The sequence below is a fragment of the Mercurialis annua genome, linkage group LG3 (genome assembly GCF_937616625.2).
Source record: "Mercurialis annua linkage group LG3, ddMerAnnu1.2, whole genome shotgun sequence".
Taxonomy (NCBI): domain Eukaryota; kingdom Viridiplantae; phylum Streptophyta; class Magnoliopsida; order Malpighiales; family Euphorbiaceae; genus Mercurialis; species Mercurialis annua.
In genome coordinates, this window is record NC_065572.1 from 65,291,171 (window position 1) to 65,413,066 (window position 121,896).

The 121,896-nt window shown below is 32.4% G+C and overlaps 8 protein-coding genes and 1 pseudogene across 13 annotated transcripts; 2 read left to right on the forward strand and 7 right to left on the reverse strand.

The window, feature by feature from the left end:
* LOC126672865 (histone deacetylase 5-like) overlaps positions 1-4,343 on the reverse strand; it is a 5,504-nt pseudogene extending 1,161 nt beyond the window's left edge.
* A 15,797-nt stretch (positions 4,344-20,140) lies between these two features.
* Positions 20,141-22,070, reverse strand: LOC126672866 (histone deacetylase 18-like). 3 transcript variants are annotated; one of them, XM_056105195.1, is made up of 4 exons: positions 21,860-22,070; positions 21,606-21,670; positions 20,650-20,779; positions 20,493-20,557 (listed from the first exon to the last, which is right to left on the reverse strand). In XM_056105195.1, exons 1-3 carry the CDS (start codon positions 22,020-22,022, stop codon positions 20,762-20,764), a joined length of 246 nt encoding a protein of 81 aa, XP_055961170.1. In that variant the 5' UTR covers positions 22,023-22,070; the 3' UTR covers positions 20,493-20,557; positions 20,650-20,761. The 3 variants fall into 3 exon arrangements, with proteins under 3 accessions (XP_055961169.1, XP_055961170.1, XP_055961168.1); XM_056105193.1 differs by having other exon boundaries at positions 21,606-21,781; XM_056105194.1 differs by lacking the exons at positions 21,606-21,670; positions 21,860-22,070 and adding an exon at positions 20,141-20,412 and having other exon boundaries at positions 20,650-20,798.
* A 21,428-nt stretch (positions 22,071-43,498) lies between these two features.
* On the reverse strand, positions 43,499-48,659 carry LOC126675004 (histone deacetylase 5-like). The gene is made up of 14 exons (XM_050369570.2): positions 48,414-48,659; positions 48,058-48,259; positions 47,828-47,974; positions 47,598-47,710; positions 47,073-47,284; positions 46,808-46,872; positions 46,360-46,530; positions 46,157-46,240; positions 45,911-46,037; positions 45,700-45,821; positions 45,200-45,393; positions 44,247-44,376; positions 44,090-44,154; positions 43,499-44,007 (listed from the first exon to the last, which is right to left on the reverse strand). Exons 1-14 carry the CDS (start codon positions 48,563-48,565, stop codon positions 43,842-43,844), a joined length of 1,950 nt encoding a protein of 649 aa, XP_050225527.1. The 5' UTR covers positions 48,566-48,659; the 3' UTR covers positions 43,499-43,841.
* A 618-nt stretch (positions 48,660-49,277) lies between these two features.
* LOC126675003 (uncharacterized) lies at positions 49,278-55,655 on the reverse strand. Of its 3 annotated transcripts, none has more exons than XM_050369567.2 (8): positions 55,540-55,655; positions 54,464-54,549; positions 53,568-54,019; positions 53,275-53,451; positions 52,532-52,655; positions 51,319-51,558; positions 51,115-51,239; positions 49,278-50,824 (listed from the first exon to the last, which is right to left on the reverse strand). In XM_050369567.2, the coding sequence occupies exons 1-8, from the start codon at positions 55,567-55,569 to the stop codon at positions 49,506-49,508; spliced, it is 2,553 nt and encodes an 850-aa protein (XP_050225524.1). In that variant the 5' UTR covers positions 55,570-55,655; the 3' UTR covers positions 49,278-49,505. The 3 variants fall into 3 exon arrangements, with proteins under 3 accessions (XP_050225524.1, XP_050225526.1, XP_050225525.1); XM_050369569.2 differs by lacking the exon at positions 55,540-55,655 and adding an exon at positions 55,254-55,450; XM_050369568.2 differs by lacking the exon at positions 55,540-55,655 and adding an exon at positions 55,227-55,450.
* Positions 55,656-59,027: 3,372 nt separating this feature from the next.
* Positions 59,028-62,755, reverse strand: LOC126675005 (uncharacterized). Its single transcript, XM_050369571.2, has 8 exons — positions 62,595-62,755; positions 61,948-62,033; positions 60,865-61,352; positions 60,369-60,530; positions 60,126-60,249; positions 59,719-59,937; positions 59,502-59,626; positions 59,028-59,388 (listed from the first exon to the last, which is right to left on the reverse strand). Exons 1-8 carry the CDS (start codon positions 62,622-62,624, stop codon positions 59,297-59,299), a joined length of 1,326 nt encoding a protein of 441 aa, XP_050225528.1. The 5' UTR covers positions 62,625-62,755; the 3' UTR covers positions 59,028-59,296.
* Positions 62,756-63,703: 948 nt separating this feature from the next.
* Positions 63,704-64,991, forward strand: LOC126672867 (uncharacterized). Its single transcript, XM_050366815.2, has 2 exons — positions 63,704-64,405; positions 64,887-64,991. The coding sequence occupies exons 1-2, from the start codon at positions 64,103-64,105 to the stop codon at positions 64,974-64,976; spliced, it is 393 nt and encodes a 130-aa protein (XP_050222772.1). The 5' UTR covers positions 63,704-64,102; the 3' UTR covers positions 64,977-64,991.
* Positions 64,992-70,131: 5,140 nt separating this feature from the next.
* LOC126673941 (PLASMODESMATA CALLOSE-BINDING PROTEIN 3-like) lies at positions 70,132-74,570 on the reverse strand. Its single transcript, XM_050368276.2, has 4 exons — positions 74,193-74,570; positions 73,798-74,034; positions 73,672-73,705; positions 70,132-70,726 (listed from the first exon to the last, which is right to left on the reverse strand). Exons 1-4 carry the CDS (start codon positions 74,242-74,244, stop codon positions 70,441-70,443), a joined length of 609 nt encoding a protein of 202 aa, XP_050224233.1. The 5' UTR covers positions 74,245-74,570; the 3' UTR covers positions 70,132-70,440.
* Positions 74,571-83,794: 9,224 nt separating this feature from the next.
* Positions 83,795-115,608, forward strand: LOC126674512 (DExH-box ATP-dependent RNA helicase DExH14). Of its 2 annotated transcripts, XM_050368961.2 has the most exons (49): positions 83,795-84,069; positions 84,213-84,274; positions 84,380-84,560; positions 84,892-85,345; positions 85,446-85,511; positions 86,429-86,533; positions 86,636-86,938; positions 87,961-88,077; positions 88,731-88,790; positions 89,760-89,831; positions 89,962-90,078; positions 90,187-90,348; positions 90,654-90,719; positions 90,806-90,958; positions 91,115-91,198; positions 91,288-91,362; positions 91,472-91,603; positions 91,679-91,744; positions 94,952-95,017; positions 95,110-95,232; positions 96,449-96,598; positions 98,197-98,409; positions 98,750-98,905; positions 98,992-99,216; positions 99,321-99,422; positions 99,522-99,602; positions 99,734-99,814; positions 100,111-100,314; positions 100,467-100,583; positions 100,686-100,808; positions 100,951-101,040; positions 101,144-101,269; positions 101,381-101,443; positions 102,211-102,299; positions 103,343-103,433; positions 106,322-106,471; positions 106,547-106,738; positions 106,820-106,885; positions 107,647-107,802; positions 107,903-108,046; positions 109,137-109,204; positions 109,584-109,749; positions 109,837-109,899; positions 111,279-111,374; positions 111,491-111,658; positions 113,936-114,106; positions 114,430-114,579; positions 114,655-114,786; positions 115,099-115,608. In XM_050368961.2, the coding sequence occupies exons 1-49, from the start codon at positions 83,957-83,959 to the stop codon at positions 115,192-115,194; spliced, it is 6,306 nt and encodes a 2,101-aa protein (XP_050224918.1). In that variant the 5' UTR covers positions 83,795-83,956; the 3' UTR covers positions 115,195-115,608. The 2 variants fall into 2 exon arrangements, with proteins under 2 accessions (XP_050224918.1, XP_050224919.1); XM_050368962.2 differs by lacking the exons at positions 83,795-84,069; positions 84,213-84,274 and having other exon boundaries at positions 84,401-84,560; positions 84,876-85,345.
* Positions 115,609-117,599: 1,991 nt separating this feature from the next.
* LOC126675484 (flavonoid 3'-monooxygenase) lies at positions 117,600-120,947 on the reverse strand. Its single transcript, XM_050370129.2, has 3 exons — positions 120,481-120,947; positions 118,928-119,383; positions 117,600-118,378 (listed from the first exon to the last, which is right to left on the reverse strand). Exons 1-3 carry the CDS (start codon positions 120,916-120,918, stop codon positions 117,740-117,742), a joined length of 1,533 nt encoding a protein of 510 aa, XP_050226086.1. The 5' UTR covers positions 120,919-120,947; the 3' UTR covers positions 117,600-117,739.
* Between the last annotated feature and the right edge of the window lie 949 nt (positions 120,948-121,896).

Sequence of the window (121,896 nt, forward strand, 5' to 3'; positions counted from 1 at the left end):
GAAAACCCGTGAATTTTTTTAAATTCAGAGGGGACATAATAATTGTGTCCTAAACTCAAGGGAGATAGTAATTTTCCTGAAATATATTAAATGGCAGAATGTTTTGGTTAGAACTGAGAATATAGTCGCAAGATACGTCCGTAATCCTGTATAAGCAGATATGAGTTTTTTCATCACTGCTTCCTTCAGGATGAAGGAAAGCAACTCCTCCAGGACCCCATGTAAGTGAAGATTCACGACCAAACAATAATCTGTGAGGAAAATGGAATTTTGATAACTTCTTCATATTAAGAAATTGATATCTCGCGCTTACAGGGAGAACTAAAGATTGTCCTTAGATACATGACTGTTGAGGTCAATTGAAGTGTAAGAAATAAAGTCTTCCACAGGATTTTCTTTTCAGTACAAGGAATGACAGAGTGATACCAAGAACATTACCTGGCCACCTTGAATATAGCAAAGGAACCTAGATTTCCACATATTTGATCCATAAGTAGCATACCATATATCCACCTTTGACAGCTCTGATCTCCAAGAAATAGGCTTTGCGGCCAGTTGGTCTGCTTTAAATATGGAGTCAAAAAAAAAAGTAAACAAGAATATATAGACTATTCGCATCTTTTGATGAAATTTACTAGTATACCGTGTTTGTCTTCAATTTTTAGATTCGCAAGTGGTTCGATAAGCTCAACAGCTGCTATCATATTTGACGAAACATCATTTGGAATTTTGCCATCCTCATCTTCAGAATCAGAACTTGAGATCGAGAGCTGATGGGTAATAAAAAACTTTTATCATACCATATTATGCCTTGGGAAAATGATATCTTAATGAAAGACAGCACAATTAATTTAAAGCAAAAGAATCCAAGTAAAATCATTAAATGAAAGGACTCACCGTCGGAGGAGCACTTTGACTGGTTAACATTAAGGGTATTTCGTCAGATAGTGTTGGCCAGTAAGCACTTAATTTCTCACGAACCTGGTGATCATATATTACATGCAGCTTGAGAATAAATTGTGGTCAAGAAAGTCATAACACAAAAATGAAGCAGAGCTGATACATAACCTAGCAAGAATGTCATAGCAGATGATTTTTTACCGCTTGTATTAAAGATGGCACACATTTTGCTAAAGATGTGTGCCATCTTTAATACAATATATAAGAGATACTAAAGATGGCACACATTTTGCTAATTGTTCTTCAATGAGTCACAAAGTGTAATATAGGAATCATAATTCAGTGATCAACTATCAAAGGCAAGCCAGGGAAGAAAAGCTCATATAAGATGTATATCTTTCAAGATTCCGTTTTTAAGTTATGTTACAAGCCAACTCACTCTCCCGCAGATAAGGTAACAGCATTACGAAAATACCTCAAAAAAGGGAGAAAGATTACATTTGAATAGCTTACCTTTTTTAACATTACTGAATATCCATATGGTGTGATTCGGCAACCACCAAGAGGATCACCAACAGCTGTTTCAAGAATTAAATGTGGAGTAATTTGTTTATTGAACAAGTTTTGCACGAGTATCTGCTTGCAGAAACTACTCGATTCAATTGGCTTTTTAAGGTTATATAAGGGAAACAAGAAATCTACAATGCAATAAGACCACCTTAAACAAGAGGATTTAAGAGGCAGATCAATTTTAAAAAAAGTCAAAAAAATCAAACCTGCATCCAATCCTGCAGATACTATAATCATGTCAGGATCAAATTCCTTAGCAACAGGGAGCAAGATATGATCCCAAACAGCAAGATAGTCTGCATCCCCACATCCTCTGTTCTCCCAAGGAACATTTATGTTATATCCTGCACCTGGTCCTTCTCCAACCATGGTATAAAATCCATCATCATTCGCAGGGTAGAAACACCCAAATTCATGTCTGCATCAATTTACAACTTCAACAATCACCATGACTAGGTCACAGGCTCGCAGCGGTTAAGTTATTCATTATGACAATATATAAAACAAATAGAACTATGAACTCAAAGACTACATCAAAGAAGATAACATTAGCGAGTTATTACAAGCCAAAACTTGACAGTTGTCACTAATCTTGACAGGAAAAGAAGGTCCTACTATGAATATTTCTATAATTCATCTATAAAGTATACCCTTAGCAGTTAATATGTATAGTTACAGCACTAAAATAAAGAGGACCATATCTAATTTTGTTACAAATTACTACTCTTGATCACTTGATATAAAATATCTACTATATCTAATTTCACCTCAACGACAGAACCAGCAGCGAGGAGAGCGGATTCAGATGATCCCTCATTGAAATAAATAGAATTCAATTTCTCGTTGCGAATCATACTTTTTGGAACTCGTATTTTTAATCAAATTAACATGATTCTTGGAATGAACTGCAAGAAGATGTTCATCTTCTGCTTCTTTAGCATTCACAATTACACATCTGAAATAGCATCAAAATTTACAACATTCTAATATTTTCAACTTCCAGCAACCTAACTTCAAAATTCAAAGCTAAAAATCTTAAGTCAACTAAAAGTCAAAAGAATCCCAATTATTCCATCACTCAATCCGATCATCTCTTTGCATCCTTTCCTGCTCTTACCATAACTCCTCTCATCATCAATGATTTTGAGATTTCAATCTCCACCCTGAATGTAAAATGTCTGTAAGGATAATGTTTTGTGCATTTATCATTGGGATAAAACTATATGTTATTCATAGTGGCGTTGTTGCGGTAGCCACGAAGTTACCGTTAAGAGACGATGTTCCAGTGAACATGGAAACCGTTCGTTGTCGACCCGATGCAGTCGCTGGCGACGATGGCAAGTCTTTTCTGACGGAAATGCGGATTATGGATTATGGAATACCCACATGATTAATCTTATTATGGTAATCCATTTTTTAAGATCTCCAATTCCATCATCATTTTTTTCATATGTCCTTCCATTCCCACGTTTGCATCTAACACTAATCATATATATTATTATGCTTTAATCTTTTAATTTTATGTACAGTATATTGACAATCACAAATATTGTTTAAAACCATTTACAATACCAAATTTCATATAATCAAATGAAGTTTTGTCAAGGAATCTAAGCTATAACGAAAGATGTTTTATATGATTTGCTTCTAAATATATTGCTCCTGGTTGATTTGCTTCTAAATACATTTTTTATTTTCATTTGCAAAAGTTAAATTAACTCTTAACTTTGAATTCGAAGCCCACTTATAAAAATATTTCCTCTGACTTTTTAGAAAAGATTTTTTCTTTCTCATTTCAATTTCATTATTAGCCTCCAAAAATTGTAATCTTTTCTATTTTAAATTATAACTATAACTCCCTTTAATTTCATTTACTGAATTTGTCAATGATACTGTCAAAAATAGATATTCATACAAATTAATTTCTAACTATTTTTAAAAATATCTCTTCATAAAGTAACAATTTGTTCAAATATCACGATTCTAACTATTAAAAACTCAATTGAAATTAAATCCATTATAATAAAATTTATTATTTAAATTACATACTATATATTATTTTTAAATATTTGTATAATTATTTGTTATTTTTTACTCTATTTAAATCTCATTTATTATATATAAAAATTTTCATATCAATTTGTGAAGTTAAATTACTCCTTGTGAGATTAAAATACTCCTTGCGAGGTTTTATATTCCTTGTGAGGATATTGTACTCCGTGTGAGGTTAAAGTACGTTGATGAAGACCTCTACTGCAATGTTCAAGATAAATTTTGTTGCAGTTATAATATAGTAACAGTTGTTGGTATGATTTGTATGAAAATTTTGAATTTTATCACTTATTGTAGTTCTCATTTTCTTTAAGGAATAATATCACCCGAAGTTGCGAAGACATTGGAATAAGTCGAGAAAGATATTCCAACAATAATAGAAGTCAATTTTATACCGTTCGCTTACTTTCATATGTTAAGCGAATGTGTATTTGGATGGCCCATGAAATGGCTAAAAAGTCCTTAAAGCCTCCTTTTTAGGAGCTATTATTATAATTTCTGTTATCTAGTTCTCACAAACATTATATACTTCTATTTACGGAAATTAATACAATTGTTATTTTGCCAAAAAAAACTAAAAGTCAAAACGTAATTAAATTACTTAATACATAATTATAACCTTTGAGGAATGTTGTTGGAAATAAGTTTATTCCAAATTGAAGTAATGCGATTGGGGTTTTCAGGATGATATTCTTCATATGGAGAGTGATGATTACACATCCTCTCGTCGTATAGAATCCCCACGCGCCGCCGCTTCTCGCCGATTTCCATCTCTGTTTGACCTCAATCTCGCGACTGCAGGTAGAAGTCGAGAGAGGAAAAAAAGAGATTTAAATTAGTTTTTTTTTTTAAAAAGCAAATTACTTTAAGACCCTTCACGTTTGTCATAATTCACAGTTTGATACCTTTTTTTTAAAAAATCAAACGATTTAATACTTCAGTTTTGATTTTGTAAACTATACTGCCCTTCTGTTAAATATAGGTACCAAATCGTTAACTAAATAAAACGTGAGCTAACAAATTGTTTGTAAAACGTTTGAAAATGAGGTACCAAATCGTTAAAATAATTAAATGTGAGGTAACAAATCGTTTATATAATTGAAACTGAGATACCAAATCGTTTGAAAGTAAATATCAAATTATTAACGGAACTAACAGAAGGGTCTTATAGTTTAAAAAATCAAAACTGAGGTACCAAATCATTTGATTTTTAAATAAGAGGTACTAAACTGTAAATTATAACAAACGTGAGGAGTCTTAAAGTAATTTGCTCTTATAAAAATTATATTTTTATTTTAGTTCCTTTTTACCTTTCGTCGAATGGTTTCGGAGGGAAGATGCTTTATCGCAGCCAATTATTTCGTAACACGTGAATAACTTTTCAATATTTTATTCAAAATTTAAATCAACAAAGCTCCCTTTGCTTCCCAGCTTATATATATATGTAGAGCTGGCCATAGGCCGGGTCAGTCCATAAATCGGTCCGGAATTGCCCGGTCAAATTCGGCCTGGAACCGGTCCAATCCTGAACTGGATCAAAATCGGTCCGGAACCGTGAAAAGACCGGTTCCGGGCCGGTTCCAAATTTTTTGAACCGTGAACTGACGGTTAACGGGTCGAACCCGTCAATAAAATTTAATTAATTTTAATATATATATGATACATATTACATTTATTTTAATTAATTTTTTTAATTAACATAATATTTATGATATGTTTTATTTTATTATTTTCTTGTAATATTATCTTCACGTGTTATTTTATTTTTAAATTATATTTTTAAAAATTAAATTTTAATTTTACTTTTAAATTTTTTTAACCGTCTAGAATCGCCAAAAAAAAATAAAACGTTATGATTTATTTTTCCAATAACCCAATTTTATAGCATATAAACATAAAATAAAAACTTTCTAAATTTCACAACTTTTTTTACATAAATAAAACTCTTTAAATTTCAAAACCATCAATTTTTTTTTAAATTACAAGTTCAAATTTTAATTAAGTAATTAATTAAATCTCAAATTTTTTATATTAAATATACATACAATAAATATGCATAAATTATAAAAAAAATTATGACAAGAAAAGCTATATATATATAAACAAATTTTAAAACATTGTTGAAAAGAAAATGAAAATCTTTAACTAAGCTACTTATTTTCAGTAGAAACATAAAAAATAATTAGGCTCCATAGACGGTACCATTGAAGTTTGGGCACCATTTGTATCATTGACCGGATTTAACATGTTATTGCATGTAATTTTAGTTTTTTTTTTTTCCATTTAATTATTTTCTTGACACACTTCTTTCTTTCTTAATTTTCTTTCTTAAACTTAATCTAAACATGGATTACATAAAAAAGAAAGAAAACAAACTCTATCTGTAACTTGTTTTTATCTATGCAAATAAACATCAGTTGGTTTTTTCTTACTTGGATATTGAAAGGATAACATTAATAAAGATGTAATTTCTATTTGAGATGTATACATTGTTAATTCCTGTCAAATTATGTTCAATTCAGAGTAATCTTCATAATAAAATTTGATTTGCTGAAAATATTTTCTTCAATTATGAACCCTTGTTTGATTGGCACTAACATAAATATAATAATAGTTTTTTCTATGTTGTGAAAATATAATAAATTACACTACAAAGAGCACAATATTTTTCTCTCATAGAAAACAATCAATCAATAACTCACCTGCTGTTGCTGCTTACATCTCTTACCTTAGTAACTCGATTCTTTTGATTTAAGAATAGACTCGGCAGAATATGTTGAAAACCTAAATCCAAGAAACTTATAACAAAAATTTATAAAGATGAAATAAGATGGAACTGACATTTTTGTTGAAAATGTGATACTCACACTTTTGTAGTATGGGAATTCTGTAGTCTGTGCCATTATATATCCTCAACAAATAGGTTTTTACTTTCCAGGTGTGTAAGGTAATGTTCATAAATAAGGAGAAAAAAAAGATGGGGAAGAGTTTCTATTGATTTGAAGTTACAGTTTTAAAGTAATAGTAGAATTGCTACAGTTTTAAAGTAATAGCCCAATTGAAAATGAAAAAGTTGAAAGAGTTTTCAATTCACATGTCATAAGTTAAAGAGTTCACATGGCTGAATATGGTTGATTTATTATTTGGAGCTCAGCCCCCTTCAGTTCTTCTTGGCACAGGTATCTCCAAAACCAGGAGGAACGTCAGGAGGAGTTGTATGAGCAGATAGTTTCTCCCTTAAGCGTTGCAGAGTGGCTAATTCGGTAGTAATCCTCTCAGAAATTTCTGAAAATAGAGTGAGTAGATTTTCAAAGCTAGTCGTAGACACACAGATATTGCTTGGGAAGTCTTCAGAGCCCTGGGAAATGCCCCCTTCAGTTCTTGGCACAGGTACCTTCTTATGAGCAGATAGTTTCTGTTGCATAGTAATCCTCTCAGACAGTTCTGAAAATACAATGAGTAGATTACTTAGAGCTTGTTCAGATTCTAGGCGCAGTTGTTGAGCTTCTACATCTTCCAAAGCACTCAAAGCCTTTTTCAGTGATTCTCTAGTAACAACAGTATCAATTCTCCCCACCGGATTTCCGCCCAGCATGTCTATTTCCATATCTATAGGGTCATTGCATTCCAAGCTGGCACGATCAAACTCTGAAGAAAACAGTTTTGTTTCATCATCTGATGTCGTCATATATAATCAGCATCACTTACACAATGATCAACAAGATATTCATTCCATAAAGATCTCTTCTAGAAGAAGCATTTTAGTAACTCTGCGGAATGATACCAAACCTTAATCATTTAAACCTAGAAAGTCCATTGACATAAGAGTAAATTATGGCCAAGTCAAACTATTACGTATTAAGTTAACCTATGAAGTTATACAATCTGATTCTGACCATAGTATTATACTAGAGATCAGAGCAAGCAATTAGCCAAATAGCTTCAACGAATGTAAAATTTGTTAATTCAAAGGTTAGAAACAAAATAGACACAAAAGTGAAGCATTAAATCCATTTTGCATCAACATTAACATCCATTGTGCTAATGCATTTAGACTCTATTCTAATGAAAATCTGTAAAACTAACATTGAGTTAAAAACAAGTACAGGACTGATGGAAAACATATAAAACACTGTGAGGGAGTCAGTATTTTGGGAAATACTGAGTGAGCTTGCAAGTTACTAACGGTATTAATATAAAAATATAACATCGCATCTCAAGAAAACAATAATATAAAACATATAAACAAGCATTTGATCCGTACGAAACTAATATCCTAGCATGCGACACAATTCTCGAATAATCATATATCGTTCAACCCAATCATAAATTTCCAGTTGTGAGTCCAACTCACTGGTGGGTCCAACCCACTGGTGGGCCCAGCCCACTAGATACGGGGACTCAAGACTACACTGTAGCCGAATGCTCACTCGTATCAAAACTAGACCTCAAATTTCATATTCATATCATGTCATCCATATCAACTCGTTTCTCAAATGCAAACACGCTAGACCGACTCGATACTGGTGATCACACAGCCTATTGACATCCAATAGGTAGCTAGTTTCTTCGGATCGCATACTAGTCCTCGTATATAGAAATTAATAAAACGTATAACATTTCAATCAATTATATATAATGAGATGCGTATAAACAGTATATATATCTATATAAAATAACTTTAATATATAATACACGAAAGTAAAGTGCAACTCACAGTGACCGCTATCCAAATATGCAATATTATAATCCCGCAAGCGTAGGCTCCATGCGTTGTCCGATCGCGTAGCCGCTCTAGCTAGACAGCTTGGTAGCTTGTCGGTACGTCAGTTACCTAATCGAGTTACCTGTACGTTTAATCCATAAACGTAGGCTTGACACTAAAATCCTAAGTTATAAACTTAGGTTATTCCAATCCGATCCTATTACGATTTATAAACTTAAGAACTTTCAATTCCATTCTTACACTTGGTTAATACCCTTAGTGGTGTTCAACTAATCAATTAGACCTTGCTTGATATGCTTATTCCAAAGCCTAGCTCAAAACGTCAAGTTTCATGTCCATTTCACGCTATCGGAAGCTATTTTTCGCTCACGGAAGTCCCCCGGAGATCGGGGTCGAAATAGGGCACGTCGTGCCAGCTTGGCACATCGTTCCCTTCATTTTTCATGAAGGGCACGACGTGCCCTTCACTGGTGCACGTCGTGCACCCTTGTGGTGCACGTCGCGCACCTGCACGACGTGCTGAAGTGCAGCACGTCGTGCGCACTTCGGGAGCAACGTTTTTTGACGCTTCCGGACCATTTCCGAAGCCTCAAAACACTCAAAACTTATACCAATACATACCCAATTCATTTAAACACATTATACACACTTTTTCACTTCGAAATCAATCCTAAACGCCTCAATTCCGACATATACGAATCAAATGTAACGGTCTTGTCAAAACATACCCTATTCATCAAGTTTAACACCAAATATCGAGATATTTACCTTGATTTGAAGATTAAAATGGATAGAGCTTTCAATTCTGAAGAAATCGCCGCGAAAATCACTCGAATCGGACGTCGAACGGAGAAACGGCGGCGAAACGACGATGATCGACGAATTTTTGACGTTATGGAGCCTTCTTTTCGTTTCATTCCTCTGATTCTTTCATTCATATCTTAACTTTATATATTAAGGTTAAAGTGCTTCTTTAATCCTCGTTTTCCTTCTTTATTACAACTTATCTTTCAAACTTTTATTTTATTCAATTTAGTCCATAACTAAATCAATAAATTCTTAAATTATAACTTATACGTATTATTTATTTCCAATAAATAATATGAATCCCAATATTAATATTTTCCCGTCAGAATCTAAAAATTTCCATTTTCGAGACGTAGTGGCTAAATTACCACTTTAGTCCCTGTACTTTATTTTGGGGCTTTTCTTGACATTTTCCCTTTCAATTCCAATTCTAACTTTAGAACTGAAATATATTTTAAAATTTTTCGAAAAACTTTCGGATATCGCCATTCTGGCGACTTGAAACTGGACACGTGGTCCAATTAGATACTTAAATATTTTGGGGTATTACAGAATATGTTCCTTTGCAGGAGAAATGGCAGCCTTCAGTTATGTAACACAATATATGAAACCGATCAGAACAAAGTCATATCATGTTTACATGCTACTTTTAAGTTAGTAACCTTTCTGTGTTCTGGATGGGTGGCCTGCATTTTTGCTAAGTCCAGAAGATATATAACTCGGTTGAGGTTTAATTCTTGAAACAGATTGTTTAGTAGGAGAAGAGGATTGGACAGGTTTGCTTCCCAACTTATTCTTTGAAGGAGATATGCTGTTAGCACCTCCATATGGTAGCCTCGTCACTTCTTCAAGAGAAATACATTTAACTTTAGGAGTTTTTTTAGGATTAAAACAACTTCGCCGCGAACTAGACGATGCGATAGGATTTTTCTCCTGAAATGCTTCACGGTGGACAGCAGCTTCATCAGCAGTCTGTATATTATCTTCCCCATTGTTCTCCCATATGTCCTCATCTTTAGTATTCCACCAACAGTCTATGCATGTCCAAGAATTTGGGACATGTTCAGGGACTACCCCACGAGAGGCTTCCAAGCAATGACTAAAAGAAAGAGGCACACACTTTAAAGTAGAAAAAAAAAAGACAGTAAGCAGAATTAGCAAAAGTTGAGAAGCATAAACAAATATTTCAATCAACCAATTACACCAGAAAAATAAGTTGCAGAAAATTTACATCTTAGGCATCTAAACAGGAAGATTAACCAACTAAATGTGTAGTACCAAATCATCAAACTCATATAGGCAGATTAAGATGCATTGCAAAGTAATGTAGGAGATCATCTTACAAGTGTCGAGAAATTATTCCACATTTTATGCAAGTAGACATTAAATGTTGAGAATTTGTACCCCCGCAAGCGCTGCATTATTTGTCCTGTGGAATAACGAATTAAGGACCATGAGTACTCTAATTCCAATGGAAATAACCTACTTTTTTATTCCAAGAAATCAAAAAAGCATTATCAAACATATGAACTAATACATTACTCAAATCTAAGAAGAAAATACATGAAGTTCTTTAAAGAAAAAAAGAAATTACTGTTTTTACTTGCTTCAACAGTTCATTTCCGACGAGCAATTTACATTGTTTTGATGGATATACGCATCACATGAATTTCGAAAAACAAGACTTCCATTTAATTTCTAACAAATTACATCATCAACATTCAAGAAAACCAAGAAAATACAAAAGTGAACTTTAAGAGAGAAAAAAAGATGTGTTTGTACAACTTTGTCATTTTCCATGATGATCTTGGTGGTAGGGTCGAGTTGAAAAGACAGAGAATCGGTGACACTTTTCAGTTATTTAATTCTAAGAGTTCAATTAGTTGGAAATGTGGGTGATTATTGATTACTTATACATTTTTTCTCGTAATCGCGCTTAAGGATAATAATTTGTTTAATCTTGTTCAGGGGCGGACCTAGGAAAAGCGTATGGTGGGCAATCGCCCACCTTATTATTTTGAGTCCCTTTAAAAAATGTTGATATGAAATTGAAAAATATGACTTTGTCACTTTAAATTATATAGTTTGTCCACCTTACATCTTATAAAGTTTTAATATAATTGTGACCACCTTATAATTTCTGAGTCCGCCACTGATCTTGTTAGTATATTTTACATTTTGTTATGAATTTATGAATTTTTCTTTTTCTTTTTTAAATTAAAATAGAGAGCTGAAGATGAAGCATAAACATACAATCTTACCACAATTTTAAGTTTTTTTTTTTGTTTATAATGCTATTTATTTTAAAAATAAATATCATGCCTAAATTAACGAATTTTTACAAATAAACTATCTTATTATTCAACAAAATTAGTAACTGTATATTTGATTGGTGAACCACTACCGTAGAAAACTATATGACGCAATAATGTTATTTATACAACAAATTAATTGTGTGTTAGCTGCATAAAAAGAATTAGTTATTTAATAAAATTAAAAAAATTATCGCATATGCTTTAACTTGTTATAAATATAACATGACGCAATATTTAAATTCTTTCTATTATCAAATGAAATTGGTGCATGAAAAGACTTTAATTTTTATGATTCCATACATGCATATCATACTAGATTTTATTTTTTAAAATTATATCATACTAGATTTATGGATCCAATATGGTATTATAAAGATAAGCATTGAATGTAGCAATATGGGTACTCATCAATTATTTCATTATTTGCCCTTTTCAGTTAAGAAACTCCAATGATTTTATTGTATTCTTTTAAAAGGTCCAAAGAATTGGCAATCGTAGAAATGTGTGAGTCAGTGCAATTCTTATTTTAATGTCATTAATCCATATTTTAATGACCAATTCAGCATATTCTTTTTAACAGACATAAATATATAAAAATATGAAATTCACAACATTTAATAATATATTAATAGTTACGGATATTTGCAATTTTTTTATACCATTCATGTCATCCACACCATTTATATTAAATATATTGTCTTATGGAACTCGCTATCATGACTGAACGATAACGCACTTGCCGCTTTTGACGCTTTTAGCCTTCTTTAAAAATACTTTTTCATAAATCTTCAATAAATTTTTATCTTCATGATTTCATGGGGGGCTAGAACCCAAAAGTACTAAAATTTCATACCTCATCTTTAGCCAACTGAGCTAGAAAGTAGTTGACAACGCTAAAAGAGGACCTCGCCTAATAGGTTGAGGTGGTTACTATCTCCTTAATCTTTTTGAGAAGGAAGATTTAGTACTTAAACTTTTAAATATTTTTAATAAATATGATTATTATACTTTAATATTTGTATAATTCACCTTCACAAATTTTTTATACCAACCATCACCTCTTTTTAAAATTTCTAGTTTCACCCTGGCCAAAGCAGCAAACTGAATACATAGAGATTAAGGTATTTAACAATAAATTTATAAAAATAAAAATCAAATTGAAGGATAAACTTATTTTGAAACCTTTGAACTATTAGCTTTTTATTTTACATAGATCTTAAAAAATATTTTACATTTAAATGGTTTTTTGATTATATAGTTTATATATACGTAATTTTTTTTTGCATGAATTTTTGGTTGTCTAGGTTGTCATGAAACAATAATATTCTTTATAATTCTGTTCATAAAAGAACCGCCAGTGTTTTATGTAAATAGTTAATAAATTATTTAAATTCAAAATATTTATTAATGACCAGATAAAATAAAAATTGATTATACAAAGACTTTAATATAGGGCTGTAAACGAATCGAGTTGCTCGCGAGCAGCTTGGTGTTCGGCTCGACAAGAGCTTGATTCATGTTTGTATTGAGCATGAGCTTGATTGTTTGTTCATTAATATATATAAACGAGCCAAACATGAACATGGTAGTGTTTGGCTCATTTACGTTTACGAACAACTCAATTAGTAGCTCATGAACAAACTCGAATAAGAGTTCGTGAACGAGCTCGTATATAATTTGTGAACAAGCTCGTCTAGATACTCGATTAAATGTTCACGAACTATTAATTTATATAATTTTCTTAAATAATCCGAAAATAACATAGACTAAACAAAACTACGTATTTTTGATATATTTTATCAAAACTGCGCAGTTTTGATATAAGAAAACTCATAATCCTAAAAGTACAATGATATACTAAAATTTAATAGTCTAGAATTAACACAAGTAACCCTAAATCTAATAAAAAATGTTATAGTGAAATTTTAGATATCTTTTTATAATTTATTCAGCTCGTATTCGTGTTCGTTCGTTTAGATTTTATAATGTTCATGTTCAGTCCGTGTTCATTCGCTTAGCCGCTAAACGAACAGGCTCGCGAACTAGCTCGTTTAGTACTTATCGAGCTTGTTCGCGAACGAGTTTGTTTAGTACTTATCGAGTTTGTTCACAAGCTTGTTAGTGGACTTGTTCGCGAGCTTGTTCGTGGATTCGTTCGTGAAATTGTTCGTTTAGTGGATAAACAAACTAACACGGGCTGCACGAATTGAACATGAACACTATAAAATCTAAACGAACCGAACATGAACATTCCGTTCAAAACTCGACTAAATATGAACCGAACATGAATATTTTGTTTGCTAAATGAGCCAAACATGAACACTCCAAAACTTGGCTCAGCTCGGTTCATTTAAACCCCTAACTTTATGATAGATTTAGGTGAAAATAAATTATTAATTAAGTGAGATTTAAAATTTGCTTGCTTGAAATACTCTATGGGTTATAAGGCAAACCGGTTTTTGAGTTGTGAATCGGAAACTTAAATTCTTTAAAGCGGAAAAGAGAATTTAAAAGACACAAGAGATTTAGAGTGGTTCGGATCACAAATCGATCCTACTCCACTACTCAATCTAAGATTGAGATTTTAGAATCCACTAAATGAGATTGTGCTTTATAGATAAGCACCAACTTTACAAGGAGATTTCTAAGAGATAATCTCAAACTCACAATGTGTTTTTTCAAGGATAAACGCAAACCTTCAAGGGGTGAGTTTTCTCAAACATAAACTCTAACTTACAATGATTAGGAGTTTACAAGATTACTCTAAAACTACAACAAAACAAGTAATTCGAAAATGTGTGTTTGTTGTTTCAAGGTGCGTAAATCATTAACCTTCAAACATGGCAAATGGGTTTATATTTATACCCAAAGCAATCACCACAAAAGCTAGAACAAACAAAATAACTTTTGCTGAAAATGAGCCTGTCGCGCCCGTGATAGATTCATCGCGCCCGAGATATATGCTCGAAGACAAATTCTTCAAACGGCTAGTGCCACATGTCATCACTCCATTGGGGGTTCATAAATATATCCGTTGAATCTTCAACGGTCTAATTTGTCGCGCCCGTGATACCTCCAACGGTCGACTAGGGTTTCACAGATATGAATGTCGCGCCCGTGATGCAGTGTGTCACGCCCGTGATGCATGAATCACGTCCGTGATGAAAAGAACATCTCGCCCGTGATATGCTACTGGACAGCTTGAGATTGAAAAACTCAATTTTCGCTAGAAAGCTCCGAATCGACTTCCGATTGATCCTATGAGGTCATATACACTAATAAACAAGATTAGAACCCTCATAGTTGATTGTCAAACTCAAAACAAAGGATTTTGAGAGGATAAAGGTCCAACAATCCCCCCTTTTGAGTTTGACAATCAACATGCTAAAATGGCTAAGATAAGTAAAAGAAAAATTGGTTTTGGCTCCCCCTCCCTTTATGCACAAAAGATATAAACAATATGTAAGGTATAAGCAAGAAAAATTTAAAAATACTTAGCAATTTGAGCATAGAGATTTCTCCCCCTTTGTCAAGCACAAAAAGAATTAAAGCATGTATAAAACATAGACAAATGAGCTAATTGAAATAGATTTTGAAATCAAATATTAGTTTCTCATTCAATTGAGGCGCAAGGCACTAATTTGATATGCATATCAAGCCTAAAACTCAATTGATTGAACTAATTTGATTTAAATGATCAAAAATAGGCAATAATTCATCAATTGAATTACACCAAGGCAAGTCCAATTTTTAAAAAGGTTTTAAAGCATATCAAATTTTTTTAGGAGAATAAGATTTGAAAAATTGATTCTCCCCCACAAGATAACAATTTTGGAAAATATGGTATAGAAATTGATACAAATTTTACCTATATTGCCATTTTCCAAAAGCTTCCATTGATCATCCACCTTATGATTTGAGGTTGATTTAGTGGACATCAATTGTACCTACAAAGTAAATCACCTAGGTACCCAAAGAACTTTGGATCCTTGAAAGTTAATGTTTGAATAGTTCAAAGGGATTAACCTTAATTGGACTTTTCTCACATAACAATGAACATTAGTGTGACCATATTTCATGCAATAAAAACATTGAGTTCTATGGTTCACATTTGATTGCATTTGAGGTAGCTTGGCTCTAGAAGTCTCATAAGAACAAGCACAAGCATGTGAACAAGAATTGACATTTGAGAATGCATGAACATGTGAGTTCTTTCTAGTCTTCTTGTTCCATTTATGACTATATTGAGAGGCATAGCCATGTCTCAAGGATCTTATACCCTTGTTGCTCTTAGCCTTTTGAGCCAAGAATGGCTTAGGCCTAGGAGTTTGAGCACGCACCTTCTTTGCCTCAATTGGTTTGACCAATTTAGGAGAAACTTCTATAGAAGAAGTTTGAGGCAAAGTGGACTTCACAAATTTAGTCCCATTGGAACTAGAGGCATTTTGATTATAGCCAAGTCCAAATTTTATGGTTGGGCATCTTTGAGATACAAGAATTGTATCCAAAGTTGCCTTCCCAAAATTGAAACGGAAATAAGAGACTAAACATACACATGTTCCTGCGTTATCTCAAACTGAAAGCAAGTTACAATCTTCTTCAAAACGCCTGCATCTCCACACACATGACAAGTATTGACCTACAATAACCAAATTTAAGATAAGCAAAATGAAAATAGTTATATACAAGAAATCTTAATAAACGTTAGCAATAAGGGATCAGATCATAGAATAGCTTACACCCTCTAATCTTCCTCATCTCGATTCATGGCATAGAATATAGTTTATTTGTTAATCGTTGATCAAGCAATAGATACTAATACTTTAATAGCATGCATATTCAAAGAGGATAAGTTGAACAACATGTTACCTTATAATACAAGAAGGAACACGTCTTATGCAATGTCAAAAAGGGATGGATTACGCACTTCCAAATAACATTCAGAGCAGGAAAATGCGGATAATACAGAATAAGGTTAGGCAGATCAGCCAACAGGCCCCCCCTTTCAGCGTCAGGCTTCTTAGACTTAGCAACACGACAAGAGTCACTCCCTGCAAACAAAAAAGCATATTACATTATTACTATTACATAGTGGTTTTGTGGATCAGAAAAAAAAAACATAGAATCATGAGTTATGAGTTATGTAACAAGTAGAAAGCAGTTTTGTTTCATCATCTGATATCGTCATATATTATCAGTAGGGGTGTGCGTCGGTCGGTTCGGTTCGGTTCGGTAGTGAAACCTTGAAAACCGACTGTGCTGATTAATTAGAAAAATAAAAACCAAATTGCCTATTTTTTCCCCAAAAACCGATTGATTTATCACCGAATTTTAGTGGTCGGTTCGATTTGATTTCGGTTCGGTAGTTCGATTTGGGCCTTATTGAAAGCCCATTTGAAAATGAAAAAAATTTACAATAAAAGCCCAATTAACTCATACAAAATTATATAAATGCCCAAAAATTACAGGCAATAAAATGTCCCCCAAAAACCTTAACCTATATCCCATACATATATTTGAATCCCTCTAATTACAGCAATCAGATGTTAACTTAGCAATACATATTGCTTACAGATTGTACAAAAATTAGGCCCTTAACAGAATGTACAAAAATTTATACAAATTCATTAAGCAAAGCAAAAAAATAGGCGAATGGATCTTGTGTTGTATTTTCCTCCAAGCAGAGTCAGCTCAGTTTAGAAGAAAGCTGTGAAAAATGATTAAAACACAATACAGTCCATGTGTCAGTAGTAATACTAACCCTTTGACTATGACTCTTAAACAGAACTTTCAATTTTAACCTCTCTTCTTCATACATTTTAAAACAATCTCTAGTCACAGTCCACCTAGATGGTATGATAAACCTTGGACACGCAGTGTTCATTAGTCTTTTAAACCCCATCCCCTCAACAAACCTAAATGGAAGTTCATCAACAATGATCATATAGCATACAGCAGCCCTAATAGCATCTTGATGAAATTTTCAGGCTCCCACCATAACATTACCATCAACAACATTCAAAGGATTAGCAACAGGAATCATAGTTAGCAAAGTTTGTCTGGTCTGTTTACTATGTGGGTTTTTAAGGCAGGCAAGCATGTGAGCTCTCAAAGTGGATGTCCCATTTATTTTAGAGTGACAGTTATAAAGTCTAGCACAATATAAACATTTAGCATGTAAGACTTTACCATTTTCATCACAGACCCTTTCAAAATGATCCCAGACAAGAGACCTACTATTCATTTGCCTCCTCTTTCTTGTTGGGGCATTTGTTCCCTCTGCAGCAGCAGGCACAGGTTGAGGGCCAAATGCCCTCAACCTCCATCTACGAAGCAGTAACCACAAGAGCAGGACTGGGAGCAAGATTGCTCTCAGTCCCAACTTCAAGAACTGTGGGCCTCTACAAACACAAAGAAACAAACAGGAATTAGTATCTTCTACAAGAAATATGGAACTTGTGAAAAAGAAAAGTATCCAGAAAAATGCTTACCGTTGGGTTCATAGCCATTTACAGGATGTAGAGCAACAAGAAAGAAAGGGATTAAATTTCAGAGGCAGAGAACTTCTGTGACCAACAGAATCAATGGATCAAGTTTTGCTTCCACCAAAGAGCATGGAATCAGACTTTAAAATTTTCAATTTTACCACACAGAATGAGATCGATGCTTCCACCACTTGATTGCTCAAAAAATCAGAAAAAAATAAGCATCAGAACACACATTTACAGAAGTTCTTGCACAATAGAATATACAACTGAAAAAGAATAAGACTAAAGAAGACTCGCCCTTTTTAAACTGCAGTCAAATGAATCGTTTTCTCAAACATTAGATCCAAGAGAATCAGATGAAGCACCAAACCAACACATGAATCAAACAGACATAAAGAACAGTTTAGTCACAAACCCAGAATCAGATAAAGAACACCTGAACTTCAACAAAAAGGAAAGAAATAATTAAAGACTCACCGATTAATCTGTTGTTCATAACAGAAAGAAATCACCGGTCAAAAATTAGATCCATGTTCCATAAAAACGAATAAAGTCAGGAAGAATCAAATAATAACAGTAAGAAGAAGGAACTTAATGTAAACACAAATCAAAACTGAAAAAAACACTCACCGGTGATGTTATATGCATGTTCCTTCGAGAGAGAACGAAGGTCGAAGGATATGAAATATAACATCAATCGAGCACTAAAAAGTCTAAAATGGTGGAATCTGTATTATTAAAACCTAAAAACGCTAGCTTAATCGAAGTTTTAGAGGAGAAACCATTGCTGTTTTAGGGTTTGAAAGGGTCGAGTGATGAAAAATACAGAGAATGGAGACGAAGAGTTTGGGATTTCAGAGAGAAACGAAAGAGAATCAGAGAGAAGTAGGCGGTGCAAATGGATTAGGTTTAGGTTTTTTTTTAATAGGCGAATTTATACCCTACACAAAACGCTGTAGTTTGTGTAGGGTTAATTGGAGTGTCACACGTGCATGAAGTCAGCTTCACACGTGCATCAGCCCCCTCTCAAAACGACGCCGTTTCACTGGTTCGGTTTTTCGGTTAAATCGGTGGTCATCTACCCAAAACCGATTGATTATCATAAACCGAAAAAATCACCCATCCCAACCCAAATTGTGCCGTCTTGCTTGAAACCACCGAATTTAATTCAAAATTTCGGTTTAATTCGATTTGGTTTTTGGTTCAATTCAATTTATGCACCCTTAATTATCAGCATCACTTATACACTGATCAACAGCAGATATATCATTGTTTCTCTGATCAACAAGATATTCATTCGATAAAGATCTCTTTCAGAAGAAGCATTTTAGTAACTCTGATACCTAACCCTAATCATTTAAATCTAGAAAGTCCATCGACATAAGAATCAATAATGGTCAAGTCAAACTGTACATATTAAGTTAAACCAGTAAAGTTATACAATCTGATTCTGACCATAGTATTATACTAGAGAGAGCAAGCAAATAGCCAAATAGCTTCAAAGAATGTAAAATTTGTTAATTCAAAGGTTGGAAACAAAATAGACATATAAGTGAAGTATTAAATCCAATTTTGCATCAAAATTAACATCCATTGTGCTGCTATATTTAGATTTTAATCTAATGAAAATCTGTAAAAATATCATTGAAGTAGAAACAAGAACATGATTGATGGAAAAAATATAATAAGGCATAAATTTGCATTCGCATTTCGAATTTCGACTTCTTTAGCAATCACATTGCCACTGCAATTCTTTTCCTTCTCAGTGTTCTTGAGAAGACACACCCTAGACAAAAGTAATTGCTGTATTCAGCAACACAAGTGATCCAAACTTGTTTCTATTTTGCTCTATAATTATGAAAGAAATTTATTATTTGAAAAAATTACAATTAACTTAAACTAGGTGAAATTAATGGTGTGCAAAAATGGAACAAGAACTGACAAAATCAGTTTGGTTCAATTTGATATCAAATAAAAAAATAAAAATTGATTCAGTTTTGAATATAAACTTTTTTGTTCAGTTTTAATGCAAGCCGAACTAGAATAACCGAACTCAAAAAATCAACCAACTCGACTAGTCTGGTTTGGCTTAATTTTTTTAGTTCAATTTGGTTTAAAACAAAAAGAAGCAACATTCAATTCGGTTTAGTTTGAGAAGACACCCTAGACAAAAGTAATTGCTATATTCAGCAACACAAATGATCCAAACTTGCTTCTATTTTGCTCTAATGCCGCTGTGCGCGAGGTGCACACAAACAGTATCTGGTAACTACAGCCATAAATTCATAATAATAAATTCCTATTAGGAACACGAATTGCATTTCGTCAATCAAAAGCTACCTCAGCGGAACATTTTTAATAAGAAATGCTAAAGCTAAACAGTTTTAATCATAATGGTCTAGCAGAGGCTTCTTTTATGTAATCCATGGCCTCTTCTTCAGAGAGCTGTCCTCCTTCCACCAGACCTCTAACTAAGGTATTGGCATACTCTTTACATGGAGCACGAAGAGGAATCTCGTTTGATTTAAAGCTTGCAATATGCGGAAGCGAGCACCTGTTATTTACAAACAATGTTCAAACAGGTTAGGCAGAGACAGATAGAGACGGGGAGAGACAAGGTTTATTTATGCATACGTCATTGTGAGAATCGGAATATCTTTCTCCTGTCCTAGGTATACTACATTATGGTACCAACCCTTCTGCAAGAAAACAATATAGCTTCTGCATTAAAATGCTTAGAATATATGATAATTGATTGAACTTGATGAATCCTACAACCAATTATGCATACCTTAAAAATTTCCAAAGAGATAGACCCTTGATCGACAACAGACTGAAGAGAAGCCAAGTCGATCACAGGAGAACTCATATCATAGCTTGAAACATTCTCCTGAAGTAAAACATCATTCAACTGCTCTAATCTGTTTGCAGCTCAGAATAAGAATGATAAGTTAATAATATTTTACCAACAACCTATAGCTCAAATAGAATAAGCGTTGGGCAGAAATCTGCTAGGTCGTGGGTTCATTTCCTCCCACAAGCGTTCCCCTTCCCCAATTATCAAAAAAAAAATATTTTCTAGTTTTTGAATAAACTCAAAGCAAACAGGTGCTATCTTAAGTTGAAGGATCTATCAAAGTGTTATCTTAAGTTGAAAAACCTTCCATTCTTTCTGATAAGGTACAAACGAAACAAATAGAATCCCATAAATAGGGATAATTACTATCTTTCTCCTGAAATAGGTCAAAATTATTGTTTTCACCCTGAATTTTTGTTTTCATCTGATACTTCTAATTTTATTTAACTGAAACCCCATAATAAGGGGAATTTCAGTTAACTAACATCTAAAATTCAGAGAAAACCCGTGAATTTTTTTAAATTCAGAGGGGACATAATAATTGTGTCCTAAACTCAAGGGAGATAGTAATTTTTTTACCGCTTGTATTAAAGATGGCACACATTTTGCTAAAGATGTGTGCCATCTTTAATACAATATATAAGAGATACTAAAGATGGCACACATTTTGCTAATTGTTCTTCAATGAGTCACAAAGTGTAATATAGGAATCATAATTCAGTGATCAACTATCAAAGGCAAGCCAGGGAAGAAAAGCTCATATAAGATGTATATCTTTCAAGATTCCGTTTTTAAGTTATGTCACAAGCCAACTCACTCTCCCGCAGATAAGGTAACAGCATTACGAAAATACTCAAAAAAGGGAAAAAGATTACATTTGAATAGCTTACCTTTTTTAACATTACTGAATATCCATATGGTGTGATTCGGCAACCACCAAGAGGATCACCAACAGCTGTTTCAAGAATTAAATGTGGAGTAATTTGTGTATTGAACAAGTTTTGCACGAGTATCTGCTTGCAGAAACTACTCAATTCAATTGGCTTTTTAAGGTTATATAAAGGATCTACAATGCAATAAGACCACCTTAAACAAGAGGATTTAAGAGGCAGATCAATTTTAAAAAAAGTCAAAAAAATCAAACCTGCATCCAATCCTGCAGATACTATAATCATGTCAGGATCAAATTCCTTAGCAACAGGGAGCAAGATATGATCCCAAACAGCAAGATAGTCTGCATCCCCACATCCTGTGTTCTCCCAAGGAACATTTATGTTATATCCTGCACCTGGTCCTTCTCCAACCATGGTATAAAATCCATCATCATTCGCAGGGTAGAAACACCCAAATTCATGTCTGCATAAATTTACAACTTCAACAATCACCATGACCAGGTCACAGGCTCGCAGCGGTTAAATTATTCATTATGACAATATATAAAACAAATAGAACTATGAACTCAAAGACTACATGTAAGTGAAGATTCACGACCAAACAATAATCTGTGAGGAAAATGGAATTTTGATAACTTCTTCATATTAAGAAATTGATATCTCGCGCTTACAGGGAGAACTAAAGATTGTCCTTAGATACATGACTGTTGAGGTCAATTGAAGTGTAAGAAATAAAGTCTTCCACAGGATTTTCTTTTCAGTACAAGGAATGACAGAGTGATACCAAGAACATTACCTGGCCACCTTGAATATAGCAAAGGAACCTAGATTTCCACATATTTGATCCATAAGTAGCATACCATATATCCACCTTTGACAGCTCTGATCTCCAAGAAATAGGCTTTGTGGCCAGTTGATCTGCTTTAAATATGGAGTCAAAAAAAAAAGTAAACAAGAATATATAGACTATTCGCATCTTTTGATGAAATTTACTAGTATACCGTGTTTGTCTTCAATTTTTAGATTCGCAAGTGGTTCGATAAGCTCAACAGCTGCTATCATATTTGACGAAACATCATTTGGAATTTTTTGCCATCCTCATCTTCAGAATCAGAACTTGAGATCGAGAGCTGATGGGTAATAAAAAACTTTTATCATACCATATTATGCCTTGGGAAAATGATATCTTAATGAAAGACAGCACAATTAATTTAAAGCAAAAGAATCCAAGTAAAATCATTAAATGAAAGGACTCACCGTCGGAGGAGCACTTTGACTGGTTAACATTAAGGGTATTTCGTCAGATAGTGTTGGCCAGTAAGCACTTAATTTCTCACGAACCTGGTGATCATATATTACATGCAGCTTGAGAATAAATTGTGGTCAAGAAAGTCATAACACAAAAATGAAGCAGAGCTGATACATAACCTAGCAAGAATGTCATAGCAGATGATTTTTTACCGCTTGTATTAAAGATGGCACACATTTTGCTAAAGATGTGTGCCATCTTTAATACAATATATAAGAGATACTAAAGATGGCACACATTTTGCTAATTGTTCTTCAATGAGTCACAAAGTGTAATATAGGAATCATAATTCAGTGATCAACTATCAAAGGCAAGCCAGGGAAGAAAAGCTCATATAAGATGTATATCTTTCAAGATTCCGTTTTTAAGTTATGTTACAAGCCAACTCACTCTCCCGCAGATAAGGTAACAGCATTACGAAAATACCTCAAAAAAGGGAAAAAGATTACATTTGAATAGCTTACCTTTTTTAACATTACTGAATATCCATATGGTGTGATTCGGCAACCACCAAGAGGATCACCAACAGCTGTTTCAAGAATTAAATGTGGAGTAATTTGTTTATTGAACAAGTTTTGCACGAGTATCTGCTTGCAGAAACTACTCGATTCAATTGGCTTTTTAAGGTTATATAAGGGAAACAAGAAATCTACAATGCAATAAGACCACCTTAAACAAGAGGATTTAAGAGGCAGATCAATTTTAAAAAAAAGTCAAAAAAATCAAACCTGCATCCAATCCTGCAGATACTATAATCATGTCAGGATCAAATTCCTTAGCAACAGGGAGCAAGATATGATCCCAAACAGCAAGATAGTCTGCATCCCCACATCCTCTGTTCTCCCAAGGAACATTTATGTTATATCCTGCACCTGGTCCTTCTCCAACCATGGTATAAAATCCATCATCATTCGCAGGGTAGAAACACCCAAATTCATGTCTGCATAAATTTACAACTTCAACAATCACCATGACTAGGTCACAGGCTCGCAGCGGTTAAATTATTCATTATGACAATATATAAAACAAATAGAACTATGAACTCAAAGACTACATCAAAGAAGATAACATTAGCGAGTTATTACAAGCCAAAACTTGACAGTTGTCACTAATCTTGACAGGAAAAGAAGGGGTTTTTTCCCATTAAATTGCCCCCTAAATATTATATTCCCAAATGGTGCCCCCTTATTGAATCCGCAAGTATGACTTGCGGATTCATTATGAATTCGCAAGTCATACTTGCGGATTCAATGACCATCCCTTAATCACCCAATTAAGGGTGATTAAGGGATGGTTACCAATCATTGGGAGACAAGTTTTGTCTCCCAATGATTGGTGAATCATTGGGTTAATGATTGGGCATTTAATGCCCAATCATTAACCTAAATTATTAAAAAAATTAATTTTATTAAAAATCTATTTTAATATTACCTAATAATTAAAAATTAAAAAAATATTAAAATTAAATATAAATTTTAATATTTATAATAAATTAAAAAACAATATTATTTTAAAATTTGAAATAAATTAATAATTTTACCAATACTAATTTTTATATTATATTAATTTATTATTTAATGTTGGTAAAATGGTAGGTATTATGATTGTTAAAATTGATATTAAATAATACTGATAAGATTTTTAAACCTAGTATGATTTAGAAAAATGTAATAAATTAAAGAATTTAATATAATTATAAAATTTAATTGTATTTTAATAAAATGTTAGAGATTAGTTAAATTTAGAAGCAGAATATCACGGTGGTTCAAAATTGGTCCGATTTCGTGATTAGTTTTGTTCTATTTTGTACCAAATTTGTAAACAATTTTAAAAGGCCTAATCACTCAAAAACCCCTCACCTTTAAAAAAAATTTCAATCCCATCCCGACGTTGAAAAGTGTTGTCAATTAACTAAGTCTAAAGATGAAATTAAATTCTTTTTTATTCAAAAAAGTACAAATAAATCCTTTATTTTTAAAAACTAACTAAAAACCATAATCAAATTAACACTAATTTAAATTCTTAATTAATTTAACTAAATTTAAATAAATTTTAAAAACATACAGTTAATATATGCTAGACGTGGAGAATGTTTTTTTAAATTTTGTTCAAATGAAAAAGACGTTAATTTAATATTTCAGGGTACAATTAAAACATAAAAATGCAAAATAGGATAAAATTGACAAATTTTTAAATTTTAAAATAATATTTTTTTTGATTTATTACAAATATTAAAATTTATATTTGATTTTAATATTTTTTAATTTTCAATTATTAGGTATATATTAAAATAAATTTTTATTGAAATTAATTTTTTTTTAATAATTTAGGTTAATGATTGGGCATTAAATGCCCAATCATTAACCTAATGATTACACCAATCATTGGGAGACAAAAGTTGTCTCCCAATGATTGGTAACCATCCCTTAATCACCCCTAATCAAGTGATTAAGGGATGGTCATTGAATCCGCAAGTATGACTTGCGGATTCATAATGAATCCGCAAGTCATACTTGCGAATTCAATAAGGGGACACCATTTGGGAATAAAATATTTTGGAGGCAATTTAATGGGAAAAAACCCGGAAAAGAAGGTCCTACTATGAATATTTCTATAATTCATCTATAAAGTATACCCTTAGCAGTTAATATGTATAGTTACAGCACTAAAATAAAGAGGACCATATCTAATTTTGTTACAAATTACTACTCTTGATCACTTGATATAAAATATCTACTATATCTAATTTCACCTCAACGACAGAACCAGCAGCGAGGAGAGCGGATTCAGATGATCCCTCATTGAAATAAATAGAATTCAATTTCTCGTTGCGAATCATACTTTTTGGAACTCATATTTTTAATCAAATTAACATGATTCTTGGAATGAACTGCAAGAAGATGTTCATCTTCTGCTTCTTTTAGCATTCACAATTACACATCTGAAATAGCATCAAAATTTACAACATTCTAATATTTTCAACTTCCAGCAACCTAACTTCAAAATTCAAAGCTAAAAATCTTAAGTCAACTAAAAGTCAAAAGAATCCCAATTATTCCATCACTCAATCCGATCATCTCTTTGCATCCTTTCCTGCTCTTACCATAACTCCTCTCATCATCAATGATTTTGAGATTTCAATCTCCACCCTGAATGTAAAATGTCTGTAAGGATAATGTTTTGTGCATTTATCATTGGGATAAAACTATATGTTATTCATAGTGGCGTTGTTGCGGTAGCCACGAAGTTACCGTTAAGAGACGACGTTCGTTGTCGACCCGATGCAGTCGCTGGCGACGATGGCAAGTCTTTTCTGACGGAAATGCGGATTATGGATTATGGAATACCCACATGATTAATCTTATTATGGTAATCCATTTTTTAAAATCTCCAATTCCATCATCATTTTTTTCATATGTCCTTCCATTCCCACGTTTGCATCTAACACTAATCATATATATTATTATTATGTTTTAATCTTTTAATTTTATGTACAGTATATTGACAATCACAAATATTGTTTAAAACCATTTACAATACCAAATTTCATATAATCAAATGAAGTTTTGTCAAGGAATCTAAGCTATAATGAAAGATGTTTTATATGATTTGCTTCTAAATATATTGCTCCTGGTTGATTTGCTTCTAAATACATTTTTTATTTTCATTTGCAAAAGTTAAATTAACTCTTAACTTTGAATTCGAAGCCCACTTATAAAAATATTTCCTCTGACTTTTTAGAAAAGATTTTTTCTTTCTCATTTCAATTTCATTATTAGCCTCCAAAAATTGTAATCTTTTCTATTTTAAATTATAACTATAACTCCCTTTAATTTCATTTACTGAATTTGTCAATGATACTGTCAAAAATAGATATTCATACAAATTAATTTCTAACTATTTTTAAAAATATCTCTTCATAAAGTAACAATTTGTTCAAATATCACGATTCTAACTATTAAAAACTCAATTGAAATTAAATCCATTATAATAAAATTTATTATTTAAATTACATACTATATATTATTTTTAAATATTTGTATAATTATTTGTTATTTTTTACTCTATTTAAATCTCATTTATTATATATAAAAATTTTCATATCAATTTGTGAAGTTAAATTACTCCTTGTGAGATTAAAATACTCCTTGCGAGGTTTTATATTCCTTGTGAGGATATTGTACTCCGTGTGAGGTTAAAGTACGTTGATGAAGACCTCTACTGCAATGTTCAAGATAAATTTTGTTGCAGTTATAATATAGTAACAGTTGTTGGTATGATTTGTATGAAAATTTTGAATTTTATCACTTATTGTAGTTCTCATTTTCTTTAAGGAATAATATCACTCGAAGTTGCGAAGACATTGGAATAAGTCGAGAAAGATATTCCAACAATAATAGAAGTCAATTTTATACCGTTCGCTTACTTTCATATGTTAAGCGAATGTGTATTTGGATGGCCCATGAAATGGCTAAAAAGTCCTTAAAGCCTCCTTTTTAGGAGCTATTATTATAATTTCTGTTATCTAGTTCTCACAAACATTATATACTTCTATTTACGGAAATTAATACAATTGTTATTTTGCCAAAAAAAACTAAAAGTCAAAACGTAATTAAATTACTTAATACATAATTATAACCTTTGAGGAATGTTGTTGGAAATAAGTTTATTCCAAATTGAAGTAATGCGATTGGGGTTTTCAGGATGATATTCTTCATATGGAGAGTGATGATTACACATCCTCTCGTCGTATAGAATCCCCACGCGCCGCCGCTTCTCGCCGATTTCCATCTCTGTTTGACCTCAATCTCGCGACTGCAGGTAGAAGTCGAGAGAGGAAAAAAAGAGATTTAAATTAGTTTTTTTTTTTAAAAAGCAAATTACTTTAAGACCCTTCACGTTTGTCATAATTCACAGTTTGATACCTTTTTTTTAAAAAATCAAACGATTTAATACTTCAGTTTTGATTTTGTAAACTATACTGCCCTTCTGTTAAATATAGGTACCAAATCGTTAACTAAATAAAACGTGAGCTAACAAATTGTTTGTAAAACGTTTGAAAATGAGGTACCAAATCGTTAAAATAATTAAATGTGAGGTAACAAATCGTTTATATAATTGAAACTGAGATACCAAATCGTTTGAAAGTAAATATCAAATTATTAACGGAACTAACAGAAGGGTCTTATAGTTTAAAAAATCAAAACTGAGGTACCAAATCATTTGATTTTTAAATAAGAGGTACTAAACTGTAAATTATAACAAACGTGAGGAGTCTTAAAGTAATTTGCTCTTATAAAAATTATATTTTTATTTTAGTTCCTTTTTACCTTTCGTCGAATGGTTTCGGAGGGAAGATGCTTTATCGCAGCCAATTATTTCGTAACACGTGAATAACTTTTCAATATTTTATTCAAAATTTAAATCAACAAAGCTCCCTTTGCTTCCCAGCTTATATATATATGTAGAGCTGGCCATAGGCCGGGTCAGTCCATAAATCGGTCCGGAATTGCCCGGTCAAATTCGGCCTGGAACCGGTCCAATCCTGAACTGGATCAAAATCGGTCCGGAACCGTGAAAAGACCGGTTCCGGGCCGGTTCCAAATTTTTTGAACCGTGAACTGACGGTTAACGGGTCGAACCCGTCAATAAAATTTAATTAATTTTAATATATATATGATACATATTACATTTATTTTAATTAATTTTTTTAATTAACATAATATTTATGATATGTTTTATTTTATTATTTTCTTGTAATATTATCTTCACGTGTTATTTTATTTTTAAATTATATTTTTAAAAATTAAATTTTAATTTTACTTTTAAATTTTTTTAACCGTCTAGAATCGCCAAAAAAAAATAAAACGTTATGATTTATTTTTCCAATAACCCAATTTTATAGCATATAAACATAAAATAAAAACTTTCTAAATTTCACAACTTTTTTTACATAAATAAAACTCTTTAAATTTCAAAACCATCAATTTTTTTTTAAATTACAAGTTCAAATTTTAATTAAGTAATTAATTAAATCTCAAATTTTTTATATTAAATATACATACAATAAATATGCATAAATTATAAAAAAAATTATGACAAGAAAAGCTATATATATATAAACAAATTTTAAAACATTATTGAAAAGAAAATGAAAATCTTTAACTAAGCTACTTATTTTCAGTAGAAACATAAAAAATAATTAGGCTCCATAGACGGTACCATTGAAGTTTGGGCACCATTTGTATCATTGACCGGATTTAACATGTTATTGCATGTAATTTTAGTTTTTTTTTTTTCCATTTAATTATTTTCTTGACACACTTCTTTCTTTCTTAATTTTCTTTCTTAAACTTAATCTAAACATGGATTACATAAAAAAGAAAGAAAACAAACTCTATCTGTAACTTGTTTTTATCTATGCAAATAAACATCAGTTGGTTTTTTCTTACTTGGATATTGAAAGGATAACATTAATAAAGATGTAATTTCTATTTGAGATGTATACATTGTTAATTCCTGTCAAATTATGTTCAATTCAGAGTAATCTTCATAATAAAATTTGATTTGCTGAAAATATTTTCTTCAATTATGAACCCTTGTTTGATTGGCACTAACATAAATATAATAATAGTTTTTTCTATGTTGTGAAAATATAATAAATTACACTACAAAGAGCACAATATTTTTCTCTCATAGAAAACAATCAATCAATAACTCACCTGCTGTTGCTGCTTACATCTCTTACCTTAGTAACTCGATTCTTTTGATTTAAGAATAGACTCGGCACAATATTTTTGTTGAAAATGTGATACTCACACTTTTGTAGTATGGGAATTCTGTAGTCTGTGCCATTATATATCCTCAACAAATAGGTTTTTACTTTCCAGGTGTGTAAGGTAATGTTCATAAATAAGGAGTAAAAAAAAGATGGGGAAGAGTTTCTATTGATTTGAAGTTACAGTTTTAAAGTAATAGTAGAATTGCTACAGTTTTAAAGTAATAGCCCAATTGAAAATGAAAAAGTTGAAAGAGTTTTCAATTCACATGTCATAAGTTAAAGAGTTCACATGGCTGAATATGGTTGATTTATTATTTGGAGCTCAGCTTTATAGCGAAGTATAGATGTATGTGTTATAATATACTATACACAAATAAGGAGAAGAGTTTGTGCTATACTCAAATACAATAGTTATCCTTATCAATGCCCCCCTTCAGTATCTCCAAAACCAGGAGGAATGTCAGGAGGAGTTGTATGAGCAGATAGTTTCTCCCTTAAGCGTTGTTGAGTGGCTAATTCGGTAGTAATCCTCTCAGAAATTTCTGAAAATAGAGTGAGTAGATTTTCAAAGCCAGTCGTAGACACACAGATATTGCTTAGGAAGTCTTCAGAGCCCTGGGAAATGCCCCCCCCCCCACCGGATTTCCGCCCAGCATGTCTATTTCCATATCTATAGAGTCATTGCATTCCAAGCTGGCATGATCAAACTCTGAAGAAAACAGTTTTGTTTCATCATCTGATGTCGTCATATATAATCAGCATCACTTACACAATGATCAACAAGATATTCATTCCATAAAGATCTCTTCTAGAAGAAGCATTTTAGTAACTCTGCGGAATGATACCAAACCTTAATCATTTAAACCTAGATAGTCCATTGACATAAGAGTAAATTATGGCCAAGTCAAACTATTACGTATTAAGTTAACCTATGAAGTTATACAATCCGATTCTGACCATAGTATTATACTAGAGATCAGAGCAAGCAATTAGCCAAATAGCTTCAACGAATGTAAAATTTGTTAATTCAAAGGTTAGAAACAAAATAGACACAAAAGTGAAGTATTAAATCCATTTTGCATCAACATTAACATCCATTGTGCTAATGCATTTAGACTCTATTCTAATGAAAATCTGTAAAACTAACATTGAATTAAAAACAAGTACAGGACTGATGGAAAACATATAATGAGGCATACTGATGTTTGTAGGTAGACGATGAGGCATACTGATGTTTGTAGGTAGACGATGAGCCAATGCTGATGATCTGTGAACAGCTTCCTTTGCATTCACATTTTGAGTTTTGACTTCTTTAGCAATCACATTGCCACTGCAATTCTTTTCCTTCACGGTGTTCTTGAGGGTATGAGTATGTCACGACCCAAATAATTTAGCCGTGACCGGCGCTAGGGAACGGGAGTGGTAGCTCCGGAACCCGTAGCAAGCCTAAAACCAATGTAAATTTTTCGCGAATTAAATATATTACTTTATATAAAACATTCTCAGAAAATCTTCTTTAAATAATATAATTCAATTATTAAAATATCGTATTCCTTTTTTTAAAACATTCGCGAAACAATTCTTAGAAACCAGGGTCTTACCGAGCGATATATCATATCCAGCACCGCCCTATTTCTGATCACAAACATCACCAATTCCACTAATGGCAATTGGTATCAAATTCAAACGGATAAACGCCATCTTTCTAAATAACTTATTTATAAAATTTATATCAGAGTTCACATTTTAAATACCGTTTGAAATCAAGTCATAAATCTTATTTTGACACCTAGTGACTACTGCAGCTCTAAGGACTCGTACTTTGTGCAAGTCAGAAGACTTCCAACACAAAGGAGATGGTCTGTCTGATCCGACTCCGATCACCTGAAATAAAACACTGTGAGGGAGTCAGTATTTTGGGAAATACTGAGTGAGATTGCAAGTTACTAACGGTATTAATATAAAAATATAACATCGCATCTCAAGAAAACAATAATATAAAACATATAAACAGGCATTTGATCCGTACGAAACTAATATCCTAGCATGCGACACAATTCTCGAATAATCATATATCGTTCAACCCAATCATAAATTTCCAGTTGTGAGTCCAACTCACCGGTGGGTCCAACCCACTGGTGGGCCCAGCCCACTAGATACGGGGACTCAAGACTACACTGTAGCCGAGTGCTCACTCGTATCAAAACTATACCTCAAATTTCATATTCATATCATGTCATCCATATCAACTCGTTTCTCAAATGCAAACACGCTAGACCGACTCGATACTGGTGATCACACAGCCTATTGACACCCAATAGGTAGCTAGTTTTTTCGGATCGCATACTAGTCCTCGTATATAGAAATTAATAAAACGTATAACATTTCAATCAATTATATATAATGAGATGCGTATAAACAGTATATATATCTATATAAAATAAGTTTAATATATAATACACGAAAGTAAAGTGCAACTCACAGTGACCGCTATCCAAATATGCAATATTATAATCCCGCAAGCGTAAGCTCCATGCGTTGTCCGATCGCGTAGCCGCTCCAGTTAGACAGCTTGGTAGCTTGTCGGTACGTCAGTTACCTAATCGAGTTACCTGTACGTTTAATCCATAAACGTAGGCTTAGCACTAAAATCCTAAGTTATAAACTTAGGTTATTCCAGTCCGATCCTATTACGATTTATAAACTTAAGAACTTTCAATTCCATTCTTACACTTGGTTAATACCCTTAGTGGTGTTCAACTAATCAATTAGATCTTGCTTAATATGCTTATTCCAAAGCCTAGCTCAAAACGTCAAGTTTCATGTCCATTTCACGCTATCGGAAACTATTTTTCGCTCACGGAAGTCCCCCGGAGATCGGGGTCGAAGTAGGGCACGTCGTGCCCTTCATTTTTCATGAAGGGCACGACGTGCCCTTCACTGGTGCACGTCGTGCACCCTTGTGGTGCACGTCGCGCACCAGCACGACGTGCGGAAGTGCAGCACGTCGTCCGCACTTCGGGAGCAACGTTTTTTGACGCTTCTGGAACATTTCCGAAGCCTCAAAACACTCAAAACTTATACCAATACATACCCAATTCATTTAAACACATTATACACACTTTTTCACTTCGAAATCAATCCTAAACGCCTCAATTCCGACATATACGAATCAAACGTAACGGTTTTGTCAAAACAGCCTCTATTCATCAAGTTTAACACCAAATATCGAGATATTTACCTTGATTTGAAGATTAAAATGGATAGAGCTTTCGATTCTGAAGAAATCGCCGCGAAAATCACTCGAATCAGACGTCGAACGGAGAAACGGCGGCGAAACGACGATGATCGACGAATTTTTGACGTTCTGGAGCCTTCTCTTCGTTTCATTCCTCTGATTCTTTCATTCATATCTTAACTTTATATATTAAGGTTAAAGTGCTTCTTTAATCCTCCTTTTCCATCTTTATTACAACTTATCTTTCAAACTTTTCTTTTATTCAATTTAGTCCATAACTAAATCAATAAATTCTTAAATTATAACTTATACGTATTATTTATTTCCAATAAATAATACGAATCCCAATATTAATATTTTCCCGTCAAAATCTAAAATTTTCCATTTTCGAGACGTAGTGGCTAAATTACCACTTTAGTCTCTGTACTTTATTTTGGGGCTTTTCTTGACATTTTTCCCTTTCAATTCCAATTCTAACTTTAGAACTAAAATATATTTTTAAATTTCTCGAAAAAATTTCGGATATCGCCACTCTGGCGACTTGAAACTGGACACGTGATCCAATTAGATACTTAAATATTTTGGGGTATTACAAAGTATGTTCCTTTGCAGGAGAAATGGCAGCCTTTAGTTATGTAACACAATATATGAAACCGATCAGAACAAAATCATAACATGTTTACATGCTACTTTTAAGTTAGTAACCTTTCTGTGTTCTGGATGGGTGGCCTGCATTTTTGCTAAGTCCAGAAGACATATAACTCGGTTGAGGTTTAATTCTTGAAACAGATTGTTTAGTAGGAGAAGAGGATTGGACAGGTTTGCTTCCCAACTTATTCTTTGAAGGAGATATGCTGTTAGCACCTCCATATGGTAGCCTCGTCACTTCTTCAAGAGAAATACATTTAACTTTAGGAGTTTTTTTAGGATTAAAACAACTTCGCCGCGAACTAGACGATGCGATAGGATTTTTCTCCTGAAATGCTTCACGGTGGACAGCAGCTTCATCAGCAGTCTGTATATTATCTTTCCCATTGTTCTCCCATATGTCCTCATCTTCAGTATTCCACCAACAGTCTATGCATGTCCAAGAATTTGGGACATGTTCAGGGACTACCCCACGAGAGGCTTCCAAGCAATGACTGAAAGAAAGAGGCACACACTTTAAAGTAGAAAAAAAGACAGTAAGCAGAATTAGCAAAAGTTGAGAAGCATAAACAAATATTTCAATAAACCAATTACACCAGAAAAATACGTTGCAGAAAATTTACATCTTAGACATCTAAACAGGAAGATTAACCAACTAAATGTGAAGTACCAAATCATCAAACTCATATAGACAGATTAAGATGCATTGCAAAGTAATGTAGGAGATCATCTTACAAGTGTCGAGAAATTATTCCACAATTTTATGCAAGTAGACATTAAATGTTGAGAAATTAAATGTTGAGAATTAGTACCCCCGCAAGCGCTGCATTATTTGTCCTGTGGAATAACGAATTAAGGACCATGAGTACTCTAATTCCAATGGAAATAACCTACTTCTTTATTCCAAGAAATCAAGAAAGCATTATCAAACATATGAACTAATACATTACTCAAATCCAAGAAGAAAATACGTGAAGTTCTTTAAAGAAAAAAAGAAATTATTATTTTCACTTGCTTCAACAGTTCATTTCCGACGAGCAATTTACATTGTTTTGATGAATATACGCATCACATGAATTTCGAAAAACAAGACTTCCATTTAATTTCTAACAAATTACATCATCAACATTCAAGAAAACCAAGAAAATACAAAAGTGAACTTTAAGAGAGAAAAAAAGATGTGTTTGTACCGATTTGTCATTTTCCATGATGATCTTGGTGGTAGGGTCGAGTTGAAAAGACAGAGAATCGGTGACACTTTTCAGTTATTTAATTCTAAGAGTTCAATTAGTTGCAAATGTGGGTGATTACTGATTACTTATACATTTTTTTCTCGTAATCGCGCTTAAGGATAATAATTTGTTTAATCTTGTTCAGGGGCGGACCTAGGAAGAGCGTATGGTGGGCAATCGCCCACCTTATTATTTTGAGTCACTTTAAAAAATGTTGATATGGAATTGAAAAATATGACTTTTTCACTTTAAATTATATAGTTTGTCCACCTTACATTTTATAAAGTTTTAATATAATTGTGACCACCTTATAATTTCTGAGTCCGCCACTGATCTTATTAATATATTTCACATTTTTTTATGAATTTATGGATTTTTCTTTTTCTTTTTTAAATTAAAATAGAGAGCTGAAGATGAAGCATAAACATACAATCTTACCACAATTTTAAGTTTTTTTTTGTTTATAATGCTATTTATTTTAAAAATAAATATCATGCCTAAATTAACAAATTTTTACAAATAAACTATCTTATTATTCAACAAAATTAGTAACTGTATATTTGATTGGTGAACCACTATCGTAGAAAACTATATAACGCAATAATGTTATTTATACAACAAATTAATTATGTGTTAGCTGCATAAAAAGAATTAATTATTTAATAAAATTAAAAAAATTATCGCATATGCTTTAACTTGTTATAAATATAACATGACGCAATATTTAAATTCTTTCTATTATCAAATGAAATTGGTGCATGAAAAGACTTTAATTTGCATGATTCCATACATGCATATTATACTAGATTTTATTTTTTAAAATTATATCATACTAGATTAATGGGTCCAATATGGTATTATAAAGACAAGCATTGAATGTAGCAATATGGGTACTTATCAATTATTCCATTATTTGCCCTTTTTAGTTAAGAAGCTCCAATGATTTTATTGTACTCTTTTAAAAGGTCCAAAGAATTGGCAATTGTAGAAATGTGTGAGTCAGTGCAATTCTTATTTTAATGTCATTAATCCATATTTTAATGACCAATTCAGCATATTCTTTTTAACAGACATAAATATATAAAAAATATGAAATTCACAACATTTAATAATATATTAATAGTTACGGATATTTGCAATTTTTTTATACCATTCATATCATCCACACCATTTATATTAAATATATTGTCTTATGGAACTCGCTATCATGACTGAACGATAACGCACTTGCCGCTTTTGACGCTTTTAGCCTTCTTTAAAAATACTTTTTCATAAATCTTCAATAAATCTTTATCTTCATGATTTCATGGGGGGCTAGAACCCAAAAGTACTAAAATTTCATACCTCATCTTTAGCCAACTGAGCTAGAAAGTAGTTGACAACGCTAAAAGAGGACCTCGCCTAATAGGTTGAGGTGGTTACTATCTCCTTAATCTTTTTGAGAAGGAAGATTTAGTACTTAAACTTTTAAATATTTTTAATTAATATGATTATTATACTTTAATATTTGTATAATTCACCTTCACAAATTTTTTATACCAACCATCACCTCTTTTTAAAATTTCTAGTTTCGCCCTGGCCAAAGCAGCAAACTGAATACATAGAGATTAAGGTATTTAACAATAAATTTATAAAAATAAAAATCAAATTGAAGGATAAACTCATTTTGAAACCTTTGAACTATTAGCTTTTTATTTTACATAGATCTTAAAAAATATTTTACATTTAAATGGTTTTTTGATTATATAGTTTATATATACGTAATTGTTTTTGCATGAATTTTTTGCTGTCTAGGTTGTCATGAAACAATAGTATTCTTTATAATTCTGTTCATAAAAGAACCGCCAATGTTTTATGTAAATAGTTAATAAATTATTTAAATTCAAAATATTTATTAATGACCAGATAATATAAAAATTGATTATACAAAGACTTTAATATAGGGCTGTAAACGAATCGAGTTGCTCGCGAGCAGCTTGGTGTTCGGCTCGATAAGAGCTTGATTCATGTTTGTATTGAGCATGAGCTTGATTGTTTGTTCATTAATATATATAAACGAGCCAAACATGAACATGGTAGTGTTTGGCTCATTTACGTTTACGAACAACTCAATTAGTAGCTCATGAACAAACTCGAATAAGAGTTCGTGAACGAACTCGTATATAATTTGTGAACAAGCACGTCTAGATACTCGATTAAATGTTCACGAACTATTAATTTATATAATTTTCTTAAATAATCCGAAAATAACATAGACTAAACAAAACTACTTATTTTTGATATATTTTATCAAAATTGCGCAGTTTTGATATAAGAAAACTCATAATCCTAAAAGTACAATGATATACTAAAATTTAATAGTCTAGAATTAACACCAGTAACCCTAAATCTAATAAAAAAAATGTTATAGTGAAATTTTAGATATTTTTTTATTATTTATTCAGCTCGTATTCGTGTTCGTTCGTTTAGATTTTATAATGTTCACGTTCAGTCTGTGTTCATTCGTTTAGCCGCTAAACGAACAGGCTCGCGAACTAGCTCGTTTAGTACTTATCGAACTTGTTCGCGAACGAGTTTGTTTAGTACTTATCGAGTTTGTTCGCAAGCTTGTTAGTGGACTTGTTCGCGAGCTTGTTCGTGGGTTCGTTTGTGAAATTGTTCGTTTAGTGGATAAACAAACTAACACGGGCTGCACGAATTGAACATGAACACTATAAAATCTAAACGAACCGAACATGAACACTCCGTTCAAAACTCGACTAAATATGAACCGAACATAAAGATTTTGTTCGCTAAATGAGCCAAACATGAACACTCCAAAACTTGGCTCAACTCGGTTCATTTAAATCCCTAACTTTATGATAGATTTAGGTGAAAATAAATTATTAATTAAGTGAGATTTAAAATTTGCTTGCTTGAAATACTCTATGGGTTATAAGGCAAACCGGTTTTTGAGTTGTGAATCGGAAACTTAAATTCTTTAAAGCGGAAAAGAGAATTTAAAAGACACAAGAGATTTAGAGTGGTTCGGATCACAAATCGATCCTACTCCACTACTCAATCTAAGATTGAGATTTTAGAATCCACTAAATGGGATTGTGCTTTATAGATAAGCACCAACTTTACAAGGAGATTTCTAAGAGATAATCTCAAACTCACAATGTGTTTTTTCAAGGATAAACACAAACCTTCAAGGGGTGAGTTTTCTCAAAAATAAACTCTAACTTACAATGATTAGGAGTTTATAAGATTACTCCAAAACTACAACAAAACAAGTAATTCGAAAATGTGTGTTTGTTGTTTCAAGGTAAGTAAATCATTAACCTTCAAACATTACAAATGGATTTATATTTATACTCAAAGCAATCACCACAAAAGCTAGAACAAACAAAATAACTTTTGCTGAAAATGAGCCTGTCGCGCCCGTGATAGATTCATCGCGCCCGAGATATATGCTCGAAGACAAATTCTTCAAACGGCTAGTGCCACATGTCATCACTCCATTGGGGGTTCATAAATATATCCGTTGAATCTTCAACGGTCTGATTTGTCGCGCCCGTGATACCTCCAACGGTCGACTAGGGTTTCACAAATATGAATGTCGCACCCGTGATGCGGTGTGTCGCGCCCGTGATGCAGTGTGTCGCGCCCGTGATGCATGAATCACGTCCGTGATGAAAAGAACATCTCGCCCGTGATGAAAAGAGCATCTCGCCTGTGATATGCTACTGGACAGCTTGAGATTGAAAAACTCAATTTTCGCTAGAAAGCTCCGAATCGACTTCCGATTGATCCTATGAGGTCATATACACTAATAAACAAGATTAGAACCCTCATAGTTGATTGTCAAACTCAAAACAAAGGAGTTTGAGAGGACAAGGGTCCAACAATCCCCCCTTTTGAGTTTGACAATCAACATGCTAAAATGGCTAAGATAAGTAAAAGACAAATTGGTTTTGGCTCCCCCTCACTTTATGCACAAAAGATATAAACAATATGTAAGGTATAAGCAAGAAAAATTTGAAAATACTTAGCAATTTGAGCATAGAGATTTCTCCCCCTTTGTCAAGCACAAAAAGAATTAAAGCATGTATAAAACATAGACGAATGAGCTAATTGAAAGAGATTTTGAAATCAAATATTAGTTTCTCATCTAATTGAGGCGCAAGGCACTAATTTGATATGCATATCAAGCCTAAAACTCAATTGATTGAACTAATTTGATTTAAATGATCAAAAATAGGCAATAATTCATCAATTGAATTACACCAAGGCAAGTCCAATCATTAAAAAGGTTTTAAAGCATATCAAAACTTTTTAGGAGAATAAGATTTGAAAAATTGATTCTCCCCCACAAGATAACAATTTTGGAAAATATGGTATAGAAATTGATACAAATTTTACCTATATTGCCATTTTCCAAAAGCTTCCATTGATCATCCACCTTATGTTTTGAGGTTGATTTAATGGACATCAATTGTACCTACAAAGAAAATCACCTAGGTACCCAAAGAACTTTGGATCCTTGAAAGTTAATGCTTGAATAGTTCAAAGGGATTAACCTTAATTGAACTTTTCTCACATAAGAATGAACATTAGTGTTACCATATTTCATGCAATAAAAACATTGAGTTCTATGGTTCACATTTGATTGCATTTGAGGTAGCTTGGCTCTAGAAGTCTCATAAGAACAAGCACAAGCATGTGAACAAGAATTGACATTTGAGAATGTATGAACATGTGAGTTCTTTCTAGTCTTCTTGTTCCATTTATGACTATATTGAGAGGCATAGCCATGTCTCAAGGGTCTTGTACCCTTGTTGCTCTTAGCCTTTTGAGCCAAGAATGGCTTAGGCCTAGGAGCTTGAGCACGCACCTTCTTTGCCTCAATTGGTTTGACCAATTTAGGAGAAACTTCTATAGAAGAAGTTTGAGGCAAAGTGGACTTCACAAATTTAGTCCCATTGGAACTAGAGGCATTTTGATTATAGCCAAGTCCAAATTTTATGGTTGGGCATCTTTGAGATACAAGAATTGTATCCAAAGTTGCCTTCCCAAAATTGAAACGGAAATAAGAGACTAAACATACACATGTTTCTGCGTTATCTCACACTGAAAGCAAGTTACAATCTTCTTCAAAACGCCTGCATCTCCACACACATGACAAGTATTGACCTACAATAACCAAATTTAAGATAAGCAAAATGAAAATAGTTATATACAAGAAATCTTAATAAACGTTAGCAATAAGGGATCAGATCATAGAATAGCTTACACCCTCTAATCTTCCTCATCTCGATTAATGGCATAGAATATAGTTTATTTGTTAATCGTTGATCAAGCAATAGATACTAATACTTTAATAGCATGCATATTCAAAGAGGATAAGTTGAACAACAGGTCACCTTATAATACAAGAAGGAACACGTCTTATGCAATGTCAAAAAGGGATAGATTACGCACTTCCAAATAACATTCAGAGCAGGGAAATACGGATAATACAGAATAAGGTTAGGCAGATCAGCCAACAGGTCCCCCCTTTCAGCGTCAGGCTTCTTAGACTTAGCAACACGGCAAGAGTCACTCCCTGCAAACAAAAAAGCATATTACATTATTACTATTACATAGTGGTTTTGTGGATCAGAAAAAAAAACATAGAATCATGATTATGTAACAAGTAGAAAGCAGTTTTGTTTCATCATCTGATATCGTCATATATTATCAGTAGGGGTGTGCGTCGGTCGGTTCGGTTCGGTTCGGTAGTGAAACCTTGAAAACCGACTGTGCCGATTAATTAGAAAAATAAAAACCAAATTGCCTATTTTTTTCCCAAAAACCGATTGATTTATCACCGAATTTTAGTGGTCAGTTCAATTTGATTTTGGTTCGGTAGTTCGATTTGGCCCTTATTGAAAGCCCATTTGAAAATGAAAAAATTTACAATAAAAGCCCAATCAACTTATACAAAATTATATAAATGCCCAAAAATTACAGGCAATAAAATGTCCCCCAAAAACCCAATTAACCTATATCCCATACATACATTTGAATCCCTCTAATTACAGCAATCAGATGTTAACTTAGCAATACATATTGCTTACAGATTGTACAAAATTTAGGCCCTTAACAGAATGTACAAAAATTTATACAAATTCATTAAGCAAAGCAAAAAAATAGGCGAATGGATCTTGCGTTGTATTTTTCTCCAAGCAGAGTCAGCTCAGTTTAGAAGAAAGCTGTGAAAAATGATTAAAACACAATACAGTCCATTTGTCAGTAGTAATACTAACCCTTTGACTATGACTCTTAAACAGAACTTTCAATTTTAACCTCTCTTCTTCATACATTTTAAAACAATCTCTAGTCACAGTCCACCTAGATGGTATGATAAACCTTGGACGCGCAGTGTTCATTAGTCTTTTAAACCCCATCCCCTCAACAAACCTAAATGGAAGTTCATCAACAATGATCATATAGCATACAGCAGCCCTAATAGCATCTTGATGAAATTTTCAGGCTCCCACCATAACATTACCATCAACAACATTCAAAGGATTAACAACAGGAATCATAGTTAGCAAAGTTTGTCTGGTCTGTTTACTATGTGGGTTTTTAAGGCAGGCAAGCATGTGAGCTCTCAAAGTGGAGGTCCCATTTATTTTAGAGTGACAGTTATAAAGTCTAGCACAATATAAACATTTAGCATGTAAGACTTTACCATTTTCATCACAGACCCTTTCAAAATGATCCCAGACAAGAGACCTACTATTCATTTGCCTCCTCTTTCTTGTTGGGGCATTTGTTCCCTCTGCAGCAGCAGGCACAGGTTGAGGGCCAAATGCCCTCAACCTCCATCTACGAAGCAGTAACCACAAGAGCAGGATTGGGAGCAAGATTGCTCTCAGTCCCAACTTCAAGAACTGTGGGCCTCTACAAACACAAAGAAACAAACAGGAATTAGTATCTTCTACAAGAAATATGGAACTTGTGAAAAAAAAAGTATCCAGAAAAATGCTTACCGTTGGGTTCATAGCCATTTACAGGATGTAGAGCAACAAGAAAGAAAGGGATTAAATTTCAGAGGCAGAGAACTTCTGTGACCAACAGAATCAATGGATCAAGTTTTGCTTCCACCAAAGAGCATGGAATCAGACTTTAAAATTTTCAATTCCACCACACAGAATGAGATCGATGCTTCCACCACTTGATTGCTCAAAAAATCAGAAAAAAATAAGCATCAGAACACACATTTACATGTGTTCTTGCACAATAGAATATACAACTGAAAAAGAATAAGACTAAAGAAGACTCGCCCTTTTTAAACTGCAGTCAAATGAATCGTTTTCTCAAACATTAGATCCAAGAGAATCAGATGAAGCACCAAACCAACACATGAATCAAACAGACATAAAGAACAGTTTAGTCACAAACCCAGAATCAGATAAAGAACACCTGAACTTCAACAAAAAGGAAAGAAATAATTAAAGACTCACCGATTAATCTGTTGTTCATAACAGAAAGAAATCGCCGGTCAAAAATTAGATCCATGTTCCATAAAAACGAATAAAGTCAGGAAGAATCAAATAATAACAGTAAGAAGAAGGAACTTAATGTAAACACAAATCAAAACTGAAAAAAACACTCACCGATGATGTTATATGCATGTTCCTTCGAGAGAGAACGAAGGTCGAAGGATATGAAATATAACATCAATCGAGCACTAAAAAGTCTAAAATGGTGGAATCTGTATTATTAAAACCTAAAACGCTAGCTTAATCGAAGTTTTAGAGGAGAAACTATTGCTGTTTTAGAGTTTGAAAGGGTCGAGTGATGAAAAATGCAGAGAATGGAGACGAAGAGTTTGGGATTTCAGAGAGAAACGAAAGAGAATCAGAGAGAAGTAGGCGGTGCAAATGGATTAGGTTTAGGTTTTTTTTTAAGAGGCGAATTTATACCCTACACAAAACGCTGCGGTTTGTGTAGGGTTAATTGGAGTGTCACACGTGCATGAAGCCAGCTTCACACGTGCATCAGCCCCCTCTCAAAATGACACCGTTTCACTGGTTCGGTTTTTCGGTTAAATCGGTGGTCATCTACCCAAAACCGATTGATTATCATAAACCGAAAAAATCACCCATCCCAACCCAAATTGTGCCGTTTTGCTTGAAACCACCGAATTTAATTCAAAATTTCGGTTTAATTCGATTCGGTTTTCGGTTCAATTCGATTTATGCACCCTTAATTATCAGCATCACTTATACACTGATCAACAGCAGATATATCATTGTTTCTCTGATCAACAAGATATTCATTCGATAAAGATCTCTTTTAGAAGAAGCATTTTAGTAACTCTGATACCAAACCCTAATCATTTAAATCTAGAAAGTCCATCGACATAAGAATCAATTATGGTCAAGTCAAACTGTACATATTAAGTTTAACCAGTAAAGTTATACAATCTGATTCTGACCATAGTATTATACTAGAGAGAGCAAGCAAATAGCCAAATAGCTTCAAAGAAAGTAAAATTTGTTAATTCAAAGGTTGGAAACAAAATAGACATATAAGTGAAGTATTAAATCCAATTTTGCATCAAAATTAACATCCATTGTGCTGCTATATTTAGATTTTATTCTAATGAAAATCTGTAAAAATATCATTGAAGTAGAAACAGGAACATGATTGATGGAAAAAATATAATGAGGCATAAATTTGCATTCGCATTTCGAATTTCGACTTCTTTAGCAATCACATTGCCACTGCAATTCTTTTCCTTCTCAGTGTTCTTGAGAAGACACACCCTAGACAAAAGTAATTGCTGTATTCAGCAACACAAGTGATCCAAACTTGTTTCTATTTTGCTCTAATGCTGCTGTGCACGATGTGCACACAAACAGTATCTGTAACTACAGCCATAAATTCATAATAATAAATTCCTATTAGGAACATGAATTGCATTTCGTCAATCAAAAGCTACCCCAGCGGAACATTTTTAATAAGAAATGCTAAAGCTAAACAGTTTTAATCATAATGGTCTAGCAGAGGCTTCTTTTATGTAATCCATGGCCTCTTCTTCAGAGAGCTGTCCTCCTTCCACCAGACCTCTAACTAAGGTATTGGCATACTCTTTACATGGAGCACGAAGAGGAATCTCGTTTGATTTAAAGCTTGCAATATGCGGAAGCGAGCACCTGTTATTTACAAACAATGTTCAAACAGGTTAGGCAGAGACAGATAGAGACGGGGAGAGAGACAAGGTTTATTTATGCATACGTCATTGTGAGAATCGGAATATCTTTCTCCTGTCCTAGGTATACTACATTATGGTACCAACCCTTCTGCAAGAAAACAATATAGCTTCTGCATTAAAATGCTTAGAATATATGATAATTGATTGAACTTGATGAATCCTACAACCAATTATGCATACCTTAAAAATTTCCAAAGAGATAGACCCTTGATCGACAACAGACTGAAGAGAAGCCAAGTCGATCACAGGAGAACTCATATCATAGCTTGAAACATTCTCCTGAAGTAAAACATCATTGAACTGCTCTAATCTGTTTTCAGTTCAGAATAATAATAATAAGTTGATAATATTTTCTAGTTTTTGAATAAACTCGAAGCAAACTGGAGAGTGCTATCTTAAGTTGAAAGACCTATCAAACTCGAAGTGTTATCTTAAGATGAATGACCTTCCATTCTTTCTGATAAGGTACAAACTATGATGCCCAGAAACTTGGGGAAAACGTGTAGATAGTAAAAATATAGGGGTATATTTATAAATATTAAAAGTTATAAAATTATATATATATATACAATTTTCATATAAATAAACTATTATAACAAATAATAAAATAAACTATTTGAATATATAATAAATATAACATATCAATTAATTCCATAATAACTATGGGTATTGATAGGTCCCTTTATTTATAGGTAACTTTTTTAGGATTTATTAACTATTTAAGAATTTTTTTATATAGGAAACGGGTTCCCTTTTGGAAAACAAGTTTCCAACTTTTAGTATATGCAAAAACGGTTCCGAAGAGTTACGAAACGGGGAAACTTACCCTAAATAAGGTTTCCGTGCATCATAGGGTACAAACTAAACAGACAGAATCACATAATAGGGATAAAAGTTGATTACTATCACTCTCCTGAAGTTAGCCCAAAATTATTGTTTTCACCCAAAATTTACTGTTTTCATCTGATTTTTATAATTTTTATTTAACTGAAACTCCATAACAAGGGGAATTTCAGTTATCTAACATCTAAAAGTCGGAAAACCTGTGAAATTTTAAATTCAGAGGGGACATAATAATTGTGTCCTAAACTCGAGGATGGTTAGAACTGACAATATAGGCGCAAGATACGTACGTAATCCTGTATAAGCAGATATGAGTTTTTTCATCACTGCTTCTTTCAGGATGAAGGAAAGCAACGCCTCCTGGACCCCATGTAAGTGTAGATTCACGACCAAACAATAATCTGTGAGGAAAAGTTTTCCACAAAATATCTTTTGGTAGTCTTGTATCCATTGAACCAGAGCATGGCTTCTTCATACCTTCCACCTGCAAATCATTTACAAATTTTACAAAAAGAACAAAGAAAAACATCGGATATATAGTTGAATTATCGTTTGATAACACGAGTAAGACAGGACTGCAGAAGGTGACAACAGCTAATATCTGCCAAAGAAAATGGAATTTTGATAACTTCTTCATATTAAGAAATTGATATCTCGTGGTTACAGGAAGAACTTAAGATTGTTCATAAATACATGACCGATGAGTTCAATTGAAGTGTAAGAAATAATGTCTTCCACAGGATTTTTTTTTTCAGTGCAAGGAATGACAGAGTGATACCAAGAACATTACCTGGCCACCTTGAATATAGCAAAGGAACCTTGATTTCCACATATTTGATCCATAAGTAGCATACCATATATCCACCTTTGACAGCTCTGATCTCCAAGAAATAGGCTTTGTGACCAGTTGATCTGCATTAAATATGGAGTCATATAAAGAACCAAAAGTAAACAAGAAAATATAGACTATTCACATCTTTTAGTGAAAGTTACTTGTATACCATGTCTGTCTTCAATTTTTAGATTCAAAAGTGGTTCGATAAGCTCAACAGCCGCTACCATATTTGACGAAACATCATTTGGAGTTTCGCCATCCTCATCTTCAGAATCAGAACTTGAGACTGAGAGCTGATGGAATAATAAAAACCTTTAACTAACCATATTATGCCTTGGGAAAATGGTATCTTACAGCATGATTAATTTAAAGCAATAGAATCCAAGTAAAATCATTAAATGAAAGGACTCACCGCCGAAGGAGCACTTTGACTGGTTAACTTCAAGGGTATTTCGTCAGATAGTGTTGGCCAGTAAGCACTTAATTTCTCACGAACCTGGTGATCATATATTGCATGCAGCTTGAAAATTAATTGTGATCAAGAAAGACATAACACCAAAATGAAGCAGAGTTGATACATAACCTAGCAAAGAATGTCATAGCAGATGTTTTTACCGCTTCTATTACACGCCAAGTGGACTCAAATGGATAGGATTCTATAGATCCAGCAATAGGCTTGCTTTCAAGCAAAACTTCCATGCAAGCCAGAAATGAATTTGCTATAGAATCAAGATTGTAACCTCCTTCTAATGCCAACACAATCTTTCCATTGGCAAAATCCATCAACTGACAAGGAGAAACACTATATAAGAGATACTAAAGATGGCACACATTTTGCTAATTGTTCTTGAATGAAATACAAAGTGTAAAGTTCTATAGGAATCATAATTCAGTGACCAACTATCAAAGGCAAGCAAAGGAAGAAAAACTCATAAAAAATCTATATCTTTCAAGATGCTGTTTTCAAGTTCCGTTACAAGCCAACTCACTGTCCCGCAGATAAGGTAACAGCATTATGAAAATAACTCAAAAAAGGGAAAACGATTATATTTGAATAGCTTACCTTTTTTAACATTACTGAATATCCATATGGTGTGATTCGGCAACCACCCAGTGGATCACCAACAGCTGTTTCAAGAATTAAATGCAGAGTAATTTGTGCATTAAACAAATTTTGCACGAGTATCTGCTTGCGGAAACTACTAAATTCAATTGGCATTTTAAGTTTATAAAAAGAAAACAAGAAATTTACAATGTAACAAGACCACCTTAAACAAGAGAATTTTAATAGGAAGAACAATTTTTTAAAAAAGTCAAGAGAATCAAACCTGCATCCAATCCTGCAGATACTATAATCATATCAGGGTCAAATTCCTTAGCAACAGGGAGCAAGATATGATCCCAAACAGCAAGATAATCTGCATCCCCACATCCTCTATTCTCCCAAGGAACATTTATGTTATATCCTGCACCTGGTCCTTCTCCAACCATTGTATAAAATCCATCATCATTAGCAGGGTAGAAACACCCAAATTCATGTCTGCATAAATTTACAACTTCAACAATCACCTTTGACTAGGTATTTCCAGTGGTTGTATTATTCATTATAACTATATATCAAACAAATAGAATCTTGAACTAAAAGACTACATCAAAAGAAGAAGATACTAGCAAGTTATTACGAGCCAAAGCTTGACTTATCACTAATCTTGACAGGAAAGGATTATGAATATATAAATAACTGAACTGTAAATTATATCCTTAACAGTTAATACGTAGAGTTACAGCATTAAAGAATAAAGCGGAAATTGCTTAATGAAAGAAAATTGAGGCAGTATTTCTATCGTACACACCTATGAACAGAGAAGAACAAAACACGAGGGTCTTCCCAAAACATCTTTTGAGTCCCATTACCATGATGCACATCCCAGTCAACAATCAGAATCTTTTTAATACCCAATTCTGGCTGTAACACACAACGAGTCCAAAGAAATATATATAAGTAATTCCCTTGAATTTCATTTTCCCAAAATTTTGAACTTCTCTATAATATACATATAGTATTGTAAGAAAAAGCTCTCACTTTTCCATCTAATAGAAAACTCGTTGCAACAGCTACATTATTGAATAGACAAAATCCCATCGCCTCATCATGTTCAGCGTGATGTCCAGGAGGTCTAACAATAGCAGCAGCAGAATCCAACTCCCCTGTGGCAACCCTCTCAGCAACCTGTTAATCCGAAAACATACAACTATAGCAGTAGTACTATTGATCACTTGATATAAAATAACATTTACTATATCTATTTTCACCTCAACGACAGAACCAGCAGAGAGGAGAGCGGATTCAGATGACCCCTCATTGAAATAAATAGAATTTAATTTAGAAGCAACTCTATCTCGTCGCGAATCGTACTTTTTGGAACTTATATTTTTAATCAAATTAACATGATTCTTCGAATGAACTGCAAGAAGATGCTCATCTTCTGCTTCTTTAGCATTCACAATTACACATCTGAAATAGCATCAAAAATTAAAACATTATAATATTTTCAACTCACAGAACCTAAATTCAGAATTGAATGCTAAAATTCTCAAGTCAACTAAAAGTCAAAACATAATTAAATTACTTAATACATAATTAAGCTACGTAATTACATAATTACAACCTTTGAGGAATGTTGTTGGCAATAAGCTTGTTCCAAATTGAAGTAATGCGACTGGGGTTTTCAGGATGATATTCCTCGTATGGAGACTGATGATTACACATCCTCTCGTCGTAAAGAATCCCCACGCGCCGCCGCTTCCCACCGATTTCCATCTCTGTTTGACCTCAATCTCGCGACTGCCGGTAGAAGTCGGGAGAGAGGAAAATAAATTAAAGTTTTTAAAAAATTAATTATTTGATTTCCTTTATTTTGTTACCTTTCGTTTTCGTTGAATGGTTTTGGAGGGAAGATGCTTCGTCACAGCCAGTTATTTCGCAACACGTGGTCAACCTTTAAACATTTTATTCAAATTGATGATATACTTCAAATTTTCAAGCCATAAAATTAAATGCAAAAAAAAGCACAACTTCCGTGTGTTTTTAATATTTAACATAAACTTTTAATTTTGATATACAAAATACATAACTTTCAAAATTTTGCTATAATAACACCGACACTTTTTTTATTGTAAAACAACACCGTTTTGAATTAAAAAACTCAAACGTGATACATAATTAAAAAATTAGAAAATTTATATTAAATATGTCAAAATTAAAAGTTCATGTTATATATAAAAAATATACGAAAGTTGGTGATTTTTAATGCATTTAAACCAAATTAAAATTAAAATTTTGATTCGGAATTTGACATAAAAGATAAATAAAGATCAAATTCATAGTTTTAGAAAGAAAGAAAAAAACATTTCAGCTCGTTTTACTTGTCAAATGAGGTGTCATGGTATTTTTCTTTGAAAACTCATAAACTTAATCTTAATTGATCTTTCGAACGAAGTTCAGGGGTATGAAATTTAAAGCATAGAAGATATAAGTGGAATATTCAATTGATCATAATATTGAATTCTTACAATCACTAAACTAATGATACTTAACCCTAGTGCTTCATGGTAAGAGCATTACAAGCAAATGTTGTAGCTTTTCAATTAGCAGAATTTACAGACTTTCACTAACTTCTAAGCCAATATTTTTACATGTATCAAAAAGTATTCTTTGTCAGATTTTCCATTTTCCATTGTGTTAGATTTTGTAACATCTATCAAAGCTGTAAAGTCGGCGAAGAATGACGGGAAATCCCGAGAGAATCGTTCTGCAATAGAGAAACCAGACCATTAGGTGGCTCACTAAAAAAATTCATTCTCAAAGGACGATCTCCAAACTGAGCTGCTAACCAACTAGCACTCAAGTTTGCATTTCTGTCGACGTGAAGAACATGGCAATCCCAGTCGAGTTTGATTAATTTCCAGCAGCATTCTACTATATTTCTGTTAGAATCCAGTGCTGTGGTGGATTTCATTAAATACTCAACTGCCATATGAGACTCTGTCTCCACCACGACTTTCCTATATCCTCTTTTCCAGGCAAGCTCTAGGCCCTTAAATACTGCCCACAGCTCAGGTCCGCTTGTTTCAGTACCCAGGTTCACAGTAAAACCCTGAAGCCATTTGCCAGACTCGTCTCGTATAATTCCACCAGCGCCAGCTACATCTGCATTAGCCTTTAAATGGCCTGCCACATTTAACTTGACCCAGTCTGTCGGAGGAGGGCTCCAGAATGCCACATTGCTTCTTTTGCCAGGTGAACTGGTATTCAACCTATGCCCGAGATCTCGGTGATCAGAATCGAACTTTTGTATTTCAGATTTGACCTTCACAGGGCAAGATTGAGAGTCTGTATCCTTTTCCACCTTCTGAACAATACCTTTAGCCCTCGCATCATTTGAATCAGGTTCTTCCTTAACTTTGGCTTCACGCAACTTGTTTCTCAGGTTCTGTCTCGATGAATCTTTAAAAACTTGGGGAATGTCCACTTCACTTGTAGGCACACACACCTTCTTTGGTAAGTCTTCAGAACCTTGGGAAGTGCCCCCTTCAGTTCTAAGCACAGGTACCTTCTTATGGAGATCTTTAAAACCAGGAGGAACGTCCATAGCAGTTGTATGAGCAGACAGTTTCTCCACCAAGCTTTGGAGAGGGTTCATAGAGGCCAAATCAGTAGTGATCTTCGCAGAAGGTTCTGAAAAGAAAGAGAACAGATTGCTTTGAGCTTGTTCAGATTCTAGGCGCAGTTGTTGAGTTTCCACATCTTCAAAAGCACTCGATGTATTTGACATTCTCATAGTATATTCATCCATAGCTTTTTTGTCAGATTGACCACGAGCCCTCTCCAATGATTCTCTAGGAACAACAGTATCAATTCTCCCCACCAGCTTTCCGCCCATCATGTCAATTTCCATATCAATAGTGTCATTGCATTCCAAGCTGGCACGATCAAAATCTGAAGGAGATTGATCTCTTTTGGTACGACGAAGAAAACCTCCCCATAAGAACTGCCTCATGCCTAATCTCTCAATAACATCTGTAAGCATAAAATTTTACATCACCACCAAAAATGCTCAACTCAATTCAACTAAACCTTAATCTCATATTAATTGAATACTTATATTTACACTACAATATGATAACTCTTTAAAAAAAAATGCGGTCTTTAATATTGCTAATTGCTGGGTGGACCATACACCGGAACTATAGTTTCAAACCCCCACAAAAAATAAATGATGCCATTATACCAAAAAAATTAATATTTTTATCATGCTAATCTATTGGAAAGTTGATCAAATTTACACAAAAAGGGAACTCATAATTCACCTTGCGAGTCTTGATCAAGCTGTTTTGATGTGAATATTAGTAGCTCCACATCAGAAATGTAACATCTAAGTACCAAATTTTGAATTTCCATACGCTCGAAGAGCCTTGTAAAGTTTTCTTTGGATCTGCAAAATGGAAACTGTATTCTTAAGTTAAGAAGATATTGCCTAAAATATGAAAAATAAAGCCACACCAATTAAACACCTCTCAATATTTCCAGAAGGGTGAAAATACAATGCAATGTCATGAAAATCTGGATGATCATTCAGGAATACATCTGCCCAAACATGTTGTCTTTGAAGCAGCTCAATCTGAAGGATTATAGGCATAGGCATCTTTTGGGTAAGCTCATAGGCTTTACGACTTACTCTGGATGCAGGATGAGCTTGGAGCCCACCATAAAATTCACCAGGTGTAGCAGCATCGGTAAACTTGAAGCCTCCCCTAAAAAACCGAAGAATTAGAAGAGAAGAAAGAAACAAAGTAAATGGATACTTGTCAAAATGGATTACTGAGTATACATAACCACTAGTAATCTCTGTCTACGGCTAGCAAAAACAAGAAATTCTATTGCATTTTAGTGATGTTATTTGACATAAAATTTGCAGCGAAAAAACAAGCAAGGATATGAAGCACAAAGAGCCATTTTAATGTGGAATCCATGAAGGCTGATTTGGTTAGGGTGTAAAATCCAGGCTTTCTTTGAGTTCTCAATTCAAATTGCATGACAAAAATCTGCACTTGCATAAGAATAATGAAAAATCATGCTCCACTAGATTCTAAATTCACAGAACATCTTTATACAAATATTTCTCAGTGCAAATGATACAGTGAACAAATTTGTAATCTAAATCCATGTCCATATTCAAAGAACCTACTCCTCCAAAGATAACCAAAGAGTGGTACAGAAAAAATAACCCAAAAAACTACTACAAACAATCATCAGAGACTTGATGTCCAAGACTCTTGGAATTACTTTGTTTTTTTGTTTTTTGTTTCTTATTAAGCTATCGTTTCCTTTCTATATTGCATAGAATAACCACTTCCATTCGGCAGCACTCCACCTCCATAGCAGAACTGCATTTTCTCCATAGCTGATTCCACAATTTTTGTTTTTTTTTGGGCTTAAGATGAACCATACACATTGTCACCGTTGGCGTCTCTAGCCACAATCATTTCTAACTTAAACAAACACAAGTCATGAAAAATTAATACATCAAAGAAAACAATAATTAAGCTACTGACGAGAATGCTCTTGTTTGAGACTGTTTGAGTTGATAACCTGCCCGAGATTTGCTACCAGTAATACAATGAACTTTGCATGCATATTCAAAGAGGATAAGTTGAACAACAGGTCACCTTATAACACAAGAAGGAACACGTCTTATGCAATGTCAAAAAGGGATAGATTACGCACTTCCAAATAACATTCAGAGCAGGGAAATGCGGATAATACAGAATAAGGTTAGGCAGATCAGCCAACAGGTCCCCCCTTTCAGCCTCGGGCTTCTTAGACTCAGCAACACGGCAAGAGTCACTCCCTGCAAACAAAAAAGCATATTATATTATTATATAGTGGTTTTCTCGATCAGAAAAAAAAAACATAGAATCATGAGTTATGTAACAAGTAGAAAGCAGTTTTGTTTCATCATCTGATATCGTCATATTATTATCAGCATCACTTACACACTGATCAACAGCAGATATATCATTGTTTCTCTGATCAACAAGATATTCATTCGATAAAGATCTCTTTAAGAAGAAGCATTTCAGTAACTCTGGGGTATGATACCAAACCTTAATCATTTAAACCTAGAAAGTCCATCAACGTAAGAATCAATTATGGTCAAGTCAAACTGTACGTATTAAGTTAAACCAGTAAAGTTATACAATCTGATTCTGACCATAGTATTATACTAGAGAGAGCAAGAAAATAGCCAAATAGCTTCAACGAATGCAAAATTTGTTAATTCAAAGGTTAGAAACAAAATAGACATAAAAGTAAAGTATTAAATCCATTTTTGCATCAAAATTAACATCCATTATGCTGGTATATTTAGATTCTATTCTAATTAAAATCTGTAAAAATATCATTGAAGTAGAAACAAGAACATGATTGATGGAAAAAATATAATGAGGCATAAATTTGTATTCACATACTGATATTCGGAGGTAGACGATGAACAGATGCTGATGATCTGTGAACAGCTTCCTTTGCATTCGCATTTCGAATTTCGACTTCTTTAGCAATCACATTGCCACTGCAATTCTTTTCCTTCTCAGTGTTCTTGAGGGTATGAGTATGTTCCTTTGCAGGAGAAATGGTAGCCTTCAGTTCTGTAACAAAACATATGAAACCAATCAGAAGAAATTCATATCATGTTTACATGCCAATTTTAATTTGTTCAACATAAAAAATTACAAGAAACAAAGTAGCTTTGAAATAATGTAACCTTTTAGTGTTCTGGATGGCTGGCCTGCATTTCTGCCAAGTCCAGAAGGCCTTTCAGGACCGAAAGATATATAGCTTGGTCGCTGTTTTATTTTTGAAGCAAATTGTTTAGGAGGACCAGAAGAACAAACAGGTTTTCTTCCCAAATTATTCTTTAAAGGAGATCTGATGTTAACAGGTCCAGATGGTAGCATCGCCGCTTCTTCAGGAGAAATATATTTCACTTTAGCAGCTTTCCTAGAAAGAAAACGATGTCCTCCCCAATCAGACGCCTTGGTAGGACCTCCCTGCTGTAATCGTTCACGGTGAACAGCAGTATTCTCAGTAGTTTGAAGATTATCTTCACCATTTTCATCACATCTGTCTTCATCTTCTGTACAGCAACCGTCTTTGCATGTCCAAGAATTTGGGACAAGTTGAGGGACTTCCCCACAAGAGGTTCTCATGCAATAACTGAAAGTAAGATGGCAAACACTTTAAATTAGAAAAAAGGATGTCATAACATAGGGTTGACAGTAAGCAGAATTAGCAAAAGTTGAGATGCCATATGATTTTAGCATGAACAAATATCTCATTCAAATAATTACACTAGAAAAGAAGTCTAGCAAATTTACATTTTAAAACTTATAAGAAAATAAGCTCCAGCATCTAAATAGATGGAAAAAAATGAAACAAACTCAGGGTATTCAAATAAAAGAAGAACAGGAAGACTAAGACTGCGGAGCAGGTGATCCAAATTCGCAACTAAATTAAATTCAATGAATGTAGTGAGAACATGCATGCAGTAGCCTATCATTTGGATATTGTTGGTTGCTAAAATATGTATGCAGTTGTACAAACCAAATCAAACTCATATACACAGAATAACATGCATAGCAAGGTAGGAGATCGTCTTACATATGTTGAGAAATTATTCCACATTGTGAGCAAGTAGACATTAATTCTTCATAACCACTATCACCGCATATGCTGCATCGTTTGTCCTGTGAAATAAGGAATTAAGTATGATTACATGAGAATTCAAAATTCCAATAATGCAAACAACAAAAACTATCAAATAAATTTTTCTCAAACCAAATTTTAGTTGAAAAAATCTTATAATATCAACTAATAAAAGAGTTAATTGCTTGGTTAAGTAAGATCAATAATAACACATAGTTAAACACTGAACAAATGTTGGTTAACAGACCTAAATGTTCTCACTAATTAGGCATTTGCAACATCAGTGCACAAAGATGGACCTTTCCATAAGAAGTAAAAAAATGCAGGCAAGAACTACATGAATATAAAATTCAGCATTATCCATTTGCACCGACATGAACATAGGAAACGGGACACTCGGACACGAACATGCGAAACAGTGTTATTTTAAGATTCTCATTGTTAAAAATGAAGTTTCATGTCCGAAACGGAAGGTTTCGGACATGTTTCTAAATCGGAAAACATTGATTGAATGAAGTTTCCGTGCTACCTAGTCCTGAAATACAAAAACCCTAATTCATTTCATAGCTTTCTTCCAAGAAAACGTACGGACTTTAAAGGCTACTATCAAACATACTAAAAACAGTACTAAAAAACCAAAAATGTATAAATGTTTTATAAAATCAAGATAATAAAAAGTGAAGTTCTTTAAAGCAAAGAAAGACAAAAAGAACGTTACTTTTTAATAATTATTGTTTGTTTTTACCAATCACTTGCTGTACTGTGTATTGATCTTTCAACAGTTCAACCAAACTAACACTGTTAATTACAACTAAATTCTTCCCAGTCATTCCCTAACTGCAACTAAGGCCGACGGCGAGACGACGGAGTACTGCCGACGAGCATTTTACATTTTTTTAATGAATCTAAGAAGCACATAAGAACATGAATCACACACACACAAAAAAAACAGAAATTTAAAACACAAAAAAGAACAGAAATTTAGAACACAAAAAGAATGTTGTGTTTATAATAAATAAATAAATAAATACCGCATGATGTTGATTGGCATTTTCCGCCATCTTTAGTGGGAGGGAGATGAAGGGAGTTGAAGAATGAAAAGAAAATGAGTAGAAAATTAATTGACTTTTCAGTTTATTTAATTTTTGAGTTGAAAGTTAGTTTAACGTGGGTGATTATTTTATTTAGGGCAGAAATTTCTACTTATTTACTTAATTGCTTAATATTTTATAAATTATTTACTATGCAGCCAATTTATATTTTTACTACAAACAAATTTAAATATAAAGTAATATAAAAAGCTAAGAAATATAAAAAGTTAAGATTTTTAAAACAGGAGTTATAAACCAGAAAATTTTAAAAATAAACTCTTTTCGAATGATTAAGCTAAAATTATTGAAAAATTAAAATGTCATGAAGAGAGTTGAAAAGAAAAAGAAAAATATCTTACTACAATTTTAAGTTTTTGGTTTTATCACAATTTATAATGCTATTTTATTTTTTAAATGATTATCACGCCTGATTTTTATAAATAAATTATCTTATTTTTCAACAAAAGTTATTAGTATTAAATTAGTAATTTATATTTTAATGATGAACAAATAAAAAATAGTTAAGGGAATGATATAATTGATCTTTAAAATCAATTAAGGATTATGAATAGTCTTATTAATTAAATATAAAATATTATAATCAGTGTTTGGAGTGTAAAATTTGTTGTCCTTTAAATAAATTAATTATTTTCTAATTAAATTTTTTTAATTTTAATTATGAATAAAAATAATACCATGTGAATTAATTAATTCTGTCATTTTTTAACTGTGGTTTCGAGAAATAAAATGAATTGGTTTCTTTAATTTTGTTTTAATCTTTTATCAACTTATCATTGATTAAACCTACTTTTAACTGCTGTCATAGTGATTTTGTGACAAATGCTTGCATAAGCTTTATTCATGTATTATGTAAATATATAGATAAATTGACTAAACTATTTTTTTTTTGAATTTGACTAAACTATATTATTAATGTTATTTTAATAATCGGTCATAATATAATTGATTTTGTTCAAGTACTATGTAAAAAAAATCTTAAAATGATGTTTCATTAGACTTACTTTAGCAGAGAAGATGTTTCAATATTTTGTTAATTTATGTATTTGAATATAAATGATTTGTTCTCCAAAATAAAATAAAAAAATATACCTTGAAAAGTGAAAACTGAAGCATGTAGAAAGAATTTACAATGTATTAAAGGTTTTGGTAGAATTCTAATTCTTTTTAGTTCGGATTTATTTAGAGTTTATTTCTGAAATTTGGAGTTTTTTTTCTAATTTTGATGGGTGAACCAATGTCATTCACATAGAATTTTTTTTCTATTATCGTATGGAATTGGTGCATGGAAATTTGCATGATTCCATGCATGCATATCATACTAAATTAAGTGGTCCAATCATTGAATGTAGCAATAATGGGTCCTTATCAAATATTCCATTATTTTAACCTTTTTAGTTCCAATGAATAAAAATTGGTGGGTCATTGCAATTCTTTATTTTAGTGTCATGGGTTCATATTTTAATGACCAAGGCAGCATATTGAATACAAAGAGATTAAGGTGTTTAACAATGAATTTCAGAAAAATATTTTTCTAAAGTTGGAGGTTAAACTCATTTTATAACATTTATACTGTTAGCTTTTATTTTACTTAAACCTTAATAAATATTTTAAATTTGAATAGTCTTTTGACTGTTTTTTTTTTTGCATGAAACTTTTGCCGTTTAAATTGGCATGAAAAAATGGTTTCTTTATAATTCCGTTCATAAAATGTTCAATGTAAATAAATAATAAACTATTTGAGTGAAAATTATTCGTTAATGGCCAAATGAAATAAAAATTAAAAGTACATAAAAAATTTATGATGGATTTCACAAAATTAAATTATTAATTAAGTGAGATTTAAATTTTTTCTTGCCTAATCCGATGTTTATTGATCAGTATTCACATAAATTATAATTTAAGGATAAGAATTCATATATGATTGTAATCCATGTAAGAATTTTTTTTTCAAAGATAAAATCAATTGATAAAGATTAAATTACAAAATAAAAGCTAAGAGTAATATATGATCTCTTTCAATTTTTAATCTAAAAATACTAACAAACAAAACAAGATGCAAACAATAAGTAAAATCGAAGGAACGAAAAATCTAAACATAGATTCCGTATATTTGGACCGAACGAGAAACAAGAGTTCCGTTAGTGCGGGTACTTGGATTTGCCCTTTTTCCAATAAACCGGCCATGCACACGACCCGCTTGATCCGTTAAAACTTGATATTTCCGATCATTTTTGGCAATGGTATTCTTGAAAGTTAGATCGACAAATCTTAAGTCTATAAAAAAATTGATTTTAAAATCTGAACAATCACTAGAAATTCTTGATCAATCTAAGAAAACAAACTAAAAAAAACATATAATCATAAAAAAATTCTTTTAAGAAAAGATAAAATCTATGACGGATAGATAAACTACATATCGAAAAGATTTAATTGAAAAGAAAATTAAAACTATATATTATTTATTATTTATGGGCGGAGAGGATGTGATTACTGATTAAAATCGGAAAATCGCCTTCTTTCGCTCTTTAAATGATGAAGATGGAGAAGAGTTTTGAGGGTAAAGAGAGAGCAAAAAAATTTAGGAAGAGAAGGCGATATTTAATCCATATAAAATCTCATCCAGTAAAAATATAATTGTTACTATTTGAGAAAACAGTTAAATGGATGCTTAAAATACGTTTTTTTTTAAACAGTTTTGAAGCAGTGAGTTATAACTCAAATGGTATAAGCGTTGGACAGCCGAGGTTGTGGGTTCAATTTCTTGCACAAGCGCTCTTCTCTCTAATTATATAAAGAAATAGGTTTGAAAAATCAAATAATTAATTTTTCTTCTTCAAAAAAACAGTTTCTTCTGAGCTAAAGAGGCTCAGCTCAGAATTAGCATACGCAGAATTGGAACAGTTAGCAACCACTATACCTAAGAATTTCTATATTTTCAGTCATAATTCTAATCATAGAATTACTCATAGTTTCAGCTTTTTCGACGTACAAGCAACTGTAGTGGTTAGCAGGTTTTCCACCAAACATATGAACAAATTTCTAGGAAAAAGTTCCGTTCTCGATTCATTTAATTTAAGGAGAGAAGGCGATATTTAATCCATATAAAATCTCATCTAGTAAAAATATAATTGTTACTATTTGAGAAAACAGTTAAATTGATGCTTAAAAAACGTTTTTTTTTAAATAGTTTTGAACCAGTGAGTTATAACTCAAATGGTATAAGCGTTGGACAGCCGAGGTCGTGGGTTCAATTTCTTGCACAAACGCTCTTCTCTCTAATTATATAAAGAAATAGGTTTGAAAAATCAAATAATTAATTTTTTTCTTCAAAAAAACAGTTTCTTCTGAGCTAAAGAGGCTCAGCTCAGAATTAGCATACGCAGAATTGGAACAGTTAGCAACCACTATACCTAAGAATTTCTATATTTTCAGTCATAATTCTAATCATAGAATTACTCATAGTTTCAGCTTTTTCGACGTACAAGCAACTGTAGTGGTTAGCAGGTTTTCCACCAAACATATGAACAAATTTCTAGTGTTTTTTTACTATAGTATTAGCCCTCGTAATCATTTACCACAAATACCGTTTTTTCAGGCAAGCTTTTTTTTTAAAGATCACCTCCCAAGCAACAGGATGCTTCTACTAGGAACCAGGAGGAACAGCTGAATCATTGTGCTATTGCTTCTCCACTTTGACCAGTGCTCGAGGGACGACTCCCTGTTCATGCTTGATTGGGCGATACAATCCGCATAAGAACCGTTCTAATCCTGCATTCACATGCAAAGAAATCCATTTCACTTGGTGAACTTATTAGCCAAGGGCTATCAGGTATCGGCTAAAGTCTTATTATAAAGATAATGATGCTAATTGTAGAGCTCACCATGAAAATTCAGTTTCAGCCTTTTAGAAGGAAAAACTAACAGCTGCACATCACTTAGTGAACTTATCAGAACTATATCTTTCATCTCCAGCATCAAAAAAAGGCGCTCGTACTGTTGTCTTGACCTATAATAAGAAAAGCAACCCTGAGATATCATACTTTAACAGTACAAGGAACTATAGAATCAGGATAAAGATTAAATTAAGTGAACACATGCCTCTCAAAGTTGATAGGGAAAAAGTATACTGCTCTATCTTTTGGATACCCATCTTGAAAAATTCCCAAACTAGAGGATTGAAACATTGTACAACGCAGTACTCCAGGCATCTTTTTCAAGAATTCAAAGGCTTTAGAGTGAACCCCGCCAGGAACATATGCCCGAAAACCATCAAAGAGTTCACTATGGGAAACGGAAAAGCAAATCTCTATGCTTCCACTGGAATGTAGAAAGTAAGTAAAGTCAAAAGAAGGAATTACTCAGATAAAAACTTCAATACAATCTTGATTGCCTGAAGAAACTCCCATGGCCTTCTAGATGCATATCAAATCAAACTTTCCTCATTACAAGAATTAAATGAATAATGAAAGGAAGTACATGGGATCATAAAATAATACGCCGCTCACCACCAAGTGACTTTTGGAGCAGGCTGATGTGGAAAATATTTCTCAATTTTGGGCAAAAGCTTTGGTTTATCATCTTCTTGAACACACAAAGTCTTGGAGTAAGCATCAATATGTAAGCTATGTCCTACACATTGAGTCAGTCTTAAATTATCAATGTTATAGGAATACTGCAAACAGCAAAGTGATATTCTATAGGCAACATAAGCAAGTGGATTTCAGAATACCAAAGAGAAACTTCCTTACCTGAGTAAGCGGTTGATTTACAATCCACTGGTGAATGTGAAAGCTTAACTGTCTTCCTAAATGTAGATATTGGGCTCTTAACTCTTTTAGCAGGCAATAAGATCGCTGCTGGCTCTTCTTTAACGACGTACTTTTCCTGATATTCCAGAGAAGTCCTTTCATCTGAAATGTAAATGAAAAGAGCAGCCACAATCCGACATAATGTAGATAAGAGCTCATGTTTGGAATAGGCAACTGATACAGAAGCATAAACTGGGAACCTATTCCTATGAGGTATTAAGCTTAAAGGACCTTGTAACATCAACTTAAACACAACCAAGAGTGCAAGCTGCTAAGCTCAAGCCTTTTCGATATTTCGAAATTGATTGAGATCATATACAGGCGAAAATGTCCTTGGGCATGTGCTATGATAATTGTCATTTAAATTGGTTTTCCTTCATTTCTTCTGCCAGCCCTCCCAAAGCGAAGTTAAATGTAATTGTCCCACTTTTCTCACCTTTAATTTGGCATGCCAGCTGTTGAGTCATTAAACTGGATTCTGCAACATCATTTCCAGGGGGCAAGGAATACTCTCTAAGCCCAACAATAGGACTTGCTTTCACCGTCTGCTTTGAGAACTTTGAAGGTGGAGTTTTAAACCCAATAGCAGTAGTTGATGGCTCAATAATGGAAGTTGATTGGCCAGAGCTTGAACCTTGTCTATTAGCAGAATGGTTTTCCAATTTCAAGGCGCTTGACAACTGTTCAATGGCTTCTTGACTAGAAATTGAATTTAGTTTCCCAGAACCAACAGTAGTTTCATTTTCGAAATTTAGCAAAATCCCTGGATTCTCAGAAAGCTCAACAGTAACTATGGATTGCATAGTACTACTGCAAACTATATCAGAGTTGAGTGACATTTGAAAATTGTTCTCTTCCTTAGATCGACACGCATTACAGATCCAAATTTGTGGTACCGTCAAGAGAAGGACTGGCATGCAATAGCTGTATATAAAATAGTTAATAAAACAATTCATGCATTCAGAAACTGATTATTTGATGTATGATGGACCACCAAAAAAAGAGTAAGAGATGGACTTCCCATAACTCCATCAAATTCAGGACCCTCCCAAGTCTTTTAACAAATGGTTTGATCATAGAAATTCCAGACCAGACGAATATAAAAGTTGCGGACCAACTCAGTCAAGAATAAGTTAATCCAATTGTCAGATAGTATGCAACAACCTCTGCACATTAGGCTATGCGAACCAAAATCATCGACCAGACTTATACAAGAAAAATTAGCTTCAGACCAAGTTAAATATGGTGAAAGTAACTTAAATAAGTATTCAAAAATGCAAAGAGTATGCTCTGAATTATGACAGTCAAAAAAGTTGGAAAAAAAAATTCACATTTGTAATAGCAAAATAGAAACATGGTTCAGCTAAAAGACAGAAAATCAAGGACACATAACTCCAACTAAACTGTGAACTAATTGGAATCGACTACAAAAATCATAGAGCTCCAAAGTTTAACACGCAGTTAAAAATTTCATAAAGCAAAACCCAAAATTGAAAAGAAAATAGGAGACTAAACATACACATGTTCCTGCGTTGTCTCACACTGAAAGCAAGTTACAATCTTCTTCAAAAAGCCTGCATCTCCACACACATGACAAGTATTGACCTACAAAAACCAAATTTAAGATAAGCAAAATGAAAATATTTATATACAAGAAATCTTAATAAACATTAGCAATAAGGGATCAGATCATAGAATAGCTTACACCCTCTAATCGTCCTCATCGTGATTCATGGCACAGAATATAGTTTATTTGTTAATCGTTGATCAAGCAACGGAGACTAATACTTTAATAACATGCCGGGCTACAATTTACAAATTCTACATAACCAACAATTGTGGAAGGTAAACAAAACCATAGGTTCAACATGAACACTATCCTATAACACAACAAGCAGCAAGCTGCTAAATGCTAAAACTAACAATCAACAATCATCATGTTTAAAGTCATCTGAATGTGTATATTCCACAAGAATGCTAGGGTTAACTGATTATTATGTACTACACATTCATTATGAACTCAATTAAAGAATAATTTGAACTAAACTCAAGTAAATTAATCAATTAACTAAGGAGCCACGTAGCTTATTCACATTTTCTTTTCACAGAATAGCAAGAATGGAGTAAAAAAAATTACTAGATTAATACAGATATAAGAGATTTTACCGTGTGAGTTCTACTTGTTGAATCTCCCATGTTTTATTCTAAAATGAACAAAACCTGTGTTTTTCTTATGGAATTGCTTTCAATCGTAGGTCATTAATGGCGGAAGTAAAAAATTTAAAATCGAGAGAGCTTGATTCTATTTCTTACTCATTTATAGTTATGGTTTCAAATTAGAACAAAATTTATTTAAAGATAACTGATTTTTGGAGTCTCCTAGTCGTTAGATCATCTTGATCTAACGGTAGTTACAATCCAAAATAATCATTATGTAATTTTCAAGTTATTAATTTTATTAATTGTTATATCTTAATTGTTGGTAGAAACAGATAAAAGTTATAAAATAAAAAATCACTACTCAAACTCTAATTTTTCATAGGTATAAGTATAACAAACATTTGATTGAAAATAAATTTCCATAATATATTTTAGGTCAAATGATTAAAAAAGGTTAAATCTTTCATGAAAATTTCACAAAAATTCAAAATTTTCAATTTCATCTAATTTGTCCTGAAATGCAGGATTTCGTTTTAATTATATTCAATTACGCGGTTTTGCTTATGTGGCGCTAATGTATGGCATTCCCACATCAACGCCATGTAGGCATCACATCAGCAAAATCGTATAGTTTTACATCATTGAAGCGGAAACCTGCATTTCAGGATAATACAGATAAAATTAAAATGTTTAGAATTTTTGTGAAACTTTCATAAAAAAATTGACATTTTTTAATTATTTGGCCTTTATTTTATTGCACAATATAATAATATTAGATTCATACAATATTAGAATAAATTAAAATGTTTACAATTGACCCTAAATATGATTATAGTAATGTTGAATGAAGAAAATAATTATACTGTTCCAAGTATTTATTTTAAGAACTTTATAAAATGTATCTCAGAATATATATGGAATTAATAAAATTATTAAACTATACTTTTTAAAGTTCCAGTAGCAAATGGTATGAATGTGCTCTTTAAATTATCATCCTGACTTGGATATAGTTTAAGTAAAAACAAATTGGCCCCTAAATTTTGTATATGAGGCTAAATAAGTACTTTTGAGTCTTTGACCATTGCATCTTGTTACGGAAAAAGAAAAGACTTATTTAGAGGAAACACGGTCTTAGCACAAAATAATAAGAGAATTACGGCCTTAAGTTTCAAAATTGATATTTGTCTTTTCATCTTCAATTATTCTATTTCTAACCTTTCTAATTTCAATTTTTATACTTTTAAAAATAGAAAAATACGATTGTAATCTCTAAGAGATTTGACGAGATTCTCGGCTTTTTTTTCTCCATTCAAATTATGATTTTCTTTTCTTTCAAATTTCATATTTCAATATGTTTTCAGAATTTGAATTCATTCACAGTTTGTTTTTGTTGTTGGTGGTGTAATGGAGTCATCGGAATCAGAATTGGAAATTGCGGCGGTTGTTGTAGATGATGCAGCGGTTGTTGTTGATGATTATGAAGGAAAAAGAGAAAAATTCTCCATGGATCATAGATGATGCGGCGGCGTAGATCATCATCGCCATCGACCAAAATCAGTTGCTGCTCAGCGGCGTGGATCATCGAAGAGCAGCGGCGGCATGGATCATCATCGCCATCGACCAAAATCAATCACTGCTCTCTTTTATTTTCCAATCAGTCGCTGCTCTGCAATGGAGGTGAAGTTGGCGCGTTGTTTCTATGGAGGCGGAGACGGCGCTATGTTATTGAACGGAGTGAGTTCGACGGAGAAAAAAAGACGGAAGAGGAAGAGCTTCTGGTGTGGTGGTGGTGGTGGCTTTTGTTTACCGCTGCAGCTGTAAGTGAGCCACAAATTCAAATTGTTTGGTGATGAAGGAAATTTTTGATTTGTAATTATTATGATCAGGTTTTCTGTTGGTTAATCACTGGTTAACTAATTGTTAACCAATAACAAGATGAAGAAATGTTTATGAGAATATAAATGCTTATGAGAATAGAACGTTAATGTGTGTTTATGAGAATAAAAATGCTTATGATAATGTCTGTTGATTACTGGTGATTCAATCTCTCTCGATCCCTTTCATTTTTTTCTCGGTCTTTGATTTTGTTAACTAACATGGAAATTGATTTGCAGTGACTATGGTCGAAATTGATTTGCAACTGCTAGTTCGATTTTTTAGTACGCACAACCTGCACTCTTGGTGTTTGAAGAAATGCTTATGAGAATAAAACGATTATGTATGTAATGTTTTAGGTGTTGGTTAACCAATAGTTAATATTGGGTAAACCGTTGGTTAACTTGTAATAATTATGAACAGATGAAGATTGATATAAACATTGACAGCGACGAGGAGTTTGAACCAAAACCAAAATTGAAGACTGGTAGATTGAAGAAAAACTTTGAATAGATTGTAATATAGTTGTTACTTTAGGTGTTTTTGATATTCTTGTTTGTGTTTCAAACACACTTGGATAGTTTGTGGAACACATTTGGGTACTAGTTGGTACACTCCAGTTTTTGTACATATTTGGTTTCTATTTTGGATAACATTTGATACACAGTTGGTTCCTATTTAGTTATCTAATATTTTGTATTATTTTATTGCATAATTTTTTATTGTTATACAATCTAATTTATAATTTGTATTGCATTGTGATTCAAACAATATATATATATATATCACTTTTTTTTTACCAGAATTAGACTATACTTGATTTTTTTAACCTATTACATACTGGTGAAGTTGTTAGTTAGTAAATACATGGTAATCGTTTGGTTCATAACTGGGTACCAAATTAACAATTTGGTTAAAAAATTATAAACACCCCGCATGTATTTTCAATTAAAAACACACATAAAGTTTTGCTAAATTTTTGTTTTATTATTTTTTATATGTCAAAAAATGGTTGAGTAAAACAACCGCTAAACAATTAAGCAATGGTTATAACGATATACCAAGCAACAACCAATAGCATACTACTCAGACCAAAAAATTGAATTACATCATATCTATTACTATTTTAGTAGACCGCGACAAATCTTTTTATTATGTCCCTGCTGTATATAATTTTTTTTAAAGGTACAGTTTATTTAAAATACATATTTCAAGTTTACCAACAATTTACTAAAAAATTAGCAACGATGTATTCAAAATAAAATTTATTACAAGTTAACCAACTATTTACCAAAGATTAACCATTGGTTAACCAACACCCGAAACAATATAGATACTTATAAGCATTTATTCAAACACTTAGAGTGCAACATTAAAATCAGACCACTACCGACAACCATCATCATCCACAACCATCAAATTAGACAATTTCTTCAAATCACAAAGAAATTAAATAAGAAACATAGAGGACCATTAAAGCATGTCAATTTTTCTTCACTGGTGGTGCCATTGCTGATGGTGGAAAGAACGACGGTGATTTCATTTTTGAGGAGCGACGCAGCTGGTAAAATAACATCACTGCTGGCGTAGATGATACAAAGACGAGATGGAGAAGAGGACATTGCTGAAAACAAGAACGACCTTCATTATGGAACCCAAACTCACCACCGCGGCCTCCACCATCTCGACCTCCACGTCCGCGCTGAATCTTTGATCAATTCGATTTTCTCTTTATTGTCTAATGCAATTCTGTTTATTATTTCTAAATTTGATTTTGAATTTTAAGAATTGAGAGCAATTTTAGGAATGTTTGGATCATGATCTGATTCTTTTCTTTATTTTTGTGATTAGCATATTATTATAATTTAGAAAGTATATTTTTACAATAAATAAAAAGAGAATCGTAATTATCAATTTAAAAACTTAGACCCGTATTTTTGGGATTATTTGTGCTAATAGTGGGTAGTTATCAATTTTTCTCAAAAGAAAAATTAAAGTTGGGTATATGCTGAAAAATAAGAAGGGTTGTTATATCATTATATGCCATTTCTCATGGCCCAATAAAATATATTTTCATACGAATGAAGGATCTCACTTTACCTTAGGGCTGGCAATTGCGCACATGATCCGTGAACCCGACACGACACGATATGAATTTAAACGGGTTCGGGTTGAGCTTATAAAGGTTTGGGTCATAAACGGGTCAACCTGTTTATGACACGGTTAAGCGGATTAAACAGGTAAAACCGCCTAACCCGCCTAAGACACGTTTAAATCTATATATTAATATTATTATTTAATTAAATTATATATGACCAAATATTACTCATATGATACATATAATTTATTAATTATTATTTGTTGTATTAATATTTATGGTTATTTTAGAAGTTTGTTATTTGATTATATTTATTTAATTAAAAAAAATCCGTTAAATGGATTAAATGGGTTATTAATAAACGTGTTAAACATGTTAAATATGTGATCTGTTATGACCTGCTTTACTAAACGGGTTAGACAGATCTAAACGTGTTAACCCGTTTATTAAGCGTGTCGGGTTAGGGTTTGACATTTTGACACGATTAGTTAAACGGGTCGTGTTCGAGTTGGAGAAATCTGCCTATTTATAAATGGGTACACGACACGTTTATGACACGATGACACGAATTGTCAGCCCTACTTTACACTCCCTGAAATTGGCATAAAGTATCAAAAACGTTCAAATTAACAAAATGGGATCACTTTTACCCTAAATTTAGCAAAATCGGTACAAAACTCCCCTTCCCCACTCTCACCCAAGAGAGTGAGATCCACTCTCCGGTATTGATAGTGGTTTTTTTTTCTCTTAAGGTGGTTTTTAATTAAAAAAAGGATTAAAAATGATCCTAAATTTTATTTATTTTCTCAAATTAATCCATAATAATTAAAAAAGATCAAATAAATTTTAAAAGTTTATATATCAAATTTTTATTAACTAAAAGTATAAAGAATCTTTATGTACTTTTTACAAAAAAAATCAATTTTTTTTAAACTGATGAGCAGTTGCCGGTGAAGAATTCGGCTGCTGCTCATCGTCGTCTCTATGAGAGAAGACGAGCACCGCCTCTCACAAAGACGAAGAACTCGTCTCTCACATAGACGAAGCTCGTCGTCTCCGTTGAGAGACGAACCAGTTAGGTTCGTCTCTCAATGGAGACAATTCAGCAGTTTTGGGGGATGATTGGTCGGTTATATGTGATGGTTGGTCGGTTTTGAGTAGTGGATAGTCGAGGTGGAGGAAGAAGGATGGTGGTTGGTCCGTTCCGCCCAATCTATTGAAGAGAAAGAAAAAAAATGAGAAATTTTTTAAAAGATTCAAAAAAATCTCTGAAAATTTAATTAAAATTAATTAGTATTTAAGTATGATTAATTAGAGTTAATTTTGATTTTTTATAAATGTCACTCTCCAATTAAGTGCTACGTCAATACAAGGGGAGTTTTTGAGCCGGTTTTGCCAAATTCAGGGTGAAAGCGATCCGGTTTTTTCAATTTGGACGTTTTTGTTACTTTATCCAAGTTCAGGGGGTAAAGTGATCCTTCGTTCATTTTCATACAAGCAACAATTGGCTTTTATAAATAAAATATTACACTTTGTAATAAAAAAAGGAAAAAAAACTTATATTATTGGCATTAATAATTTTCTATCATTAATATTTGTCTCTATTATCATGAAAATTAAATTCATTTTAGCCGGTTTCAATTAGAGATTTTGGATTTTGAATAAGTCAGTTCAATAATAATTTAACAATTTAAAAATTTGGTTTTTAAGATTTCAATCAATTCAATTAATATGATTTTAATTATATCAATCTTTTGGTTTAAGATATAAAGTAATTTAAATAATTTTAAATTCAGTTAAAACTGTATGTTTTTAACCTATACTATACTATATTAGTCCTGCATTCTCATTTTTTTCTCATGAACCCTTCCATAGTAGTTCTTTTTCTTTATTTGCAGTCAAAAAGACTGATCTCCAATGTATCAAAGTTTGCTAAATAGTTGAAGTGGACAATATCAAATGAACAAAGGATCACTTTACCCCCTGAACTTGGCGCAAAATATTAAAAACGTCCAAATCAGCAAAATGGGATCACTTTTACCCTCAACTTGTCAAATTTGGTACAAAAAACCCCCTCCCCACTCTCACTTAAGAGAGTGAGATACACTCTCCGGTTTTCAAAGGTGGTTTTTCTTTTAAGGTGGTTTTAAATAAAAAAAAGGTTTAAAATAGTCCTAATTTTTTTTCAAACATTTTAACTTAATACCTAATAATTTAAAAAAAAAAACAATTTCACCCCTTCAATAATAAGCTTAAAATAACAAATTAATCCTCTAATTTTAATTTTTTTACAATTTTTTTTAATATATATAGATATCAACAATTTTATAAAATCAAAAACCGTAAAAAAAATTATACACTAAAAATTAAAATCAACCCTTCGGAATAAAAAAAATTAATTTTCGAAAAAAAAAGTCCGTTTTAAGGCGAGGAGGAGCTCCTCCTCGCCTACCGGAGCAGCAGCCCTTCAAGAACAGATCCAACGATCTGTTCTTGAAAGAACAGATCGTTTGATATGTTCTAGGTAGAACAGATGTTACGATCTGTTCTTGGGCAAGAACAGGCGATCTGTTCTTGGTCAAGAACAGATCCGTGGATCTGTTCTTGAATCAAGAACAGACCGTGCAGAGAACGTTCTTAAAGGAGCTGCTGCTCCGATGAGCAGCAGCTCCTCTTCTCTGGCGAGGAGGAAGAGCTCCTCCTCGCCGGAAATGAAAAAAGTATTTTTTTTGTGTAAAAATATCTAAAAGGGTCCTTAGATTAATTAGGAGTTAATTATGATTAATTAGAATTCAATTAGGAGTTAATTATAACTAATTAGAATGAAGGCCTAATCACTTAAAAACCCCTCACCTTTAAACTTTTTTTCAATTCCACCCCGACGTTGAAAATTTGTCAATTTTACCCACTTTTGAATTTTCCGTTTTCAAGTGTACCCAAATATTTTAATTTTTGTTAATATTTTTACTTAAATGATGAAATCATTCAATTAATTAAGTCTAAATATGAAATTAAACTCTTTTTTATTCAAAAAAGTACAAATAAGTCCTTTATTTTTAAAAACTAACTAAAAAACATAATCAAATTAACACTAATTTAAATTCTTAATTAATTTAATTAAATTTAAATAAATTTTAAAAATATACAATTAATATATGCGAGACATGGAGAATGTTTTAAACAAATTTTCAAACGCAAAAGACGTTAATTTAATTTTTCAGGGTACAATTGAAACACAAAAATGCAAAATTGGGTAAAATTGACAAATTTTCAACGTCAGGGTATGATTGAAAAGGAGCTAAAAGGTCGGGCGTTTTTAAGACATTAGGCCTAGAATGAATAATGGTTAATTAGAAACTCACTCTCCATTTAGGGTGCCACGTCAGCGTAAGGGTGTTTTTGTACCGGTTTTGACAAGTTCAGGGTAAAAGTGATCCGGTTTTGCTAATTTGGACGTTTTTGATACTTTGTGCCAAGTTGAGGGGGTAAAGTGATCCTTTGTTCAATATCAAATAGGCCAAAAACACAAGTGAATAATTTATAGTACAAAAATTTATCATACTTAGATCATTAAATGGAAGTGAAATACTCAATTAGACTAATAAATTACTGAAGTTGTAGATCTAAATCTAGATGTACAAACAGATGAAATGATAGAGAGTTGTCCAGCCAACAAGCTACCATAAAACCACCAAAAATGAATAAAGAGTAGTACATAGAAACAAACAAAAACTTAGCTAGCATGTCTTTTAGATGAAAAAAAGAACAGAATCACATGCATACCCCCCACATACATATATGCAAATTCATACTCAACTTGACCTGTGACCAACTACCCCACTTGATTAAACCTCTAAGTTGGTCACAATTTCTTGCAGTTTAGCCCCACAAAAGCATCAATCCTGAAACAAAGAGTGTTACGATGACAGAAAAGAAGCTAGTGTTCGGAACTCGGAACCCGCCATCACTGAAGTCTGTGTTGATTCCAGGTCCTGTTGGACTCACACCGTTGCCGAACACACCGTTGGAAGGTGTTGTACTGTATGGTCCGGTGGTTGTAGGCGTATTGTTTAATGGATTTTTGGTTGTGGGTGTGGTTGATGGATTTGTGGTGCCTGTTCCTGTGCCTGTAGTTGGATTCGTCGATATGCTAGTTCCTGCAGCACTGAAAATAACAAAGAAATGCACAGAGCACGTATAAATAGCTGTTAGAACCCTAAACACAAAGCATACTATATTTAAATGAGACTTGAAGCATTTTATGATGAATGATACTGAACAAAGTTCGCAGCAAGTTGAGCATTCACCGTGCAAAAGCGTTATGTAAACATGATTGGAAAAGCATCAAGTGTGGATCTAATCCGCGAAAAAAAGTTTAGATTCATTCAACTTTATAATCCTACTACCCTATTCATTTTTTACGGGTGTTGAACTAGTGGTTGTTTCCGTTTTACTCTCAGCCCTCATGGCAAATTAGACTGATAATTGTGTATGTCAAAGCATATGACCTTAGCTCGAGTTACTTTTAGCTATGCCAAAACTTTATTAACTTCAAAAGAAAATCAGAATCAGGGAGATGGACAAACACTAATAGATTTTTGAAAGTTGCAAAGTTAAAAATGTACTACTTGTTATTCGTAGGTGCATTCTGATAAAATTATCTCGAGGTAGAATCATAGATATTAATGTCAGAAAACGCTGCATCAGGATATGCAAACATGGAAAATTAGTTCATAGGACAAAAAAGGATGTCCCACAAAACATGAATGGAGCACCATGTAAGATCCAAAGAGCTCAGAATATTTGTTAGAGCAGATACAATTCCAAAGTTTACAGCAGCCTTTTTGGATCTAGACAAAGCTGTTCTGTTGCAAGCAGTCCAGTACCAAGCTCTTATTCATCTTACTGACATATAAATTTAACCGTTACACTCATCAGAAATAGGCAAAAATAATTGAGAACTACTATGCAACTTTGGGTTGGAATTCATGCATACACTCCTCTAGTGCAGATGAAAATAAGTCAAAACCTTAGCAGAAATTTGGTGACTTTTACAAGAATGATTTCAAACGTTCGTACCATAAAAAAGTTCACTTGGGGTAAAAATTATACTACTAAGAGTAAGAATTAACTGCAGTAACTTCAATTATGGCAGCAGGATACTGCAAACAAGGAAAAAATATGAGAAATTATAGGAGAGTGGGACCATATATCACATATGCACAGTAGCCAAGGATATCACTAGATTTCAAAAGATGGCTCAAATCCCCAAGTAATTGTTCATCCCAAAGCTTACAAGTATGTGTAACCCACTAAAATCAATATTAGCCCTATCAATGGAGTGGGAAAGGTAATTTGTTGTTTAAATTCAAAGTATATTGGCATACTTTTACCTCAAATCTGTACCTTAATACACTTTTTGACCAAAGAGCTTACTTTTTTCCTTCATTTTTTATTTGTGTTTTGCAAATTTCAAAACAAAAAATATGTTTAACAAAAATGCTACAGTATGCCATGCGAGCATGTTATAGCCTGCTATGTTGGGGTGTGCAAAAACCTAACAAAGTTGGCTTTTGGTTTGGTGTGGTTTTAGAGTTAATTTTTTTTTATCAAACTCTAATATAAACCGAACCAAAAAAATAAATCGACGAATGTGATTTGGTTTGATTTGATTTTATAAAACAAACAGTTGGTCTTTGGTCTTGGTGATAAATATAATAACCGAACCAAAAAACTGACCGAACATTTTAGTTTGGTTTGATTATAAAAAATAATAATTTCTTAAACTTCAATTCAGTTTTGAAAAGGTAAAGACATTTCAGTTCTGTTGAACCTAATGCACGCTCCTGCTGCACTGGCTTACAAGGTAAAATATATTATTGTCTTTATATAATAGCCATTCTTGTAAAAAGAAAATAGCTTTAGTAAAAGGCAAGACATTTACATCCCAATTATTGCAGCATCCTTTCAAAAAAGTGAAACACATCACCAATTGGATTGGCAAAATGATCAAAAACATCATTATGCAAGTCCAATAAGAGTCGAGTTGACAAGAAGAGCTCATCTTTTTCTATTTGAGATCAAAAAGAGCCCATCTCGAATATAATCAAAGATCATTATAAAAATAGTATATTACAAACAAAAAGCATCATCCTCAGGAGAACAGTTGAGAGAGACCCAAAATTCTTGCAAAAAGCAATTCTTTTTTCACATTGATAAAAGATAAGATGCCCATCCCACCAAGCAAATTTAATCTGAGCCAAACGTATTAAATAGGATTATTTTGCGTTTTTTTTTTCGATTTAAGCACATTATCAATAATGTGCACTCGGCATTTCAACTTTCATAAATTTTTTATTATATAGCTCATTGTTGTTTTACGCGTTTTTTCGGAAAAACGAAGTCGCTTTGACCGTATTGAATGACTAAAACGACATTGGATAAGGCATTGAGCTATAAAATATCAAAAAATTAAAACTTAATTTTCATAAAAAAAAATGAATAATTGGAATGAGACTTGCCACGTTTTGAATAATGTGCTTAAATTCCAAAAAAACGCTAATGGTTAGGATTTTGTATATAAAAATAACCCTATGAAATTTCACCTAGCCCATCTTTAGCAAGCCACACCCTACACCTACATTTGCTGGTCTAAATTCTAAAGATATACTATAAAATACTTAAATTTCCAATACCTCTAGAATGTAAAGTTAAACTATTAAAAAAACCCTAGATTCTTTTTCCATGTCCAGGATTAAAGTAATACCAAAAAATCCCAGGGAGATATGTCAAGTACCAAGAATAAAGAGGTAATCACAAATAAAAAATAGTTTCAACAAATGGTATAATTCTTTTAAAAATTAAGAAATATTTGCTTCAGAAAGCATGTCTTGTTTTTGGCATCTTACCCTAAACAAAAATGAAGGGACACACACCCCTACTTGACAAAAATTTAAGGGCAGCACCCCCTAAAATCAAAATCACTATGCTGAAAAGTGTCAGAACTAAGCTGACACTACATTTAATTTAAAGTAGAAGTGATTCAGAAAAATTCAAATTGAAGCTCCAATACCAATCAAACAAAGTAAAAAAAAAGTTAAAGCAATGTACCTTGCTGTAGCAGGATAAGAACAGCCACTACTGCCTGTTTAAAAAACACAAAATGAAAAAAATGAATGCCAAATTTAGAGATTGAAATGAGTATTACAAGTGAAAGATCTGAGAGCAATGGCTTACTGGGATCAGAAGTAGTAATGGTGGCACTTCCAGAAAATTCACAAGTGCCAGGAGCTTGGTTTTTCTTTTGAAAAAAGCTATTGACAGCATAAGAACAGTGAGCTCTTACATTATCAGGTTGAAAACAAGGGTTATTTGAATGAATAGGACCACAGTCAGCTCCAGCTCCACAAGCATAATCTAAAGTCTTTTGAAGTACTTGATTTGGCATTTCCTTGCAAACACACCATGTGCAGCCTAACAAAACCCCAAGAAAACATAAATAAAGTAACCATCTTTAACATGTTCAAGTAATTTCAAACAAGAAAAACAAAATTTCATCATCAAAAAATGCTGCAAAAATCAAGGGAGTAGCTTTATTTGCAGACAAATGAAAAAGGGTACCACGAACTTACTAGCATGGCCAGTCATGACCAACATGAGAAATGCAAAAACTAAGACAGCCATTAGTGATGAAAGTGAAACAAGTGGGTATGTGTAATTATAAGTAAGGGTTATAGCCAACTAGCTTACTAAGGGTATCAATGGTGGTCAGAAAAAGTTTTTTGTTTTTGGTTTCTTGAAATGTTGTTAAAGATTGACTGAGATAGAAAGTTGGCAGATATAAAAGATGGAGAGTGAGTTACTGAGTGAGAAATGGGGAAAGGGAAGTGGCTAACAAGTGAGTGAGGTGTAGACAAAAATTAGTGATGAAGCAGATTGTGGGGGTGAAGATGAATGGCCCAGTTTTATTGTCGGCTTCTTGAAATGCTTTTACTGAAAGGAAAAAAATATATTTAGTTTTGCTAGTTACTATGTAATGCTGCATATACTATTTTTTTCTCCATATTTCTGTCAAGAAAAAAGGAAAAAAAGTCTCATGGAAAGTCGAGCTGAATATCTGGTTTACATGGCCTAACTGATCCTTCTATTTCAAACTTAACCAAACTAAGCTTTTTGGTTGAACATAACTCATGGCATTATGCCATCTCCAACAGCACACCAAATTAGCAACAGTACTCTATATCCAACTCTATTATGGTCATGTTTGGTTCATGGAATAAGTGCGGAACAGAATAGTTATTCCGTATAAAATAAAAATTCTTTACTTTGTTTTATGGAATAAGTGTTCCACGGAATTGCTATTTCATGATTTTATGGAATAAGTATTCCTCTCAAAAACTAAAAAATGGCTATTCCATTTCTTATGAAATAGCTATTCTATTCCGTGCTATTCCATTCCATGAACCAAACATGGCCTATAGTATACCTTATTTTTTCACTCTATATATAGAGTCACTCTATTATAGTGTACCTTAAAATAGAGTACTGTTGGAGAACAACATAGAGTAACTCTATTTTACTTTTAGTTTTCTATTTTATTATAAATTTCATTATTAAACATTTGTTAGTTTTTGTTACAATATAGTCCAAATTAGAAATGTTCGATTTAATTGGGAATTTAAATATATAACATTAAGTAATTTTTTTGTATTAATTAATTGAACTCTTTATAAATAAAGTATATTTAATGTTTTTTATTATTTAATTAATATTTTTAAAATTAGCAAACATAATTAAAAATACATATATAAACATATTTAGAAAATATATTATTAAAATTAATAATATATTTTATTATGAATAAATATATGAATGTATTTTGTAAGTGTTGAATAGTTTATGGGTGTAAGTGTAAAATGTTTAAAATTTTATTGTTTAGGAATATGCTGAGAATATTCTTTTAGAGTTAAAAATAGAGTTAGTTGTTGGAGATAAAACACTGTATCAGTGTAGTTTTAGTGTAAAAATCACACTATTTTGAGGGTTATTGTTGGAGATGCCCTAAACTATGCTGTTAAAACGTCCTAAAATACATTAAAAATTAGGAGTTCGAATCATGTAAGTTGTAACATTGATACCGATTATTGAATTTTTGGTACCAATTGTCATGACCGGTTCGTATGCTCAGCGAAATAGCTATTCGGTAGGTAATTAATTATGAATTTGATCAACAAACAATAATATAGCAAATTAAATAAATAACACAGAAAATTTACGTGACTCTGTATTAAAGCATACATCCATGGGCGAAAAAATCGAGTCATCCGCTACTTATTAAAAGAAGTAAAAAATTGGTGGAAAATCATCAAATTGAGAGCATCTCTATCAAATATGTCCTCAAAATAAAAACTTATAAAGAGTTTCTCTCCTCTACAAGAAGTAATCAAAAAGGGTAATAATTAACTTATATTTCTCATATCACAATGTCTACATTGTGTATTCGGTTTGGTGTATTCTAAAAGGTACTGTATTCTAAAAGGTGAATAAGGTAGACTATATATATTGAGTAAATAATCTATTTATAGCATTAGGAGTACTAATCCAAATTAAATTATATCTTCCTAATTTTCCAATAACAATAAAACTATCTTTCTTCCAAATACTTCATTAATTATAACCCTAACACAAATTAAAAATAGAATTATAGGCATATTCCAACAGAGAAATTCTTAGGTGAACCGAGTCTTCAACGTCATCCGTAGACTAAGCCACTCATAATACAACACCTCAATAAAATGATGGTAATATCATAATATCACCATTAAGATTTGAATGCATTTATTGCACAATTATTACGATGTTGCCATCATTTTAGTGAGGTAATGTATTATGAGTGGCTTAGTCTACGGATGACGTGGTAGACTCGGTATACCTAATAATTTCTCTATTCCAACAATCTCCACCTTAACTTGAATTCTCAAGTCAACTATGATTATTATTATGCTCCATCTTCTCCATTTAAGTTCAAATTGAACTTATTCCAAAAGAGATTCTTTGAGGAGGACCATACAAGCTTCAAGAACGTCTTGAACTTGCTGAAACCAAAATGACTTGAAGATTTATTATCTTCGGGTGCATCAATCAAAATTTCACGAAATTTCGAATTTTGTTGGTCTTAAAACTGATACCAGAAACAAACGTCATTGGTAGCCTATAATGATTAAATCAAAAAACAAATGTTGAGGTCGTAACATATCCCTTAATCTTCATAAGTCGACTAACCCAATGAGCATACATCACAAGTGCAGCATCCAATCTCATTTCATCGCCAAATAATTCATAAAATTCGCAGTTTTATATACTGAGATATAAGAAATGTGCATTTAGAAATCATGTCGAACATTCATTCTTGTTCTAGCCGTCTCATCATGCATCTTACCCTTGCCCATAACTACAACTCCACTATCAACTCAGTTGTAATCGGAAAACCAATCAAATTTGGCACATATGTGATATGAACAACCTGAATCTGCATAAATTTTGGATCAAAAAATAATTATGCTGCAATTTAAGTCTAGATCGTTTCTCTCACCCGATTGTACCTGCTAGTATTAAGTCCTCATGTAATTATCTCCAAAGAAATTGACTTATGAGTGATCTAAAAGTGACGCAGTTCCAAAATACAAACGTTGTAATCTATCTTGTGTATAAGATTGCTACTTATTCAAAATAAAATCTCTTTTACAATGTCATGATAATATCTGATTATGCTCAAACAAACTCTTAAAAGCAATTTTTAAATTCAAATCACCAATAGAATTTCAAGAGAGTACAAAGGGATTACCCCAATCATTTATCTTACATATATAAAATCCTCAAATAGTGTGTTTAGAAAAGTCATACCTTTCTTCTTTGTAGTTTAAAGTGACTTATGCATCTCCATTATAAAAATATCCTACATAATTTTAATACCCAAACCTGTCTTCAATTTAAATCAATGACTTTCAGCACATCAAGATTGGTGAAGTTTGGTTTTTAATTTTATAGGGTGGTTTGGTTTGGTTTAGGTAATTTGCAAACTAGGGATGACAATGCGGAGGGGATTCCCCGTTTCCCGTGGGGACCCGCCCCTAATAGGGCGGGAAATCCCCACCAATTACCCCCATGGGTACGGGGATGGGGGAAAATCGTTCCCCAACCACGGAGATGGGGAGGGGACGGGGAGTATAGTCCCCACCCCCGTCCACATAGGGATCCGATTTATATTTATGTATATTTATTTTATATTATAAATTTTAGTATGTTATCTATAATTTTAAATAATTTAATATAATTTTCTTTATTAGTTTCTATTTAGTTATAAATATATAATATTATAAAAGGTAATAGTATTTTCTATAATGATTTTTTTTCAAATATCTTATGAAAATAATAAAATTATTTATAAATTATATTTAATTATACGGAAAACGGGGATCCCTATGGAGATGGGGAATCCATGGGGATGGGGATTCCCCATAGACGCGGGGATGGGGATGGGGATGGCTTCCCCGTCCCCACCCCGCCCCATTGCCATCCCTATTGCAAACCGAACCGAACCTAATCGAACCATGCTCACCCCTACTACTAATGGAGAGTGAATTGTGAGTCTCAAGATGAAGAAGAAGGTAAGTAGAAAATATCTAGATAGTTCTTTAATGTTTGAGTTATTTACAAGTTTATCATTATAATACTTTTGTAAATAGTTTGAACTCTATGGATAAAAATGACATTTTCTCATTTTAAAAAACAATCCTTCAAAAATACTTCTATAATTTATAAATATTGGGCTTGAAATAAATATTTTTGGGCTTTTTTAAATAATTAAAATTAATTATTTTAACGATTTTTTTACAATATATATATATATATATATATATATATATATATATATATATATATATATTCTCTAAAAACATACATACATACTTATATGTTTTTTTATCTTTATATTTTAATTATGCTTGATATATGATTTAATAATTGTTATTTTAATATATATGGAAATTTATTAGACTCTAATTATTTATTATTTAAATTAATTTTAGTATAAAAAATAAAAAAATAAAAGAAGTAATCAAATTCGGTTTTAACCAAATCGAACCGTTACAAACCAAATTTTTCGGTTCGGCACAGTTTATTTTTTTCGCCGCCGAACCAAAAGTTCAGTTCGACTCGATTTAAAAAATTTCTAAATTTTTGTTGGTCAGGTTTTAAAATTTTCCAACCAATTCAACTGAACCAAACCGATGTTATGCGCTAGCAACAATTAAGAAAATGGAAGGAGTAGTATATTTTACCAAAACACAAGGGGTAATGAGTAGCTAACCATAAATAATAACACTTCTCAAGCTATTTGTTCAGTTTAAAAACTATAAGGGTCTTTTTGTGCCAAAAAATAAATTAATGGCTGATTTGTCCTTTTGGGAAAACTGTGAGTTTTTTTTACCTTATGCCATATTTTTTGTAGGGATTTTTAGATAAATACATCAAGAATACCTAAATATTCTCAAACCTACCTGTTGACTAAAAAGTGTTAATTTTTACCGTTTGACTGAAATTTATTGTAAAAGTAAACTTTTATGTCTTGAAAAGTACGGAATTCTCGCCGCAGAACAATCAACGACATGCATTCTCTTAACACGATCTCTCACTTCTTTAGAATACTCTATAATCTTATTGAAATCCTCTATTATCGATTCCTACTGAGTTTAGGTAAAGCATTTTATGGTCGAAATCATCACAGGGTTTCAACGGTGGAGAGTAAATTTGAGGTGTTGTTGGTGGACTGGTGGTGACGATGGTGAATTAGAATTCTCTATAGGTTCAGAAACTATTTATTTTGAATTCAGTTCAAAATAATTGGTTCAAAAACTATTTATTAGTTGTTTGTTGTTTTATATATTTAGACTTGTTCACATTTTTGTGGGTTTTGTTATCGGAGAAAATGGAGCAATAATTTTGTTAGCTAATTGTTATGGAATATTTGTCAAATGTAGGAGTATGAAAAATGCACGCAAGATGTTTGATATAATACCTAAGAGAAATCTTGTTTAGCTGTGTTATGCTCATAATTTTTTATAAATCATGATACACCTCTGAGCCAAGTTGGAGGAGCTGATGCTACCACTCTCTCTCAAGCTCCAACAGTTTGGTTAGTGACTATACTTAATTTTTAAAATTGTGTACTATAAATTGTTTCAGTGAAGCTAAACGTACAAGAAACACTTCAATTTATACAACAACAAGTACCCGCCTTTTGAAAGCTCATGGCACATATTTTAAATTCAGTTGAATTTTTCAAAAAGTTCAAGGATGGAAGTGAAACAAGTATATGGCACACCAATTATATTGTTATAGCACCATTTACTTTCAAAATTTATTGGATCTTCCCTTTTTTTATGAAGAATTGGAGCATGTTACTCCCTCTTTACTTTCAAATATACTGGTTATTGATTTATATTAATTGAAGTTTTTTAACATGTACAATATTGGTTTAACGTACATATTTTTTTTCCTTTCAGTTTACTTTCGGTAAAATAAATTTATTATTAGTTCACTATCGATTTACTTTAAAAAAACAAGTTTATTATTAGTTATTTTTTGAATTATAAAATTAACGTGAATTATTGCTTAATTTACTGTCAGTATTATAAAACATGTACGAAAAAATAGTATCAATTTATTTACTTTTATTTTATTAAAAAAAATAAATATTTGTGGGTTTACTTAAAAAGATAAGTTTATTATTAGTTTCCATTGGATAATATGTTAGTAACAATTCTATTAACAAAATATCCTTACAAAATTTGATTTACTATTTTAATTTTTATAAAATCAGTAGTTGTTTAGTAGACTGTTAGTGAACTTGCAATAAATTATATGTATTTTTTTTATAAAAAATGATCGATAACAATTTGGTAACCTGATAGTAAGCTTTTAATAAATCTTTATATAATCTACTAACAACAATAGTAATTGTTTACTGGTTATAATTGACATTTGGTAATCTATCAAGACACTTTAAGTAACCTATTAGTAAACTTATAGAAATGTTTTTTTAATATCATTTGGGGAGGGAGGAGCGGTTGTGGGAGGAATCAAACCCACGATCTAGCAGTTTGCTGCTTAGCGCTTATACCATTTGAGCTATAGAAATGTTAAAGGATGTAAAATAAGTTTTATTGGTTAACTTTTAGAAATTTATTAGAAAACTTTAGGAATATTTATTGGTTATCTTTGGGTTACCTAATAGTTGAAAGTATAATCTATCAGTAAAAGTATTTGGTAACTATATAGTACACCTTTAGTAACCGATTAACGAACGTAAAGCAATACTATCCCAATTTAAATTGTTTTATTATCGGTGAATATTAGGAAACCTATTAGTAAACTTTTTTGGAAACCTCGAGTATCTTAATAGTACACATATTTTTATAGTATACTAATACAAAATTGGTGAAGCTTGAGATATCTATTAGTTTCAATTGGATAACCTGTTAGTAAACACTTAAAATTCTATTAACAAATAGCAAAAATATCCTTACACAATTTGATTTACTATTATATTTGTCATATGTAGTACATTAGTTTACTATCGGTTTACTTAAAAACCAAATTTACTAAAAGATAAGTTAGTTACTAACTGTTTTCTATTAGTTTACTAAAAAATAGGTTAGTTTACTAACGATTTACTAACAATTTACTATTGATTTAGTTTCATAAATAATCTTCATGTTGAAAATGCTTCCATTTCAATAATTAATATCATATTTGTCATATGTAATACATTAGTTTACTATCGGTTTACTTAAAAACCAAATTTGCTAAAAGATAAGTCAGTTTACTAACGGTTTGCTATCAGTTTACTAAAAAATAAGTTAGTTTAATAACGGTTTACTAATAATCTACTATCGGTTTACTTAAAAAATTAATTTACTATTAATTTACTGAAAGATAAGTTAGTTTACTATTTTTATTTTTAAATTAAAAAATATTAAATAAATTATTTCTTAGTTTACTATCAGTTTACCAACGATATTATAAAAAAAATGTACTAAATTAGTTTCGATTTTATTGCTTTTATTTTGCAATAAAAAAAAGTTTTCTATTAGTTTAATACGGTTTCAGTTTACTAACACTTTACTAACGGTTTACTAAATATCTGTTTTATTATAAGTTCACTAATGGTCTATTATGCTTTCAGTCATTTCATGTAGGATTGGCTTAAAATCTGAGTTTGAATGTAGGCTATAACACGATAAGATATGCTTTTCACTTGGATGGGAAATTATTTCAAGTTAATCGATTTTCCATAACATTAAATGTAGCAATTTTAACACCAATTTAAAGTGAAATGTCAAAATATATTTAAATAAATTATCACTTAGTTTACTATTAGTTTACCAACGGTATTATAAAATGTACTAAATTAGTTTTGATTTTATTACTTTTATTTTGCAATAGAAATAAGTTTTCTATTAGTTTAATACGGTTTCAGTTTACTAACACTTTACTAATGGTTTCCTAAATATCTGTTTTATTATAAGTTCACTAACAGTTTACTAATGGTCTACTATGGTTTCAGTCATTTAATGTAGGATTGGCTTAGAATTTGAGTTTGAATATAGACTATAACACGATAAGATATGCTTTTCACATAGGAAGCGTTATATTCAACACTGTAGCAGAAACTAAACATGCATATTTGAACCCTTGATTATGAATTGACTCAAAGATGTGGGAGCACCATGAAATATACAATTGCAACAGTTTACTAACGATTTAATTTTTATTTACTTTCTGAGGAAACCTTCCTAAACTCGAAGTTTCCAGTGGTGATAATTTTGAAATCTTCTCATTTTGGCACCGACAAACTTTCACCTGAAATTATAAATAGCTCATTGTTTATTAAAAGAATATAAGAATAACTTAACTTGCAATACAAACACATGAAGACACTGAAATTGGAGAAACCACTCACTATATGCAAATATTAGAAAGTTTGTAAAAATTATAATTTCCGAATTAAAGCATTTGATGTTTCAAAAATCCATACTACCATTTTTCTCAGCAGAACACATTTTTTTAACTAACATCACACATCTTTTAATTCCCATCGGCACATTTAATAATCTTTTAAACCTCCTCCCCATCTAGTTGATTTTTTTGATCAAATATTATGATTTCCTATATCCTAATAGTTCCAAAAGATGTGTTTCATAGTGCCATAGAGACCCGTTCTTCATCTAATTTGGCTAATATCTCGTAGTCACTATCATTAAACCATTATTCACCCTTTTCAATACAAATTGGCAATATAAGTGATTATCAGCTTTAATTTTGCTTCTCTTATAAAGATACACTGCTCATACGCGCAACATAATTGAGAAACTCTCGCTTCTTTTTTCAAGTCTTCTTATTCCTTTTAGTTTCCGCTCCCCTTATTGCCATCTCCAATTAAAAAAAACGAATTAAAGTGAATTGAAACAAAAATCAATATATCAAAGAAAATGCAGACTTTTACCTTCCATCTTTCCAAACAAGTTGATGAAACAAATGACCTTTTAACTACTCTATATTCCTAAACCTCACTCGAAATCAATCACCAAGAAATAGCAATTAAAATTAATCACCATTTTTTCCATTAAGGAAATTTAGAAAAATGTCAAAACCCGAATCAAAATGTCAATAATTCAACTAAACCCAATAAAAATATGAAAAACCCAGATTCAAATTCCAATGAATTAGAAATGTGTTTTAGCTGTGGAGACTCTTTCTTGGAATTGAAGTGAAGTTGCCAACGGTTAGATGCGTGGAAAGGTGTGACAGCTGAATTATCCTTAATTGAAGAATCTCCGGAAGAATTATCGCACCAAAAAAGGCTTGTGAGTCCTCACGACCCATCTCTCCTCACAAATCGTACTTTTCAATATTTTCAACAGTGAAAAAATTAAATGAAAGGTAAAGAAGAAAGGAGGAAGAAAGAGTGGAGTATTTTTGCAAGGAAACATGCGGAGCCGTGTAAGTGAGATTAATTAGGCTTTTAGTAGTACTGGGCCTAATTTCCTTTTTTTTGTATGACGTGGCTTGAAAGGACGAAACGCGCGAACTTGTGTCCCACGCTCAGCAGACGAAATAACCGTTAAGCCCAAAGGCCCTAAAACCCAGATAATACCCATACCGTTTGCTCTTCCGTTTCTCTCACTCCCTACACAAGTAGAAAAACCAAGCAGACCTGCAAAAAATACCTCACACTACGGTCACTAGTTCCCGCCGTTCGTTTCTACTAATTCCAATTTCTCATAATTTCTAGGGTTTCAGCAAAGGAATCCTCCGTGTAGAGCAAACTAAAAAAATGCTTATGCAACTGCCTCGCTTGACAAGCTCTCTGAGAGAACCGTTCGACGTCGATCAAGCCTATCTCGACCGCAAACTCATTCTCCAGAACAGTGTATTCAAGCCTCGCAAGTAATTTATTTAAAATTATGAATTTCAGTTTTCGTAGAGTTTATGATAAAAAATGACAAGAAAAACACATAAACACTCACATTGCATGACTTAATTTGTTAGCTGATTGTGTTTTATTTGCTTTTATTTTATGGTGGATGTAGAGATGCAAATTCACTTAATGAATCGGAGCTTGCTAGGAAGATAGTTGATGGATGGGAAGAAGGTACTATTATTATACAATTGTCATGTAAATTGTGTATGTATGTAATACTGAATTAGGTTATTTAAATGTTATTTTTTCTTATTTCGGTTGGAATTTGTTGAACAGCTTCAACGGAAGTGAGACAAGCTTACAAGCAGTTTACGGCGGCTGTTGTGGAGTTAATTGATGGAGAAGTGCCTTCCGAGGAGTTTCGTGAGGTAGCGTTAACTGCTTTTCGACTGTTTGCTGGACCAGGGACAGAATATAATGAGGAGGCTACTGTTAAGTCCAATATTCTCGATAATAAGTAAGGATTTTGTATCTCTTATTAAATTGCTATTAAATTTGCCTATTTGCATGTGGTTTATGAATGCCATAGCTTGTGAGATGAACTCAGCGTTTTCATAGCTTGTACTTTGAGAAATCAGCATTGAGGTTCGTTTGATGCTTTTACTGGAAGTTTAGTTTTCATATAAGACCAATAAGTGCTTGTATATGTGGTTCTCAATGTGATTTTCTGAATACAATGACTGCGGTGCACCTGATTTGTGTTGGATTTTTTTATGATTAACATTTTATAATAAGATGGTAACGTGTATTAATGAGTTAATGATTTGGTTAGTAATGCTGGAATGCAGATCAGAATTGCAGAAAATTATTGGTCATGCAGTTTCAGATGCTAATCTTGGGAAAGTTGCCACTTTAGCTCAGAGACTTTCCAGTTTGCAACCAAGCAACCATATGGCTGCACTTGTTTCAGAAAGCCATGTGAACGGGAGCAGTGATAATCTGGAATTTGGTGCTGACCTTGCTTTTGAAGCTCCAGCCAGGTTCTTGGTGGATGTTACTCTGGAGGATGGGGAACTATTGGGTGAGGAAAGTGCTGGACCTTCTTCTGCATTTCAGGAAGGATGGTATGATCATAGGGACTATGAACACAATCATTCTATTGCTAATGGTGGGAAATTTGATTTAAGCTGGTTAAGAGATGCGTGCGATAATATTGTTAGAGAAAGCACTTCACAACTTTCCAGAGATGATCTTGCAATGGCTATATGCCGTGTACTCGATTCAGATAAGCCTGGTGAGGAGGTAATGGCTCACAGTTGTTTTGGCTGAATTCGTTAACATTGAGCATTCCTTTCTCTACAACAGAGTACTTAACACTTTTTTCCTTCTTTCCGCCTGCTAGACAGCTAGTGATTTGTTGGATCTCGTCGGAGATAGCGCATTTGAAATTGTTCAAGACCTAATGTCGGTGAGGATATTAACAAGTATTTAGCTACTTATAACTAATGGATGCTATTAGTCATATATGTATTATTTTTGGTTTGATATCTGACATGGTGATGTTATTTTAAAGGGCTGTAATTTTTTTTTTTGGCAGTAAGCTACAAAAATTTGAATTGACTTTTTTCTTTTCTAACTTTTGATGGTTTCCTCACAAATTGAATGGTATCGATTTCAATTTTAACAATGTGAAAGGTTATTATTGGTAGCCTAGGAAGGAGGGCTAATTAACATGCTGAAACTTCTGAACTTAAACTGTCATTTTCAGCTCTCTTTCTCACAATTACATGCCTCCAAGTCCACACTAGGGTGTGCACCTGACCGAACTAACTGATAACCGAACCGTACCAATAATGGTCTGTCTGGTTTATAAATTTTAAAGAATTCATTTCAGTTTTTAAGTTTAAAAATTTCAAAAAAATCCAAAAAGCAGAAAACCACAAAACCGAATTGTAAAAATATATAATAATTTTTCTAAAATTAACATTAATTTTCAAAAAAAACATGTTATTTTCTTATGTGTTTAAACGCTAAAATATAATACGTTACAATTTGATTTAGATTTTTGATTTCTAAATTTAATATCTTTCAATTTTTTAATTAATTTTAGTTTTTATCTGTATTTTTCTTAAAAGAACAATTACTCTTCTGTTTCGATAAAACCAAAAATCGATTGAACCGAGCCAAACTTATCCCTAAAGTTGGGTTGGGTTTTTAATCTCTTAAAAACCGATCAGCTTTGATATTTTCACTTCCAAACTGAACTTAATAACCGTTTGCACACCCCTAATCTACACGAACAATTATACATCTTATTCAGTGTATGATGTATCAGATTCTAAAATGAAATATTCCTTTTTTTATTGTTGACATTTTTTTTTCCAGCATCGCAAAGAACTTGTTGATGCTATCCATCAAGGATTGTCAGTATTGAAATCAGACAAAACGATTTCAAGCACTCAATCACGTATGCCTAGTTATGGCACCCAGGTATCATCAATATAGCTTTGTGCACATGATTAAATGCAATTATAATTTAGTCATTTGAATGTTAATTTTTGTTAAAAGATGACATTTCAGCCTCTGTTTTAGGTTACTGTCCAAACAGAAACTGAAAGGCAAATTGATAAACTTCGGCGCAAGGAGGAAAAGCGACATAGACGTGGAGCCGAACACGGAATTGATAATGATGCATCAGCTGGAAATTTTTCTTCTTTACTTCAAGCAAGTGAAAGAAAAAAACCAATTGATAATCTAATTGGGCATGGCCCAGGGCACCACTCAATGTCGGTAACTGCTCTTCCTCAAGGTACTACCAAGAAATATTGCGATGGCTATGAGGAAGTTATTATCCCTCCAACACCAACTGCACAAATGAAACCTGGAGAGAAACTGGTAATTTCTTGTAAAGAAGATTTATTTCAATCATGCTTCATCATTTCTCATTATTTTGTAAGAGTTTCTGGTTTTATGATGATGTTATTAAAAGGCAGAAATAATATGATAGTAAGAGAGAAGGTTTTTTGCTGGAAAACAAAACAGTTGCCTTTGCTTTTTATTGTTTTTCACCGAGTCACTAGATTCTTCCATCGATAAGCTGTTAAAAATTTATGGAGATTGTCACCTTTGATTTGAGGTGGAATAAATAAGTTTTTCAGTATGGAAGAAGGAAGAGCACATAGCAAGATGATTCTTATCTGATGAAAGAGTTTCTAACTATTCCTGATATGATAAAACTATATAGCTACATTATGTTTGCTACGTACAAAGGCAGACCACATGAAAGTATAAGATATAAGTTTTCGTTCTCTATGATTGTTACCTTTATAATTGTTGCACTATTTCTATTTTTCCTTTTTATCCTAAGACAGTGAAGTTATATCGTATATTTTTGACCAAAAACAAAATAATGTGTTGGGAGAACAATTATTGGATCATTTTGAAAGTAAACAGGGGCGTTGGATATGCAGTTTGGAAGCTGGTTTGAGGTGTATGCATCTCAGTTTTAGACCATTTGGGAACTTGTATTTGCATAAGCAGGGAAGATTGGCTCCCTTTAGAAAATAGGGCCTGCGAATTGGATTGCAGAAACTACCTTAAAATTTTGTCACCTGTTTTACACCTAGATTAATGATTAGTATCCTTTCTTTCAGGAGGTACTTTAAGAAACATTACTTGAAGGCACAAAAATGTCCATTAAACCTTCTCTATATTAAGGGAGAAGCGTGATATATTATTGAGCACTTATTCTGATTAGCATAAAAGGTGCATCCTATGTGTTGTTTTCCCAGACATGTCGATGTTACTTGTTACCCTAATAATATTACTGAATCTTCATTCTTCTAATTTTTTTTCTTTTGAGAAAAAGAAAGAACTTCATCTGTTTTAATATTTTCTATTTCTTATAATATGTGCAGATTGAGATTAAGGAGTTGGATGATTTTGCCCAAGCTGCTTTTCAGGGATACAAATCCCTGAACCGTATTCAGAGCCAGATATTTCAAACAGTTTATTACACTAATGAGAATATACTTGTGAGTCTTCTATTATGTGGTTTCACTTGTATTTCACTGCATATATGAAGAGAATTCAGTTGCCGTGCTAATCAGTTGACCCTAGTTTTGTCTTACTGTATAAAGGAGCACATGTGAGCATCTAATCTTTCGATATCAAATATGGTCTATTCTCTATAGGTGATATATCATTTTTTTTAATTAGTTTTAACTATATTTTAACTAGGTTTATGCATCTGCTACGAAGCAGTAGGTTGCTATTTGAGTCTTAGTCAGGCTTCCAATACAGTAGACATTTTCATGTCCATTTTGTTCTGTCCAAGAAACATAGAAAAATATAGAGCTTATTGGACTTTGGAAGGTAATAAAAACTGAATTTGAGAAAAAAAATTAAATAAGGGCACTTAACTATTAGAAGAGGAAGGATGTAAGGATAAAATTTAAGGACTTGTTACATTTGAAATGGTTTATTAGTGACTAGAGAGGAAGAAACATCTGCAATGGAGTATAATTTTCCATTAAGATTTAGAAAATAAGTTCATGGTATTTTTGTATTCATAGATTTTGATTTTCTTAAATTGTATTGGTTGTTGCTGTCATTGAAATTTGGTTGTAGTTAATAACTTGTTTTTGAGCATCCAATGGTTAATGGTCAACCATATGTTCTGTTGCAGGTATGTGCACCAACTGGAGCTGGGAAAACGAATATAGCCATGATATCCGTTTTGCATGAGGTATGCAGTAAGTGGACTGTATGGCATTTGTTCTTTGGAATGTTACTTAGTTGTGCAGCTTGTGCTAGATGATTAATGTTGGAAGATTTGAGATTCTTTCAGTTTTAGGTGAACATGAATATGTATATTATGTTCGGACAATCTCAAACATTGGATTCTAGGTTAATGGTTGATATGCCATTAGCCGGTTTAATGCTTGAGGGTACCTCTTAATGAAGTCTTGGACAATTAATCAATTGAATGGTGGAAATCATTGAATATGATAGTCATGTTTCTATATATTGAGAGCATACAGTTAAGCATGAAAATGGAAGAACTGATCTACTAAGGTTTTGAGCTGTTCTGATTTCTTCTTTGCGATGGCACTTCTAATGTGTTTTGACCAAGGGTCAACATTCGGTTGGTTTGGTCCAAACCGAACCGACAATCCGAAAACCAAGTTAACCGGTCTACTGAAACCCCAAACCGAACCGTAATCAAATGGATCGGTAATTCGGTTGGTTTGGTTAAAACACATAAAAAAAAAGGAAAAACTACTACTACTAATATTAATAAAAAATCAAATTTTGTTCGTTTAATTTGGATAATCCAAATCTCAAACCGAACTGATAACCAAAAACTAGATCTTTATCAAAACTAAAACTAACCAAACCCAAACTTTATTACCAAACTGAACCAACTGAAAGTCATCGGTTCGGTTGGTTAATTTGGTCGGTTGTTATCTTTGCTCACTCCTAGTTCTGACTTCTGACCATAGATTTTTGCTGTAAAACACGGTATTGTAGCTTCTTCTAGAGGTAGAATAGTTGTTGTCGACTATTTTTTTTTTAATATTATGCTATTTCTGATGTAGTCATTTTTTTTAAAAAGCATTGAGCAGTAGAATTTAGAAGCTACAGCTTGTAACATTGCAACTTATGATAATTAGGAATTTATTAGGTTAATTGTTTAGTTTTCATTTCCTCCCAGATTGGGCAGCACTTCAAGGATGGTTACTTGCACAAAGATGAGTTTAAGATAGTTTATGTTGCTCCTATGAAGGTGCACGCTTCTGTCCCCTGATTCGCAATCTTTCTCTTATTTCTCCCATTCTGTTCTCCCTATCCCCCGCACTATTTTCCTGCAGATTTAAGATTGTGAAGCTTTTTATTTCTTTCGAGTTTCTCCTTAGGCATTAGCTGCAGAGGTTACATCAACATTTAGCCATCGGTTATCTCCACTGAATATGGTTGTGAGAGAACTTACTGGGGACATGCAGCTGTCTAAGAATGAACTTCAAGAAACTCAGGTTACATATTTTCCACTTGTCATGTATCTAAATTATGCATTGGCAGAATGTGTATCACATATCAGAGCTAATTATTTCCACTTTCCATGTTATAATATTTTGAATCAGATGATAGTGACAACACCTGAGAAATGGGATGTCATTACTCGTAAAAGCAGTGACATGTCGCTTTCAATGCTTGTGAAGCTTCTAATCATTGATGAAGTGCATCTCTTAAATGATGATAGAGGCCCTGTGATAGAGGCACTTGTTGCTAGAACACTGCGCCAGGTAAAGTTTTTTTAAATCAACATTATGGTAACAATATAACATACTTCATCTATTGATTCAGAAAGGTTGTGCAATCTTTTGCATGATTCCCACCAATGTAGCCAAAACTGTTCATCTTTGATGAAAGATGAGCTTTTGTCCATCTCCAATGGCAGTTCCAATGAAATATGTTTGTCAGGATCTGTATTAGGCATGAGCCAAATGATTTGCTTTTGGAACCCTTGCAATTTAAGATTCCCTAAATATTGTGAGTGATTGCAAAATGAACTAGTTCTTTTATGCTCTTTTCTGTTATTCTGTATCAGGTGGAATCAACACAGACAATGATACGCATTGTTGGACTTTCAGCCACTTTACCCAACTATTTAGAGGTTTTCTTCCAATATATGCGTTGCTTTTTTTTGTCATTGAAATTTAGCTGCTCAAGTTTGAAACATCTGCTCTTGAATTTGTCTAGGTTGCTCAATTTCTTAGGGTGAATCCTGAGACAGGGCTCTTCTTCTTCGATTCTAGTTATCGTCCTGTGCCTCTTGCACAACAATACATTGGAATTAGTGAGCAGAACTTTGCACGCCGCAATGAGTTGTTGAATGATATTTGTTATAGGAAGGTATCTATTTGTGGATAACATTTTCTGTAGATATATATCTCTTACCGTGTGGGTGTGGGTTATTCTTTTCTCTCTATATCTGTCTCTATATCTTAAAGTAATAAATATTGCTCTGAGATTGGCTGCTGTTAGGCCTAACTGTAGTTTTTGTACTAGGTCGTCGATTCATTAAAGCAAGGTCACCAGGCAATGGTTTTTGTTCATTCAAGAAAGGATACCGTAAAAACAGCAGACAAAATAGTATGCTTACTGGCGGGCTTCTTAAATTTTATTATGCTATTTGTGGTAGCTGTTTCTTGTAACATCTCTTGAATTGTGATGGCGAATAGGTTGAGCTTGCTCGAGATTATTTTGAATTGGAGCTCTTTAGAAATGACACACATCCACAATTTGATTTAATTAAGGTAAGGCAGACCTCCTCGTTTATGCGGGCTCTATGCAAAGCAGTTTGACAGTAACATTAGTGTAATTTATGTCTATGATGTCAGTAATCTGCTAATTTATGCATTTCAGAAAGATGTTGTTAAGTCTAGAAACAAAGATGTTGTCCGACTCTTCGAGTTTGCTATTGGCATTCATCATGCTGGGATGCTACGTGCTGACAGGGTTTTGACTGAGCGGCTTTTCTCTGATGGACTGTTGAAGGTAAAGCTTATCCAGCTTAGCACTCTTGAAGTAGACTTGTTTATTTTTCTGATGTTGTTCTATTCGTTTTTTCAGGTACTTGTTTGTACAGCAACTTTGGCATGGGGTGTAAATCTTCCGGCTCACACTGTTGTAATTAAGGTTGGTGCATATTAGTCATTCTTGTAAATGATTTAATTGTTAAACAGAAATTGAACAACTGCCTGAATATACCGAAGTTACCTTCTTTGCTCAACCCTCTATCATACAGCAAATTGGAACGTGCCTTGGAATTTGTGGTATGTTAGGGTACCATGAACGCCATAGAACGGTCATGGAATTCTAAAATAAGCAATCCATTAATTAACGAAAAGATGGTAGACGAGGAGAGGACAACTGTATATTTTACCTTGAAGTTTCTTTATTTTTTATATTCTCTTATTATAAACATAACAAGCAATGAAGTGGAAGGAGAAGGAAACAAGAGAAGAGGGAGGATGTCATACATAACAAGAAAATAGAGATGGTGGGTGCTGTTTAGGTTAGAAAATAACAATGTGTTTGGGAAATAATAAATAAAGGAAATGATGGGTTTATAAAGTAATATAAAGTAAAGTAAGGATTTGATTTTTTTTAACCCTTTTCGGTTTGGGAGAAAAGTAACACAGTATGGGTTAGTAAAATAGGCTTAATTTCTTAAAAAACCCTCACCTTGCACTTTTTTTTCGTTTATACCCTGACCTTGTAAAAACACCATTTGTACCCAATTTTGGGTTTTTATGTTTCATCCCTACCCAAAAGCATTAAATTGTACTTTTTTCATTTAGAAAAGAGTTAAAACATACTTTTTTCTATTTTTAAAAATACAAATAAATCCTTAAACTTAAAAAATGATCAAATATATTCAAATAATTAATTAATTTTTTTAATTATATAAAATAAAAAAAATAAAAAAATTATTATTATTTTTAATTTTTTTGTCAGAAATATTTTTTAAAAAAATTAAAAAAATAAACAAAAAATTCGGAATTATTTTTAAAAAAATTTAAAAAAATTATTATTATTTTTAATTTTTTGAAGAAGATGGTATTTTTGTACTATTAATAATTTTAATATCTAATTAGTATATAAGTTAAAAATGAAGGATTGTTTTAAACTCTTTTTCAAATGAAAAGAGTACAATTTAATGTTTTTGGGTAGAGATGAAACATAAAAACTCAAAATTGGGTACAAATGGTGTTTTTACAAGGTCAGGGTATAAACGAAAAAAAAATGCAAGGTGGAGGTTTTTTAAGGAATTAAGCCTAGTAAAATATAATAACGTGAACGTTATGGGTTAGTAAAATATAATAACGTGAACATTATAAAAATACCCTTTGATTAAATTTAGATGAGTGGTTATAAATATCTTTGCAAAGTATTTAATTCATTAATTCATTAAAAAAATTATATAATATTCAATATATAATTTATTCAGATAAAATAATAAAAATAGCAGATAATATAAAAAATATTTTAATATTATTTCATAATATCTAACTTTAAACAACGATAAAAAATATTAAATATATAATTAATTTGTTTGATTTTTTTTTTTGATAAAGATTTTTTTGAGAGATTTTTTGAAGTTTAGTTAAACTAAATAGAACTTAAGTATATGTAAAGTTAGTATTAGAGTTCTTATTTGTTTGGGTAAATAAAAAATTTTATAATTTTTTTTATGACATTGTAGTCATTTAAATAAAAATACTAGCCATTTTTTTTCCTACCCACCAAATCAGTGGGTTGACAAGAGACTCGTACACCCTAAACATTTTTTTTCTCAACTAGTGGTTGAGAATTTTCAACCCAGTGCAGCCTTTCCCAATCCTACCCTACTCCCAATCCAAACAGTATGTAAGCAGACATAAGTAGACATGTTAAAGCTAGAGTTAAAAAAGAATGATTGGGTTTAGTTATTTTACTGGGTTTGATATTCTTTCAATTATGTTCGAGTTGAATTTTATGACACGTATATTTTTCTTCCCCTTTCAGTTTACTAATTATCTAGAGTAAATAATATTATAACTTCATCATGACAGACAAAATTCTTCAATTAGTAAGACTTTCCATTACAATTAAAATATATTCGATCCGATTTATTTAGTTGTTTATTTAAGTTAAGTTGCTATTATTAAGAAAGTGAAAAAAAGGAAAGTGGTTTTTTTTGTCTTACATTGCAGATCTTAAGACTAATATAACCCTATTTTTTCAATTAGTGAAGAGTTGAGCTTTGGAAATTAAATTACCTATTTAATGGAGTGATTTAATAAGGACAAATTTGAAATACAATTATAAAAATCATCTAGAAATCCTAAATTGTTATCTATTTATATACAAATTCATTCTCTTAAATGGACAACTAAATTAAAACAGTAGGAGTATAGTTTTATACTCCCTCCATTTTAAAATTAGTCGTCGCTTTAGAGAAATTTTTTTGGTTCATAATTCTTGTCACTTTAGAATACCAATAAAACAGTTATTGCTATTTTTTCATGTATCCCTTATTAATTCATTGAAAGAATACAAAATACAAATAAAGAGTTATAATCATAAATATCAACAAGTCTCAAGAAGAGGTTAATTTAGTAAAAATGTTTATAAATTTAGACATATTTATTAATTTTTTAATTTGTGGGAGAATGGCTAAAGCTACAACTATTTTAAAACAAAACGGAGAGAGTAGTATTTAAATATATATAATAATACAAATTCTTAAAAATTATAATTTATTTGTTATTCACTCAAAATTTATTTCATACTTCATTATATCACTAAAATTTAGAGTATTTAACCACTAGCGAACCAAATAAATACAATTCATCATACCACAACCAGGATTGGTATATGAACTAATGCCACCCTTAGAGGATCTTATATATGGTAAGTGGCATATTCTATTCCACGACCCAAATGGTACCACGCCCTTGGTAACACTGGAATATACAAAGTGCAACCAGGATTATTTAGCTATTGACATATTTTACCGTCTTCTTTCAGACTCAAAGTAAAATGATACTACCAAATAATATTTCCTTTCAGCTGGTGGAGCAGAATTGTTTACTTTTTGTTGATGCAATACCTAAATGCAATGTGGTCCATTGTACTTAGAGAAAGAGAGACCAGTTAACAAAATATGTCTCAAAATAATATTTAATAATCATCAATAACTTTCTAGATTCTGTATATTTGTGCTCAAAACTGTTGCGTTATCATTGGTCTGAGATATTCAGATATAGTTTTCAGTGGCTTATGGTTCTTATACTGGAAAAAGCATCTGATGGTTTTAATTTGCTGTTTTAATTAATCCCATCTCTTTTTATTCTACAGGGGACCCAAATATATGATCCAAAGGCTGGTGGCTGGCGAGACCTAGGCATGCTTGATGTTATGCAAGTTAGACCAAAAAATCCTTTAAATGTTTCTTAAATACTACTTGCATATGTTACATGGTTATTGTAATTGCTCTTATTTTGTTACTGTATTAGATCTTTGGAAGGGCTGGGAGACCTCAATTTGACAAGAGTGGTGAAGGCATTATAATCACATCTCATGACAAGCTGGCCTACTATTTGAGATTGCTTACAAGTCAACTTCCCATTGAAAGTCAGGTAGTTTTAAGTTGCTTAATTTTTGAAATTTATTGGAGATTTAAGATGCACATTCTTCATCATATATCATTCAATTAATTATGATATTCAATTGTCTTAAATTGGAATGCTATGGGAAGGGTTTATCCCTTGCCAAATTTGATGCTAAGGAAAATGTTTTTTTCCCTTGCCAAATGTGGAAAATCATCTGTGTTTTTGGAGTTCTCCTAAACCTGAGAGTGGAACAAACTAGTTTGATGTTTTGATACAAACTCATGGCTATGTTTTACATGGATTCTTGAACCTTTCTATCCACTTTTGCTGTGAAATTGCAGGATGGGCTTTCTTTCTTGGATTTATTTATTGTAATCTGTCTGATGTTAACTTTATAGTGGGTATGCTGGAGGTTTTTGATCTTTTATTTTATGGCAAGAGCTTAGCTATTGCTTCGATGGATTTGCTTACCAATGTATTTTGGACGTCTAAGTCCCCAATATATACAAAATGAGTTATGCTTACTGTAAGTCTGTAACATTACTTGATTTTAACCATGACATTATTTTTTATTTGCAGCCTGTTTACTTACAGAGCTAGCTAGTTGTTTTAAACTCTTGTTTCACTTTGAATACCACAAATCCAACGAAAATGCACAAAATAATTCCGATTTGACATAAGAAATCTGCAAAAAGTGGTAAACCAATATGTAAAGTGATGTGCGCAGAGAAATAGAAATCTCATGCTGCATCGTCAGATCAGTTAGAAGCTAAATGTTTGGTTTATATTATTGTTCAGTAATGTAGAAATATTAATGATTTTTCCTGTTGGTATATTTGCCTTGAGATTAGGGGTCTGTAGTATGTTCAAAGCAAACCGAACCAAAATTTCCCTTTTTCCAAAATCGAATCAAGCCAAATTTATGAGAAAGTTTAACTTATCAAACCGAATTGGTTCGGTTCGGTTATTTCCGATTTGGTTTACCTTAAAACTTAAGGTCAAAACCAAATAGAACCGAACATCCGAATTTTTGTTATCATATCAAAGCAAACCGAACTGGATTTGTCTGTTCCGTTCAGCTTTTCGGTCGGTTTTTGCACACCCCTAGTAAACATTGTCATTTGTGTTTATTATTTCAATGTACTATCAGTTTGTGCTTGTTGGCAACTTGTTTGAATTCAATATTCTTAATAAAGGGTTCTCATTCCTCGTTCTTAATGTACAATTTTCTTTGCGTTTTCAGTTTATTAGCTCTTTAAAAGACAATCTAAATGCAGAGGTGGCATTAGGTACTGTTACTAATGTCAAAGAAGCATGTGCTTGGCTCGGGTATACTTATCTTTTCATCAGGATGAGGCAGAATCCATTGGCATATGGTATTGGATGGGATGAGGTATTTAACATTTTGCTAAGCTAGAAGCTCATTGTATATTCCATGTCCTAAAAGTATTTAGTTAAATGGTGTTCATATGATATAGCATTATTGAATTGGTTAATCTCTCTTATTTACTCATGTTCACATGTGCTCTTCAATGGGTTATAATCATTATTGTTAGACTCGTACGTCTCATGACTTTACTCGTACGACTCGTAAAGAAAACGTGTCAATTGTATAATAAGAATTCGATTCTCAATTCGAATCTTGATCTGACAACTATGGTTATAATAGATTAATGCACCCAAAGGTCTTAGTAGTTTTTAGACAAGGCAATGCAGTTTAAATTTTTGAAAGTATGCTTTTTGGGAGGGCTCATATTTTGTAGAAGCAATCATTATGTTGACATGATGTTCATTTCAGAGCTGAATCCCTAGATGAATAGTGAGGCCTAGGCCCTTGCCCAGCTCACATAGTGTATGAATGCTGAATCACCGATAGTTATTTGTTTCCAACTTACTTGTGGACATTGTAATTGTAGCCTTTTTCATGAAGATCTGTAATGGTGAGCTCACCCCATTTTGACCATTTTTTAATTTTCAAAGAAAAAAGTTGGACATTTAAAAAAAAATTTAGATGCACTTAATACAATCATCTCATACTTATATTCTGCTATGTAAGAATACATTTAATCGTCCTTGATATAAACTTCTTCTTTCTTCCTGTTTTAATTCATTCATTTGGTTGTTTGGGTGAGGAAGTCGTTTTAAGCTCGAATTAAGGAACTCTGAAATATGCAAGATTTTTTTTTCCGATCTCTTTGTTTGTCTTAGGGATGACAATCGGGAGGGATTCCCCATTCTTCATGGAGATTTGCCCCTAATGGGGTGGGGATTCCCCATTAATTAACCCCATGGGTACGGGAATGATGGAAGTTCATTCCCTATCTACAGGGATGGGGAGAGGAAGGGGAATTTCCATTCCCGTCTCCATGGGGACCCAATGTATATACATATATTATTATTAATTTTTTTATATAAAATTTATACTTTTATTCGATTTAAATTTTTATTAGTATAAATTTAATAATAAAAATAAAATATTGTATATATTTATATAGTGATTAAAAGATAAAAAAAATTAGAATATGCATTTTAGTTTAGTGTTTAGTTGTAGTTTTTTTGAATTTAAAAAATTAAAAATGTATTTTCATGTTTTGAAATAAAAAAAATGTATTTTTTATAATTTAAATTAGATATTTTTTAAAATAGTTAGGGCATCTTTTAATGATATGGATTATTATTAAAACATTTCAAGTCTTTAATCTAAAAAAAATGTCATATCTAGAAGTTAAACAACGATGGAGATCCCCATGGGTATGAAGAATCGCATTGGGTTGGGGATGGATTTTATCCCTATCAATTAAATGGGGATGGATTTTATCCTTATCAATTAAATGGGGATGGGATTCCCAAAAGCGCCCACGTGCAATCCCTAGTTTGTCTAAAGTGTGAGATGCTGCATAGAACTTCATTACATAACATAGTGTCAAATAAAATTTATATATGATCCTAAAAGCTGAACTTATGCTTACACATACATCCTGTATTTGACAGGCTATTGCAGATCCTTCTTTGAGTTTAAAGCAGAGATCTCTTGTGACCGATGCTGCACGTTCACTTGACAAAGCTAAAATGATGAGGTTTGATGAGAAAAGCGGCAACTTTTATTGTACAGAACTTGGTCGCATAGCCAGCCACTTTTATATCCAATATTCTAGTGTTGAAACTTACAATGAGATGTTGAGACATCACATGAATGATTCCGAGGTTAATATTCTGAGCTTAGAATTTTCTGTGTTTACATAAATTTATGTTGCTCGAGTTTACTTAGGTTACTTTTAAACTGTTCTGATTTTATAGAAAACTATTTAGGCTATCAGTAATTCAGGAATCAGGATGATTATACTACAACTGCAAATAGGAAACGCTTTAGTGATGAGTTTCCAGTGTATTATCTATGAGATCATAGCATTGATAATTTTTTAATCATCACTTACTCAATACTCTTGGGATTATGCTTCCCTCCCTCCTCTGTCTTCCTGAGTAATCGTTTTCTTAATCATTGCTATTAAATTGCATTGATGTTGTTTTATTATTGCCACTGCAGATCATCAACATGGTTGCCCATTCCTCTGAATTTGATAATATTGTTCTTCGAGAGGAGGAGCAGAATGAGCTTGAGATGTTGATGCGCACATCATGCCCTCTAGAAGTTAGGGGTGGTCCTTCAAATAAACACGGAAAAATTTCAATTCTCATTCAGGTTTTAGCTTCTTCTCAACTTTTGATACTGCCTTCCAGAGTTAAAAACACACTAATGTATGATACATTGTTTTTGTAAATTTGCAGCTATACATATCTCGTGGTTCAATCGATAGTTTTTCATTAGTCTCTGATGCTGCTTATATAAGTGCAAGCTTGGCTCGTATAATGCGTGCATTGTTTGAGATTTGCTTGCGCAGAGGCTGGAGTGAGATGTGTTTGTTCATGTTAGAATATTGCAAGGCTGTAGATCGCCAAATTTGGCCTCATCAGCATCCCCTTAGACAATTTGACAAGGATCTTTCGCCAGAAGTTTGTCTAGTTTACTTCTTTATTTTTTTCCAATCATTTGCTTTATCTGGTGATACCCTACCTGGTGTAGGATATCACTCTGATGTTACGTTTTAACTTGGCAGATATTACGGAAGCTTGAAGAACGGGGAGCTGATTTGGATCGTCTGCAGGAGATGGAGGAAAAAGATATTGGAGCACTTCTTCGTTATCCTCTTGGAGGGAAGGTATTTCCATTTATAATTGATAATGCTCCTTAATTTCAAATTTGTTTATACCTTTTTTGGTTAGTTAACTTTTTTTTCCCTTGGTGGGCCTGATGGAAGTTGGTTAAGCAAAATTTAGGATATTTCCCATGGATCCAGTTATCGGCAACTATAAGTCCAATCACCAGAACTGTTCTGAAGGTAGTCTTAATGTGCCTTTCCCTCCCTCCCCCCCCCCCCCCCCCCCCCCCCCATATATATATATATATATTAGATAGATATCCGAGAATGTGCATTATTGCGATACTATGACGGGTATTACATTTTTTCAGGTTGATTTGATCATAACTCCTGATTTCATATGGAAAGATCGTTTCCATGGTGCTGCACAGCGTTGGTGGATTCTTGTTGAGGTGATGACATGAATTCATTCCTCTTGTTGAGACAGAGCAGTCCTTTTCACTTTCTAGTTAAATGTGAATTTTCTTTAAAATTGTTACAACTGGGTCCCTTAGGTTCACTCAGTTTCATTTCATTACAAACCTGAACTTTCTATGGCAGTTCTTTTGTTTGTGGTGTACTTTTCTGTGGCTGTGTAGTCTTTTACAGTTAGTTTTTTTTACTAGGTTTGGCTAAGTTGAATGCTGATTAAGATCAGATGCATATTAGTTTCTCATTATTATTGAGTGAAAATGGACAATTTATACAGGATTCTGAGAACGATCACATCTATCATTCGGAGCTTTTCACTTTGACAAAGCGCACGGCACGAGGAGAACCTCAGAAGCTCACATTTACTGTCCCGATTTTTGAACCACATCCACCGCAATACTACATTCATGCTGTTTCCGACTCTTGGCTGCAAGCAGAAGCTTTGTATGCTATTTCATTCCATAATCTAGCACTGCCCGAGGTGCATGCATTTTGCTTCATCAACTTGTTTTCTAGATCTTTCACAATCTTAATCTCTTTTACCCCCTACCACTTACTCTTTCATTTTCCCTTTTAATTTTTTACCTTTTTAATTTTAAAAATCAGTCTCATATAAGATCATGCTTTGTTCAGGCCCGTACTACACACACAGAACTTTTAGATCTGAAACCTCTGCCTGTGACCGCACTTGGAAACAATACATATGAAGCCCTATACAAATTCTCACATTTCAATCCTATACAGACACAGGTACAAAACTCCTACTTTTGTTAGTTTAGATTGTTCACTGCTGTGTTTAGCGATTAAACTATTGTGCGTCTGTTAAAGTATCCTTTTGTTTGGATATTGCAGATTTTTCATGTTCTCTTTCACACAGACAACAATGTTCTGTTAGGAGCTCCCACAGGAAGTGGGAAAACTATATCTGCAGAACTTGCTATGCTTCGCCTCTTCAATACACAGCCGGATATGAAGGTTTTCATTTTTTTTTGTTATTAATCTTATACCTGTCCCCACTATTTTTAAGATTTTTAACATAATTAGGCCGCCTAGTCCTGCAAATTGTGGGGGTGTATCACTCAAGTAAATTTTGCTTAATGATTTGCCGTGAATGCAGGTTATCTACATAGCTCCTCTGAAGGCCATTGTACGGGAGAGAATGAATGACTGGAGAAAAGGTCTCGTCTCTCGTCTTGGGAAAAAGATGGTGATGAAACTAGTTTCTTAGATGATATTTATGCATGTTTTCATCTCTTCATGCATACATAATATTCTATAATGTGAATATATGCATGTTCTGGAATGGACAGGTGGAAATGACTGGAGATTATACTCCAGACTTGATGGCCCTCTTGTCAGCAGACATTATTATATCTACCCCTGAAAAGTGGGATGGCATCAGTCGTAATTGGCATAGTCGAAGTTATGTGACAAAGGTGCATTTATTTAATATCTGGGAATTTTTTTTATAGTAGATTTTCTTCCATATTTATCAATTGTCAACATTTTCATACCTAATTCTAGGAGTGGAATTTTTTCATCATTAGGTTGGGCTTATGATTTTGGATGAGATTCACTTACTGGGAGCTGATCGTGGGCCCATCCTTGAGGTAAATATGTCAGTAGCTTCTTATATTTGAGCTATATTAATCTCTTATGCCTGTAGGTCTATGTTTATAATATCAAATGGCTAAAATTCATGTACTTGGTCATTAAAATGAGTATTTTTTTTATTGATGCGGCACATCTCTTATCTTCTATTGTGTCACCGACTCACCAAAACACATAAAAGGTGTACAAGAACAAGAATGTTTGATTTTTATCATTCAATAGAACTAGAGAGAGAATTCTGTTTTTATACTTTCGAGTTCTAGTTGATATTATTAGAAACATGGTGTTAAATTTTGACCATAGACAATTGGTTGGGATATTGAAGTACTTGGGATATCAAAAAGAATACTCCCTCTGCCCGGTTTAGGAAGTCCATTTGTTGCTTTCACACATTAAGAAGACATAAAACATAGTTTTTTTTCTTACTAATTGTGCTTTGGAATGGTACACATCATTAATTGTCTTGGTAACGTGCTTTACTATTAAGATAAAACAAAGGGTACAAATGAGAAATTATGCTAAAAGGGTACAATGAGACTTCTTAAGTGGGACAAAAAGAAAAGTACCAAGAGACTTCCTAAATGGGATGGAGGGAGTATCTATTAAAGCATATTTTCTTAGTGATTTGGGATGCTAAATTGGAAGATGGATCTACATTGCCTAATTTTTTATCATAACAACCAATAAGTACTGCATGTTGTCTCCTCAATCTGCAAATCTGCTTAGTTTGTATTGAAGATATCATCTATAGAACTGAATTTCTCAGGTTATTGTTTCAAGAATGAGATATATATCATCCCAAACAGAGCGGCCGTTACGGTTTGTAGGCCTTTCTACAGCTTTGGCAAATGCAGGGTATGTTTATATTTTACACAGTTCTAAAAACTGTTTCTTGATGGTCTTGTCGTTATAAGTTCTGTTTTCATAGTATTTGTGGCACATGAGTTTTACCTGTTAATTTTAAGCTAGAATTCCATCACACAATAACATAGTTTTTCTGTTTTATGGGATTTCCCAACAAAGCTACTGTTTTATTTTCTAACCTTGTTTAGCATACACATATTTAATTTCACTGATGCAATAATCTATTATTTAGTTAAGATATTTAAACTAATCCTGATTGGTTCTTAAAATGGGTTTATTGAGTTAGTAATAGTATGCTGTTGTATTGTGAAAGTACTGCCTCCTCACATCACTATTGACACATGATTTGTTTATAATATTTCATCTTTGCTAAATACGGCAATTAATTGCATCTCACGCGGTACAGAAAATTAAAAGCGTATGCTAGATTGGCATTGCCATATGTAGGTAAATAAGATAAGAAAAATCTGTGAATTCTAGTTTAGTCAGGATTCAATAGGTGAATGTAACCATCACACACCTGTTGATATGAATAGGCAGAAAGATATGACTGTTGATTTTCTTGATTGATGTATACCTGGGAACATGATATATATCATAGAAGTGAAAAAATTCAGTGGTATATTCTGTTAGATCTCTTTTTCTCATGAAAGAGAAGAAACATCTTATGACTGACCAATTTTTTTTTACTCATAAGCATGTTTTGTAAGCTATTAACTTTCTAGATTTCTTTTTTGTATGTGTGTTTTCTCCCTTTCGTAGAAGGAGTGGAGGTATTAGTGTATCTGTATTTCAAATGTACTCTTATTATATCTTTTTACCTTTAATACAATGAATGAATGGGCCCCGTTGTATTGTGCCATACGGCCCATACTACTTTCAATATGTCTGAAAGATAATTGAGAATTTGGATCAAGCTATAGCGCAATACGTTTACAGCTATTCAGTTCATTCATCAACTCTTAAGCTGTAAGGTGCTATTGTCCTAGTGGCACCCTGTTGCAACCATATCCTTATGTTTTTCAGTATTTCAGTAATCTGGCTGATTGGTTGGGGGTTGGGGAAATTGGAATCTTCAATTTCAAGCCAAGTGTGAGGCCTGTGCCCCTTGAAGTACATATCCAGGCAAGTAGATCCAGTGTTTCACTTGGAATATAATCTTCTAATTTGAAATTGCTATTTTATATACATTCTGATGTTATATATATATGATATTCACAATTCATGCCCTGATGATTGTGTACCTTTTTTTCCTGTTATTTCTATATGGACATCTTTCAAGAAGCTGGTTATATGTCCCAATGCAATCATAGTTGAGGGATTGCTGATTGAGTCAACACAATTTGGAATGCCAAACTTGCTAAAATTTTATTACTCTCATAATCTCAAAATAACAGAGCACATGCATCGACTTAGGTGGTGATTGATAACCCAACTTATCACTTACATTATAATTTTTTTAATAGGCTTATCCTCTTAAAAAACTCCCACCTTTTAGCCCTGATTCATTTGCACCCTCACGTTGTAAAACACCAAATATACCCAAATTACGACCTTTCAGTTTCAATTGCAACATCAAGCATCAAATTCACCTCTTTTCACTTGAAAAAGTTCAAATTAATAGTTTAAATTTTAGTATGTATTCTAAATAGGGCTTAATGTTATACTTAAAACAAAAATAGAACTATTCTTTTATAAAAATTATAAAACTTAACAGTAATTTTTTATTTTATAAAAATTCATATCCGCAACTACGCCGCCTCGACTCTACAAGATTAATTGAGGATATTCCGATATTTGAATGATTTTGTCGCCATTATCCGACCCGCTAAAAAAATTTATATTCAATAATTTTTAAAAAATAAAATAAATTTTCTAAATATAAAATAAAAATTTAAAACTCGTTCGTCTTAAGGAAGACGAACAAGTTCCGGGTTCGTCTCGTGAAAGACGAACTAGTCGTCTCGTGAAAGACGAACTAGTCGTCTTCCTCATCTGAGGAATGAGGAAGACGAACTCTTCGTAGGTTGTCTTCCATGGAGGAAGACGAACGTGTTTTAAATTTTATTCTATATTTAAAAAGATTAGTTAAATTATTTAATTTTTTTAAAATTATTTATTAATATATTTATTGATTTATATTTAATAAAAAATTAACATTAATTTTTTAAAATTTAAGGAAGATGTTTTTTTGTTTTAGTTATAACTATGAGGATCATTTAGAATAGGGTAATTGATTCTAAGAGTCACTGTACTTTTCAAGAATTGCAAAATGGTGACCGAACTTCAAAACATAACAAAATGGTTACTTAACTTTTAAATTTGTGATTCTAGGAGGTTTTTACGTGTTTTACGGTCTAATTATACAATTCTAGTAATCAAATTTTGATTATTCATGACAAATAACACCTTATATTTTATATATACACACAATCAACAAAAAATCGACTCGAAATATTTTGCTTCAGTGACCAAAAATCCTTCTATCTTAACATAACCAAAATAGTATAGTAACCAAAATGTTACATTTTGAAGTTCGGTCACCATTTTGCAATTTTTAAAAAATACAGTGACCTTCAAAATCAATTACCCTTTAGAATATTTATTAAAATTTGAAGTATTGGAAAAAAGGTCAATTTGATGCTTAAGGGTGTAATTAAAACCAAAAGGTGTGGATTTTAATGTTTGAGGGTGCAATTGAATGTGAAAGGTCGTAATTTGAGTATATTTGGTGGTTTGACAACGTGAGGGTGCAAACGAATTGGGGCTAAAAGGTGGGGTTTTTTTTCTTCTAGAGGATAAGCCTTTTTAATAAGTAGTATTTGATAACACATATCAAATCCAATTTAATTTATTTAATTAAGTCAAAACCCACTTAAAATGATAAATTAGAATTATTCACTTTAAATGGTAAATCATAATTATTGACTTAAAATTTCTATTGAAATATTAAATTATTAATTTCTTTATATTTTTTAATTTTGTAATTTATGAATAAAGTATCATTAATAGTTTACCAATTTTGTTTAACCTTTATACCTTTTTTCAGTGTTATTGGCCTAAAGCTATTAATGTAATTATTAGCTTATAAGTTTCATTATACATATTTATAAAAGCTTCAATATTAAAACATATTTAATGAAAAAAAAATGTTTTTCACTGGTTATCGCTTAAAGCTATTAAACAGAATTTTAAATTCAACATCTAAAGTTTCATTATTCACTATGGTCAACACTTAAAACTCGGTACTTAATTTTCAGTTTTATCTAAAACCGCCTTTGTTAAACCTTAACGCTACTAGTTCTGCCAATCCTTAGGTAGGAAAATGAAACTAATATTAATAACATTTCTATTTACAAACCAATATTTAAGCTTCCTGAATAATCCAGAAGAAAACTCTTAATTCCAGAATTAAGTTAAAATTCTAATTCCTGTATTCTGAATCTGCATCAAGCTGTAAAGTATTGTGTGCATGAGTGTTATTTCTTTTGAAAGAATTGGTTAGGAGGGACTCGAGGGAGAACGATCTCATAATTTGAAGAAAGTTAATGTTATCGTACTTGGAGGGTGAGAGAAATTCTTGAGCCACATGATTTTGGAATCCAAAAAAGTCTTGAGTGGAGTTTTTTTTATGGAAATTTCGGCCTTGAAACTTTTAACTAGGAAATTTTGCTTAATATGAAGTAAATAATTTATATATTTTTTAAGGTGACATGTAATAGTAAGAATTCTTTCAATATAAAAGCTTGACAGAGTTTTGGTTTACAGAAGTTGACACTGTGAATTATGATCCATCTCTTGTAAGCAATATCTAATCATCGCAAATTTGTTTTTGAACGATGATTTTATTGACTGTGATTTATTTCCCGCACTGGTTTCATGTATGTTAATTAATGTGAGTGTGATTGTTTAGTAGATTTGCCTTCTGGGTTTATTTATATTTTCTAATGATATGGACATGGAAATATATGGTCGCTCTATATTAAATATTTTATGATTTCTATTGTGAACAGGGATATCCCGGAAAGTATTATTGCCCGAGAATGAATAGCATGAACAAACCAGCCTATGCTGCTATATGCACACATTCGCCTACAAAACCTGTACTCATATTTGTATCATCTCGTCGGCAGACAAGACTTACTGCACTCGACCTCATTCAGGTGAGATGCAGCATCATATTAAGGATATGGCTTGTTCCTTTACATTATTACCATCTAAACATGTTTTGTTTGTAGTTTGCTGCTGCTGATGAGCATCCAAGGCAGTTTCTTAGTATTACAGAAGAAGCGCTTCAGATGGTTCTTTCTCAGGTCACTGATCAGAATCTGAGGCATACTTTGCAGTTTGGCATTGGGTTGCATCACGCCGGATTGAATGACAAAGATAGATCTTTGGTCGAGGAGCTATTTGCAAACAACAAGATCCAGGTACTCTTCTTGTTCTCATGGTATATTTTTTTGCATACGAAAAGAGGACAGATGAAATTGATTCTGTAAACTGACTCCTAGGTTTTGGTGTGTACAAGCACGCTCGCTTGGGGTGTGAATCTTCCTGCACATCTGGTTATTATTAAGGTAAGGCAAGCAAACTATTTTCTTACAAGTCTTTTTCAAGAACTTATACACCACTTGTTCATTATTTGTGTGACAAAGTTCTTAGGGTTGGTACTGTTTTAAATGTTTTGTCTACAGTCAAAATTGACTCCTGTAGTCTGTTTTTATTTTTTATTTAATGGAACCAAAGCTTCAAAAACCTCTATAACTAATGTAGGCAGCATTTTGAAGATTTTTAAGAGGGGTCAGATAGATTATATGGCAGCAGAACAAGAGTCATGATAGGAAGGATAATATTCGGACCTAGGAAAATCAGTGTCCACAATATTCTGAAGCTCATTATTTAGTAGGGTCTTTAAAACTCATGGGCTTGAATATTAAATAAAAAAATTCAGTGATACTGTAATAAATGTAGAGGTAGTTATTAATTTGGCTTGGGGATCATGGGTATTATAATCCCCAAATCTCTGTTGACTTTACAAGTTATTATGTGTCCTACAAAAATGTGAGGTTAACATTGGGGATGTACTAAGCCTGTGCATTGTTTGAAAAAAGCCTCAAGGATACCCATAACTGAAAGAACTTTCAACATCAAATTGTGGGGTTAAAATAAAAATGATGAAAGAAAAATGATCTGAGGATAATTTGTATCAGTATGGCACTGCGAGATTGGTCAAAAGAAGGCATAGGGTCAGAAGGAAACTGAGTGGGATTGTTTAAACATTTTCTTGTCTTGCAATAATGACGTTATTTCAAGAAAATATATGTGATATATCTTGCAGGGAACAGAATATTATGATGGGAAGTCGAGGAGATATGTCGACTTTCCTATCACAGATATCTTGCAAATGATGGGCCGTGCAGGCCGCCCACAGTTTGATCAGCATGGGAAAGCAGTCATTCTTGTTCATGAACCCAAAAAGAGCTTCTATAAAAAGGTTAGACTAGAACTGCTGTCATCTGATTTGATTCTAGTAGTACCTTTAACAGTCCTATATTTTGGAAGAGAGATGTCACATGGTTGTTCTAATGTTGCAGTTTTTGTACGAACCATTTCCTGTTGAAAGTAGTCTGAAAGAGCAGTTGCATGAGCACTTCAATGCAGAAATAGTTACCGGCACAATTACCCACAAAGAGGATGCAGTCCATTATCTTACATGGACATACTTATTCCGAAGACTGGTATACTTTATTGTCTATCTCAATAGAAAAATAAAAAAGAAATATGGACCTATATTCTAAAATTTTAGTTAGTGATAGTGAGTTTGAAAGGGGTGATTCTAGTTACTAAACATTATCTAAGAAAATGGTTATTGTCAGGTAGAGAATTAATAATATAGTTATTAGCTTGTTGGTATTGAAACAAATTGTTTTGTTACCAGTTCTTTTAAAAAAATACTTGCATTTGGAATTGTGTTTTGAATTTATATTCTTGCGATTTGGATTGTTTGTTTGTTTGCTTGTGTATATATGTATATCCTTTATATTTTGCAGTTACTCTTTTATACTCTTGGAAAGTTTCCTTTGAGATGAAATTTGAGCTTAGTTGATGATGCACAAGTGGATAGATACCCTTCAAGTGGGTTCTGAAACTATAAAAAAGATGTTAGTTCTAAAGACCAAACACCAGTGTTAGGCTTGTTTTAAGGGTTAAATGCAAATTAAATTATGAACTTTAGCATGATTTGCAAATAAAACATGAACTTGAAAATTTAGCAAAATGAGTCGCCGACTTTCATGTTTTGGCAATTCAGAACACCGATCTATTTTCTGTTGAAAAAATGCTGACGCGGACACTAGAATATACGCTGTTACTGCAACCACATCAACGTTTTTTGAACCTAAAATAGGTCGGTGTTCCAATTTGCCAAAAAATGAAAATTTGTGACGTTTTTTAAACCCTTGTTTTAATTGTTTTTTTTTTTTGATGGAATTGTTTTAATTGTTGATATCTTACCTTCTTCAACAATTCAATGTCCAAGCTTGGTGCAGTTTTGTTAGTTTTGCTGTTTAGGTGTTGCATTCATCAACATATTGCTGTTAGTTTAAACAAATCTATGATTTTTTTTATAATTAAAAAATATCACCATGCCTTATTTAAACCTTTTTTGGATACCATTAAGCAGAAATTATGTCTACATTTTCAGTCTTCATGATAATTTTCTTTCCGTCTTGTCAATTGTTCCAGATTTAGAATGCAAATTTAAATGACATCATGTTTTGTATGTGTTCGTATTTACCTGCAATTTTGATAGGAATATTGTTATTGCAGATGGTTAATCCAGCCTACTACGGTCTAGAGAATGCAGATCCAGAAACTTTGAGTTCTTTTTTATCCAGGTAATAAGGCCTGTATGGAACTATAATGTTGACTGATGTACTCACCACTGTATTAAACCAAAGATTATGTATGAACTGATGTTTGGTTAAACTACCTTGGATGAAAAATTTCAGAAGTTCTGCTAAAAATCTAACTTAAACAATGGCCAAGCCAAGTACATGTCGAACACTAGTGCTTATGAAGTACTAAAATGTAATAAAATTATATAAAGATTATCATAGCAATTACGGGAATAAAGACATGTGGCAATTTGTTTAATTAATTTTCCAATTATTTATTCGATGATCATTTTTAGTTGATTATTCGTTAGCTTTAAGTTTTTTCTGTTGCAATTTAAATTTTTCTTTCAATGACAAAGCCACAACTTTGATTTGGCAGGTTAGTGCAAAATACATTTGAAGATCTTGAAGACAGTGGATGTATTAAGATGAATGAAGATAATGTGGAACCTATGATGTTAGGCATGATAGCATCGCAATATTACCTTAGCTACATGACTGTGTCAATGTTTGGATCAAATATAGGGCCAGATACATCTCTTGAAGTAAGTTTTATCAAATTAATTATGTTTGTAAATTATCATTATGTTTTACGGTCTCACAACTTTATTCTCATATTGTCTTTACTAAAGGTATTTTTGCATATTCTGTCCGGCGCATTTGAATATAATGAACTTCCTGTGCGGCATAATGAGGTAGATGTTCCAGCTTATTTCCTTATCTGATTATGTCATACAAAATCTTTGCACTAGTATTATTCGGTGCGATTTTCTTGTGTGGTAGTTAAACCTGTAACTTGTGGTGGGAAATATTTTTACCTCATTGTTATGCTACCCATGTTACATACAAACAATCATGTACCTCGAAAGAATGAAAAATTAACAGGTAAGTAACGGAACCTAGTATTTCAGAATATCTGAACACAGGAAACTAGGGCTGCCGATTTGTAGCGCTGAGTCATAAACGTGTCGCGTTTTCATTTAAAAATAGTCATATTTCCCCAATCCGAACCCAACACCGCAAAACGTTTAATTAATAGTGCCAAAATGTCAAACCAAACATGAAACACTTATTAAACAAGTCAACTTGTGTCGAACTGTCAAACCTGTTTAGTGAAAACGTCAATATGGATCAATGTATTCACAAAATACTCATGTAACCTATTTACTTATAAAAACATGTCTGACACTTCTCTGTTAATCTCCTAAATAACCACAGACTTTCATATAATAAACAACAATAATAAGTTTATTTAGCTCAGATATAATAAGTTAACTAATTAACACAATTTACTAACAGGTTTTAACATGTCATCTATATTATGTATTATTTATAAATACTAACTTTATTTGCTCACAGTCAAAAGTAGGTTCACAGGCTAGCTAACAACAAAGTTTTATGTCTTTGACAGATTAGGCTGGTGTAACCTGCTATTTAACCATGTCGTAAATGAGTTGACCCGTTTATGACCCGAATCCATTTAAACTCAATCCGAACTCGCTTAACTTCGTGTATTATCATGTAAATGGGCTGTGTATGAAATTTCCAATCCCACAGGAACAACCATAGGTTAAATGCTTTATACATATTCTATATAAATAGATGGTACTTCCCATATTCATCTCATAACCAAAAAATTTGACACCCTGGAAGCATGATAATTCATCTCCAAGAAAATGTTTTACATTCGGTAACAAATGGTGTTACCTTCCAGGACGTTCAGTCTCTAGAGACCTCTTTATCAGTCCTTGAATGATTGTTGGGAAATTTGTTCACATATCAGGATCAGGTCGTTAGCAACAGCCAGTATTTCATCTATTCTACTACATGACCCACCAAACTTTGACCACCTTTCCTTTAAACTTTTATCTATCTACACAGACTTGTGAAGAAGTTAAGAGAATCTAATAAATTTCATTTATATCCAAAAGATTTCTTGATTACCGGAGTTGTGATTAGCTCGAATCAAACTACAAGGCACATATCATTTCATTCCACTAAAGGCTGTTAAATTTTTGTTATATAAGACTTTACGAGCTGGTTTCTTTATGCCATGGATTTGTTTACACCACAGGAAAATTATAATGAAGCACTGTCTCAGAGAGTTCAGTATATGGTGGACAAGAATCACTTAGATGATCCACATGTCAAAGCAAATCTTCTATTTCAGGTCAAAAGATTTGGAAATTATTTTTTAAATCATTTATGCTTTGCTTCAGTTTTAGTGTTAATTCTCTGTTATTGAGTGGACTTGAGCATTTTCTTGGCATGTTTTTGTGGTTTCAGGCACACTTTTCCCAGTTAGAGTTACCAATCAGTGATTATGTAACAGATTTGAAGTCAGTGTTAGACCAAAGTATTCGTATTATACAAGCCATGATAGATATTTGTGCAAATAGTGGATGGCTTTCAAGCTCTATCACTTGCATGCGTCTTCTTCAAATGGTTATGCAGGTATTTCTCTTTTGCATTTCATGTTAATAACTTGGAGAGAGAAAGAACAGGTGGGAAGGAGGGGCATGTGTGAAAATACGGTTGTTCTGAACTATTTTAGCTTACAATAAGAAAGAATTGCTGAAAGATGGATCTGGAGGACAATAAATAGCATTATTAATTTATTTTTTCTGGAATGCGGTGGGCGAAAAAGTAGCTTAAATGCAACTCTGTTTGGGGAATAGAGAAGTGCTAATCTAACACGATAAGATGCACTTTGCTTTACATCCCACCCAGGTCCCTGGCTTTGGTTGTCTGTTCACATGAACAAATCGTCTCTTTGACAAAGGTTAAAAGATGGGTTTTCCCCAGGGCATCAGTTACCTTTTAGCAATACTGTAACAATGAGCTCGATGCATCCTTTGGAAAATAGGGGCTTACATAGGTTTAAGAAAACTCTGTAATTTTCTATGGGGTTCTGGAATGAGTTTAGCTGTGTGTGTAGCCAGTGGCAATTGCCTTTGATGGTAATGTCAGGACAGGTATGAGAGGGGATCAACTTTTTTGCCTATCAAGCCTTCAGAGCTCTGTGCATTTGATGTTAGTACATCTTTTATGCTTCTCTGGTCCTGAAAATTGCATTATTATGTTCTGTTCATCCGGTAGTTCCTTTCCTTCCCTGTTAGTGTACATACTGATTTTAACTCTCAAGTGAGAAACTTCCATGTCTCTGATGCTGGCTGGCTGACCACTTCATTAATGTGCGCAAGAAGAACAATGGATACCTTTGTACTAAGATGAGAACTTTCAAGAAACTACCAAAAGGTTTGGTTATTTGGATATTTTATGGTATGGTATAGTCCATTAATAGGTCTAATAATCCTTCTTGTCGGGTATCTTGTGGGATTGAGCATAGCAAAGTATTTCCATCACTGTGTTGTTTTCATATTTGGGGATCCTAAAATATATTTGTACAAAAGTTGAGTTCTTTTCCAAAGTGAAAGCCTGGAATCACGTACATTTTCCAATGAGTGAGGCGCATATGTCATATGTGCCTGTTTCCACCACAGCACCGCTCTCGGGCTCGGTTCGAGAAAGAAAAATAAGAGGATTTTGCTTTTCTATTATATCTTCTATGGATTGCTATTAAAAAATATAATTTTAAAAGATCTTTTGTTGATGCTTTTGCTTATTGTTGCTTTGGGATCATATTCATTTGGCCTAATTACTTAAAAAAAAAAACCACCTTGTAACTTTTTAGCGTTTATATCATGGCTTAGGAAAAAGTTCAATTGTACCCTATTTTGGGTTTTCATGTTTCACATCTACCCCGGAAAAGGGTACAATTGACGATTTAAATATTTTAAGGATAGAAACGTTAATAACAACTAAATAGAAGGGTTACTCCTTATTTTTTCTTATTTGGAAAAATATAAATAAGTCCTTTAGTTTTAAAATGGTTCAAATAAGTCCTAATAATTGATTGTTTTTAGATCTTTGGAAATTTTTTTTGATTGTTTTTAGATATTTTATAAAAAATTAAATTATTTAAAAAATATTTCTGACCTACCACCATGCTCCTCCGATTTTTCGAACCCACTACTGAATTTTTTTTTTAAAAAAAAACTTTTTTTTCCCCGTTTCCATGCTCCTTCCATGGAAGGAGGAGCAGCTCGTGCTCCTCCTTCGAGGAAGGATCGGGATATTTTTTTAAAACCGTTAATAGATTTTTAATTTTGCTACAGTTTTTGATTTAAAAAAATAATTGATAATTAATATGAATTAAATAATTATTATTAGTTGAATTTTTTAGAGAAGAAGGTATTTTTGTACAATTAATAATATTAACTCTAATTAGAATATAAGCTAATTAAGTTGGACAATTTTAGCTTTTTTAATCCTACCCTAAGGTTGCAAATCAGTCAATTTTACCCTATTTTGCATTTTTTTCATTTCAATTGTACCCTGAAGCATAAAATTGGACTTTTTTTATTTGACAAAAGTTCAAAAAAATTCTCTAAATTGACCCTTTTTGCATTAGATTAACTTTTTATATTAAATTGATCATTTTTAAAGAAATTTTTTGAACTTTTGTTTAATAAAGAAATGGCAATTTTATACTTTAGGTTACAATTAAAATGAAAAAATGCAAATTAGGGTAAAGTTGACAAATTTTCAACGTCAATTGATAAGGGGACGAAAGGTCGGGATTTTAAGGCATTAAGCCTTCATTTTTCAAATGATATCTATCGGAATTTTCATTTTCATTTCTCATTCCCCACTTTTATGTTTTGTCAGGGTCTTTGGTTTGATAAAGATTCTTCCCTCTGGATGTTGCCATGCATGAATGCTGATCTTGCTTCATCATTAAGCCAAAAAGGAATCTCCAAAGTCCAGCAGCTATTAGATGTTCCTAGGACAACTTTGCAAGCTATGGTTGGAAACACACTTGCTTCAAGATTATCTCAGGTGCTGTTTTCCTACTCCGTGCAGTGAATGTCTATTAAGTTTATTTGCATCAAGCTATTTAGCGGTCTAGTAATTGGGTCATGATTAGAGTTCATTGATAGTATAATGGAGATTTTTGTTTCAGAGAAGTGTTTAAAACCCACACTTGATCCTCATAGCTTTGTTGTCTCATTGGCTAATTTATAGGCAGAAAGCGTATATGAGCCCCGAAATCCTAGTTCAGAGATGCTTAACTTAGAATTTGACCTTCTTATCATACCATTTGCAGTTGTACAAAACCTTTAACATCTTATTTGAGATTAATATATTTCATTTTTTTCCAGGATCTGCAGCATTTTCCTTGTATTAAATTGAAGTTAAAACTTCAGCAAAGGGAAGCTGATGGTAAAAAGTCTTTTTCCCTGAACATCAAATTGGAGAAGATGAATTCTAGGAACAGCACATCAAGGGCTTTTGCTCCTCGGTTCCCTAAGGTTAAGTTTTTTATTTTATTTTATTATTAATTAGATATCAGTTGGCAAGCGAAACTAAATTTATTGTCCTTGCAGTTAAAAGATGAAGCATGGTGGTTAATTCTTGGGAACACATCCACCTCAGAACTGTATGCTGTGAAGAGAGTTTCTTTCTCCGATCGCTTGGTTACTCATATGAATTTACCGTCATCCTTGACCACATTCCAGGTCTAAATTTTTATTTTCTTCCTTGAAACCTGTCTTTTACTTCTCTATGTTTCTATGCACATTCCTTTGCTCTAGACTTGAAAATATAAAGTAGAATATTCTTGTAAGAGTTTATAAGGTAGAAACCGTAGATTCTTTTGCAACTTTTAGCGCGTTTGCCATTCCCACTTAAAAGGACAATAAAGTGCATTACTTTTATTTAGACAACTAAATGCACAGGTTATAACTTTAGATAATGAACTTCATAACTCACAAGTTGTTCATTATATTTTTTTATTGAATCCTCTTTGGTGGTTTATTTTTTCAATCCAGGAGACAAAATTGATAATAGTTTCAGATTGCTACATTGGATTTGAACAAGAACACTGCATTGAAGAACTAGTCAAATCTCAGGAAATGAATTACTAATTTTTGTTTGCGGGGATTCCATCATAAAGCAGCTTGGAGCTCTGTTTTTTTTGTTGATACCGTATTTGGTTATTTGAGGCTTGAAGCATATGGAAAGTTGAAAAAGAGGTCCTTGGAGCCACATGACTGCTACTTGGACCTGATCTCTTTCAACATGCGTTTGCATAAATTCTGTAAGTATTTGGTTTAAGTGTCATCTTTATATAGTACTGCTCTACCGCTTGTGCTTGTATAAGCGCTTTTATACAACATATGTTTGGTTTAAACGAGTTTCATTCAATTTTATAAAGCTTATTTGTGAATAAATATAACTGCGTTTGATTTACTTGGAAAATTATTGAGTAACTCCCTACTTTAGTTTTGTAAAATTTATCATGTTTATATCAAACAATTACTATATGAATTTATTTGAAATGGATTCAACTGACTATTCCGCATAGATTACTTATTCTTTAAAGCAACTCTATGGAATTGCTATTCCATAATTTTATGGAATAAACATTCATCTCAAAAAAGTAAAGAATAACTATTCTATTTCTTATAGAATAGTTATTCCATTCCATAAATCAAATAAGATATGTGGAATTAATAAAATGTTAGTTACCTATGCATTGCCATTCTAAGATTATGTTTGATTGATGCAATAGAATAGCATGAAATAGAATATCTATTTCATAAGGAGTGGACATTCTTTAGTTTATGAGGTTACTTATTCTATAAAATCATGGATTAACAATTCTGTGAGATAAATATTACATGAATTAAAGAAGAGAATAGTTATTCGATGCAGAATAGTTATTCCATTAGTTATCTATTTTATGAACCTAATGTGATTATTGGGTCATGATTTTCTGCAAGTCACACTAATATGCCTCTTTTTACTGATTGAAACCCACTTTAAGTAACAGACTAGTTCATTATTTAACAAATCAAGTAAGTGGGTATCATGATTATACTGAAGTAATTAATTATTTTGTCAGCACACCATATTGCTGAAAGGCTTGTATTCCACATTTGTTTCTTTAATCAGAATTAAGAATACACTGAGATTTTGAATGACGTGATAGAGCATAGAATGACATGTATTGTTGATTTGCTACACAAATCATTCCCAGTCAACATTGAAGAACCCAGCAACTTTCATCTTGAAAAAGTATGTATTATCTAAAAGAAAAACAAAAACTTCCTGCTGCATAAACAAGCAGTCTATTCATTTCAAAAAAAAAAAAAACAAGCAGTCTATTAATTTAAAAATATTAGATTTTTTTGTTTATTTTTCAAATTTAAAAATTGTCCATTTTATTTTATTTTTTAATTTTCAGCTCTAATTGTAGTAATTTTTTTAAATTGAAGTTTCTCACTTGAAGAAAAGTTTAAATTTGTCCATTTATGGCACAAGAGTTTAAATAAGTTTTTAATATTTTAATGTTAAAGACTAATACTATTTGTCAAATATGAATTATATATTTGAACTTTTTTAAAATGAAAAAGTTTAATTTGAAAAAAATGAGTATAATTGAAACTGAAAATTAAAATATAAATAAATGAAAAAAAAGTCAAAAAAGTTGAATATTTTTTATGATTAGGTTTAAACAAGCAGATCTAGTGTGGAATACATATAATTTGTGAATTAATCGCACAGAATCAAAACATAAACTTAAGCAGAGGAAATGACAACTAACAAGAACGATCACCTGAAAAAAAAAACCTGCTATAAATGTTACATAAAGGAAATGAAAATAAAGAAAATTATAGATAACATCCATGAAGTCATACAACCTGCAGCCAATCTAATGAGGAAACTTTATTCATTCAGGTTCAATAATAAAATATTGTGTTTATTGAGTATTTTTCACCATGATATTTAATCTATTTTCCATCATAAATTTCTATTTTATTTTATTTAAAGATAAAAAATTCATTAGTAGTTAAATAAGCAACACTTTCAAAACAAAAAAACGAAAAAATTCTGCACCATCAATTTTTTTTACAATCTCCCGAAAATGATGATGGAGTCGTCATAAATATAAAAGCGAAACATCTTACTAACAGTTCAATGCCATGCCACCAAATTCTTCTTTATATCCTTTTGAAACATTAAATATATTTCAGTGAAACATCTTCTGTTGTCTTCTTGGCATGTTTCATTTAGAGGGCACGTCCTTTTTTATTTTTATGGCATTTAGATCAATACTTTTAGTCAAATATTGTGTAAAGTTAACGATAAAGACTTCTTGTTATATCTATTTATAAATATCACAGATTTTGATTAATATAATTGAAAATTATCAGTGTTTATGGTATATTATGGTGTAGTTTAGTGGACATGGCACCCGTCGTACAGTTTAGAGGTCAAAATTTCGAGCGCTTCCTCACATGTTATAAAAAAATATATGTCCTCTATATATATAAAGTGATTAAATTAAATATGGATTGAAATTACAAACTCATAGACAAATAGTATAAACCCATTGTTTTTATTTTGTTAAGTAACTCCCAACTCGCATTTAACAATCATATGGTTCAAGCAAATTATGCACCATAATTAACCATATACATTTGGTGATAGCCTTGGCTTAGGGTGCACCATCAATGGCTCAAGACGCTGTAAAGTGAGCCCATAAGCTTCTTCCATATTCAATTCCTCAGCTTTCATTCCATTTCCCAACTCCCAATCAAATGCATGAATTAAAGTTGCCATCAATAGACTAACCATCCTCAGCCCCAAGCTCATTCCGGCACATATTCTTCGTCCAGCACCAAACGGTATTAACTCGAAATCGTTTCCCTTAAAATCCACATTGCACTTTTCACCGCTCGGTAAAAATCGTTCGGGCCGAAACTCTAGCGGGTCGGTCCACACGTCTGGATCGCGGGCTATAGCCCATACATTTACCAAAAGGGTAGAGCCTTTTGGAATGTAATAGCCATTTATTTCACAACTATTGGTGGCTATTCTAGGTAGAGATAATGGAGTTGATGGGTGCAATCTGAATGTTTCTTTGACTACTGCTTGTAGGTAAGGGAGTTGGGTCAGATCCAACTCGGTTACGAGTCGGTCTGAACCCACAATTGAATCAAGCTCGAGCCGGGCTTGAGCTAGGATTTTTGGGTGCCTGATAAGCTCTGCAATAGCCCACTCTACTGTGCTTGATGTTGTATCAGTTCCTGCTGTAAACAGATCCTATAATTACCAAAACAACATGACAATAGTTAGAAATAGGGTTGTGCACAAATAAATTTGGTTCGGTTTGATTCAATTAAGAACTAAAATAAAACTAAGAGATAGATTTAAAACTTACAACAAATATTTATATAAATTGTCATTCCAGACAGAAATTGTAATCTTTCAACTATTTTTATAGATCCACAATAAATTCTAGTCTTATCCTAAGAGTTCGATTTTTGCTCACCCAATAATAAAAAGAAGAAATAAAAACCCAACTGATAGAGTATTAAATTTCCAAAGTCATTAAATTTTGTTATTTCTAGGGGTGAAAATGAGTTAAAGCTCTCGAGGGTTGTTCGAAATCGACGCAAATTAAAATTTAATGGCTAAATCGAAATAAATTAAAATTTCCTTACTAAATATGAAATAATGACAATTTTTTTAAAAAAAAATGAAATAATGACAATTTTTTTAAAAAAAATATGAAATAATGACAGTTTAGTGACTTAAAAATTTAATTTAATATCTCAATTGCAATGACTAATTAAGAGATGGAGACTGTACCAATAATAATGCTTTGATTTCAATGTCGGTGAGTCTGCCTCCTTCATGAGCATCATCGTCCTCCTTCAAAGAAATTAATGTACTTAACAAATCATTGTGTTTTAATTCACTGCCATGGCTGGTCTTGTGATCCTCCACAATTTCACTCAAAAATGCATCAAATCTTTTATGTAACTTCTTCATTTTAGATGTTACTCCTTGTAAGTCTAGCCATTCTAGTGCCGGAATAAACTCTCCGATGTTGAATACTCCGGCCAATTTCATCAGCTCCACCACCATTGACTTGAAATTATCTGCTTCTTTTGCGGCGCCGCCGCGAATATCGTCGCTGAAGACTCTTCTGCCTATCATCACGCGTCCTAATGCGTTTGTTACGCACACGTTCAGTAATTGTCCTAAATCTATTGGGGTTTTGCTTTCACTTGCTAAGGCACGCGTGAGTACTGCCACTTCTTCCTGCATGTTTATTCTGTGAATTAGCGACAAACTAATAATGGTCAAATAAATAACCATTTTAATAAAAATTTAATTAAATAATGGTTGAATTTTCCCCTATTTCAAATTTATAGTGTCTCATACTTTTATATACTTGATAAATTGTAGAATTCTTTGTACCAGAGAAATAATACGATGATCCATATCATTTTTTAAATTATGATTATATCATCAAAAATAAATACTTTTCCAAAATGAGTTAATTTATATAAATATACCACATTTGGACTTATTTAATATGGTATATTTATTGTCTTTAAGAATTTTTTTATATTAATGCATTAACTTCTAATAAATAAGGTCTAGTAGTAAAAAGTCAAAACTTTTTCAACTTTTAGAAATGTATCTAAAAAATTTAAAATTTGCAAAGTTACTCTAATTTAACAATTTGGTTGCAAATGTTCAAGTTTATAATCAATATAATCATGTCAATATTTCATTTTAATACAATACTCATTGGCCTTTTCTATTCATTTTAATTTTTTGTTTTTACCTTCCACTGAAAAATAAAGATTTTCAAATTAAACTTTCTTGTTCTTTTTGAATTATCTTTGAATTGGGAGTTAAATTTTACAACTATGAAAAAATTGGATTAGTAAAAATAAATTAAAACCCAAGTGCTGAAAATGGCAATGTCTTACATTAACCAAAAATGATTAATATACAATAAGCTGTTAAACTAAAAAAAAAATTAAATAGACTCATTTCATCACGTTATCCATAAACTAAACTTATCACATAATAACACGTCATTAAAATAATAGCATTATCGTAATATTACTATTTAAAAATGTAAAATAATAATAAACAAAATTATGATAGTGCCACTATTTTAATAGAGTTATAATGTGATAGGCTAGTATATTGATGACGTGGTAGACTTAGTTTACTTAAAAATCTCTCCGGTTAAACTCTCAGCATCTATCCATAACATCATTTCTTAATTTGATATCAAAATTAAAGTTTAACATATATAGAATTTTCCAAATGAAGTTACTCATTTAATTTTATTTAACAGAATGAAATTAAAGAAAAACGTTAATGAAAACATTAATTACCTCTCTAACGTGTCTAAAATCATCCAAAGCCTTATTAGAGAAAAGATGAACGGAGGAAATCTTCCGAAGCAAACGCCACCGTGGACCATAAGGTGCAAAAACCAGGTCTTGGTTATTATAAGCAATATGTTTACCGCCGGTCGTCGGCGGCCGATTAGAGAAGTTAATGTCATGAACTTTCAAGAACTGAGCTGCAACCGACGCAGATGCAGCCACAGCCACATCAACGAACCCCATGCGAAGGTGCATCAGAGGTCCGTAAGTACGAGCCAAATTAGCCATGGTTTGGTGTGGCTTGGGGCCTAAGTGGGGTAAGTTTCCGACGATAGGCCATGGCTTAGGTCCCGGCGGAAGACGCCGTGAGCTGCCGCGGCGGAGGTGGAGGAGGAAGTAAAGAAAAAGTGCAGTGAAAATGGTGATTAGAATGAGAAATAGCATTGTAATGTTAAGACTTGAGAGAGTGAAAAATTTATTGAAACGACTGCATATTAATAAGAGAAGAAGGAGGTAAAAAGACAGTTAAAAGTAGTTACACGTGGTAGTGGTGAAGGGTAAGTGAAGGGTAGGTGAAGGGGATACGGTAAGAATTCTTAATCAATCTATAATCAATCTATAATGAATCTGTAAGAATTCTCAATCAATTTATAATGAACCGTTAAAAATTTATTTGCATAAACATAGTTGACTGTTGAAGGAAATTGATTAATTAATAATATCATATTAATTGATAAAACTTTAATTAGAATTAAATGCCATATTGGCTGTTGCCATTGGTTATAATTCTCAATAACGTTAAGTTTCATGTACTAAATACTCCTTCTATTTTTATTATGGGTAAGGATTTTAGCACTCCTTGATTTTATTTTCGCACTCCACTATTTTCACAATTACCTATATTGTCCTTTGTAATTCATTTTCTCTTTATTTATAATCAAGCATATGTGGGTTACGCAACCACAATTAATAATTCTTTTTTTATATTTGAAAATGTCAATCTCAAAAAAAAAATTACCTGAACCAAAGATTAGATTAAGTTTGGCAGACATAACATTAAATTTTAATGGACAAATATTTTATCAATATTTCTTTGTTAATCTATCCGGTATAAAATTAATTATTTAAAAAAAACTACAAAACTATAAAATAAATTTCAATATTTTAATAATTTTTACATAAAATTAATCTTCCATGCTGTTTTATTTTTTGAATTTTTTAAATTAAAACTATATTCTAACGTCAGATTAAATAATTAAAATAATTATATCCAAAATCTCATAGATTTGTCTCTTTTTATGCTTTTATTTTCAAAAACATTGTTTACTCTAAAATAAAAATGTAAATAAAGTGGCAATTGCAATAGCAATTTTGATATTTTAAAAGATAAATGTTTGACGAGACATAGAAAAATAATGAAAA

What these genes read in the sequence shown, in the direction of transcription:
- LOC126674512 (XM_050368961.2), top strand. Translation starts at nt 83,957, where the DNA reads ATGCTTATGCAACTGCCTCGCTTGACAAGCTCTCTGAGAGAACCGTTC. An exon ending in CTGCACTCGACCTCATTCAG is followed by an intron (nt 106,472 to 106,546) that starts GTGAGATGCAGC and finishes TTTTGTTTGTAG; the next exon opens with TTTGCTGCTGCTGATGAGCA. An exon ending in TTGAGTTCTTTTTTATCCAG is followed by an intron (nt 109,205 to 109,583) that starts GTAATAAGGCCT and finishes TTGATTTGGCAG; the next exon opens with GTTAGTGCAAAATACATTTG.
- LOC126675004 (XM_050369570.2), bottom strand. Translation starts at nt 48,565, where the DNA reads ATGGAAATCGGTGGGAAGCGGCGGCGCGTGGGGATTCTTTACGACGAG. An exon ending in CTTGGCGTGTAATAGAAGCG is followed by an intron (nt 46,241 to 46,359) that starts GTAAAAACATCT and finishes TATGATCACCAG; the next exon opens with GTTCGTGAGAAATTAAGTGC. An exon ending in ATCTGCTTATACAGGATTAC is followed by an intron (nt 44,377 to 45,199) that starts GTACGTATCTTG and finishes AACTGAAAACAG; the next exon opens with ATTAGAGCAGTTCAATGATG.
- LOC126672867 (XM_050366815.2), top strand. Translation starts at nt 64,103, where the DNA reads ATGATGCGGCGGCGTAGATCATCATCGCCATCGACCAAAATCAGTTGC. An exon ending in TTTTGTTTACCGCTGCAGCT is followed by an intron (nt 64,406 to 64,886) that starts GTAAGTGAGCCA and finishes AATTATGAACAG; the next exon opens with ATGAAGATTGATATAAACAT.
- LOC126675003 (XM_050369567.2), bottom strand. Translation starts at nt 55,569, where the DNA reads ATGGCGGAAAATGCCAATCAACATCATGCG. An exon ending in GGAATAATTTCTCAACATAT is followed by an intron (nt 54,020 to 54,463) that starts GTAAGACGATCT and finishes TCTTACTTTCAG; the next exon opens with TTATTGCATGAGAACCTCTT. An exon ending in TCGTCTACCTCCGAATATCA is followed by an intron (nt 52,656 to 53,274) that starts GTATGTGAATAC and finishes TTTTGTTTGCAG; the next exon opens with GGAGTGACTCTTGCCGTGTT.
- LOC126675484 (XM_050370129.2), bottom strand. Translation starts at nt 120,918, where the DNA reads ATGCTATTTCTCATTCTAATCACCATTTTCACTGCACTTTTTCTTTAC. An exon ending in ATTTTAGACACGTTAGAGAG is followed by an intron (nt 119,384 to 120,480) that starts GTAATTAATGTT and finishes ATAAACATGCAG; the next exon opens with GAAGAAGTGGCAGTACTCAC. An exon ending in AAATCAAAGCATTATTATTG is followed by an intron (nt 118,379 to 118,927) that starts GTACAGTCTCCA and finishes TGGTAATTATAG; the next exon opens with GATCTGTTTACAGCAGGAAC.
- LOC126672866 (XM_056105193.1), bottom strand. Translation starts at nt 22,022, where the DNA reads ATGGTTGGAGAAGGACCAGGTGCAGGATATAACATAAATGTTCCTTGG. An exon ending in ATCTGCAGGATTGGATGCAG is followed by an intron (nt 21,782 to 21,859) that starts GTTTGATTTTTT and finishes ATTGCATTGTAG; the next exon opens with ATCCTTTATATAACCTTAAA.
- LOC126675005 (XM_050369571.2), bottom strand. Translation starts at nt 62,624, where the DNA reads ATGGGAGATTCAACAAGTAGAACTCACACG. An exon ending in GCTGGCATGCCAAATTAAAG is followed by an intron (nt 60,531 to 60,864) that starts GTGAGAAAAGTG and finishes TTTACATTTCAG; the next exon opens with ATGAAAGGACTTCTCTGGAA. An exon ending in GCTCCAAAAGTCACTTGGTG is followed by an intron (nt 59,938 to 60,125) that starts GTGAGCGGCGTA and finishes TCTACATTCCAG; the next exon opens with TGGAAGCATAGAGATTTGCT.
- LOC126673941 (XM_050368276.2), bottom strand. Translation starts at nt 74,244, where the DNA reads ATGGCTGTCTTAGTTTTTGCATTTCTCATGTTGGTCATGACTGGCCAT. An exon ending in GGTCATGACTGGCCATGCTA is followed by an intron (nt 74,035 to 74,192) that starts GTAAGTTCGTGG and finishes GGGTTTTGTTAG; the next exon opens with GCTGCACATGGTGTGTTTGC. An exon ending in TCTTATCCTGCTACAGCAAG is followed by an intron (nt 70,727 to 73,671) that starts GTACATTGCTTT and finishes TGTTATTTTCAG; the next exon opens with TGCTGCAGGAACTAGCATAT.